The sequence below is a fragment of the Lethenteron reissneri genome, unplaced genomic scaffold (assembly GCF_015708825.2).
Source record: "Lethenteron reissneri isolate LAM-NWPU_2019-01 unplaced genomic scaffold, ASM1570882v1 scaffold_1845, whole genome shotgun sequence".
NCBI lineage: Eukaryota > Metazoa > Chordata > Hyperoartia > Petromyzontiformes > Petromyzontidae > Lethenteron > Lethenteron reissneri.
Window position 1 is genome coordinate 323,412 of NW_026891603.1, and position 144,179 is coordinate 467,590.

A 144,179-nucleotide genomic window follows, 5' to 3' on the forward strand; every position below is an offset into this window, starting at 1 on the left:
TTTTCTTGCTGTGGTTGTCCCACCTGATGACGGACGCTTGTGTTGCGCCCGAAACGTCGTTATTATATTTATTTTATTATTTATACCTACGTAACTTTACCGAAAGAACCAAGGAGTATGGATCCCTGCAGTCACGAAAACTTCAAATCTAGAATAAACCATGTTGCCTTTACGACAACGTCTCCATAAGAACTCACTACAGCTGCACAGGGCGGATGCCGAGACAGCCGAAAGTGGAACAAAACCTCGCTTCCTGAGTAGGGGGGTCACGACGCCACGGAACTCCCCATCACCACCACCACCACCACCCACAACGCCACCACCACCCACAACGCCACCACCATCATCATCACCACCATCATCATCATCACCACCACCACCATCATCATCATCACCACCACCATCATCATCACCACCATCACCACCATCATCACCACCACCATCATCCATCATCACCACCACCATCATCACCACCACCATCATCACCACAATCATCATCACCACCACCATCATCATCACCACCACAACCACCACCATCATCATCACCAATATCATCATCCATCATCACCACCACCATCATCCATCATCACCACCACCATCATCACCACAATCATCATCATCACCACCACCATCATCATCATCACCACCACAACCACCACCACCATCATCATCACCACCATCATCATCCATCACCACCACCATCATCCATCATCACCACCACCATCATCATCCATCATCACCACCACCATCATCACCACAATCATCCATTATCACCACCACCATCATCCATCATCACCACCACAATCATCACCACCATCACCACCACCATCATCATCCATCACCACCACCATCATCATCCATCACCACCACCATCATCATCACCACCCCAATCACCACCATCATCACCACCACCATCATCACCACCACCCACAACGCCACCACCACCACCCCCATCATCATCACGTTGGCCAGGAGATGTTAACTACCTCGCCTGGTCTACAGGAGGTCGGGGGTTCGATCCTGACCCTGACGACGCCTGCTGCTGCTGTAAATTTGGAGTCTGCATCTATCTCTCTCATCATCACGGTGGCGAGGAGATGTTAACTCCCTCGCCTGGTATACAGGAGGTCGTGGGTTCGATCCCGGACCCTGGCGATGCCTGCTGCTGCTATATTTGGAGTCTTCGTCTCTCTCATCATCATCATCATCACGGTGGCTAGGAGATGTTAACTACCTCGCCTGGTCTACAGGAGTTCGTGGGTTCGATCTCGGACCCTGACGATCTCTCTCTCTCACCGTGGTGGTCACTGCGTGGATTTTGTCTCCGGTCCTCTGGGTTTTCCCCGCCACATTTCAAAACGAACATCACCACTGCCGCCACGTGTTTTAGATTCCTTTGTCCGCTGCTATGAATGCGCTAGGGGTCGGCACGGTTTGAACCGACTCAAACTGGTTTCAAATTGAGCAAACCAAACCAAACTAGCGACGACTGAACCAAACCAAACCAAAACCAAACCAAACTAAGCTAAACCAAACCTCTTGAGTTGGCTTGAACCGAAAAGATGCGCGGCAAACAATATTCGCATTCAATACAAATATCAAGTGCATTAATCGCTAATTTCTACGCAGGCTTTCTTCATATTGAGATTCACTAGCAAGTACTGGACGACGATGTCGTCCACAGCCATCTCCTCAAGCTTGGCACGCCCAATGTCCTTGAACGCAGTGTGGTAGTTCAATGGCAGTGAAACCCCAACACTAGGCAACATCCGCGCCCACGAGCGCACACACATCTCGGCCTTGAACGTGCACTTGTGCAGGTTTGGTCGGTCGAGAAAGGAGCGCTTGGCGGCCGAGTTTGCTCTCTCGGAGGGCACGGACGACGCCGGGATAGGCAAATAGTCGAGGGCCACGCGTCGTAGGCGCGGGTACTTGCCGCCGTACAGCTTCCACCACTCGACGACGTCCATGCTCAGGTCCTGAGTCGGCTCAAGCAGGAAGCAGTCGACCTCGGAGGCGGCGCCGTCGTGAGCGTTGGGCGCGTAGACCATGTCAAAGAGGATGTTAATGCCGCCACGCGGCGCCGCCTTCGGCGCCGCGTCCGTCGTCAACGCTGGGTAGCGCTGGTTGAGAATGTCCGTCATCATGTCCTTGATATTGCTGTACTCGGCCTTTACAACCAACCAAACTAGTTTGAGCCGGTTCCACCCTGTCCGAGCCAAACCGAGTTGGTTTTCGTAGCCCCAAACCAAACCGAACCAGTTCAAACAGAGCCAAACCAAACCGATTTGGTTCGGTTCAAACCGCGGTTTGGTGGTTTGAGCCAAACCGTGCCGACCCCTAGAATGCGCTGAGGGGATCAGCCCACTTTTGTGATAGCCAGGGGGCCGTGTGGGGGCCGACGTCCACCCCCCTCCTCCTCATTGGCCGCCTCTCGCCGGCTTCCCCGCCAATCGAGTGATCGGCCCCACCCCATCCCACGCGCCAGCGCCCTCTCTGAGAGACATCGCTAAATCGGGCTGGCTCACCACCGCCCGGGGTTACCCCCGCGCACGCCCGCATACATCGCCACCAATGTGGGGGCGGCTGCGTGCACGCGCGCGCCCCTGCAAGGCGCTTGTTTCGCACAAAGGCCGGGCGCTTGAAAACGGCGGCGTGAATATGCGCGCGCGCCTCTGGGTGATTAAACTCTAATCTGCTCACACACAATGCTATTGTCGTTTGCTCGAACATGCGCGACTCACCCATGCACACTCAAATTACCAACACCGCATCGACGCCGCAGCCCCGCACTCACTCTCGCGCACACACCGTCCCCCCTAACCCCCCGCGCGCAGTCGCACCGCACGCAAATTGCAGATGCCATGCCGACGTTCTACCCACGTAACACAGAAATCACACTGCGCCGATAACTCTGTATTCTTTGGGTCTTTCAGTAAAGTCACGTAGGTAGACAAAATAATAGATCACGACATTTTGATCACAATACAAGCAATCGTCATCAGGTGAGACAAATACAGCAGGAGTTCTTCTGTTGTATTTGTCTCGCCTGATGAATATGGATTCCTGTAGCCACAAAAGCTTAAAATCAAGATTGATGACGCTGTGGGCTCGCATGATATTGTTTTTTCCGAGACCAAGGTACTCTGCAAACCTTCGGGCTAGGCTACTATCAATGGTCTGTTCATGAAGCCATCCAGATATACTGTATAAACATAGATATGACTTCAACCGAGAAGATGGATTCAAATTGAGCAATCATTGGAAGGACGTTATTAACCAGGTAAAGTCTTAGCTGACTGTGATGTTTCCATCATACCTGCCTATGTCAGCTGTTATTTCCGACTATCTGTGTCTCTCTCTTTGGATTGCACTCTCATGTTCACATCCTTGGATTGCACTCTCATGGTGCTAATCTCTCATTAACACTGCTGTTGTGCGCATATGCGGGTATGATACTCTTATACGGCGACGGCGACGGAAGCTCATTAATGGTAATCTCCCTCCCTAATCCCTCTCTCCCTAATCCCTCTCTCCCTAATCCCCCATTAACACAACTGAGGTGCTTGCTTCCGGGGGTGGACTTCCTTTATAGCTCAGACCCCGCTTGCTTGCCCATTGCCACATATATAGCCTTGTTGTAGCTGCTCTCTCGTTAGTTCAGCAGTTCCAATGCTGGATTATTTATCTTTTTTTCGCCTGAGGACGACCGCTTATGTTGCTATCGAAATGTCGTGATTTATTTTATTTTATACCTACGTGATTTTTCCGAAAGAACCAAAGAATATAAATACGTCGTTAAACCCGCCACCACTCAACACAACCAGCTTCATCGCCTGACGAGGCTGGTTGTAATTACCTGTGAAACATCACCGTACTCGAATGGTAAAGGTTATGGGTTTACGCTCCAACATACAACCGGTTAGTGCTGAACCAGTAACGAATTGGCACCACGTTTTGCTTACGTGACACAAACCCTTACTTATTGGCTAGTTTAACGACGTATTTATACTTACGCGATCTAACCCAAAACATGTCTTATGGATAATATTGGTCGCGAAATCCCAACTAGCACTACTACTGCGTGTTTCATCGAATAACAATTAAACTATTCAACGTTCCGTTTCTCGGTATGTTGTATTCATTTTCGGACACACCCAGTACATTGCAGTCAATTTAGAGCACCTTCTATGAAGCGTGCCGAGCATGGGGGTCAATGCATGTGAGATCATATTTATGTGCTGAGTTCAGACGTCCGTGGATTTTACATTCCCGAACTGGTCCGACGAGGTTCGTAAGGTAAATATTTCACAGTTGCCTGGGTTAGAATGAGTTAGGTTTTTTTACAATCCTGCCCAGTTGGCTCAACAGATCTAATAAATGAAGTCACATAGAGATACTCATCGAGACACTGAGATATGCATAGAGGATGTGTGAAAAGTGGGCTAGTATTTTCCCGATCCTGGCCCAGTTGGATAAAACAACTTAATAAATTAACTAACTAACATAGAGATACATAGAGAGACTCATAGAGACACATTGGGGCCGTCCATAAATGACGTCACGCACTTAGGGGGGGGGGGGTTCAGACATTTGTGACGATGTGTGACGGGGGGGGTGAGAAATGTGACGTCACATCAAAATGTGCAACTTTAAATAAATATAGACAACACTTTCTACTTAATTAGACTTTTTAATAAATGTCTTCTCCTACAACATCAGAGTGCAGCGCCACATTAAATACGCACTACAATGACAATAGTTTAAAGCGATTTGAAGCAAGTTTTTTTTTTTGGGGGGGGGGGGGGCAGAGCTTTGTAACGTCATATTTGAGGGGGGGTCTGACTTTTTGTGACGCCGTGTGACGAGGAGAGGGGGGGGGTCAAAAATCGTATTACGTCATTTATGGACGGCCCCATAGCGATGTCTCGAGATTCAGCGATGTAGAGAGACTCATAGAGATACTTATACTCATAGAGATACTTTGCGATACAGAGAGACTCATAGAGATACTTATACTCATAGAGATACTTTGCGATACAGAGAGACTCATAGAGATACTTAGAGGCTGAAAACTGGGCTGGGTTTCTACCAATTCTCACCCAGCCGGCTCAACGAAACTCAACAAACTAACGCGCAAGTGTTTAGTCTTCTGCTAAAGGTTGCTTAGATGGTGGGGTAGGGTGTAAAGGTGGGAGTGGAGGTGTTTTGGTCGCATAAATCCGCCGCCTCAAAGGACTTTGACTCCCCAGAGCAGAGTTCTGCATTCAGCCGCGAGCCTCGGGGCAGGGATCGTCGCCTGAGCGACTGCGCGTAGCGAGCAGGCGAGGGACTCAGGTGGGTGGCGGCGTTCTTTTACACGTGGAAATGAGACGATTCTATGATAACAGTAACAACAGTAGAGATGCTCAGACACGTACATGTAACGTGGCGTTCTTTTGGTTCCGGCTGAAATCACGGGGCCACGGTTGTATTTTAGTTGACAGCCGAAATAGTTGAACGTTTCAGCTCTGTCCTGTCTACTACCATCGTGCCGTCTGTGACGAGGTGGGACTGTCTGAGTGGTGCACTCTGTGTGTGTACTGCACTCTGTGTGTACTGTACTCTGTGTGTGTACTGCACTCTGTGTGTACTGCACTCTGTGTGTACTGTACTCTGTGTGTGTACTGCACTCTGTGTGTGTACTGCACTCTGTGTGTACTGTACTCTGTGTGTACTGTACTCTGTGTGTACTGTACTCTGTGTGTACTGTACTCTGTGTGTACTGCACTCTGTGTGTACTGTACTTTGTGTGTGTACTGCACTCTGTGTGTACTGTACTCTGTGTGTGTACTGCACTCTGTGTGTACTGTACTATGTGTGTACTGTACTCTGTGTGTACTGTAGTCTGTGTGTACTGTACTCTGTGTGTACTGTACTCTGTGTGTACTGTACTATGTGTGTACTGTACTCTGTGTGTACTGTACTCTGTGTGTGTACTGTACTCTGTGTGTACTGTACTCTGTGTGTGTATTGTACTCTGTGTGTGTACTGTACTCTGTGTGTACTGTACTATGTGTGTACTGTACTCTGTGTGTACTGTAGTCTGTGTGTACTGTAGTCTGTGTGTACTGTACTCTGTGTGTACTGTACTATCTGCGTACTGTACTATCTGCGTACTGTACTATCTGCGTACTGTACTCTGTGTGTGTACTGTACTTTGTGTATACTGTACTCTGTGTACTGACTGTACACTGTATATAATGTGGTGTAGTCTGTCTGTGTGTTGACTGTTTACACTGTAGACTGGTGTATTGTGTGTATGTGTACTGCCCGTGTAGTCTGTGTATAGTGTGTTGTGTACTCTGCGTGTGTTGTGTACTGTGTGTACACTATGTATAATGTGTGATGTATTGTGTGTGTACTGACTGTGTGTACACTGTATACTGTGGTATACTCCGTGTGTGTACTGACTGTGTATACTGTCCAGTGTACTGTTTTGTGTACTGACTGTGTGTACTTTGTGTATACTGTGTGGTGTACTGTGTGTGTGTGCACTGACCGTATGTACAGACTGAGTGTGGTATACTAACAGTATATATTATGTGTGTATTGTTGTTTTGTATTGTGTGTCGATATAATTATCTGACCCACAACTCTTTACGGGACATCTGTAACAAAGTGATTCATAGCTCCATCCGTATTACTCCTTCAGTTCATAAATACAGATCCTCATATTGTCTATAACAGCGGAGCCAAACCGGTTGATCGCGTTAACCAGTAACCCGAACTAATCGTAACCCGGCCAACAATTACGTGGCCTTGAGGGGTGGTGGTTTGACGGCTTCTTGTTCTGTGGCAGGGTCAGATTTAGGCCTCGGCTAAGCGAGCTCCAGCTAAGTCAGCCTACATTCATTAACGACGGGGCCCTCTTAAGTCTGAACAAAACTTACAATTGGACACACGTTGTACTTTTTTTACATAGCCCGTTGAAAAAGATATATCTTAGGGCCCCAGCATTGTCATAAACCGCCCATGCTTGGGGCTAGGTAGATGTTAACTACCTCGCCTGGGGTACATGAGGTCGTGAGTTCCATCCCGACCCTGACGATGCCTGCTGCTGTTTATTTGTAATTTTTCTCTGTCTCTCCCCGTAGTGGTCACTGCGTGGATTTTTCTCCGAGTTCTCCGGTTTTTCCCTCCCCTTTAGAATCAACGTGATGCGTTTAGAGTGTTTGGCTGCAGCTTTAAATCTCCACATAATGATGATGATAGCCACTTCGTTGAGCTATAATTTGTGGTGGCCAGGTCGCTTCTGAAAAAGATCTACACAGCTCAGTGGACCTTACCTGGTAAAATTAACATAGTTAAGTCTCTATGTATCTCTGCATTTCTATGCATATATGTGGTGTTTCTCTGTGTATCTGTGTGCTGTATTCATTCCGATATGATGGGGCCTCTTAAGCGACGTAGCTTAGGGCCCCAGCATTTTCATAACCTGGCCCTGTTCTACGGTGACATCGATCAATTAATCAGTTTTTGTTTTATTTGCTAATCTCGCCCTCTATTAAGCAGGCATCATTGCAGATTTCCCCGCACGTCCGTGTAGCATGGTTGTCTATTTACGGTGTGAAATACGTTTAATAAAAATGCATATACTCCTGTATGGTTCTCATTGCATATCTGTGCGTCTCTATGAATCTCTAGGCATTTTGATCACTGTAAATTTGGACGTGGTGATACGCTACCTCTTTGAGCTATAATTTGTGGCCAGGTTGCTTCTAAAAAAGAACTACATAGCCCGGTGAGCCTTACCTGGTGAAATAACGAAAAAGATAGTTCAGTTGAAAAATTTGTAAACGGGAAATTAAATAAATATTAAATAAAGAAGCAGATACAGGGTAGACGAGTCTGACCAGGTGCGTCTTGTACAGAGCACGGGAATTGAGCGCGACGCTCGACAAGTTTTGGGTGTCGCTATTGCAGATACGCAATTGCCTTTTGGAATAACAAATTTGAACTAAAGTTCAGCCATTCCGCAAACACCCTGGTGCTCAGCTGTTGTCGAGTAGCCCCACTTCTCCGGTGGACAGAACACATCTACTCAAAAATGTCTCCAAACTTTATTTTGTTGTTGTTGTCTATTTAGCCCACCTGTCCCACCTCGTTAGGATTTGCGGGAGCAGAGGGACAGCAGAGCGGATCGGCTCCACTTAGCATGGCAGCGGCGGCAGCAGCAGGTGGCCGGGACCGGGGCCTGGAGGAGGAACTGACTTGCTCCATTTGCCTGCAACTCTACGTCGACCCCGTGCTGCTGGGCTGCCCACACACCTTCTGCAGAGAGTGCATCGTGAGCGCGTGGCGCGACGGTGCCTGTGCCTGCCCCGAGTGCCGCAGGGTCTTGCCCTTTGGCTCCAAGGAGGAGATGCGGCTGCAGCTCGTGAAAAACTTCAAGCTGGCCAGCATCGTGGACAGGTCCTGGTCCCCGGAAAAGATAGTTAGTTGGTTAGTTGGTGGGTTAGTCCATTGGTTTAGTAAATTACATTTGTTGAGCCAGCTGGCTCGTATTGGGAAAAATTTAGCCCACTTTTCACCCAGTCTCTGTCGATCCTATGTGTCTCTGTATACCTCTTTGAGTCTCCCATGTGTCTATATGTACAGTGAGGGAAAAAAGTATTTGATCCTCTGCTGATTTTGTACGTTTGCCCACTGACAAAGAAATTATCAGTCTATAATTTTAATGGTAGGTTTATTTGAACAGTGAGAGACAGAATAACAACAAATCCAGATAAACGCATGTCAAAAATGTGAAAAATTGATTTGCATTTTAATGAGGGAAATAAGTATTTGACCCCTCTGCAAAATATGACTTAGTACTTGGTGGCAAAACCCTTGTTGGCAATCACAGAGGTCAGACGTTTCTTGTAGTTGGCCACCACGTTTGCACACATCTCAGGAGGGATTTTGTCTCACTCCTCTTTTGCAGATTTTCTCCAAGTCATTAAGGTTTCGAGGCTGACGTTTGGCAACTCGAACCTTCAGCTCTCTCCACAGATTTTCTATGGGATTAAGGTCTGAAGACTGGCTAGGTCACTCCAGGACCTTAATGTGCTTCTTCTTGAGCCACTCCTTTGTTGCCTTGGCCGTGTGTTTTGGGTCATTGTCATGCTGGAATACCCATCCACGACCCATTTTCAATGCCCTGGCTGAGGGAAGGAGGTTCTCACCCAAGATTTGACGGCCCCGTCCGTCGTCCCTTTGATTCGGTGAAGTTGTCCTGTCCCTTTATCAAAAAAACACCCCCAAATCATAATGTTTCCACCTCCATGTTTGACGGTAGGGATGGTGTTCTTGGGGTCATAAGCAGCATTCCTCCTCCTCCAAAAACGGCGAGTTGAGTTGATGCCAAAGAGCTCCATTTTGGTCTCATCTGACCACAACACTTTCACCCAGTTGTCCTCTGAATCATTTAGATGTTCATTGGCAAACTTCAGACGGGCATGTATATGTGCTTTCTTGAGCAGGGGCACCTTGCGGACGCTGCAGGATTTCAGTCCTTCACGGCGTAGTGTGTTACCAACTGTTTTCTTGGTGACTATGGCCCCAGCTGCCTTGAGACCATTGACAAGATCCTCCCGTGTAGTTCTGGGCTGATTCCTCACTGTTCTCATGATCATTGCAACTCCACGAGGTGAGATCTTGCATGGAGCCCCAGGCCGAGAGAGATTGACAGTTCTTTTGTGTTTCTTCCATTTGCGAGTAATCGCACCAACTGTTGTCACCTTCTCACCAAGCTGCTTGGCGATGGTCTTGTATCCAATTCCAGCCTTGTGTAGGTCTACAATCTTGTCCTTGACATCCTTGGAGAGCGCTTTGGTCTTGGCCATGGTTGAGAGTTTGGAATCTGATTGGTTGATTGCTTCCATGAACAGGTGTCTTTTATACAGGTAACAAGCTGAGATTAGGAGCACTCCCTTTAAGAGTGTGCTCCTAATCTCAGCTCGTTACCTGTCTAAAAGACACCTGGGAGCCAGAAATCTTTCTGATTGAGAGGGGGTCAAATACTTATTTCCCTCATTAAAATGCAAATCAATTTATAACATTTTTGACATGCATTTTTCTGGATTTTGTTGTTGTTATTCTGTCTCTCACTGTTCAAATAAACCTACCATTAAAATTATAGACTGATAATTTCTTTGTCAGTGGGCAAACGTACAAAATCAACAGGGGAATAAATACTTTTTTCCCTCACTGTATCTCTGAGTCGCAATACATGTCTATGAGTCTATGTATCCCTTTCTTCTTTTGTATGGCATTTTTGGGACAGCAACAGATTACAATTGATTTCGAGATTTAATGTTGATTCGACTTCTTCAGGAGTAGCCGCATGGATTTGTTTCAGATCGCCGTTGAATGATCTGATATGTTGCGCGGTCTGAGATCTTGCACCACAGTCACAAACTGGACTCTTGTTAATTTTCTATTTGTGAAGAAAGTGTCCACATTTCCATGGAGTGTCCGGATCTGATTCAAGGAGAACCAGATCTTCTTCGGTAGATGAGTTCCTGTTTGGAGGATTGCAGGGCCGCTGATGATGGATTTCTGCAAGATTTTGGTGTTTGCCCAAGTTTCCGCTCATCGTGCTTTGGTGGTCTTGTCATCATCATGTATGTTCTTTGCATATTACAAGAAAGGTTTTCTTGATTTGAGCCTGTGTGGTGGGGGCATGGAGATGTCTTTGTTTATTGGGAGGTTTGGATTTATGATAGCCTTGCAATACTCCCTCACAGATGCAGCATTGCGACAGAGCTGTGGAGGATCGATATTTGCGAGGACCGAAAGCCACGGCAACGGTGTGCTCTTTAGCATCCCTGAGATGACCCTCATGGATGCATTTTTGTGCCCACCAGCTTTGTGTGCATGCTTTTATTCCAGGCTAGGGCACAATATCCTGCCGCAGAGAAGACTAGTGCTGTGGTGGCCGTCCGGAGTGTTGTTGCCTTTGCTCTCCATGTTCCGGCCAGTTTATGCACGAGATTAACTCGCGATTTTGTTGTTACAGCAGCATTCTGCAGGTTTTGTGGAAGGTGAGGCTGCTGGCAAGAGTTACACCGAGGTATTTGATGTACTTGTCGTGCTGGACCTCTTCGCCACAGAAAGTGACGGCCAGTTTCTGGTTGGCGCTTGCATTGTTCAGATGGAATAATGTTATAACAGTGTTCCTTGGGTTTGGGCGGAGCCTCCAGTACTTCAAGTACGTTTTGAGTTTCTTGAGGTCTCCGCACAGGTCACTTTTGACCTCAATTTTGAGTCATTCTTTGGACGGCAAGTGCTAGGTCATCGGCGTAGCCAAATTTCCGGCCGTCGGTGACAGGGAGGTCACATATCTATGTATGTTAAAAGTGCCACAGCAAGCACTGATCCTTGTGGGAGCCCGTTACTGAGGAAGCGGGCTCTGCTGACAGTGTTCTCTAGGTGGACATGGTATGGCTGGTTGGACAGTAGTGATGATAGAAGTCTGAGGGTCTACTGGCATCGGATGACCTTAGCTTTAGCACGAGGCCTTCCCACCATACTGTGTCATCGGCCAGTGATAGGTCTATGAAAGCGGCTCCTGTGATTTTTTGCACTGGTAGCCAGCTTCAATGTGTGTGGTGAGTGCCAACACTTGATAGCAAATGCTGTGGCCAGGGTGGAAGCCAGCCTGTTCAGTTGGTATAGTTTCCTCGAAGATCGGTGACCTACAGGTCAGTAGCATCCTCTATAGGAGTCTGTACACTGTAAAAAGCAGGGATATGGGGCAGAACTTATTTGGGTTTGCGGTTGACTTCCGGAATGGCAATGATCTTCATTTGTCGCCATTTTTGGGAATTTGCCTGAGGAAATTATGTCTGAAAACAATCTAGCCAGCCAATGGCATCCTTTTTGGCCAAGGTGTTTAAGAAACTTGGGATAAATCCCATTTAATCTTGTGGCCTTTCCTGATCTAGTGGCTTTTATAGCATCAATGACCTCTTCTTCATTGAAGGGGGATAACAAGGCTGTTGTCGGTGCACATTCTGCTATTAATTGGTGGAGTTTTTATTTCACTCGCTGTCTTTGCCGATCTGTAGAGATCTTTCCATTCAATAGCATCTGTGTGGCGATGGCATTGATGGGCACATTGGCGGTCTTGTGTCTCGGTGGTGGTGCTGCTCCTTGGTGTCTCAGGAGACAGCAGGCTTTATGGCTTGAGTGTGTGAAATCTAATGACTCCATCGCTTCTGTCCACCTTTGGCTCTGAGTTTCCTGACTCTGTATTTCTGGAGTAGGGACTTGCTTTGTCCTTTCCAGCATGGAGTGTATTCTGCCAAGTAACCCCATGGAATTTGTGAGTGGGCTGCTTGAGCATAATCTTGGTGAAACGTTCATAGTTTTCTGACTTTGTTGGATTCTGGGAGACAGTGCATACGATGTCTTCAATAAAAGATTTCCAGTTGCCCTTTCTTAAGTTGCATCGTGGCACAGGGGTGGACGTGATCATCAGAATTTTGACCCCGATGTGCACCAAGCCTGGCCTGTGCTAACTGTTCGGGAATTGTCTAGAACCATTCTAGAAGCACACAGCGGTTCACCCGAACAGGAACACGACACAAAGCACGGGTAAGGGTTTGAATCCATCTTCCATCGTGCGGAATGGAAGGTGCCTTGATCTTTAGCATCAAACAGAATGAACAGATAACTAGTTGCTGCCCAGTCGATGACCCATTCTTCACAGGTTTCATTGGTTGAATACACCAGGCCATGTGATGGCTGTTGAAGTCACCTGCGAAAACCGCGGGATGGGTCGCAGCAGGCAGCATGTTTGGGCTCCATGTGGTTCTTGGAGGTTTATATACATTTATCACAGATACATAATTGATTTTGACGATGATGATGGATGTCGGTATGTTGTTTTCTGCGTTCGTTGTGGTGAGGTCCTTGAAATGGAATTTCACGTGGCGTCGGTAGTCCCTGCTTGGGATGGTGGTAGCTGGCAGGAATTTTCATTTTTGAGGCTCTCGTCGTCAGCTGTACAGGAGTTTCTTGGAGCAGGAGCACGTCGAGCCATCTGGATTGCGAGGAAATGTCCCAGCAAGTCGCACTTCGGCCTTGATATATACTTCTACATTTAGATAGCAGAAACGTAGTGACGGCCCTATTCTGTGGTAAGTTTGGCAATGAAAAGGATCTTTGGTGTTGTAATCCTGATCAGGAGGGCCATTTTGACATTCAATCACTGGGATGATAACATCAGTTTGTGACAAGCACGTTACAGTGCAGACCATGGGTAGATTGCCATCTTCTCCACCTATGTATCTCGTTTAGTCTCTATGTATCTCTTAGTCTCTGTATCTATTAATTTCCTATGTATCCCTAATGAGTCTCTATGTATCTCAATATATATGTATCTCATCTCGATGAGTCTGTTTAACACGTAGGCTTTCGCGACCAATATACTCCATAATACAGGTTTTTTTGGGTTAGATCACGTAAATCTATAAATGTGTCTTTAAACCCGCCACCACCTGACACAGCCAATTTAGTAAGGTTTGTCACATAGACAGAACATGCCAATTCGTTACTAGTACAGCACACAACATTTACAAGCTGAGTACTCAGATTGTAAATGTTGTGGTTTTGCTCGCCAACACACCAGTGTGCTGTGTTAGTAACAAATTGGCATGTTCTTTTTACTTGACAAACCTTACTAATTGGATGTGTCGGGTGGTGGCAGGTTTTACGACATATTTATGTATTTGCTCTATGAGTCTCTATTACATCTCTATGTATCCCTATGAGTCTCTGTATCTTTATGAGTATCTAAATATCTTTATCTCTACGAATCCATACGTATCTCTACGTATCTTTATGAGTATTTATGTATCTATGTGGCTCTGAATCCATATGTATCTTTATGAGTCGGTTAGTTTATTAAGTTTGCTGAGCCAGCTGACCAGGATGTGGCAAAACCCATCCCACTTTTCACCCAGAAAACTGAAGAGCAGCATATACTAAGCATTACTCACCTTACATTAAAACTGACAACATTTCAGAATCAGAGTTAAAATTAAACAACACTACTTCCTAGGATATGTTAATTCGAAATGGTTATTTTCTCTCTATTTCTGTATGGTGCTCTGAAGCCCTATTTTGGGTCTGCTGCGCCTTATATACACGTTCATAGTAATAATAAAGAGTGACCAAGGTAAAAGTAAGAAAACGGTTACACCTTCTTTGGTGCAACCAAATGATGCAGGCATTGATGGGAAGGAAACTGGCACTATTTGGACAGAATAGTGCCAGTTTTAGGATGGACAACAACAACATTTTAAAGTGTGGTGTTGTTGTTTGAGGAAAATTTTAAGGAACCGGAAAGAGTGAAAGACAAAAACAGAGAATGGATTGACGACGACTTTATAAGAGATTGGTGCTGAAAAGACATGGCACTATTGGAGTCATATTGGCACTACAAGATGAAGAAAAGTGGAAAGTAATGACTGTTTCAGTGGACACCTACTATGGGGGCTATCAACCCATGGATGATGATAAATAATTGTAAAAAGCATCAAATTACAGAGGTAGGCTTATGACATTTTTCGTGATTTATAACACGTTGTGGATTTACAGAACAGGCATGATGCTCCCACATCTTAAGACGCTGCTGTGTAGAAACAGAGCAAGTACGCAACCCACAACATGCTGTATACCATAATTAAGATTTTTTAGGGTTAGATCGCGTAAATATAAACGTGTCGTTAAACCTGCCACCGCCCAACACAGCCAATTAGTAAGGTGCGTCACGTAAACAAAATGTGCCAATTCGTTACTAGTTCAGCACACTGGTGTTTTGGAAAGTAATCCCACAACATTTACAAAATACCATGTATGTATGTATAACCACTTTCACACCGTACATAGCCAACCGTGCTAATTGGAGGTGATGGGGGAAGGACAACAAACTAAACTAAAAAAAACTCCCGGTCTCTGGAGTTGTCATCTGGTTAAACAAATTATACTTGTAACCTGAAACTGTCTTTTGTCTCGCGAGTCCCTACTCATGTTTCGTGACAGTACAATACTAAACGAAACTCTTTTACATTTTACCAGATAAGGCCCACTGAGCTATATAGCTTTTTTCAGAAGTGACCTGTCTATAACAAATGAATGCTCAACCAACTGGATTATCATCACGTGCAAATTCATAGCAGAAGTCAAATACTCTAAGCTCATGATTGTTGATTCTAAACGTAGAGGGGGAAAAATGGAGGACCCGGAAAAAAATCCATGAAACCACTACGGGAGAGAGAAGCAGACTCCAAATATACAGAAGCAACCACTGTCAGGGTATGGGATCGAACACACGACCTCCTGCATACCAGGCAGGGTAGTTAACATCTCTGCACCGCGATACCCCAGTGTTTGTTGTTATAAATGCAGAGGGGAAAACTGGACAACCAAGGAAAAATCCATAAGACCACAGGGAGAATGAACACCCACACTCTAAATGTATAGCAGATTTCGGGGTCGGGATCAAACCCACGACCTCCTGTGCACCAGCTGAGATAGTTAACATCTTGCCACCGTGGTGCCCCAATGTGGACAATTGAGCTACGGGAGATATAGCCGCTATTCACGGTCGCTCAGTGAAGACTGTTTGTACCAATAGGTTCTCAAGTCTCAGCCCGGAGGGGGAACGGCCGCGGAAGGAGCTCAACCCGAGCTTGGCACTAGCGAGGCCCCCGAATCTGGACCTCTGTGCTCAGCATGGCAAGGCACTTGTCATGTTCTGCCAGGAGCATGGGGCGTCTGTGTGCGCCGACTGTGTCACGAGCGGTGCACACCGGGGCCACAAGCTCACGTCAACAGAGGAGGCTGATCGGCAGGCAAAGGTGAGGTGCTCTGAACACGGCAACCGCGTGGTGATGGTGGTGGTGATGATGGTGGTTGTGGTGTTGATGATGGTGGTGATGGTGGCGATGGTGGCGATGGTGGTGGTCGTGATTGTAGTGGTGTTTGTGGTGATGGTGGTGGTACCGACAATGGTGGTGGTAGTGGTGGTGATGTTGGTGCTGGACGGTAATGGTATGGTGAGCAGTGCCATGTGCGGAGGGCGAATTTAAATTTGCCATTTTCCTCATGGTGTTTGTAGCCACCACAGCGTCCAAAGTGGGCTCTGGACAGATGCAAGGGGCTGGTAACCTCTCCACATTCAATTACCACTAATCCACAAAAAAATATATACAGCTAAGCTGTCCCAGGGGGGACAGTCATCTATGATGTCTCCTGTCCAACTTACATTTGGTGGAGCCAGGAGATTGAATCCTTACCCTTGGGGTCCCTATAGAAACAGCAAAAAGCCACTGCGGGTGGCCACCTGGAATGTTCAAACGCTCACTGCGGAGGAGAGGATGTCACTCTTCTGTCGGGAGCTTGACCGGTACCGCCTGGATCTCTGTGGTATTTAGGAGGTCCAGTGGACCGGCTTTGGCTCCTGCCACCATGAGGGTTAGACAGTCCTCTACTCGGGGCAGGAGACTGCCAAACAACAGGGAGTGGCTCTTCTTCTGAACAAAATAATGAATGGGGCATGGGAGTGTGGCAGTGAGGTGTGGGAAGCTGTACGCCCCAGACTACTTTGGGTTCGCCTTCCTATCAACCAGAGGCGAGGAGTGGAGGACGTGGTTACTTATGCCCCACCCAAGATGAACATCAGTGGGATGCCAGCAAGGCCGATGAATCAAATGCATTTTATGACCTGTCACAGGTGCGAGCTAAAGTGGCCCCTCGAGATAGAGTCATCCTGTTGGGTGACTTTAATTCCCGAGTTGGTCATGATGCTGGCACCAGGTCTGGATTGATTTGAAGGCATTGGCCGGGTTAGCACAATAACATCGGTAGGAGGCTGCTTGACTTTTGTGCAGCCCATGAGCTTGTAATTACCAACACTCTGCTCCGGCATCGGCGCATCCACACAACATAATGGATGCACGCCAGGTCAAAGCAAGAACATCTGCTGGACTGGATAGTGACGGAACAGTGGATGCAGACCCATGTCCTTTGCACCAGGACCTACTTTGAAGCTGATCTGCCCACTGATCATAGACTTGTCATCTGTAAGATGCACCTGCATTTTTCCACTCTACTTTTGGGTGTATACCCAGGACCCCATTCAAACACACAATGGCCTGATCTCAGATAGCTGATGAAAGTTGCAAGCGAGATTTTCATCATTGCTTTCAGCTGAGGTTGACCTCGTCCCCCACTCCTCATGATGCCGAGGGGAATGGTTGAGGTTAAGGACTGTGGCTCATGCAGCTGCAATGGCTGCTTTAGGTACATTGTCCAGACCTCCCCAGAGACCCTGGCTGACAGGGGAGGTGTTCAGGCTGTCTGATAAAAAGCACCAGGCCCACTCACCGCCTATAGCATCCCGCATCAGAGAATGAGGAGGCTTACCTCAGCCTTCACTCGGAGGTTCGGAGAGCCGTGAGGCGCTGCAAGGATGGGTGGTGGTCGCGGGTTGCTGAGGAGATGGAGTCTGCCTCAGTAGCTCGCAACCACAAATCACTCTAACTCCATCAAAAACGTCACTTGCAGTCTTACACCTATCACCATCATTAGGGGAAAAAAACAGTGATCCAATCTCCAACCCCCAGGAACAGGTTTTCAGATTTTCTGAGCATTTCTGAGGTCTTGGGGGAGGGGAAATCACTCAGCTTGGAAAACAATGGGGCAAAGTGAGGATGACCCTGCTGAGGATGCAGTGTCTTAAATATTGGAAGAAGTAGTCACCCCCTGGAGTGGATGGCTGAGGTGCCAGTTGTTAATGAAGAACTGAAGGCGATCCAGAGTCTTAGACTGGGAAACGCACCAGACAGCGATGATCTCCCAAGCAAAATGCTGAGCGAGGGTGGTGTTTGTGCACAGACTGCCCGACATGACATTTTAATAACAGTCTGGACCACTGGACGGGTTCCACAGAATTGGAAGGATGCCCTGGTGGTTCGCCTCTTTAAGAAGGGGGACTGTACAGACTAGGCCTCGGCAAGGTAAGGTAAAAGTTAAAATGTAAAAACAACGAGCCTATTTTTACCCTACCTTTTACCTTACCACAATACAATCACTCTAACCTACCTTTTACCCTTTAGCAGGTAAGGTAAAAGGTAAAAAGCAACGAGCCTACCTTTTACCCTTACCCCATACAAATTACCCAATTACAGGGTAATTACTAGGGAACTACACATGAACAAGGTTTCTAACGGTAAATGCTAGGGAGAGCGCTTTATTCATATAGAATACTCTCGATGATTTTACACGCTTGTTGTCGTTGTTGTCATTGTGTTGTTGTCATTGTTGTCGTTGTTGTCGTCGTCGTTGTCGTCGTTGTTGTATCCTCAAATCTTGTAACTAAATTTTTACCCACTTCCTAATGTGGTATCGACTGCAAACTTGGTATACTTATGTCATACTGATGACAACACTATATTCTATCATAAAATCCTTTTTAAATCCTTTATATTAAGTTCGCTTGCTTGCTTACGACCGTGCAAATCTTTCGGTCGTTTTTTAACCCACTTCCCGTGATCCAATCGAGCTGACATTTTCCACACAGACTCGTTGTGCGTGACAATTAATGTCCGTGAAATTTTTTTTCCAAAATTTTACACTTTTTAGGACAAAAAAATTATATTTAATTACCAATTGCTTAATGGTGCAATGCACTCATCTGACCCATAGGTGGCAGCCATCTCAAGCCAGAGGACGAGAGGACTCTAGCCGCCACGCATATAAAGGATTTATAGTGAAAAACTTTGTTTTTACGGGTTATACTTGTTATATGTTATGTTTCGGCTTGGATCTAATTGTCCACGCTCAACTGACGTTGGCTGTAATTGGCCACGGGCCCTTACGTTTTGGCAAGCTTCGGGGCCACTTCCGGGAGTCGTGGAGTTCTACCATTACTCGTACATTTAATAAAAGCGTGTTTTTAAGAAAGTTAAAAAAAAATATTACTTATTAAATGTAGGCCACGGACTGCGCCACGGAGCTTTTAGTGGGAAACAAGGTACCGTATTTACCGGGTAATACTTCGCGCTACCTTTACCCGACCGGGTAATTCTTCCGAGCTACCTTTACCCAACCCTTTACCTTACCCCTTGGCATGTCGACACCTTTACCCGTTACCTTTACCCTTTTACCCGGTAAAAAGAGTAAATTACCTTACCTTGCCGAGGCCTAGTACAGACTGTAACAACTACAGGGGCATCTCACTCCTTTATGCTGGGAAAGGTCCTGCCAAAGATTATTCAACATCGCTTTGCCAGGCACGCTGAGGAGAAGTTTGCGGAGCCTCAATGTGGTTTCAGGGAAGGGCGGTCCTGCACAGATTCTATATTTTACGTCCGTCTGCTACAGCAGAGATGCAGGGAGTTCCAACACGACCGATGTCTCTGCTTTATTGACCTGGTCAAGGCCTATGATACATTAAAAGGCATCGCTTTCCCACCTGATGATGGACGCTTGTGTTGCGCCCGAAACGTCGTGATTTATTTTATTTTATACCTATGTGACTTTACCAAAAAAACCAAAGAGTATCATTAAGGACCTTAATGATGGTGAGCAAGCCCAGGGTTAAACTACGTGGCCGGGAGTCGGAGCCATTCCCTGTTCACCTCGAGTTGCGACAGGGGTATCCTCTGGTTCCCACGTTATTTAACGACTATTTCGACCACGTAGTTCATTAAGCCTTTGATGGTTTTACCGGAGGAATTTCCATCTGGTACAAATATAATGGGAGGCTGATCGATGTCCGGGTGCCATCAAGGGATGGCTCTATATTGGTCAACCACGTTATGTATGCCGATGATCCAGTGATTGCTGCTCACTCAGAGGATGAGTTGGAGGCACTGCTCCTGAAACTGGAGCGTGCCACTAAGAGGTGGGGCCTTACCATCAGCCCCACCACAACTAAGCACCTGCCTGGGTATTTTGTACCATCAGACACTCAACCCCAACAACTCCCAATCGGTGATGGGGCAGTTGTGGAGAGAGTGGAGAGTTTCCCATACATGGGCAGTGTGCTCATGACCGGCTCCAGTTTGACAGCAGAGGTCTCACTCTGAATCGGTCAAGCGGCATTAACTTTTCATCGGCTGCATAACGCTGTATGGAAGCTACCCGGTCTGTCGCTCCACACAAAGTTTCGGGTCTTCTCGGCCACTGTCATGCCCTCCCTTCTCTATGCTTACAAAACGTGGACCCCCCTAATGAATCATCTTTGCCAGTTAGAAACATTTAGGCTGGCCTGCCAACGATCTTTCCTGGGTTTAACCAGGCTGGATTGTGCCAGGAGCTCACAAATCCTTGAAAAATCTAGGCAATGTCCCAATGGTGAGCTCCGGCAGGCAAGGCTGTGTGGTTGGGTCATGTAGCCCACATGCCCAGCCACCGCTTGCCTAAACAGTTTTTGGTTATACCAGCTAAACGGCCGTGACACGGGCTGGAGAAGAGATGGAGTAATGTGGTACAGGAGGATGTAGAGCTGATTGGACTTGCCGATGACTGGTACAAGCGGTGTCAAGATCGGCCTCTGTGGAGGAGGCTCCTGAAGGACGATACTGGGCAGTTGGAGGCAGTCGCCCTCCAGCAACAACGGTGGACAGAGGAGCGATGCTCACAACAATGAGCAGACTGCCGGGTGGCTAAAACATAGCAAGGTTGGCATAGTAGGGGGCACAGTTGGTGCATCAGCCAGTTATCTCAGTCAGTCGAACCATGGCACCTGGGTCTGCCCCGTGATGTACTGCTGGTGGGTGTTTGATACTTCACGTGGCCTTAACATGCCATGCACATAGCCTGGCACAAGCGCCATGGTGAGATCACTGTCACTTAGTGGGAAATGGCGGTTGTTGGTGGTGGTGGTGGTGATGATGATGGTGGTGGTAGTGGTGATGGCTGTGGTGTGGCTCAGAGGTCAGATTCGAATCTGGGTTTGGGCCAAGCATGGTTGTGACCTGCCCTCCTCGATTGATGCGACTTCGTGAGATGAGTGCAGTCACGAAGCAAAAAAACGTTGGAGTTTTGCACTTGAACTTTGTTTTAAACTCGACTCGTGGTGCCCACTGGCACACGCAAAACTAAAACTAAAAAATCCACATTGAAAATAGATAAACTTGCCAAAATCAACAGCGTTGCATTGAACACGCCTCGCATCGTTCCAGGACTGTGGTGCATTTAGTAAACAATAATCTAACAAAAACTACAAACTTATTTTTTTTTTACCAGGAAAGGTCCACTTAGCTTATACAGATATTTTTCAGAAGCTACCTGGCCATTACAAATCGTAGCTGAAGCAAGTTGCATATCATTTCAATATTTATAGTAGCAGTGAAACACTAAACACGTGATGTTATTCTAAATGTGGAGGGAAAATTGGAGGACCCAGATACAAATCCACGCGACTGTGGGAAGAGAAAGGAAGAGAAAGAGGGAGAGGCATGCAAACTCCACATATACAACAGACATCAGGGTTGGGATCAGACCCCCCACCTGTATACCAGGCGAGGGAGATTAGATCTCTTAGCCACCGTGAGTAGGCTGTGTGAATCCTGGTCTCCTTCCGCTCTTCAATGAACCACTCAATGAGGGATTTGTCGATCGCTCATAATGCAAGACCTTCGGGAGAAAGCCTTATGAAATCAGCGGAGGGTAAATCATCATCACGATCGATGGGGCGAGAGTCTCAACGTCTTACAATTTGTCAGCCAGAGAGTGTCAAAGGTCGTTCCGGACCACAGCATTTCCGAGCCGGGCACAGTCTAGTCGCTTCTTTCCTGACTTCTGGAGACAGATAGGAGGGCGTACTCTCACCTGTAGTTTGGTCGTGATAAGTCTGTGATCTGTCCAGCACTCAGCACCTCTCATTGCACGGGGTGAGTAGACGTCTTTTATATTGGAACGTCTCACAATGATGTCATCTATTAAGTGCCAATGTTTGGCACTTAATAGATGCAACCTGGGTGCATCCAGGATGTATTATATTGTCTTTTAGTTGAAATATGGTGTTCGTGATGGTCAAGCTATGCTCAGCGCAAAGGGTCAATAACCTCATGCCTTTTGCATTAGCTTGCTCAATGCCATGCTTACCAATAACTCCACTCCACACCTCATTGTCCTTTCCCACCCCAGTATTGATGTCACCCAGCAAAAAAATATTATCATTGCTGTGGATGTGACGGTGGGCCTCATTTAGTGCTTGGTTAGAAGCGATTCCTAACCTCGCTCTCTGATGGTAAAGTCGGTGCATAGCCACTTATAAGTGTGGCTAGTGCTTCTTTGCTAGCGAGATGCATATAGTAATGAGTCTCTTATTATGTCAATCGGTGTCTCTGTGAGATTGGGTAGGAGGCTGTTTTTTAATGCAAATCCCACACCATGTAGATGTTGTCCTCCTTGGAGGTATCCCTTCCAGAAGAAGGTATAACCCTGGCCTTCCTCCTTCAGGGAGCCTTCATCCAGGAGTCTGGTTTGGCTAACAATGTCAATGTTTTATCGCTTTAGTTCCGCTGCAACTACGGCAGTTCTTCAATGGGGTCTCTCAGTAGGGTTTTTACACTCCACGTTGCCAGTTTAAGGGAGATTTTTTCTTATTATATTCTTAGGTCTTTCGGTAATGTCACGTCGATTGACCCAAGAATATGAATTCCTGTAGTCCTGAAAACTTTAATTCAAGATTTATTTTTTTATTGTTTTTTCGACCGCAGACTGGAACAACCCTATAGGTGCGATTACCTATCCATGTAAGTTTGAGTTTGTAATGTTTAGGCCACCTTTCAAGGCCCCTTTCCATTCGGGGGTGATCAGTGCGGATCCTAAATTGGACTACTCAGTCACACAGGGGTGTGCCGAGAGCAGCTGCAAACTCAGTCCCAGCTGCTACTGACCAAATGCCCTGTGCCGCTGGCGTGCGGGGCTCTGACTAGGAGCTTTTGGATATGTTCGTACCTGCTCCCTCTCACCAGACCACTCAACGCCGCCAGACTTTTCTCCAGTTTTTCCAGATGCGCGATTCACAGAGGGCAGAAGTGGGTACCTGCGCAAAGAGTATATTTAGAGTGCGGTTGGTGGGGGTGCAAGTCCCAACAGCACTTCTTTACTGCAATAGGATGGAATCCAGTGCAAAGGGAGAACCCAGGACGAATGGCACTCTTCCACAGTTGCAGGAGGCTGCCGGAGCTCCAGTCTATCGGAGGACCACCTTTCGCACGCCACCAAGCACGTTGCTTCAATCTCAGGGTGTGCTCCCCGAGCTTTGTTCTTCCCAGACTTTTCCACAAGGCCGCGGGAACACGGCTATAGACACAAAGACAGATACAACATTTTTTTAATAATAATGTTAATAAATAAATAAATAGGTTTGATGAAATAATGTAGTGGTACTTGCATGTATGTGCTTAATTTGTGTTCAACGATTTTGCTTCTAAAAACATCTGGCATGTCTCACACCCCCAGAAAGGGCATCTCGCACCCCAGGGGGTTCGTGCACCCCAGGTTTAAAACAACTGGTGTAGTGTATAGCGTAGTGTATAGTGTAGCTTATAGTCGTGTCATGAATAGTAGTGTAGTGTATCATCATTATGATCCATGAGGCAAGATAGCCCGGAGTAGGTGCCCACTGCACTTTTCTTCACTTGTTGTTTTCCACTTTCTCCTCTGTCTTGAAGTGCTAATATGGCTCAAGTTAGTGGCTACATCTTTCTGGCACCAATCCCCTTATGACGCCTTCTTCAAGCCATCGTTTTCTGTGTTTGGTCTTCCTCTCTTTCTGGTTCCTTACATTTTTTCTGAACAACAACAACCCTTTTCATTTAATAGGGTAATATCGCGTATGATTTAAATCGTTTTGCTAAAGGCTTTTTTGTTTGGTTTGTTTTCTTTTTTTAAAACAGGAATCCCTTTCGTGTTCACTCGAAAAACTTATGACACATAATGGGAAAGTTTCAGCAAGATTGAATATACTGAAGAACACGGAAGCCAATGTAGAGGTGAGACCCAATAACACAATAACACGAATTCCCATGAAATGAAGATGACTGATGATGATACAGATACTCGACTTTATTAACCTTCCAGGCAATAATAATAATAGATTAGGCGTTTACGATGTTCAAACAGCAAATAGACAACGATTATATAATTCACTGTGTAACAAAATAATTTTTTGTTCCTGGGTAGTAAGTAAGCAAAGTTTGTGGGGAATAATAGCCATTTTCTATACTTTTGAGGCATAAGAAATTAGAAAATAACACTTACTACCCAGGAACAAAAATCGTGTTACATCGTGAATTATCACGACAAGGCATGATCAAGTCTGCACCAACCACAACATCACACTTGTGGTAAAACGTAAAAACAAACGTGCTTTGATAGTAACATATGCACTAGCTTTGAAACAGAAAAAAGTCAGTTATATTGGCCAAAAAGGGTACCATAGATGTAACTGCTCAACCCGGGCTATTGATACTTTGATATTTGCATTGTCATCGTGCTGTTCGCCTTTTGGCGTTATACTCTGTTATAATACCGGGACTCCTTTTTTACCAGTATCACTGATTGTCGTACACCACTATCAGGATGATCACCTTGATACATCTGATGGTTATCTTGAAACATCTTGATACTGGTTGCAGGCCAATTAGTTCCAAGGAGAATGCCTACATTATAATCAAAGCAGTTTTGTTTGCATATTTTACCACAAGCATGGTGTGTGGTTAATGCAGACTTGATGAGGCCTTGTAGTGATAGTCGGTGTCCATTTTGGTTTTTGGGTGCCCTCGTGGCTAGGAGATGTTATCTCCCACGCCTCGTATGCAGTAGGTTGTGGGTTTGATTCCGACCCTGAGGATGCCTGCTGCTGTATCTTTTGAGTTTGGTTGTCTCTCCCCCCGTGGTTGTTGTGCGGATTTGTCTCCAGGTCCTCCGTTTTTTCCAAACACATTTAGAATCAATGGCACGCATTTAGATTATTTGACTGCTGCTATACATTTCCACCTGATGATAATAATCAATTTGGTTTAGCTATCAAAAATATGTTTGAACATTTTAATACCTCTCGTGTTCTTGTCAGAAACAGTAAAGCCTATTCCTATGTAATTTGTTCCTTCCTCCACGAATTCCTTTGTTTAGATGAATACCTCACATGCTCATTTTCGTGCTGCCCTTTGATTCAGAACATTAATACCGATTCCACTTAATGCCGATATCAAACCGGCCACCACACGACATAGCCAATTAGTATGGTGGTTTGTCAAGCCAATAAAATGTGCCAATTCGTTACTTGTTGGAGAGTAAAACCCCCCACAACATTTGCAATTCATATACTGACGTTTCGCCGGTAATTATTAACAACCAGCCATATCAGGTGACAGCCAGAATTGTGGAGAAATCTTCCTGTTTCGGTCTTAAATGTAGGAGAAATAAATGTGATGCCAATTGTGAACCAATCAGAAGAGAAGAGGGGGGGTTAATATATTAATATAAATTGCAATAGACATCTACTATTGGTTGGGTTATTTATTGCAAGCTGCCGTCATGCTGGTGTGGCGCGTTGCTGATGCTCCTACCAGCGAATTGAGCGGCAGCTCCGTCAATTGTTCTTTTTCGCATGCCACAGTGTGTCCAATGCCCCTTCGCCTCCGCCAACCCACACTCACATCCACGTGGCAAACTTTGGACGAATGACAGCTCGCAACTCACGTGGTTCATGCTTATCCATGCAGCGGTGGTACTTGCAACTACAACTGTAATCTTTTCACGCTAAAATTATATACTCGTCCCCTTTCAGGGAACGTCAGCAGCTTTTGACAAATCCATAGACGACGCTTTTAACGCTGCAATCAAGTCCCTCGAGGAAGAAAAGGGCCACGCTCAAGCAGTTGGCACATGCAGAACAGAGTCAACTATTGGGCCTAATCCGTGCCCAGATGGCGCCCCGAGAGATGATGGTCGCTGAGATGGTGGTTGTCACCAAAGAGGTGCAGGCGGCTTTGCAGGAAACGAATCACGTGCGGGCTATCCAGGTACGTGGAGAACAGAGGACACCAGTAGTGTGGAAATGGTCAATAGCACCTTCTGCTACTGCTGCTGCATTGGCTTCCGGTTGCTGAACGGAATACAGTGTTATAAGGTCGCGCTCATGACACACACAAAGTGCCTGCCACGAATGAACCACACAATACTTTCGGTGATCTCGTCAAGGAGCTGTATACCACCATCATGCGAACTCCTGTCATCCTTGCAGCAGCAGTGGCAGCGGCGGCTATTGGCTCAGCCGTTGAACAAAAACGGTCACCACTTCATTGCGTGGCATTTTCAAACACGCTGCTTCTGCGGCCATCTGGAATACTTTTCCTTCTGATATTAGGAAGCCACTGAGAGCTACGATGCACCTTTACATCATCTCGATTGACAAACTAATTTCTTTAGTCTAACACGTATGCTTTCTTTTTGTTTAAGGAGAAACCCTATTTTCGACTTAAAACCATTAGATTTGTATTTCAGTTTTTTTAAGTAAAGTCTTAGACTCGCAAACCAACTGACCTGGAAGAACTTAAACATTATTTTGTGAATGCTGAGTCATCATGCATGCCTACAGCTGTGTTATAAAATGTTTTTTTTCTGAACGATGGGCGACATATACAAGTTTATTAATAATTCGAGCATATCTAATCAATACCATAACAAATTAAATAAACTAAAACGTGAACGTCTATTACTTGCAGCATTCATATTAAATTCATATCAGCATCGCGAATGACAATACAGATATTAAACGTTTTTTTTGGTGTAGCATTCATTTTGGGACACCCCGTATATCAACATGAGATGAGGTTACCCTGAGATGGTGACCAGCTTACCAATGGATGTCTCACGCGTGCGCCCCCTGTCCCTCTGTCGCAGGTGAGCGGTGAGTTGGAGAGAAGGTAGGTCGCGCACCTTCACGCCACTCCACGGCCACTCAACTTCCCAATCCCAGTTTAATTGAACATTCAATATCCATATTTTACTGGTACTACGATGGTGAATAAATAATATGCTCGCTTTACCCTTCCCCGCAATGATAACACCGGAGTTGTGTTAAGATGTCGAGACACCTACGATCGTAAGTCCATCAAGTTTGTGTTCACCCGCACATCATGATTGTAGTGAAAAATGCAAACAGACTTCGATAAGAATAATCTACGCATTGTCATTGGAACTGATTGGCCTACACCAGAGCTACAGTCTCCTTTATGGCCTTGTCATGAAGGAGACTGTATTATTGCCATATTTTATCATCATCGTGATAGTACCGACCCTGATGCCTGCCGCTGTATATTAGGAGTCTGCATTTCTCTCTCTGTCCTGGTGGTTGCGTCGATTTTTTTCTCCGGCTCCTCCGGGGTTTTCCTCCACATTTAGAAACATGCATCTAGACTATTTAGATTATTTTGCTGCTATAACCGTCAAATTTGTAAGCCACTTTGTTGAGTTATCATGTGTGTCCAGGTAGCTTTAAAAAAATAAGTTATTACCTCAGTGGGATTTGTCTGGTAAAAGCGAGTTGGTTTTGTGTTATTTGTATGTTTGGGTAATTTTTTTACCTTTCTTGTACTTTTCACTATGATCATGTTTTTTGTATTGTTTGTTATAACGTTTGTATCCATGCCTACTGCAAATCTGTGAAAAAGAGATTTATACCTCATCGGATTCCTCCAGGAGGCTGTTGCTCTGGTGCAGGCCAATCAATTTTGAAGACAATGCATACATTGTTATTATTATCAGTGAACGTTTGTTTTCATGTTTTGCAACGCGCGTGATGTGTGGTTCACGCAGACGTGATGATGCCTTGCAATAATGGATGTGTTTATTTAGTGTTTGAACATCTTAACACAACACCTGTATCATTATTCTTATTCTTACCGGGAAGGGTATTGCAATCCTATTCTTTGTAATCATCTTGATACTGGCCAACAAAGGTTTTCCTATAGATCCACGATATTCTCATTCCTTATTTATATTTTCCACGTTCAGGATAACGGCCGCGATGATGAAGAACCCACCAAATGACAACATCGTGACTAGAGACCTCTTCTCGTCCTTGCGTGGCCTGCTGGAGAGTCTCTCCCCAAGAATCTCCAATTGGAAGACAGAAAACGCGATGCTCAGAAGTAAGTATGTGTGTGTGTATGCGTGCGGTGGCGCAGTGGTTAACGAATGGCTGCGTTGCGAACCAGGCCACCCAAGTTCAATTCCCGCTCATGGCCACCAACACCAGTGATGTTTATATGAACCGGTCCTGGGCCCCCAGCCCCCACCCCAGCTCAACTCAGCCTCAAATGAGTACCTGGTATGGTGTGTAGTAAACATCACTGCTGGGGAGACAAATGTGCCCGGGTCTGGTGATAGCCAACCACCCCCTCAGTGCTGCTCGATAACAACACTGGCCCCTGCAGACTGCTACAGGCTATACAGGGGATAGTTTTATTTGGCGTCAAAGTTGTGGAATAGAGAACACACTTAATAATAATATAATTGATAATAATTTACAATTGTAAAGTTCTGCATTTAATCCGTAGATCCCACCAATGTGCCGCTGTGTATGGAAAGTCAGGAAATAAACAGAACCTGCAGAGGGCAAAAGGCCATAACTAGGCAGATGGTAAAGGCCAATTTACCCATTCACTCACCCACCTCACTCACTCATCCACTCATTGACTCACTCACTCACCCACCCACCCACTCACTCACCCACCCATTCGTTCACTAACCCACCCACTCACTCACCCACTCATTCACTCATCCAATAAATAACTCACCCACTCACCGAATCACTCACCCACCGTTCCTGTTATATATTTTGATAACGATGAAAACGCTAATAAGTGGTACATCTGATGATCGAATCTAATTGCACACGTATAATTATATAGCACCTTCACGCCAGGCGCTTGATGAACATGGCTTACAACACGGTGACACAGAATGGAATGGTGTAGTAGCGGGCTACCAGGTATTGAGGAAAGAGTGACAGCAACTACAGAGGGTCTATTTAGGGGATCACGAAAGGGGCTACAGGGGAGGCACAGGAAGGAGTGGAGGGGTGAGGAGGAGGGAAGAGGACGAGAATAGGCAATGGAGATGAGCTGTTGAGGCTGTAACCACCCTCCTGCTATTCGAAGGCTCACTGACATGCGGGGGAAGTGGGATACCCATATCGCGTGCTGACTGAACACGGCAGGTGCAATCAGCTATTCCGCAAATGGAAATATAAATGAAGAGAATTACCAGATGCGTAAAACACGAATCTCACATTAATGAATGTGACTACGTCTGTGTGACCACGCCATCCAAAAACAAAGGAAAGCCGCTGCCGCCTACGAATTCAGAGTTTGGGAACGAATGACTGCGACGAAGTGAAGAGGCGCAAGAGAACGGGCGGCAGCGGTCCAGGCGAGCTACAGCAGGGAGAGGGGTGTTCCGTCAGCACGCACACGACCTGCTGTGGCACACACCGAATCACAAGTGGGGGGTGGGGGGGGGACGCTGGTATACAACCCGAATGGACACTCAAAAGGGGCGCAAATGAGCGTGGAGAGGTCGCATGCATAGAATTGCACTGAAAGACAGAAAGAGTGCCGCACGCATTACAGAGAAAAAATGCAAAGGTTAGTGGCATCATCTTGACTTGGCAGGGGAACTTTAAGTGGGTTTGGGCTTTGGGCAGTTTCATCTACTAGCGGGACCGATGGGTGAAGTTGCAGACTAAGAGACAGAATGGCAGCTCAAGGTGGAAATGCACCTAAAAGGACACTCTCCCATGGAGATGGAGTGATAAGTTATCAGTTTGTGTGATGATAAAAATTATAAGCATTATTACCCTTTCTGTAAAACAGAATAATAATAATACAGGAGGTGTTAAGATGTTCAAACACCAAATAGACACACCTTTTGCAAGGAATCATCGAGTCTGCATGGCTCACACATCTTGTTTGTGGTAAAACATGCAACAAACACGTTTTGATGATGTACACGCTGTCCTTGTGTATATAGTTACGAGACAACCCAACGGGTATGTTTTTTGGCGATCGCACTTTGACCATAGTCATAAACCCCTGAGTACCTAGTGTAACCACCGGCAGCTGAAACCTCTACTTAAACCCAAGATCTGAACGGTGGCAGCTCAGTTGTTTGGGAGCCTCCAGCACCGTTGTTTGTCATTGTATCAAAACAGCATGAGCAGTCCACCAGCTAAGGGAGCCGATGACTAACCAATGTCCTTTCCGTGTGCGTTCTTCGTCCGAGAAGATTTCAGGAGCCCAACCCTTGATGAAGATTCACTCCACTACCAACTGGACGCAGACGATGGTGGCAAGGCCCTGAGCCTGTCTCGGCCCCTCAGGAGGCGGCGGGACGTGACGGAGGGCTGTGAGGCGTTCTCCTACTGGAGGCAGGCGCTGTGTGAGGAGGGCTACTTCTCTGGGTTACACTACTGGGAGGTGGACGTGAGCGAGTGCGACGGGTGGTGCGTGGGCATCTGCTGCGGGTCGATGGAGCGGAGGGGCAAAACCAGCGATGCGGAGCTGGGCGGAAATGCCGAGTCGTGGTGCATCGAATACAGAGACGATGATGATGACGAGGACGATGGCAACCTGAGTGCCTTTCATGACGCACTGCAAACCAACATTGAAATCAGCTGCGATGGTGGCCGTAGCGGCTGCCACATCGACAGGGTGGGCATTCTACTGGACTGTGACATGAACCGACTGTCATTCTACCATGTTTCACAGGCACGGGTCCACTTGCACACCTACTCTTACGTACAGTTCGGTGCTCCACTCTTCCCTGCGTTCAAAGTGCTAGACGGCAGCATCACAATAGCCTCGTGTCCACGCTCCTGTGCCGGCCTCTGCTAGGCTTCTCAGGAGAGGTGACGTGGACCCAGCATGAGAGCGCTGTGAGCCTTGCTGTGTAGGTTAATCGTTCAGGCACTGTTGCTCCCCTGGTTGATTACTGTCATAGATGTGCACTATTCACTTCACCGTGGACGTAGATTTATATAGACTCACATAACTATCCACAGACTCAGTTAAACATAAATAGACTCAAATATCGACCTATCGACACCCACAGATTCACATAGATACCCATAGACTCGCATATATACTCATAGACTTGTATACGTACCAACAGATTCACGTACAAATATACAGACTAATATAGATTACCAGAGATTTACATACACCCATATACTCACATAGATACCCACAGAGTCACATATAAATTAATAGACTCAAATATAGACCCATATGCTCACATAAATAACCACAGATTCATGTAGAAATCAATAGACTCACATAGATACCGATATATTCATATAGATACCCATAGACTCGCATATATACCCATATACTCACATAGAAAACAATAGACTCAAATATAAACTCATGGCGTCATACAGAGCCTCATATCTAGGTGGGAAGTTGTGCTCATATGGTTGGAATCTCGGTTCCCAGGCACAATTATATTATGTGTGTTTGTGGACCTAATGGAATGTTTGGTTGTGGAGGAGAGGCTCCCTTTCCTCTGTCATGAAATGGACCAGTACTGCCTGGACCTCTGAAATACAGGGTCTGGCTTCAAGCATCATGAGGGGTGGACAGTTCTCCACTCGGGGTAGGAAACTGCCAAACAACAGGGAGTGCCACTTCTTTTGACTAAGAAGCTGTAAGTTACAGGCTACAGTGGACTCACCTCCCCATCAACTAGAGGTGAGCAATGGGAATGGTTGCTTACGCTCCCACCAAAGATGAGCATCAGTAGAGAGATGCAGACAAAGCCGATGAGTCAGATGCCTTGTTTAACCTCCTGTCCAAGGTGCTTGCTAAAGTGCCCCCTCAGGATAGAGTCTTCCTGTTTGGTGACTTTAATGCCTGAGTGGGTCATGATTGGAGTGATCGGAAGGCATGGGTCAGATCAGCTCAATATTAACACGAAGAGGCTGCTAGACATCTGCGCAGCCGATGGGCTTGTAATTACCAACACCCTGTTCTGGAATCGGCGCATCTACATAACATAATGGATGCACGCCGGGTCCAAGCAAGAACATCTGCTGGACTATATAGGGCCTACCGTGGAGCTGATCTGCCCACTGACCATCGGTTTGTAATTTGTAGGATGTGCCTGCCATTCTTCTACTCCGGTGGTGGAACCCATTCACACACACAGTGGCCTGGTATCAGCTAGGTGAGGATAGTTGCAAGCAGCAATTTCAACATCGCTTGCAGCTGGGGTTGGCAGCATCCCCCATCCTGATGCGGAGGGGAAATGGGTGAGGTTCATGACTGTGGCTCATGCAGCTGCAATGGCTGCATTGAGTATGTAGTCAACACCTCCCCAGAGACCCCAGCTGAAGAAGGAGGTGTTCCAGCTGGTTGAGAGAAAACGATAGGCTGACTCCCGTCGTCTACAACATCCAATATCAGAGAATGAGGAGGCTTACCGCAGCCTTAGCTCGGAGATTCGAAGAGCCATGCAGTGCTGTAAGGATGAGTGGTGGCTGCGGTATGCTGACAGGATGGAATATGCCTCAGTCCGAATCACGAATAACTAAATCCATCATTAAAGTAATTTGCAGCACCTCACCTATTACTATCCTTAAGGGAAAGAACGGCGATCCAATCTCCGACCCCTTTGAACAGGTCTGTAGGTTTGGAGAGCATTTCTGTGTGGTCTTGGGGGAGAGTAATTTCCTCAGCCCAGACAACATCATGGGACAAGGTGGGGACGAACCTGACAGGGCTGCGGTGCCTAAAATATTGGCCGAAGTATCCACCCCTTCTGAGTGGTTAGCTGAAGTGTCAGCTGTGGTGGAAGTACGAGGAGTGATCAAAAGCGCCGGGCAGATACAATCTCCCAAGTGAAATGCTGGGGGAGGATGGCATCTGTGTGCAAACTACCCTACATGACATCATCACAAATGTCTGGACCACAGGAAGGGTTCCGCAGGATTGGAAGGATGCTATAGTTGCCCCCCTCTGGCAAAAATTAGTATTCAACATTGCCTTACCAGGCACGCTGAGGAGATGCTTGCAGAGCCCCAATGGGGTTTCAGGAAAGGGCTGTCCTGCACAGATGCCATATGTTCTGTCTGTCTGCTACAGCAGAGGTGTAGGGAATTCCCACAAGACCTACATCTCTGCTTTATTGACCTGATCAAGGCCTATGGCACCATTAAGAGGCCTGGGCTCTGTGCTGTTCTTCGTGCTTTCGGAGTCCCTGACTCTCTGCTCACAATCATTAAGAGCCTTCATGATGGTGGGCAGGCCCAGGTAAAGCTACATGGCTGGGAGTCAGAGCTGTTCCCAGTACACCTTTGGGTGCGACAGGGATGTCCTCTGGCTCCCACATTTAACATCATCTTTGATCACGTAGTTTGAGAAGCTTTATATGGCTGTACCAAATAAATTTCAATCTGGTACAGATACAATGGGAGGCTGATCGATGCTCAGGTGCGGTCGAGGGATGCCTCCCTATTGGTCAATCATGTTAAATATGCTGATGATCTGATGATTGCTGTTCACTCAGAGAAGGAGTTGGAGGCCCTGCTGCTTGACCTGGAGTGCGCTATTAAGTGTGCTACTAAGAGGTGGAGCCTTACTATCAGCCCCAGAAAAACTAGGCACCTATACTCTTTGGTTCTGGGTATTTTGTGCCATCAAACATTTCACTTCCTCAGCTCCCCATTCTTGACGGGGCGGTTGTGGAGAGAGTGGAGAGTTTTCCCTAATTGGGCAGTGTGCTTATTACCAGCTCCGGTTTGACAGCTGAGGTCTCCGAATTTGCCGGGCGGCACTATCTTTTCATCAGCTGAATAATGCTATGGGGAAGCTACCTGTTCTGTTGCTCCACACAAAGCTTCGGGTCTTCTCGGCCACAGTCATGCTCTTCTCTACGCTTGTGAAAGTGGACCCCTTTATTGGAACATATGCGTTGGTTAGAAACATGCAGCTGGCCTGCCAACGATCCATCCTGGGTTTAACCAGGCTGGATTGTGTGAGGGGCTCGCAAATCCTCGAAAGATCTGGATACATTCTCATCTGTGAGCTCCTCTGGCAGGTAAGGCTGTGTTGACTGACTCACGTAGTCCAAATGCCCAGCCATCGCATGGCCAAGCAACTTCTGTTTGACCAGATAGAGGAGGCTAAACGAGCATTTCCCGGCCTGTAGAAGAGATGGACTAATGCGGTTCGGGATGATGTTGCACTGATTGGACTTGCCAAAGACTCGTGCCAGCGGTGTTAAGATCAGCCTCGATATAAGAGGCTAGTGAAGGACAGTTGGAGGCAGTTGCCCTCAAACAACAATGGAGGACAGAGGAGCGATGCTCGCAACAACAAGCGGAGCGCCGGGTGGCTTAAATGCAGCAAGTTGGCACAGTATACATCTTCCAATTATCTCAGTCATTCAACCCATGGCACCTGCGTCTGTCAGCGAGCCTTCAACACTTCACGTGGCCTTACAGTGCACCTGGCTTGGTACAGGCGCCATGGTGACATCACCATCAGTTTGTGGTGAATGGCGGGTATTGGTAATGGTATAACAAATTGTGGGGAGCGGTATTGTAGTGGTTAGCGCCATAAATTACTAACCCGGCGACCAAGGTTCGATTCCCGCTCAAGGCCACCATCAGTGATGATTATTTGAACTGGTCCTCGGCCTCCCCTAGGTTGACACAGTCTCAAATGAGTACCTGGTGTAGTGTATAAATACTTCCACCAGGGAGACAAAGGCGGCTGATGTGGTGCTGGTCACCCACCCCTTCATGTGCCGTGCTGGTCCTCATATGTGCTACTCACCAACACCACTTATCTCAACAGTCTGTTGAAGGCTGCACGGGGTCTATTTGTCTTTGTAATGGACTAAATACCTGTGATACAACCGCTGCATTCAAGCTCTGCAAAGAGTTTTTGTTTTGTTTTTCGCGCATTTTTTTAAAGCACGATGTTCAATATTTGTTTTAATTCCTAGATTATACTCTCACGACCAGTGCTGTATTGTGATTCCAGCTTAACCAGTTTATTGTGGGTGATATCTTCTTGTGTAGATATAATGTACAAAAATAAGTTAAACTATAACCTTCCATCGCTACCCAGCAGTAGAGGTGTTCAATTCAAGTAAGTTGTTGGCCAACCTTAAACTAAACAAATTATTTTCCCAGCTAATACTCTGAACGTGTTATGTTGATTCTAAATGTGGAGGGAAAAACCGGAGAAAAATTCTCCCGACCACTACAGGGACAGAGAAATATACAACAGGCATCAGGGACGGGATTGAACCCACGACCTCCTGCATACTAGGCGAGGGAGATAACATCTACCTTGCCACTGCGGCGCCGCAACTGGAATGTTGGAAAAGCGTGTAAGGTTTTGAATTCTTTTTTATTCCCCACGTTTCGTTGGAGATTGCACACGGCATAATGAGGCATTCACAGCAGCTCTTTTTCGCGTGAAACAGCTTCCCGATCCACGTCAGTCAGTATGTGCTATGACGTCACAATGACAGCCATGTGGTACATTCTGATTTATTTTTTTATCGATGCGTCACAAGTCAGGGCCTTGAATAATCTTGATGTAACTATTTTATTCTTATCCGTTTTATCTCAGATGCCAGGCTACCTCATTCCACGAAGCACCGTTATGAGCTCACTAAAATAAAATCTCCTTCAGCAGATCGGAGGAAAAGTAACTGTACCCTGTCTACACAATATTGAATATGATCAATATTTTGTTGTCATCTGAAGGGAAAATGTACCTTCCATGTGTCTTTCCCAGATCGATGGCGTTCAAGGTCACTGCTTTTAAATTGCAAACATTTCCTTCACGGTATTCAGTTGGTGCCTCGGGGTGCTGTTAAAATTAAATAATAATAGCCTGCTTGGGCACTGCAACAACAACAGTGGCCCGGATAGATTTTGAGGACCATTAATGAGATTTAACAAAAAAATATTTTATTTTTGATGTTCCATAGTATATGCTGTGTATTGTCTCTGAACTGTGATTCTTAAATATGTTATTCTTAGTTTTGATGTTAGGTTAGTAACACGGAGTTAGACTGTTCTGCTCTCCAGTTTCCTCGGTGAAAAGTGTTGCCCAATCCTGGCCATCTTGCTCAAAAACGTACTGAAATAACCAACAATAATCAGAGTTGATTGCGGGCTGATTGGTTGTGCTTGGCAGGTTAGGTTAGTGGTTTGTGATTATTTTGAAGTATATTGTTTGTTATAAAGCTGACGTTTTAATGCCAGTATGACTCTATTTTAGTGTTAATTGGCTATTAATAGGGTTAATTAAATAATTGTTTTGGGGATTATCATTGAGGGATGGGTGATACAGTTTGATTGAAGAGGTTGTTGGTGTTTCCTTGCTATAATACACGATCAATTAATTTAATAAAAAAGTGGCTGGAGTTATTTGTTCCCATTGTGAATCTAGTGCTGAGTACTCTCGCGGTTTCATGGCAAGTTTATCAAGGTACAGAGGTCGGCCGATCGCACCCCCTGTGGCGGCTTGACCATTGACGGTTAACCGCGAGATTCCTGTACGCGCTGTAAAATCACTGGCCACTGTTATGCTGCTGCTGCAGAAGAACACGCGGTGCAATCTCGTCTTCATTTCGTCTTCATTTAATCTTCATTTCGTCACCGTCTAGCCTTCGACTCCGTCTTGTCTCGTCTCTACCTTTGTCTGCGCCTTCCTCTCCGTCTTGTCTCCGTCTTGTCTCCCAAGCAGTCCATTGCGGGTCCCAGGTCACGCAGTGTTCCCAGCCTCGATTGAGGAGGCAGTGAGGTTCAGCCGCCCGCGATTTGTCGTCCTGTAGTGTACAGAATTGTACACGGATACAGTATTGTACACTATATTATAATTTTTTTGTTTATACAGGGCTACTATCAAAGGTTTGGTCATGAAGCCATCCAGATATATAAACATAGACATAACTTCAACCGAGAAGATGGACACAAATTGAGCACTCATTGAAAGGATGTTATTTACCAGGTAAAACCTTAACTGCTTTACGGTTTGCCTTCATATCTGCATCTCCAGTTTCTTCAGCCTCCCTCCGGCATTTTGCCATGTATGTGTCTTAGCTTCAGCACTCCACTCCCCCTACCCCACACCCTCTCTTTCGCTCCTCACTGGCTCCTCCCCCCTTCTATTACCTATATAGTCTCTTGTCACGGCAGCCCTTTTGCCCACTTAAGCAATTGTTTTCTTGCTGTGGTTGTCCCACCTGATGACGGACGCTTGTGTTGCGCCCGAAACGTCGTTATTATATTTATTTTATTATTTATACCTACGTAACTTTACCGAAAGAACCAAGGAGTATGGATCCCTGCAGTCACGAAAACTTCAAATCTAGAATAAACCATGTTGCCTTTACGACAACGTCTCCATAAGAACTCACTACAGCTGCACAGGGCGGATGCCGAGACAGCCGAAAGTGGAACAAAACCTCGCTTCCTGAGTAGGGGGGTCACGACGCCACGGAACTCCCCATCACCACCACCACCACCACCCACAACGCCACCACCACCCACAACGCCACCACCATCATCATCACCACCATCATCATCATCACCACCACCACCATCATCATCATCACCACCACCATCATCATCACCACCATCACCACCATCATCACCACCACCATCATCATCCATCATCACCACCACCATCATCCATCATCACCACCACCATCATCACCACCACCATCATCACCACAATCATCATCACCACCACCATCATCATCACCACCACAACCACCACCATCATCATCACCAATATCATCATCCATCATCACCACCACCATCATCCATCATCACCACCACCATCATCACCACAATCATCATCATCACCACCACCATCATCATCATCACCACCACAACCACCACCACCATCATCATCACCACCATCATCATCCATCACCACCATCATCATCCATCACCACCACCATCATCCATCATCACCACCACCATCATCATCCATCATCACCACCACCATCATCACCACAATCATCCATTATCACCACCACCATCATCCATCATCACCACCACAATCATCACCACCATCACCACCACCATCATCATCCATCACCACCACCATCATCATCCATCACCACCACCATCATCATCACCACCCCAATCACCACCATCATCACCACCACCATCATCACCACCACCCACAACGCCACCACCACCACCCCCATCATCATCACGTTGGCCAGGAGATGTTAACTACCTCGCCTGGTCTACAGGAGGTCGGGGGTTCGATCCTGACCCTGACGACGCCTGCTGCTGCTGTAAATTTGGAGTCTGCATCTATCTCTCTCATCATCACGGTGGCGAGGAGATGTTAACTCCCTCGCCTGGTATACAGGAGGTCGTGGGTTCGATCCCGGACCCTGGCGATGCCTGCTGCTGCTATATTTGGAGTCTTCGTCTCTCTCATCATCATCATCACGGTGGCTAGGAGATGTTAACTACCTCGCCTGGTCTACAGGAGTTCGTGGGTTCGATCTCGGACCCTGACGATCTCTCTCTCTCACCGTGGTGGTCACTGCGTGGATTTTGTCTCCGGTCCTCTGGGTTTTCCCCGCCACATTTCAAAACGAACATCACCACTGCCGCCACGTGTTTTAGATTCCTTTGTCCGCTGCTATGAATGCGCTAGGGGTCGGCACGGTTTGAACCGACTCAAACTGGTTTCAAATTGAGCAAACCAAACCAAACTAGCGACGACTGAACCAAACCAAACCAAAACCAAACCAAACTAAGCTAAACCAAACCTCTTGAGTTGGCTTGAACCGAAAAGATGCGCGGCAAACAATATTCGCATTCAATACAAATATCAAGTGCATTAATCGCTAATTTCTACGCAGGCTTTCTTCATATTGAGATTCACTAGCAAGTACTGGACGACGATGTCGTCCACAGCCATCTCCTCAAGCTTGGCACGCCCAATGTCCTTGAACGCAGTGTGGTAGTTCAATGGCAGTGAAACCCCAACACTAGGCAACATCCGCGCCCACGAGCGCACACACATCTCGGCCTTGAACGTGCACTTGTGCAGGTTTGGTCGGTCGAGAAAGGAGCGCTTGGCGGCCGAGTTTGCTCTCTCGGAGGGCACGGACGACGCCGGGATAGGCAAATAGTCGAGGGCCACGCGTCGTAGGCGCGGGTACTTGCCGCCGTACAGCTTCCACCACTCGACGACGTCCATGCTCAGGTCCTGAGTCGGCTCAAGCAGGAAGCAGTCGACCTCGGAGGCGGCGCCGTCGTGAGCGTTGGGCGCGTAGACCATGTCAAAGAGGATGTTAATGCCACCACGCGGCGCCGCCTTCGGCGCCGCGTCCGTCGTCAACGCTGGGTAGCGCTGGTTGAGAATGTCCATCATCATGTCCTTGATATTGCTGTACTCGGCCTTTACAACCAACCAAACTAGTTTGAGCCGGTTCCACCCTGTCCGAGCCAACCCGAGTTGGTTTTCGTAGCCCCAAACCAAACCGAACCAGTTCAAACAGAGCCAAACCAAACCGATTTGGTTCGGTTCAAACCGCGGTTTGGTGGTTTGAGCCAAACCGTGCCGACCCCTAGAATGCGCTGAGGGGATCAGCCCACTTTTGTGATAGCCAGGGGGCCGTGTGGGGGCCGACGTCCACCCCCCTCCTCCTCATTGGCCGCCTCTCGCCGGCTTCCCCGCCAATCGAGTGATCGGCCCCACCCCATCCCACGCGCCAGCGCCCTCTCTGAGAGACATCGCTAAATCGGGCTGGCTCACCACCGCCCGGGGTTACCCCCGCGCACGCCCGCATACATCGCCACCAATGTGGGGGCGGCTGCGTGCACGCGCGCGCCCCTGCAAGGCGCTTGTTTCGCACAAAGGCCGGGCGCTTGAAAACGGCGGCGTGAATATGCGCGCGCGCCTCTGGGTGATTAAACTCTAATCTGCTCACACACAATGCTATTGTCGTTTGCTCGAACATGCGCGACTCACCCATGCACACTCAAATTACCAACACCGCATCGACGCCGCAGCCCCGCACTCACTCTCGCGCACACACCGTCCCCCCTAACCCCCCGCGCGCAGTCGCACCGCACGCAAATTGCAGATGCCATGCCGACGTTCTACCCACGTAACACAGGAATCACACTGCACCGATAACTCTGTATTCTTTGGGTCTTTCAGTAAAGTCACGTAGGTAGACAAAATAATAGATCACGACATTTTGATCACAATACAAGCAATCGTCATCAGGTGAGACAAATACAGCAGGAGTTCTTCTGTTGTATTTGTCTCGCCTGATGAATATGGATTCCTGTAGCCACAAAAGCTTAAAATCAAGATTGATGACGCTGTGGGCTCGCATGATATTGTTTTTCCGAGACCAAGGTACTCTGCAAACCTTCGGGCTAGGCTACTATCAATGGTCTGTTCATGAAGCCATCCAGATATACTGTATAAACATAGATATGACTTCAACCGAGAAGATGGATTCAAATTGAGCAATCATTGGAAGGACGTTATTAACCAGGTAAAGTCTTAGCTGACTGTGATGTTTCCATCATACCTGCCTATGTCAGCTGTTATTTCCGACTATCTGTGTCTCTCTCTTTGGATTGCACTCTCATGTTCACATCCTTGGATTGCACTCTCATGGTGCTAATCTCTCATTAACACTGCTGTTGTGCGCATATGCGGGTATGATACTCTTATACGGCGACGGCGACGGAAGCTCATTAATGGTAATCTCCCTCCCTAATCCCTCTCTCCCTAATCCCTCTCTCCCTAATCCCCCATTAACACAACTGAGGTGCTTGCTTCCGGGGGTGGACTTCCTTTATAGCTCAGACCCCGCTTGCTTGCCCATTGCCACATATATAGCCTTGTTGTAGCTGCTCTCTCGTTAGTTCAGCAGTTCCAATGCTGGATTATTTATCTTTTTTTCGCCTGAGGACGACCGCTTATGTTGCTATCGAAATGTCGTGATTTATTTTATTTTATACCTACGTGATTTTTCCGAAAGAACCAAAGAATATAAATACGTCGTTAAACCCGCCACCACTCAACACAACCAGCTTCATCGCCTGACGAGGCTGGTTGTAATTACCTGTGAAACATCACCGTACTCGAATGGTAAAGGTTATGGGTTTACGCTCCAACATACAACCGGTTAGTGCTGAACCAGTAACGAATTGGCACCACGTTTTGCTTACGTGACACAAACCCTTACTTATTGGCTAGTTTAACGACGTATTTATACTTACGCGATCTAACCCAAAACATGTCTTATGGATAATATTGGTCGCGAAATCCCAACTAGCACTACTACTGCGTGTTTCATCGAATAACAATTAAACTATTCAACGTTCCGTTTCTCGGTATGTTGTATTCATTTTCGGACACACCCAGTACATTGCAGTCAATTTAGAGCACCTTCTATGAAGCGTGCCGAGCATGGGGGTCAATGCATGTGAGATCATATTTATGTGCTGAGTTCAGACGTCCGTGGATTTTACATTCCCGAACTGGTCCGACGAGGTTCGTAAGGTAAATATTTCACAGTTGCCTGGGTTAGAATGAGTTAGGTTTTTTTACAATCCTGCCCAGTTGGCTCAACAGATCTAATAAATGAAGTCACATAGAGATACTCATCGAGACACTGAGATATGCATAGAGGATGTGTGAAAAGTGGGCTAGTATTTTCCCGATCCTGGCCCAGTTGGATAAAACAACTTAATAAATTAACTAACTAACATAGAGATACATAGAGAGACTCATAGAGACACATTGGGGCCGTCCATAAATGACGTCACGCACTTAGGGGGGGGGGGGGTTCAGACATTTGTGACGATGTGTGACGGGGGGGGTGAGAAATGTGACGTCACATCAAAATGTGCAACTTTAAATAAATATAGACAACACTTTCTACTTAATTAGACTTTTTAATAAATGTCTTCTCCTACAACATCAGAGTGCAGCGCCACATTAAATACGCACTACAATGACAATAGTTTAAAGCGATTTGAAGCAAGTTTTTTTTTTTGGGGGGGGGGGGGGCAGAGCTTTGTAACGTCATATTTGAGGGGGGGTCTGACTTTTTGTGACGCCGTGTGACGAGGAGAGGGGGGGGGTCAAAAATCGTATTACGTCATTTATGGACGGCCCCATAGCGATGTCTCGAGATTCAGCGATGTAGAGAGACTCATAGAGATACTTATACTCATAGAGATACTTTGCGATACAGAGAGACTCATAGAGATACTTAGAGGCTGAAAACTGGGCTGGGTTTCTACCAATTCTCACCCAGCCGGCTCAACGAAACTCAACAAACTAACGCGCAAGTGTTTAGTCTTCTGCTAAAGGTTGCTTAGATAGTGGGGTAGGGTGTAAAGGTGGGAGTGGAGGTGTTTTGGTCGCATAAATCCGCCGCCTCAAAGGACTTTGACTCCCCAGAGCAGAGTTCTGCATTCAGCCGCGAGCCTCGGGGCAGGGATCGTCGCCTGAGCGACTGCGCGTAGCGAGCAGGCGAGGGACTCAGGTGGGTGGCGGCGTTCTTTTACACGTGGAAATGAGACGATTCTATGATAACAGTAACAACAGTAGAGATGCTCAGACACGTACATGTAACGTGGCGTTCTTTTGGTTCCGGCTGAAATCACGGGGCCACGGTTGTATTTTAGTTGACAGCCGAAATAGTTGAACGTTTCAGCTCTGTCCTGTCTACTACCATCGTGCCGTCTGTGACGAGGTGGGACTGTCTGAGTGGTGCACTCTGTGTGTGTACTGCACTCTGTGTGTACTGTACTCTGTGTGTGTACTGCACTCTGTGTGTGTACTGCACTCTGTGTGTACTGTACTCTGTGTGTACTGTACTCTGTGTGTACTGTACTCTGTGTGTACTGTACTCTGTGTGTACTGTACTCTGTGTGTACTGTACTCTGTGTGTACTGCACTCTGTGTGTACTGTACTCTGTGTGTGTACTGCACTCTGTGTGTGTACTGCACTCTGTGTGTACTGTACTCTGTGTGTACTGTACTCTGTGTGTACTGTACTCTGTGTGTACTGCACTCTGTGTGTACTGTACTTTGTGTGTGTACTGCACTCTGTGTGTACTGTACTCTGTGTGTGTACTGCACTCTGTGTGTACTGTACTATGTGTGTACTGTACTCTGTGTGTACTGTAGTCTGTGTGTACTGTACTCTGTGTGTACTGTACTCTGTGTGTACTGTACTATGTGTGTACTGTACTCTGTGTGTACTGTACTCTGTGTGTGTACTGTACTCTGTGTGTACTGTACTCTGTGTGTGTATTGTACTCTGTGTGTGTACTGTACTCTGTGTGTACTGTACTATGTGTGTACTGTACTCTGTGTGTACTGTAGTCTGTGTGTACTGTAGTCTGTGTGTACTGTACTCTGTGTGTACTGTACTATCTGCGTACTGTACTATCTGCGTACTGTACTATCTGCGTACTGTACTCTGTGTGTGTACTGTACTTTGTGTATACTGTACTCTGTGTACTGACTGTACACTGTATATAATGTGGTGTAGTCTGTCTGTGTGTTGACTGTTTACACTGTAGACTGGTGTATTGTGTGTATGTGTACTGCCCGTGTAGTCTGTGTATAGTGTGTTGTGTACTCTGCGTGTGTTGTGTACTGTGTGTACACTATGTATAATGTGTGATGTATTGTGTGTGTACTGACTGTGTGTACACTGTATACTGTGGTATACTCCGTGTGTGTACTGACTGTGTATACTGTCCAGTGTACTGTTTTGTGTACTGACTGTGTGTACTTTGTGTATACTGTGTGGTGTACTGTGTGTGTGTGCACTGACCGTATGTACAGACTGAGTGTGGTATACTAACAGTATATATTATGTGTGTATTGTTGTTTTGTATTGTGTGTCGATATAATTATCTGACCCACAACTCTTTACGGGACATCTGTAACAAAGTGATTCATAGCTCCATCCGTATTACTCCTTCAGTTCATAAATACAGATCCTCATATTGTCTATAACAGCGGAGCCAAACCGGTTGATCGCGTTAACCAGTAACCCGAACTAATCGTAACCCGGCCAACAATTACGTGGCCTTGAGGGGTGGTGGTTTGACGGCTTCTTGTTCTGTGGCAGGGTCAGATTTAGGCCTCGGCTAAGCGAGCTCCAGCTAAGTCAGCCTACATTCATTAACGACGGGGCCCTCTTAAGTCTGAACAAAACTTACAATTGGACACACGTTGTACTTTTTTTACATAGCCCGTTGAAAAAGATATATCTTAGGGCCCCAGCATTGTCATAAACCGCCCATGCTTGGGGCTAGGTAGATGTTAACTACCTCGCCTGGGGTACATGAGGTCGTGAGTTCCATCCCGACCCTGACGATGCCTGCTGCTGTTTATTTGTAATTTTTCTCTGTCTCTCCCCGTAGTGGTCACTGCGTGGATTTTTCTCCGAGTTCTCCGGTTTTTCCCTCCCCTTTAGAATCAACGTGATGCGTTTAGAGTGTTTGGCTGCAGCTTTAAATCTCCACATAATGATGATGATAGCCACTTCGTTGAGCTATAATTTGTGGTGGCCAGGTCGCTTCTGAAAAAGATCTACACAGCTCAGTGGACCTTACCTGGTAAAATTAACATAGTTAAGTCTCTATGTATCTCTGCATTTCTATGCATATATGTGGTGTTTCTCTGTGTATCTGTGTGCTGTATTCATTCCGATATGATGGGGCCTCTTAAGCGACGTAGCTTAGGGCCCCAGCATTTTCATAACCTGGCCCTGTTCTACGGTGACATCGATCAATTAATCAGTTTTTGTTTTATTTGCTAATCTCGCCCTCTATTAAGCAGGCATCATTGCAGATTTCCCCGCACGTCCGTGTAGCATGGTTGTCTATTTACGGTGTGAAATACGTTTAATAAAAATGCATATACTCCTGTATGGTTCTCATTGCATATCTGTGCGTCTCTATGAATCTCTAGGCATTTTGATCACTGTAAATTTGGACGTGGTGATACGCTACCTCTTTGAGCTATAATTTGTGGCCAGGTTGCTTCTAAAAAAGAACTACATAGCCCGGTGAGCCTTACCTGGTGAAATAACGAAAAAGATAGTTCAGTTGAAAAATTTGTAAACGGGAAATTAAATAAATATTAAATAAAGAAGCAGATACAGGGTAGACGAGTCTGACCAGGTGCGTCTTGTACAGAGCACGGGAATTGAGCGCGACGCTCGACAAGTTTTGGGTGTCGCTATTGCAGATACGCAATTGCCTTTTGGAATAACAAATTTGAACTAAAGTTCAGCCATTCCGCAAACACCCTGGTGCTCAGCTGTTGTCGAGTAGCCCCACTTCTCCGGTGGACAGAACACATCTACTCAAAAATGTCTCCAAACTTTATTTTGTTGTTGTTGTCTATTTAGCCCACCTGTCCCACCTCGTTAGGATTTGCGGGAGCAGAGGGACAGCAGAGCGGATCGGCTCCACTTAGCATGGCAGCGGCGGCAGCAGCAGGTGGCCGGGACCGGGGCCTGGAGGAGGAACTGACTTGCTCCATTTGCCTGCAACTCTACGTCGACCCCGTGCTGCTGGGCTGCCCACACACCTTCTGCAGAGAGTGCATCGTGAGCGCGTGGCGCGACGGTGCCTGTGCCTGCCCCGAGTGCCGCAGGGTCTTGCCCTTTGGCTCCAAGGAGGAGATGCGGCTGCAGCTCGTGAAAAACTTCAAGCTGGCCAGCATCGTGGACAGGTCCTGGTCCCCGGAAAAGATAGTTAGTTGGTTAGTTGGTGGGTTAGTCCATTGGTTTAGTAAATTACATTTGTTGAGCCAGCTGGCTCGTATTGGGAAAAATTTAGCCCACTTTTCACCCAGTCTCTGTCGATCCTATGTGTCTCTGTATACCTCTTTGAGTCTCCCATGTGTCTATATGTACAGTGAGGGAAAAAAGTATTTGATCCTCTGCTGATTTTGTACGTTTGCCCACTGACAAAGAAATTATCAGTCTATAATTTTAATGGTAGGTTTATTTGAACAGTGAGAGACAGAATAACAACAAATCCAGATAAACGCATGTCAAAAATGTGAAAAATTGATTTGCATTTTAATGAGGGAAATAAGTATTTGACCCCTCTGCAAAATATGACTTAGTACTTGGTGGCAAAACCCTTGTTGGCAATCACAGAGGTCAGACGTTTCTTGTAGTTGGCCACCACGTTTGCACACATCTCAGGAGGGATTTTGTCTCACTCCTCTTTTGCAGATTTTCTCCAAGTCATTAAGGTTTCGAGGCTGACGTTTGGCAACTCGAACCTTCAGCTCTCTCCACAGATTTTCTATGGGATTAAGGTCTGAAGACTGGCTAGGTCACTCCAGGACCTTAATGTGCTTCTTCTTGAGCCACTCCTTTGTTGCCTTGGCCGTGTGTTTTGGGTCATTGTCATGCTGGAATACCCATCCACGACCCATTTTCAATGCCCTGGCTGAGGGAAGGAGGTTCTCACCCAAGATTTGACGGCCCCGTCCGTCGTCCCTTTGATTCGGTGAAGTTGTCCTGTCCCTTTATCAAAAAAACACCCCCAAATCATAATGTTTCCACCTCCATGTTTGACGGTAGGGATGGTGTTCTTGGGGTCATAAGCAGCATTCCTCCTCCTCCAAAAACGGCGAGTTGAGTTGATGCCAAAGAGCTCCATTTTGGTCTCATCTGACCACAACACTTTCACCCAGTTGTCCTCTGAATCATTTAGATGTTCATTGGCAAACTTCAGACGGGCATGTATATGTGCTTTCTTGAGCAGGGGCACCTTGCGGACGCTGCAGGATTTCAGTCCTTCACGGCGTAGTGTGTTACCAACTGTTTTCTTGGTGACTATGGCCCCAGCTGCCTTGAGACCATTGACAAGATCCTCCCGTGTAGTTCTGGGCTGATTCCTCACTGTTCTCATGATCATTGCAACTCCACGAGGTGAGATCTTGCATGGAGCCCCAGGCCGAGAGAGATTGACAGTTCTTTTGTGTTTCTTCCATTTGCGAGTAATCGCACCAACTGTTGTCACCTTCTCACCAAGCTGCTTGGCGATGGTCTTGTATCCAATTCCAGCCTTGTGTAGGTCTACAATCTTGTCCTTGACATCCTTGGAGAGCGCTTTGGTCTTGGCCATGGTTGAGAGTTTGGAATCTGATTGGTTGATTGCTTCCATGAACAGGTGTCTTTTATACAGGTAACAAGCTGAGATTAGGAGCACTCCCTTTAAGAGTGTGCTCCTAATCTCAGCTCGTTACCTGTCTAAAAGACACCTGGGAGCCAGAAATCTTTCTGATTGAGAGGGGGTCAAATACTTATGTCCCTCATTAAAATGCAAATCAATTTATAACATTTTTGACATGCATTTTTCTGGATTTTGTTGTTGTTATTCTGTCTCTCACTGTTCAAATAAACCTACCATTAAAATTATAGACTGATAATTTCTTTGTCAGTGGGCAAACGTACAAAATCAACAGGGGAATAAATACTTTTTTCCCTCACTGTATCTCTGAGTCGCAATACATGTCTATGAGTCTATGTATCCCTTTCTTCTTTTGTATGGCATTTTTGGGACAGCAACAGATTACAATTGATTTCGAGATTTAATGTTGATTCGACTTCTTCAGGAGTAGCCGCATGGATTTGTTTCAGATCGCCGTTGAATGATCTGATATGTTGCGCGGTCTGAGATCTTGCACCACAGTCACAAACTGGACTCTTGTTAATTTTCTATTTGTGAAGAAAGTGTCCACATTTCCATGGAGTGTCCGGATCTGATTCAAGGAGAACCAGATCTTCTTCGGTAGATGAGATCCTGTTTGGAGGATTGCAGGGCCGCTGATGATGGATTTCTGCAAGATTTTGGTGTTTGCCCAAGTTTCCGCTCATCGTGCTTTGGTGGTCTTGTCATCATCATGTATGTTCTTTGCATATTACAAGAAAGGTTTTCTTGATTTGAGCCTGTGTGGTGGGGGCATGGAGATGTCTTTGTTTATTGGGAGGTTTGGATTTATGATAGCCTTGCAATACTCCCTCACAGATGCAGCATTGCGACAGAGCTGTGGAGGATCGATATTTGCGAGGACCGAAAGCCACGGCAACGGTGTGCTCTTTAGCATCCCTGAGATGACCCTCATGGATGCATTTTTGTGCCCACCAGCTTTGTGTGCATGCTTTTATTCCAGGCTAGGGCACAATATCCTGCCGCAGAGAAGACTAGTGCTGTGGTGGCCGTCCGGAGTGTTGTTGCCTTTGCTCTCCATGTTCCGGCCAGTTTATGCACGAGATTAACTCGCGATTTTGTTGTTACAGCAGCATTCTGCAGGTTTTGTGGAAGGTGAGGCTGCTGGCAAGAGTTACACCGAGGTATTTGATGTACTTGTCGTGCTGGACCTCTTCGCCACAGAAAGTGACGGCCAGTTTCTGGTTGGCGCTTGCATTGTTCAGATGGAATAATGTTATAACAGTGTTCCTTGGGTTTGGGCGGAGCCTCCAGTACTTCAAGTACGTTTTGAGTTTCTTGAGGTCTCCGCACAGGTCACTTTTGACCTCAATTTTGAGTCATTCTTTGGACGGCAAGTGCTAGGTCATCGGCGTAGCCAAATTTCCGGCCGTCGGTGACAGGGAGGTCACATATCTATGTATGTTAAAAGTGCCACAGCAAGCACTGATCCTTGTGGGAGCCCGTTACTGAGGAAGCGGGCTCTGCTGACAGTGTTCTCTAGGTGGACATGGTATGGCTGGTTGGACAGTAGTGATGATAGAAGTCTGAGGGTCTACTGGCATCGGATGACCTTAGCTTTAGCACGAGGCCTTCCCACCATACTGTGTCATCGGCCAGTGATAGGTCTATGAAAGCGGCTCCTGTGATTTTTTGCACTGGTAGCCAGCTTCAATGTGTGTGGTGAGTGCCAACACTTGATAGCAAATGCTGTGGCCAGGGTGGAAGCCAGCCTGTTCAGTTGGTATAGTTTCCTCGAAGATCGGTGACCTACAGGTCAGTAGCATCCTCTATAGGAGTCTGTACACTGTAAAAAGCAGGGATATGGGGCAGAACTTATTTGGGTTTGCGGTTGACTTCCGGAATGGCAATGATCTTCATTTGTCGCCATTTTTGGGAATTTGCCTGAGGAAATTATGTCTGAAAACAATCTAGCCAGCCAATGGCATCCTTTTTGGCCAAGGTGTTTAAGAAACTTGGGATAAATCCCATTTAATCTTGTGGCCTTTCCTGATCTAGTGGCTTTTATAGCATCAATGACCTCTTCTTCATTGAAGGGGGATAACAAGGCTGTTGTCGGTGCACATTCTGCTATTAATTGGTGGAGTTTTTATTTCACTCGCTGTCTTTGCCGATCTGTAGAGATCTTTCCATTCAATAGCATCTGTGTGGCGATGGCATTGATGGGCACATTGGCGGTCTTGTGTCTCGGTGGTGGTGCTGCTCCTTGGTGTCTCAGGAGACAGCAGGCTTTATGGCTTGAGTGTGTGAAATCTAATGACTCCATCGCTTCTGTCCACCTTTGGCTCTGAGTTTCCTGACTCTGTATTTCTGGAGTAGGGACTTGCTTTGTCCTTTCCAGCATGGAGTGTATTCTGCCAAGTAACCCCATGGAATTTGTGAGTGGGCTGCTTGAGCATAATCTTGGTGAAACGTTCATAGTTTTCTGACTTTGTTGGATTCTGGGAGACAGTGCATACGATGTCTTCAATAAAATATTTCCAGTTGCCCTTTCTTAAGTTGCATCGTGGCACAGGGGTGGACGTGATCATCAGAATTTTGACCCCGATGTGCACCAAGCCTGGCCTGTGCTAACTGTTCGGGAATTGTCTAGAACCATTCTAGAAGCACACAGCGGTTCACCCGAACAGGAACACGACACAAAGCACGGGTAAGGGTTTGAATCCATCTTCCATCGTGCGGAATGGAAGGTGCCTTGATCTTTAGCATCAAACAGAATGAACAGATAACTAGTTGCTGCCCAGTCGATGACCCATTCTTCACAGGTTTCATTGGTTGAATACACCAGGCCATGTGATGGCTGTTGAAGTCACCTGCGAAAACCGCGGGATGGGTCGCAGCAGGCAGCATGTTTGGGCTCCATGTGGTTCTTGGAGGTTTATATACATTTATCACAGATACATAATTGATTTTGACGATGATGATGGATGTCGGTATGTTGTTTTCTGCGTTCGTTGTGGTGAGGTCCTTGAAATGGAATTTCACGTGGCGTCGGTAGTCCCTGCTTGGGATGGTGGTAGCTGGCAGGAATTTTCATTTTTGAGGCTCTCGTCGTCAGCTGTACAGGAGTTTCTTGGAGCAGGAGCACGTCGAGCCATCTGGATTGCGAGGAAATGTCCCAGCAAGTCGCACTTCGGCCTTGATATATACTTCTACATTTAGATAGCAGAAACGTAGTGACGGCCCTATTCTGTGGTAAGTTTGGCAATGAAAAGGATCTTTGGTGTTGTAATCCTGATCAGGAGGGCCATTTTGACATTCAATCACTGGGATGATAACATCAGTTTGTGACAAGCACGTTACAGTGCAGACCATGGGTAGATTGCCATCTTCTCCACCTATGTATCTCGTTTAGTCTCTATGTATCTCTTAGTCTCTGTATCTATTAATTTCCTATGTATCCCTAATGAGTCTCTATGTATCTCAATATATATGTATCTCATCTCGATGAGTCTGTTTAACACGTAGGCTTTCGCGACCAATATACTCCATAATACAGGTTTTTTTGGGTTAGATCACGTAAATCTATAAATGTGTCTTTAAACCCGCCACCACCTGACACAGCCAATTTAGTAAGGTTTGTCACATAGACAGAACATGCCAATTCGTTACTAGTACAGCACACAACATTTACAAGCTGAGTACTCAGATTGTAAATGTTGTGGTTTTGCTCGCCAACACACCAGTGTGCTGTGTTAGTAACAAATTGGCATGTTCTTTTTACTTGACAAACCTTACTAATTGGATGTGTCGGGTGGTGGCAGGTTTTACGACATATTTATGTATTTGCTCTATGAGTCTCTATTACATCTCTATGTATCCCTATGAGTCTCTGTATCTTTATGAGTATCTAAATATCTTTATCTCTACGAATCCATACGTATCTCTACGTATCTTTATGAGTATTTATGTATCTATGTGGCTCTGAATCCATATGTATCTTTATGAGTCGGTTAGTTTATTAAGTTTGCTGAGCCAGCTGACCAGGATGTGGCAAAACCCATCCCACTTTTCACCCAGAAAACTGAAGAGCAGCATATACTAAGCATTACTCACCTTACATTAAAACTGACAACATTTCAGAATCAGAGTTAAAATTAAACAACACTACTTCCTAGGATATGTTAATTCGAAATGGTTATTTTCTCTCTATTTCTGTATGGTGCTCTGAAGCCCTATTTTGGGTCTGCTGCGCCTTATATACACGTTCATAGTAATAATAAAGAGTGACCAAGGTAAAAGTAAGAAAACGGTTACACCTTCTTTGGTGCAACCAAATGATGCAGGCATTGATGGGAAGGAAACTGGCACTATTTGGACAGAATAGTGCCAGTTTTAGGATGGACAACAACAACATTTTAAAGTGTGGTGTTGTTGTTTGAGGAAAATTTTAAGGAACCGGAAAGAGTGAAAGACAAAAACAGAGAATGGATTGACGACGACTTTATAAGAGATTGGTGCTGAAAAGACATGGCACTATTGGAGTCATATTGGCACTACAAGATGAAGAAAAGTGGAAAGTAATGACTGTTTCAGTGGACACCTACTATGGGGGCTATCAACCCATGGATGATGATAAATAATTGTAAAAAGCATCAAATTACAGAGGTAGGCTTATGACATTTTTCGTGATTTATAACACGTTGTGGATTTACAGAACAGGCATGATGCTCCCACATCTTAAGACGCTGCTGTGTAGAAACAGAGCAAGTACGCAACCCACAACATGCTGTATACCATAATTAAGGTTTTTTAGGGTTAGATCGCGTAAATATAAACGTGTCGTTAAACCTGCCACCGCCCAACACAGCCAATTAGTAAGGTGCGTCACGTAAACAAAATGTGCCAATTCGTTACTAGTTCAGCACACTGGTGTTTTGGAAAGTAATCCCACAACATTTACAAAATACCATGTATGTATGTATAACCACTTTCACACCGTACATAGCCAACCGTGCTAATTGGAGGTGATGGGGGAAGGACAACAAACTAAACTAAAAAAAACTCCCGGTCTCTGGAGTTGTCATCTGGTTAAACAAATTATACTTGTAACCTGAAACTGTCTTTTGTCTCGCGAGTCCCTACTCATGTTTCGTGACAGTACAATACTAAACGAAACTCTTTTACATTTTACCAGATAAGGCCCACTGAGCTATATAGCTTTTTTTCAGAAGTGACCTGTCTATAACAAATGAATGCTCAACCAACTGGATTATCATCACGTGCAAATTCATAGCAGAAGTCAAATACTCTAAGCTCATGATTGTTGATTCTAAACGTAGAGGGGGGAAAAATGGAGGACCCGGAAAAAAATCCATGAAACCACTACGGGAGAGAGAAGCAGACTCCAAATATACAGAAGCAACCACTGTCAGGGTATGGGATCGAACACACGACCTCCTGCATACCAGGCAGGGTAGTTAACATCTCTGCACCGCGATACCCCAGTGTTTGTTGTTATAAATGCAGAGGGGAAAACTGGACAACCAAGGAAAAATCCATAAGACCACAGGGAGAATGAACACCCACACTCTAAATGTATAGCAGATTTCGGGGTCGGGATCAAACCCACGACCTCCTGTGCACCAGCTGAGATAGTTAACATCTTGCCACCGTGGTGCCCCAATGTGGACAATTGAGCTACGGGAGATATAGCCGCTATTCACGGTCGCTCAGTGAAGACTGTTTGTACCAATAGGTTCTCAAGTCTCAGCCCGGAGGGGGAACGGCCGCGGAAGGAGCTCAACCCGAGCTTGGCACTAGCGAGGCCCCCGAATCTGGACCTCTGTGCTCAGCATGGCAAGGCACTTGTCATGTTCTGCCAGGAGCATGGGGCGTCTGTGTGCGCCGACTGTGTCACGAGCGGTGCACACCGGGGCCACAAGCTCACGTCAACAGAGGAGGCTGATCGGCAGGCAAAGGTGAGGTGCTCTGAACACGGCAACCGCGTGGTGATGGTGGTGGTGATGATGGTGGTTGTGGTGTTGATGATGGTGGTGATGGTGGCGATGGTGGCGATGGTGGTGGTCGTGATTGTAGTGGTGTTTGTGGTGATGGTGGTGGTACCGACAATGGTGGTGGTAGTGGTGGTGATGTTGGTGCTGGACGGTAATGGTATGGTGAGCAGTGCCATGTGCGGAGGGCGAATTTAAATTTGCCATTTTCCTCATGGTGTTTGTAGCCACCACAGCGTCCAAAGTGGGCTCTGGACAGATGCAAGGGGCTGGTAACCTCTCCACATTCAATTACCACTAATCCACAAAAAAATATATACAGCTAAGCTGTCCCAGGGGGGACAGTCATCTATGATGTCTCCTGTCCAAACTTACATTTGGTGGAGCCAGGAGATTGAATCCTTACCCTTGGGGTCCCTATAGAAACAGCAAAAAGCCACTGCGGGTGGCCACCTGGAATGTTCAAACGCTCACTGCGGAGGAGAGGATGTCACTCTTCTGTCGGGAGCTTGACCGGTACCGCCTGGATCTCTGTGGTATTTAGGAGGTCCAGTGGACCGGCTTTGGCTCCTGCCACCATGAGGGTTAGACAGTCCTCTACTCGGGGCAGGAGACTGCCAAACAACAGGGAGTGGCTCTTCTTCTGAACAAAATAATGAATGGGGCATGGGAGTGTGGCAGTGAGGTGTGGGAAGCTGTACGCCCCAGACTACTTTGGGTTCGCCTTCCTATCAACCAGAGGCGAGGAGTGGAGGACGTGGTTACTTATGCCCCCACCGAAGATGAACATCAGTGGAGGGATGCCAGCAAGGCCGATGAATCAAATGCATTTTATGACCTGTCACAGGTGCGAGCTAAAGTGGCCCCTCGAGATAGAGTCATCCTGTTGGGTGACTTTAATGCCCGAGTTGGTCATGATGCTGGCACCAGGTCTGGATTGATTTGAAGGCATTGGCCGGGTTAGCACAATAACATCGGTAGGAGGCTGCTTGACTTTTGTGCAGCCCATGAGCTTGTAATTACCAACACTCTGCTCCGGCATCGGCGCATCCACACAACATAATGGATGCACGCCAGGTCAAAGCAAGAACATCTGCTGGACTAGGATAGTGACGGAACAGTGGATGCAGACCCATGTCCTTTGCACCAGGACCTACTTTGAAGCTGATCTGCCCACTGATCATAGACTTGTCATCTGTAAGATGCACCTGCATTTTTCCACTCTACTTTTGGGTGTATACCCAGGACCCCATTCAAACACACAATGGCCTGATCTCAGATAGCTGATGAAAGTTGCAAGCGAGATTTTCATCATTGCTTTCAGCTGAGGTTGACCTCGTCCCCCACTCCTCATGATGCCGAGGGGAAATGGTTGAGGTTAAGGACTGTGGCTCATGCAGCTGCAATGGCTGCTTTAGGTACATTGTCCAGACCTCCCCAGAGACCCTGGCTGACAGGGAGGTGTTCAGGCTGTCTGATAAAAAGCACCAGGCCCACTCACCGCCTATAGCATCCCACATCAGAGAATGAGGAGGCTTACCTCAGCCTTCACTCGGAGGTTCGGAGAGCCATGAGGCGCTGCAAGGATGGGTGGTGGTCGCGGGTTGCTGAGGAGATGGAGTCTGCCTCAGTAGCTCGCAACCACAAATCACTCTAACTCCATCAAAAACGTCACTTGCAGTCTTACACCTATCACTATCATTAGGGGAAAAAACAGTGATCCAATCTCCAACCCCCAGGAACAGGTTTTCAGATTTTTCTGAGCATTTCTGAGGTCTTGGGGGAGGGGAAATCACTCAGCTTGGAAAACAATGGGGCAAAGTGAGGATGACCCTGCTGAGGATGCAGTGTCTTAAATATTGAAAGAAGTAGTCACCCCCTGGAGTGGCTGGCTGAGGTGCCAGTTGTTAACGAAGAACTGAAGGCGATCCAGAGTCTTAGACCGGGAAACGCACCAGACAGCAATGATCTCCCAAACAAAATGCTGAGGGAGGGTGGTGTTTGTACACAGACTGCCCTACATGACATTATATTAAGTCTGGACCACTGGACGGGTTCCACAGAATTGGAAGGATGCCCTGGTGGTTCGCCTCTTTAAGAAGGGGGACTGTACAGACTAGGCCTCGGCAAAGTAAGGTAAAAGTTAAAATGTAAAAACAACGAGCCTATTTTTACCCTACCTTTTACCTTACCACAATACAATCACTCTAACCTACCTTTTACCCTTTAGCAGGTAAGGTAAAAGGTAAAAAGCAACGAGCCTACCTTTTACCCTTACCCCATATAAATTACCCAATTACAGGGTAATTACTAGGGAACTACGACACATGAACAAGGTTTATAATGGTAAATGCTAGGGAGAGCGCTTTATGCATATAGAATACTCTCGATGATTCCAATTTTACACGCTTGTTGTCGTTGTCATTGTTGTTGTCGTTGTCGTCGTCGTTGTCGTCGATTGTATCCTCAAATCTTGTAACTAAATCTTTACCCACTTCCTAATGTGGTATCGACTGCAAACTTGGTATACTTATGTCATACTGATGACAACACTATATTCTATCATAAAATCCTTTTTTAAATCCTTTATATTAAGTTCGCTTGCTTGCTTACGACCGTGCAAATCTTTCGGTCGTTTTTTAACCCACTTCCCGTGATCCAATCGAGCTGACATTTTCCACACAGACTCGTTGTGCGTGACAATTAATGTTCGTGAAAATTTTTTTCCAAAATTTTACACTTTTTAGGACAAAAAAATTATATTTAATTACCAATTGCTTAATGGTGCAATGCACTCATCTGACCCATAGGTGGCAGCCATCTCAAGCCAGAGGACGAGAGGACTCTAGCCGCCACGCATATAAAGGATTTATAGTGAAAAACTTTGTTTTTACGGGTTATACTTGTTATATGTTATGTTTCGGCTTGGATCTAATTGTCCACGCTCAACTGACGTTGGCTGTAATTGGCCACGGGCCCTTACGTTTTGGCAAGCTTCGGGGCCACTTCCTGGAGTCGTGGAGTTCTAGCCATTACTCGTACATTTAATAAAAGCGTGTTTTTAAGAAAGTAAAAAAAAATATTACTTATTAAATGTAGGCCACGGACTGCGCCACGGAGCTTTTAGTGGTAAACAAGGTACCGTATTTACCGGGTAATACTTCGTGCTACCTTTACCCTACCTGGGTAATTCTTCCGAGGCTACCTTTACCCAACCCTTTACCTTACCCCTTGGCATGTCGACACCTTTACCCGTTACCTTTACCCTTTTACCCGGTAAAAAGAGTAAATTACCTTACCTTGCCGAGGCCTAGTACAGACTGTAACAACTACAGGGGCATCTCACTCCTTTATGCTGGGAAAGGTCCTGCCAAAGATTATTCAACATCGCCTTGCCAGGCACGCTGAGGAGAGGTTTGCGGAGCCTCAATGTGGTTTCAAGGAAGGGCGGTCCTGCACAGATTCTATATTTTACGTCCGTCTGCTACAGCAGAGATGCAGGGAGTTCCAACACGACCGATGTCTCTGCTTTATTGACCTGGTCAAGGCCTATGATACATTAAAAGGCATCGCTTTCCCACCTGATGATGGACGCTTGTGTTGCGCCCGAAACGTCGTGATTTATTTTATTTTATACCTATGTGACTTTACCAAAAAAACCAAAGAGTATCATTAAGGACCTTAATGATGGTGAGCAAGCCCAGGGTTAAACTACGTGGCCGGGAGTCGGAGCCATTCCTTGTTCACCTTGAGTTGCGACAGGGGTATCCTCTGGTTCCCACGTTATTTAACGACTATTTCGACCACGTAGTTCATTAAGCCTTTGATGGTTTTACCGGAGGAATTTCCATCTGGTACAAATATAATGGGAGGCTGATCGATGTCCGGGTGCCATCAAGGGATGGCTCTATATTGGGCACTGCTCCTGAAACTGGAGCGTGCCACTAAGAGGTGGGGCCTTACCATCAGCCCCACCACAACTAAGCACCTGCCTGGGTATTTTGTACCATCAGACACTCAACCCCAACAACTCCCAATCGGTGATGGGGCAGTTGTGGAGAGAGTGGAGAGTTTCCCATACATGGGCAGTGTGCTCATGACCGGCTCCAGTTTGACAGCAGAGGTCTCACTCTGAATCGGTCAAGCGGCATTAACTTTTCATCGGCTGCATAACGCTGTATGGAAGCTACCCGGTCTGTCGCTCCACACAAAGTTTCGGGTCTTCTCGGCCACTGTCATGCCCTCCCTTCTCTATGCTTACAAAACGTGGACCCCCCTAATGAATCATCTTTGCCAGTTAGAAACATTTAGGCTGGCCTGCCAACGATCTTTCCTGGGTTTAACCAGGCTGGATTGTGCCAGGAGCTCACAAATCCTTGAAAAATCTAGGCAATGTCCCAATGGTGAGCTCCGGCAGGCAAGGCTGTGTTGGTTGGGTCATGTAGCCCACATGCCCAGCCACCGCTTGCCTAAACAGTTTTTGGTTATACCAGCTAAACGGCCGTGACACGGGCTGGAGAAGAGATGGAGTAATGTGGTACAGGAGGATGTAGAGCTGATTGGACTTGCCGATGACTGGTACAAGCGGTGTCAAGATCGGCCTCTGTGGAGGAGGCTCCTGAAGGACGATACTGGGCAGTTGGAGGCAGTCGCCCTCCAGCAACAACGGTGGACAGAGGAGCGATGCTCACAACAATGAGCAGACTGCCGGGTGGCTAAAACATAGCAAGTTGGCATAGTAGGGGGCACAGTTGGTGCATCAGCCAGTTATCTCAGTCAGTCGAACCATGGCACCTGGGTCTGCCCCGTGATGTACTGCTGGTGGGTGTTTGATACTTCACGTGGCCTTAACATGCCATGCACATAGCCTGGCACAAGCGCCATGGTGAGATCACTGTCACTTAGTGGGAAATGGCGGTTGTTGGTGGTGGTGGTGGTGATGATGATGGTGGTAGTAGTGGTGATGGCTGTGGTGTGGCTCAGAGGTCAGATTCGAATCTGGGTTTGGGCCAAGCATGGTTGTGACTGCCCTCCTCGATTGATGCGACTTCGTGAGATGAGTGCAGTCACGAAGCAAAAAAACGTTGGAGTTTTGCACTTGAACTTTGTTTTAAACTCGACTCGTGGTGCCCACTGGCACACGCAAAACTAAAACTAAAAAATCCACATTGAAAATAGATAAACTTGCCAAAATCAACAGCGTTGCATTGAACACGCCTCGCATCGTTCCAGGACTGTGGTGCATTTAGTAAACAATAATCTAACAAAAAACTACAAACTTATTTTTTTTTACCAGGAAAGGTCCACTTAGCTTATACAGATATTTTTCAGAAGCTACCTGGCCATTACAAATCGTAGCTGAAGCAAGTTGCATATCATTTCAATATTTATAGTAGCAGTGAAACACTAAACACGTGATGTTTATTCTAAATGTGGAGGGAAAATTGGAGGACCCAGATACAAATCCACGCGACTGTGGGAAGAGAAAGGAAGAGAAAGAGGGAGAGGCATGCAAACTCCACATATACAACAGACATCAGGGTTGGGATCAGACCCCCCACCTGTATACCAGGCGAGGGAGATTAGATCTCTTAGCCACCGTGAGTAGGCTGTGTGAATCCTGGTCTCCTTCCGCTCTTCAATGAACCACTCAATGAGGGATTTGTCGATCGCTCATAATGCAAGACCTTCGGGAGAAAGCCTTATGAAATCAGCGGAGGGTAAATCATCATCACGATCGATGGGGCGAGAGTCTCAACGTCTTACAATTTGTCAGCCAGAGAGTGTCAAAGGTCGTTCCGGACCACAGCATTTCCGAGCCGGGCACAGTCTAGTCGCTTCTTTCCTGACTTCTGGAGACACCTGTAGTTTGGTCGTGATAAGTCTGTGATCTGTCCAGCACTCAGCACCTCTCATTGCACGGGTGAGTAAGACGTCTTTTATATTGGAACGTCTCACAATGATGTCATCTATTAAGTGCCAATGTTTGGCACTTAATAGATGCAACCTGGGTGCATCCAGGATGTATTATATTTGTCTTTTAGTTGAAATATGGTGTTCGTGATGGTCAAGCTATGCTCAGCGCAAAGGGTCAATAACCTCATGCCATTTTGCATTAGCTTGCTCAATGCCATGCTTACCAATAACTCCACTCCACACCTCATTGTCCTTTCCCACCCCAGTATTGATGTCACCCAGCAAAAAAATATTATCATTGCTGTGGATGTGACGGTGGGCCTCATTTAGTGCTTGGTAGAAGCGATTCCTAACCTCGCTCTCTGATGGTAAAGTCGGTGCATAGCCACTTATAAGTGTGGCATAGTGCTTCTTTGCTAGCGAGATGCATATAGTAATGAGTCTCTTATTTATGTCAATCGGTGTCTCTGTGAGATTGGGTAGGAGGCTGTTTTTTTAATGCAAATCCCACACCATGTAGATGTTGTCCTCCTTGGAGGTATCCCTTCCAGAAGAAGGTATAACCCTGGCCTTCCTCCTTCAGGGAGCCTTCATCCAGGAGTCTGGTTTGGCTAACAATGTCAATGTTTTATCGCTTTAGTTCCGCTGCAACTACGGCAGTTCTTCAATGGGGTCTCTCAGTAGGGTTTTTACACTCCACGTTGCCAGTTTAAGGGAGATTTTTTCTTATTATATTCTTAGGTCTTTCGGTAATGTCACGTCGATTGACCCAAGAATATGAATTCCTGTAGTCCTGAAAACTTTAATTCAAGATTTATTTTTTTATTGTTTTTTCGACCGCAGACTGGAACAACCCTATAGGTGCGATTACCTATCCATGTAAGTTTGAGTTTGTAATGTTTAGGCCACCTTTTCAAGGCCCCTTTCCATTCGGGGTGATCAGTGCGGATCCTAAATTGGACTACTCAGTCACACAGGGGTGTGCCGAGAGCAGCTGCAACTCAGTCCCAGCTGCTACTGACCAAATGCCCTGTGCCGCTGGCGTGCGGGGCTCTGACTAGGAGCTTTTGGATATGTTCGTACCTGCTCCCCTCACCAGACCACTCAACGCCGCCAGACTTTTCTCCAGTTTTTCCAGATGCGCGATTCACAGAGGCAGAAGTGGGTACCTGCGCAAAGAGTATATTTAGAGTGCGGTTGGTGGGGTGCAAGTCCCAACAGCACTTCTTTACTGCAATAGGATGGAATCCAGTGCAAAGGGAGAACCCAGGACGAATGGCACTCTTCCACAGTTGCAGGAGGCTGCCGGAGCTCCAGTCTATCGGAGGACCACCTTTCGCACGCCACCAAGCACGTTGCTTCAATCTCAGGGTGTGCTCCCCGAGCTTTTGTCTTCCCAGACTTTTCCACAAGGCCGCGGGAACACGGCTATAGACACAAAGACAGATACAACATTTTTTTAATAATAATGTTAATAAATAAATAAATAGGTTTGATGAAATAATGTAGTGGTACTTGCATGTATGTGCTTAATTTGTGTTCAACGATTTTGCTTCTAAAAACATCTGGCATGTCTCACACCCCCAGAAAGGGCATCTCGCACCCCCAGGGGGTTCGTGCACCCCAGGTTTAAAACAACTGGTGTAGTGTATAGCGTAGTGTATAGTGTAGCTTATAGTCGTGTCATGAATAGTAGTGTAGTGTATCATCATTATGATCCATGAGGCAAGATAGCCCGGAGTAGGTGCCCACTGCACTTTTCTTCACTTGTTGTTTCCACTTTCTCCTCTGTCTTGAAGTGCTAATATGGCTCAAGTTAGTGGCTACATCTTTCTGGCACCAATCCCCTTATGACGCCTTCTTCAAGCCATCGTTTTCTGTGTTTGGTCTTCCTCTCTTTCTGGTTCCTTACATTTTTTCTGAACAACAACAACCCTTTTCATTTAATAGGTAAATATCGCGTATGATTTAAATCGTTTTGCTAAAGGCTTTTTTGTTTGGTTTGTTTTCTTTTTTTAAAACAGGAATCCCTTTCGTGTTCACTCGAAAAACTTATGACACATAATGGGAAAGTTTCAGCAAGATTGAATATACTGAAGAACACGGAAGCCAATGTAGAGGTGAGACCCAATAACACAATAACACGAATTCCCATGAAATGAAGATGACTGATGATGATACAGATACTCGACTTTATTAACCTTCCAGGCAATAATAATAATAGATTAGGCGTTTACGATGTTCAAACAGCAAATAGACAACGATTATATAATTCACTGTGTAACAAAATAATTTTTTTGTTCCTGGGTAGTAAGTAAGCAAAGTTTGTGGGGAATAATAGCCATTTTCTATACTTTTGAGGCATAAGAAATTAGAAAATAACACTTACTACCCAGGAACAAAAATCGTGTTACATCGTGAATTATCACGACAAGGCATGATCAAGTCTGCACCAACCACAACATCACACTTGTGGTAAAACGTAAAAACAAACGTGCTTTGATAGTAACATATGCACTAGCTTTGAAACAGAAAAAAGTCAGTTATATTGGCCAAAAAGGGTACCATAGATGTAACTGCTCAACCCGGGCTATTGATACTTTGATATTTGCATTGTCATCGTGCTGTTCGCCTTTTGGCGTTATACTCTGTTATAATACCGGGACTCCTTTTTTACCAGTATCACTGATTGTCGTACACCACTATCAGGATGATCACCTTGATACATCTGATGGTTATCTTGAAACATCTTGATACTGGTTGCAGGCCAATTAGTTCCAAGGAGAATGCCTACATTATAATCAAAGCAGTTTTGTTTGCATATTTTACTATAAGCATGGTGTGTGGTTAATGCAGACTTGATGAGGCCTTGTAGTGATAGTCGGTGTCCATTTTGGTTTTTGGGTGCCCTCGTGGCTAGGAGATGTTATCTCCCACGCCTCGTATGCAGTAGGTTGTGGGTTTGATTCCGACCCTGAGGATGCCTGCTGCTGTATCTTTTGAGTTTGGTTGTCTCGCCCCCCGTGGTTGTTGTGCGGATTTGTCTCCAGGTCCTCCGTTTTTTCCAAACACATTTAGAATCAATGTCACGCATTTAGATTATTTGACTGCTGCTATACATTTCCACCTGATGATAATAATCAATTTGGTTTAGCTATCAAAAAATATGTTTGAACATCTTAATACCTCTCGTGTTCTTGTCAGAAACAGTAAAGCCCATTCCTACGTAATTTGTTCCTTCCTCCACGAATTCCTTTGTTTAGATGAATACCTCACATGCTCATTTTCGTGCTGCCCTTTGATTCAGAACATTAATACCGATTCCACTTAATGCCGATATCAAACCGGCCACCACACGACATAGCCAATTAGTATGGTGGATTGTCAAGCCAATAAAATGTGCCAATTCGTTACTTGTTGGAGAGTAAAACCCCCCACAACATTTGCAATTCATATACTGACGTTTCGCCGGTAATTATTAACAACCAGCCATATCAGGTGACAGCCAGAATTGTGGAGAAATCTTCCTGTTTCGGTCTTAAATGTAGGAGAAATAAATGTGATGCCAATTGTGAACCAATCAGAAGAGAAGAGGGGGGGTTAATATATTAATATAAATTGCAATAGACATCTACTATTGGTTGGGTTATTTATTGCAAGCTGCCGTCATGCTGGTGTGGCGCGTTGCTGATGCTCCTACCAGCGAATTGAGCGGCAGCTCCGTCAATTGTTCTTTCTCGCATGCCACAGTGTGTCCAATGCCCCTTCGCCTCCGCCAACCCACACTCACATCCACGTGGCAAACTTTGGACGAATGACAGCTCGCAACTCACGTGGTTCATGCTTATCCATGCAGCGGTGGTACTTGCAACTACAACTGTAATCTTTTCACGCTAAAATTATATACTCGTCCCCTTTCAGGGAACGTCAGCAGCTTTTGACAAATCCATAGACGACGCTTTTAACGCTGCAATCAAGTCCCTCGAGGAAGAAAGGGCCACGCTCAAGCAGTTGGCACATGCAGAACAGAGTCAACTATTGGGCCTAATCCGTGCCCAGATGGCGCCCCGAGAGATGATGGTCGCTGAGATGGTGGTTGTCACCAAAGAGGTGCAGGCGGCTTTGCAGGAAACGAATCACGTGCGGGCTATCCAGGTACGTGGAGAACAGAGGACACCAGTAGTGTGGAAATGGTCAATAGCACCTTCTGCTACTGCTGCTGCATTGGCTTCCGGTTGCTGAACGGAATACAGTGTTATAAGGTCGCGCTCATGACACACACAAAGTGCCTGCCACGAATGAACCACACAATACTTTCGGTGATCTCGTCAATGAGCTGTATACCACCATCATGCGAACTCCTGTCATCCTTGCAGCAGCAGTGGCAGCGGCGGCTATTGGCTCAGCCGTTGAACAAAAACGGTCACCACTTCATTGCGTGGCATTTTCAAACACGCTGCTTCTGCGGCCATCTGGAATACTTTTCCTTCTGATATTAGGAAGCCACTGAGAGCTACGATGCACCTTTACATCATCTCGATTGACAAACTCATTTCTTTAGTCTAACACGTAGGCTTTCTGTTTGTTTAAGGAGAAACCCTATTTTCGACTTAAAACCATTAGATTTGTATTTCAGTTTTTTAAGTAAAGTCTTAGACTCGCAAACCAACTGACCTGGAAGAACTTAAACATTATTTTGTGAATGCTGAGTCATCATGCATGCCTACAGCTGTGTTTTAAAATGTTTTTTTTTCTGAACGATGGGCGACATATACAAGTTTATTAATAATTCGAGCATATCTAATCAATACCATAACAAATTAAATAAACTAAAACGTGAACGTCTATTACTTGCAGCATTCATATTAAATTCATATCAGCATCGCGAATGACAATATAGATATTTAACGGTTTTTTTGGTGTAGCATTCATTTTGGGACACCCCGTATATCAACATGAGATGAGGTTACCCTGAGATGGTGACCAGCTTACCAATGGATGTCTCACGCGTGCGCCCCCTGTCCCTCTGTCGCAGGTGAGCGGTGAGTTGGAGAGAAGGTAGGTCGCGCACCTTCACGTCACTCCACGGCCACTCAACTTCCCAATCCCAGTTTAATTGAACATTCAATATCCATATTTTACTGGTACTACGATGGTGAATAAATAATATGCTCGCTTAACCCTTCCCCGCAATGATAACACCGGAGTTGTGTTAAGATGTCGAGACACCTACGATCGTAAGTCCATCAAGTTTGTGTTCACCCGCACATCATGATTGTAGTGAAAAATGCAAACAGACTTCGATAAGAATAATCTACGCATTGTCCTTGGAACTGATTGGCCTACACCAGAGCTACAGTCTCCTTTATGGCCTTGTCATGAAGGAGACTGTATTATTGCCATATTTTATCATAATCGTGATAGTACCGACCCTGATGCCTGCCGCTGTATATTAGGAGCCTGCATTTCTCTCTCTGTCCTGGTGGTTGCGTGGATTTTTTTCTCCGGCTCCTCCGGGTTTTTCCTCCACATTTAGAAACATGCATCTAGACTATTTAGATTATTTTGCTGCTATAACCGTCAAATTTGTAAGCCACTTTGTTGAGTTATCATGTGTGTCCAGGTAGCTTTAAAAAAATAAGTTATTACCTCAGTGGGATTTGTCTGGTAAAAGCGAGTTGGTTTTGTGTTATTTGTATGTTTGGGTAATTTTTTTACCTTTCTTGTACTTTTCACTATGATCATGTTTTTTGTATTGTTTGTTATAACGTTTGTATCCATGCCTACTGCAAATCTGTGAAAAAGAGATTTATACCTCATCGGATTCCTCCAGGAGGCTGTTGCTCTGGTGCAGGCCAATCAATTTTGAAGACAATGCATACATTGTTATTATTATCAGTGAACGTTTGTTTTCATGTTTTGCAACGTGCGTGATGTGTGGTTCATGCAGACGTGATGATGCCTTTCAATAATGTATGTTTATTTAGTGTTTGAACATCTTAACACAACACCTGTATCATTATTCTTATTCTTACCGGGAAGGGTATTGCAATCCTATTCTTTGTAATCATCATGATACTGGCCAACAAAGGTTTTCCTATAGATCCACAATATTCTCATTCCTTATTTATATTTTCCACGTTCAGGATAACGGCCGCGATGATGAAGAACCCACCAAATGACAACATCGTGACTAGAGACCTCTTTTCGTCCTTGCGTGGCCTGCTGGAGAGTCTCTCCCCAAGAATCTCCAATTGGAAGACAGAAAACGCGATGCTCAGAAGTAAGTATGTGTGTGTGTATGCGTGCGGTGGCGCAGTGGTTAACGAATGGCTGCGTTGCGAACCAGGCGACCCAAGTTCAATTCCCGCTCATGGCCACCAACACCAGTGATGTTTATATGAACCGGTCCTGGGCCCCCAGCCCCCACCCCAGCTCAACTCAGCCTCAAATGAGTACCTGGTGTGGTGTGTAGTAAACATCACCACTGGGGAGACAAATGTGCCCGGGTCTGGTGATAGCCAACCACCCCCTCAGTGCTGCTCGATAACAACACTGGCCCCTGCAGACTGCTACAGGCTATACAGGGGATAGTTTTATTTGACGTCAAAGTTGTGGAATAGAGAACACACTTAATAATAATATAATTAATCTATATATATAAAATCGTGAATCTGTCTGTCTGTCTGTGTGTCTGTGTGTCGCCGGACCATACACACTTTCATTGGACGGCGGTTGCCCCTGGCAACGGGTAGCGACGCCTTCGCCGCTTTCATTGGACGGCGGTTGCCCCTGCCAACGGGTAGCGACGCCTTCGCCAAGGGGTGGACGTCATTTTTTATTCCCGTTAAAAATAGCCGCACGCATTAACACGCGACTCTCACGTACATTCATCACAGTTTCACGTCCTCTTCACTCCCCTCCCACCCCAATGTGTTCTATTACTATTATAGGCTCCGTAGATAATAAAATAATAGCGATTAGACAGTATTATTGTAGCGCGGGGGGGGGGGGGGGGACGCCACCCGTACCCTGCCTCTGCCGGGTGGGCAATTTAGGCGAGGCCGGAGGCTCTGCACGCTACTAGGCCTCGACACCCACCACGCGACTCTGAGGTAAATTCATCAAAGTTTCACGTACTCTTCACTCCCCCCCCCACCACAATGTGTGCAATTAATATTACTTTTAAACCCAACGCGCCAAGAATCTATTCTTTAAATGGTGACTGTACAAATAGTCATTAAGCTGGGTGAGCGTACTGCCAGTCTATAATGTTGACTGTAGCCTGCTTATTAAATTGCCTAAGTGTACTGGCAGTCTATAATGTAGACTGTAGCCTGCTTATTAAGCTCGGTGAGCGTACTGCCACTCTATCATGTAGACTCTAGCCTGCTTATGAAGCTGAGTGGGTGTACTGCCAGTCTATAATGTAGACTGTAGCCTGGTTATTATAATGGATTCTTTAAATGTTCTTTGTACAAATAGTCATTAAGCTGGTTGAGCGTACTGGCCGTCTATAATGTAGACCAGGGGTCGGGAACCTTTTTGACTGGGAGAGCCATAAAAGCCAAATATTTCTAAATATATTTCATTGAGAGCCATATAGTATTTTTAATGTTTAATAAATTAAATATGTCTTACTTTTAATGCGACTTCTGGTGTTGCATGGTTTTGCTGATGGCCTTGTAGTCTGGTTCATACGTGGTGAGGTTGAGCTTCATGCAGGCGTGACCCGTGAAATTTATCTTCAAAACTAATTTCTGTTTACTTTAAAATGACACAGTATTATTAAACAATATCACAAGTATTTTAAAATCAGTTCCAAACTGATTTTTTGTTTTTTCATTATTTTTATTTTTTTCAACTCAAAATTGTCTGGGAGCCATATGCCGTCACTGGAAGAGCTATATATGGCTCGCGAGCCATAGGTTCCCGACCGCTGATGTAGACTGTAGCCTGCTTATTCAGCTGGGTGGGTGTACTGCCAGTCTATCATGTACACTGTAGCCTGGTTATGAAGTAAAGTTAGTCAATTTGTAACACGTACGCTTTCGCAAACATTATTCATAAACAACGTTATTCGGTTTAGATCGCCTTATTTATTTATGTGTTGTAACCCTTATCCACCACCCGACACGCCCAATCTGCTAAAAATTGTCACGTTCCTAAAACACTAAGACTTGACTGCTTTAGCCCACCGGTGTGTTCAAGCGCAAAACCACAACAATGACCATTTCTCATGAAACAACAACTGTATAATTATGTTTAAACCCCACGCGCCAATAATGGATTCTTTCAATGTTCATTCTACAAATAGTCATTAAGCTGGCTGAGCGTACTGGCAGTCTATAATGTAGACTGTAGCCTGCTTATTCAGCTGGGTCGGTGTACTGCCAGTCTATCATGTACACTGTAGCCTGCTTATTAAGTAAAGTTTGTCAATTTGTAACACGTGGCCTTTCACGACCATTAATCATAAACAACGTTACTGCCTTTAGATCGCCTTATTTATTAATGTGTTGTAACCCTCCACCACCCAACACGGCCATTCAGTAAAAAAGTGTCACCTTCATAAAAGACTAATAGTTCACTGCTTTAGCCCACCGGTGTGTTCAAGCGTCAAACCACAACCATTAACATTTTTTATGCAAAAACAACTGTCTCATTACTTCTAAAACCCTACAACGGATCGGCGCGCCTCACTAAAACCCTACAACAGATCGGCACGCCTCACACAAACCCTACAACCGATCGGCGCGCCTCACTAAAACCCTACAGCGGATCGGCGCGCCTCACACAAATCCTACAACGGAAGCGTAACGCATTGTAGTGTCGTGGTTAGCGCGCCACGCTACGAACCCGGCGACCCGAGTTCGATTCCCACTCACGGCCACCACCGGTGACGATTATTTGAACCGGACCTGGGCCTCCCCTAGGTCGACTCAGCCTCAAACGAGTAACTGGTGTCGTGTGTGAACATCGTCACTGGGGAGACAAAGGCGGCCGGGCGTGGTGAATCCAAGTACCCGGGCGAAGCCGGGTAGTAAAGCTAGTAATAATTTACAATTGTAAAGTTCTGCATTTAATCCGTAGATCCCACCAATGTGCCGCTGTGTATGGAAAGTCAGGAAATAAACAGAACCTGCAGAGGGCAAAAGGCCATAACTAGGCAGATGGTAAAGGCCAATTTACCCATTCACTCACCCACCTCACTCACTCATCCACTCATTCACTCACTCACCCACCCACTCACTCACCCACCCACTCGTTCACTAACCCACTCACTCACCCACTCATTCACTCACCCAATAAATAACTCACTCACCCACTCACCGAATCACTCACCCACCGTTCCTGTTATATATTTTGATAACGATGAAAACGCTAATAAGTGGTACATCTGATGATCGAATCTAATTGCACACGTATAATTATATAGCACCTTCACGCCAGGCGCTTGATGAACATGGCTTACAACACGGTGACACAGAATGGAATGGTGTAGTCGCGAGCTACCAGGTTTTGAGGAAAGAGTGACAGCAACTACAGAGGGTTTATTTAGGGGATCACGAAAGGGGCTACAGGGGAGGCACAGGAAGGAGTGGAGGGGTGAGGAGGAGGGAAGAGGACGAGAATGGGCAATGGAGATGAGCTGTTGAGGCTGTAACCACCCTCCTGCTATTCGAAGGCTCACTGACATGCGGGGGAAGTGGGATGCCCATATCGCGTGCTGACTGAACACGGCAGGTGCAATCAGCTATTCCGCAAATGGAAATATAAATGAAGAGAATTACCAGATGCGTAAAACACGAATCTCACATTAATGAATGTGACTACGTCTGTGTGACCACGCCATCCAAAAACAAAGGAAAGCCGCTGCCGCCTACGAATTCAGAGTTTGGGAACGAATGACTGCGACGAAGTGAAGAGGCGCAAGAGAACGGGCGGCAGCGGTCCAGGCGAGCTACAGCAGGGAGAGGGGTGTTCCGTCAGCACGCACACGACCTGCTGTGGCACACACCGAATCACAAGTGGGGGGTGGGGGGGGACGCTGGTATACAACCCGAATGGACACTCAAAAGGGGCGCAAATGAGCGTGGAGAGGTCGCATGCATAGAATTGCACTGAGAGACAGAAAGAGTGCCGTACGCATTACAGAGAAAAAATGCAAAGGTTAGTGGCATCATCTTGACTTGGCAGGGGAACTTTAAGTGGGTTTGGGCTTTGGGCAGTTTCATCTACTAGCGGGACCGATGGGTGAAGTTGCAGACTAAGAGACAGAATGGCAGCTCAAGGTGGAAATGCACCTAAAAGGACACTCTCCCATGGAGATGGAGTGATAAGTTATCAGTTTGTGTGATGATAAAAATTATAAGCATTATTACCCTTTCTGTAAAACAGAATAATAATAATACAGGAGGTGTTAAGATGTTCAAACACCAAATAGACACACCTTTTGCAAGGAATCATCGAGTCTGCATGGCTCACACATCCTGTTTGTGGTAAAACATGCAACAAACACGTTTTGATGATGTACACGCTGTCCTTGTGTATATAGTTACGAGACAACCCAACGGGTATGTTTTTTGGCGATCGCACTTTGACCATAGTCATAAACCCCTGAGTACCCAGTGTAACCACCGGCAGCTGAAACCTCTACTTAAACCCAAGATCTGAACGGTGGCAGCTCAGTTGTTTGGGAGCCTCCAGCACCGTTGTTTGTCATTGTATCAAAACAGCATGAGCAGTCCACCAGCTAAGGGAGCCGATGACTAACCACTGTCCTTTCCGTGTGCGTTCTTTGTCCGAGAAGATTTCAGGAGCCCAACCCTTGATGAAGATTCACTCCACTACCAACTGGACGCAGACGACGGTGGCAAGGCCCTGAGCCTGTCTCGGCCCCTCAGGAGGCGGCGGGACGTGACGGAGGGCTGTGAGGCGTTCTCCTACTGGAGGCAGGCGCTGTGTGAGGAGGGCTACTTCTCTGGGTTACACTACTGGGAGGTGGACGTGAGCGAGTGCGACGGGTGGTGCGTGGGCATCTGCTGCAGGTCGATGGAGCGGAGGGGCAAAACCAGCGATGCGGAGCTGGGCGGAAATGCCGAGTCGTGGTGCATCGAATACAGAGACGATGATGATGACGAGGACGATGGCAACCTGAGTGCCTTTCATGATGCACTGCAAACCAACATTGAAATCAGCTGCGATGGTGGCCGTAGCGGCTGCCACATCGACAGGGTGGGCATTCTACTGGACTGTGACATGAACCGACTGTCATTCTATGATGTTTCACAGGCACGGGTCCACTTGCACACCTACTGTTACGTACAGTTCGGTGCTCCACTCTTCCCTGCGTTCAAAGTGCTAGACGGCAGCATCACAATAGCCTCGTGTCCACGCTCCTGTGCCGGCCTCTGCTAGGCTTCTCAGGAGAGGTGACGTGGACCCAGCATGAGAGCGCTGTGAGCCTTGCTGTGTAGGTTAATCGTTCAGGCACTGTTGCTCCCCTGGTTGATTACTGTCATAGATGTGCACTATTAACTTCACCGTGGACATAGATTTATATAGACTCACATAACTATTATTATATAGACTTACATAACTATTATTGCCTCCGAAACGTCGTGATCTTTATTTTATTTTATTTTTATTAATTTTGATGTTTTACCTACGTGACTTTACCGAAAAAACCTAAGAATATGAACCATTGCAGTCACGAAAGCTTCAAATCTAGAACTCACATAACTATCCACAGACTCAGTTAAACATAAATAGACTCAAATATCGACCTATCGACACCCACAGATTCACATAGATACCCATAGACTCGCATATATACTCATAGACTTGTATACGTACCAACAGATTCACGTACAAATATACAGACTAATATAGATAACCAGAGATTTACATACACCCATATACTCACATAGATACCCACAGAGTCACATATAAATTAATAGACTCAAATATAGACCCATATGCTCACATAAATAACCACAGATTCATGTAGAAATCAATAGACTCACATAGATACCGATATATTCATATAGATACCCATAGACTCGCATATATACCCATATACTCACATAGAAAACAATAGACTCAAATATAAACTCATGGCGTCATACAGAGCCTCATATCTACGTGGGAAGTTGTGCTCATATGGTTGGAATCTCGGTTCCCAGGCACAATTATATTATGTGTGTTTGTGGACCTAATGGAATGTTTGGTTGTGGAGGAGAGGCTCCCTCTCCTCTGTCATGAAATGGACCAGTACTGCCTGGACCTCTGAAATACAGGGTCTGGCTTCAAGCATCATGAGGGGTGGATAGTTCTCCACTCGGGGTAGGAAACTGCCAAACAACAGGGAGTGCCACTTCTTTTGAACAAAATAATGAAGGGGGTGTGGGAGCATCGCGGTGGTGTCTAAGAAGCTGTAAGTTACAGGCTACAGTGGACTCACCTCCCCATCAACTAGAGGTGAGCAATGGGAATGGTTGCTTACGCTCCCACCAAAGATGAGCATCAGTAGAGAGATGCAGACAAAGCCGATGAGTCAGATGCCTTGTTTAACCTCCTGTCCAAGGTGCTAGCTAAAGTGCCCCCTCAGGATAGAGTCTTCCTGTTGGGTGACTTTAATGCCTGAGTGGGTCATGATTGGAGTGATCGGAAGGCATAGGCCAGATCAGCTCAATATTAACACGAAGAGGCTGCTAGACATCTGCGCAGCCGATGGGCTTGTAATTACCAACACCCTGTTCTGGAATCGGCGCATCTACATAACATAATGGATGCACGCCGAGTCTAAGCAAGAACATCTGCTGGACTATATAGGGCCTACCGTGGAGCTGATCTGCCCACTGACCATCGGTTTGTAATTTGTAGGATGTGCCTGCCATTCTTCTACTCCGGTGGTGGAACCCATTCACACACACAGTGGCCTGGTATCAGCTAGGTGAAGATAGTTGCAAGCAGCAATTTCAACATCGCTTGCAGCTGGGGTTGACAGCATCCCCCATCCTGATGCGGAGGGGAAATGGGTGAGGTTCATGACTGTGGCTCATGCAGCTGCAATGGCTGCATTGAGTATGTAGTCAACACCTCCCCAGAGACCCCAGCTGAAGAAGGAGGTGTTCCAGCTGGTTGAGAGAAAACGATAGGCTGACTCCCGTCGTCTACAACATCCAATATCAGAGAATGAGGAGGCTTACCGCAGCCTTAGCTCGGAGATTCGAAGAGCCATGCAGTGCTATAAGGATGAGTGGTGGCTGCGGTATGCTGACAGGATGGAATATGCCTCAGTCCGAATCACGAATAACTAAATCCATCATTAAAGTAATTTGCAGCACCTCACCTATTACTATCCTTAAGGGAAAGAACGGCGATCCAATCTCCGACCCCTTTGAACAGGTATGTAGGTTTGGAGAGCATTTCTGTGTGGTCTTGGGGGAGAGTAATTTCCTCAGCCCAGACAACATCATGGGACAAGGTGGGGATGAACCTGACAGGGCTGCGGTGCCTAAAATATTGGCCGAAGTATCCACCCCTTCTGAGTGGTTAGCTGAAGTGTCAGCTGTGGTGGAAGTACGAGGAGTGATCAAAAGCGCCGGGCAGATACGATCTCCCAAGTGAAATGCTGGGGGAGGATGGCATCTGTGTGCAAACTACCCTACATGACATCATCACAAATGTCTGGACCACAGGAAGGGTTCCGCAGGATTGGAAGGATGCTATAGTTGCCCCCCTCTGGCAAAAATTAGTATTCAACATTGCCTTCCCAGGCACGCTGAGGAGATGCTTGCAGAGCCCCAATGGGGTTTCAGGAAAGGGCTGTCCTGCACAGATGCCATATGTTCTGTCTGTCTGCTACAGCAGAGGTGTAGGGAATTCCCACAAGACCTACATCTCTGCTTTATTGACCTGATCAAGGCCTATGACACCATTAAGAGGCCTGGGCTCTGTGCTGTTCTTCGTGCTTTCGGAGTCCCTGACTCTCTGCTCAATCATTAAGAGCCTTCATGATGGTGGGCAGGCCCAGGTAAAGCTACATGGCTGGGAGTCAGAGCTGTTCCCAGTACACCTTTGGGATACGCGTCACGCACTGGAGTCGGTGTGTGCGCACGCGGCGGACAGTGAGAGCAAATGAGGACACAGGGCGCTGTTTGGCTGGTCGTTGTTGTTTTCCAAATTAAGGTTGCGTGATGTCTACGGGTGGTAGCAGGTGGCAGGGGGTAATTAAGGGTGCAGGGCGTTGACTGGACGAGAGGGGCTGTTGTCGGAGATTGGCGCCGGTGTGTCTGGAAAAACAACGCCACGTGGCAGCGGTGGCTGGGGGCGAGTGGCGTCGCGGGGGACGGCCTCATTAATTAGGGGTTAAAAGGTTCGGGGATAAAATAAGGGGTTGTGGAGTGAGGCGAAAGTTCGTGCCTGGGAGGAGAGACAGATGGAGAAACGGAGCAGCAGAGTGAGTATAGCATAGGGTAGCAGTGGAGAGAGTGAGTATAGCATAGGGTAGCAGTGGAGAGAGTGAGTATAGCATAGGGTAGCAGTGGAGAGAGTGAGTATAGCATAGGGTAGCAGCGGAGTAGCGTCGAGCATCAGAGAGACGATGGAGAGTAGGAAGTGGCTGGAGCGCGGAAGGAGAACAGGGTTAGTTACGACGTAGTGGGACGGCGGAGCTGATAAAGAGCAGCCGAGCTGGAGAGAGAGAGCGGAGAGGAGAGTCGACGGAGGAGTAGAGGAGAGGGAGCGAGCGAGGCCAGTGGAGCGTGGCGCGCGAGTGGAGGAACATTGAGCGGTGTTGACGAAGAGTTGTGGGTCGGTGTGAGTGGAGGAACATTGAGCGGTATTGACGGGAGAGATGTGGAACTATATACGTGGAATAAAGTAACGAGGAAAGACAAGAAGCTGTCGTGTCGGTTCGAGCACTACACAAACACATTTTAAACACATTCTTAATGACAGCGCCTAGTTTTATTTAATCACCTACATTAACATATTTTACGTAATTTTCACAATTGTTTAAATGTTTTCATATTTCATTTTTACATTGAATTTGTTTTTTAGAAGAATAAATCCATCGCCATCCCCGCCACCATCACCACCATCCCCGCCACCATCATCACAACCACCATCCACATCACCCCCATCACCACCGCGATCACCCAAGACCTCCGGCATAACCAGGCGGGGCAGATAACATGTTTGTATATCGAGGTGTCTCTATAAAGGCTACTGAATGACTCTCCATCGAAGTTCCGCAGATTTCACTCTTTGTTGAATGTTCCTATTTCGTTAAATTTAACCTCAAAACGCAACAACAATAAAAAGACTTACCACTACCACGTATCTGTCACGTGGGTGAGTGGGTGTGCGGGCGAGTGAGTGAGTGGGAGGGCGAGTGGATGGGTGAATGAGTGGGTGAGCGGGTAAGTGGGTGAATGGGCAGGTGAGTGTGTGAGTAAGTGGGTGGGTAAATAGGTTGGTGGATGGGTGAATGAGTGAGTGGTTGAGAGAGTGGGTTGATGAGTGGATTAGTGGGTGGGTGAGAGAGTGGGATTTGAGAGAGTGGATGACAGAGTAGATGGGTGAATGGGAGAGAGTGGCTGGATTAGTATTTGGGTGAGAGATTGGATGGGTGAGAGAGTGGGTGTGTGGGTGGGTGAGTGAGTGGGTGGGTGTATGAGTGGGCGGTTGAGTGAGTCGGTGGGTGCATGAGTGGGTGGTTGAGTGAGAGGGTGGGCGAGTGAGTGGGTGAGTTGGTGGGTAAGGGGGCGAACAGGTGAGTGAGTGGGTGGTTGAGCGAATAACCGTGTGAGTGGAAGAGTATGCCAATGTCCCAAGGGTGTCACAGTTTGCATATACGTATGGTCCCGGTGGTCTCTATTTCGATAAGGTTAGATTCGTGTACAGTGAAGGACAGAAATAATCCATTGGGAGTTGGCTGAGTCCACGCCGTTTCATTCACAGCCCTGCGAGAAGAACAGATACACCATAGACTCAGGACTGCACCATAGACTCAGCACTTCTAGATTTGAAGCTTTCGTGACTGCAAGGATTCATACTCTTAGGTTTTTTCGGTAAAGTCACGTAGGTAAAAAAAATATAATAAATAAAATAAATAAAATAATAAATCACGACTTTTCGGAGGCAACACAAGTCTCCGTCATCAGGTGGGACCGTCACAGCTGAATTTACTGTATTAAGTGAGTAAATTCAGCTGTGACGGTCCCACCTGATGACGGAGACTTGTGTTGCCTCCGAAACATCGTGATTTATTATTTTATTTCTATTATTATTTCTATTATTTTTATTTTTTACCTACGTGACTTTACTGAAAAAAACCTAAGAGTATATAGTTTCAGCACTGCTACCCATAGACTCAGCACTGTCACCAATAGACTCAGCACTGCCACCCATAGACTCAACACTGTCACCCATAGACTCAACACTGCCACCCATAGAGTCAGCACTGCCACCCATACACTCATCATTGTCACCCATAAACTCAGCACTGCCACCCATAGAATCAGCACTGCCACCCATAAAGTCAGCACTGCCACCCATACACTCAACACTGCCACCCATAGAGTCAGCACTGCCACCCAAAGAATCAACACTGTCACCCATACACTCAACACTGCCACCCATAGAATCAGCACTGCCACCCATAGACTCAACACTGTCACCCATACACTCAACACTGCCACCCATAGAGTCAGCACTGCCATCCATAGAGTAAGCACTGCTACTCATATTCCGAACTGCCACCCATAGACTCAGCACTGCCACCTATAGACTCAACACTGCTTCCCATATACTCAACACTGCCCATAGACTAAACACTGCACCATAGACTCAAACATAGCCATAGACTGAGCACTGCCCATAGATTCAGCACTGAGACCCATACACTCAACACTGCACCATAGCCTTCACAGCAATGCCCATAGACTCAACACTGCATTATCGACTCAGTACTCACTCATAGACTCAGCATTACCACTCATAGACTTGGCACTGCACCATAGACTCAGCACTGAGACCCATAGACTCAACATTTCCACCCATAGTCTTAACATCACAACTCCAACCTGTGGTAGAGTAGCCCATTGTTTCCGTGGAGGTAGACTCCACCCGCAGAGTCCACCTCTATTTTCTGGGGCAAAGCCGGAGCGTCTGGACCGCTCGCCCTCACCCACGTCGTGTTGGCGCAGTCAACGTTGGGCTTACGCCACAGCCGGTATAGGTCGTCGCAGGCCCAGCATTCGTTGGGCGAGCAACCTACGAGATTAATGTTGGCGTCATTGATCTGGAAACTTATTGAGGTCGTCAACCAGGACGGGCGCTTGCTGGGCGCAGACGCCCTGGCGCAGACGACGCCCTTGGAGCTGGTGGCGTAGATGTAGCCCGGGGCTCTGCCAGTGAATGTGAATACACCATCTGCACACATCCGTTCATATTCATACATTTGTTTAGAAAATTCAAGTATATATAGGGTTTACATCATGCGACCTCCTTTGCCAGTACACAAAATGATAATAGGTTTTTCCCCTTTTTTCTGGCAACAATACAGGGTGTTAAGATGTTAAAGACTAAAACTGAAAGCTTTTACAAGGGATCATGTCTGCAATAACCACAATGTTTTGTTTGTGGTCAGAATACAAACACCGTTTGAGACGAGAGCGTAAGTAGCGCAGGAGACGTCGATGGAGGCAACACTTATTTATTAACAAGAGCTACGATACAGCACGTAGTGAACCCTCACACTTGAAGTGGTAACGGCCCCTTCACCCGATTCTACTAGAGGATGTGTTCCTCAGCTAACGTTCCTCGTTAGCTCCTACTACACCCCTCTATCTCAGACCTTCCTAAAGAAGGCTAACTGACCTTGCCCAGCTTCGGCTCAGGCCCGACCCTCAGCCACTCGAGTCTGGCCCTCACAGGGACCCAGACCTCGCTCTCTGAGGTCGCCCCTGGCTTGCCCTGCTCGGCTCTTATAAGAACTGCGAGACAGGGGAGTAGTCCCAGGGCTAGGCTAGTCGCTCTTCAATCTTCACTGGCTCTTCATTGTCTTCTGACTCCGACGACTGCCTCCAGCTCTCTCTCTCTCACAGCCTTATATACCCAACCCCCCCCGAGGGGCGGGGCCGTGAGGGATCCCAGCCACAGCCTCCACACAGCCCACCAGGGTGGTGACCGTTTGCGGACGTTGATGTAGACACCCCCAACGTAACAGCTCGCCACACCCCGTTACGTAATACCTCTACACATGGAAGCGAATCTTCTTCTTTCTTCTTTTCTTTCTTCTTTTCTTTCTTTTCTTTCTTTCTTCTTCTTCTTTATATATAAAAGTCTCCGTGCGCTCGCGCTTGCGGGGGATTTGGCTCTCGGACGGTGGTGTTTAACACTGAAATAATTTGCCAGGCGGCACGCCCTAAGCCCCGTGGTGGGTATAGGCTATTCCGTTTTCCCGTCCGTAAACTTTAAAGTAGTTTAATTAACACATTTGTGCCGTTTCTATTATTCATTATTTACTTATTGCACGACATCGACTGTACCAAGTGACGCCAATTGCGGGGGGGGGGGGCGGACCCTGCCAAGTCATGCGCGTTCGCTCCAGCTCACGGGAGACATTTTCTTTTACGCGTTTTACAGTCAACACGTACACACATCACGCTGCGGATATTTCTTCACAGTGTCATGTCCTCTTCGCCCCCCCCCCCCAACACGATGCGTTCAGTTTATACTACAGACTCCGTACATAATAATATTTTACTGCTTACATAGCATTATTATTGCACGGGCGGCGGATGTTGGAGAGGGGGTAGCGGCCCAGCCCCTAGCCTGGCAACGTGCCAACTCCGCGCCTCGCCAATGTAGGCCAGGATGGGGGCTACGCATCGCACAAGGCCTCAACACGCCTATGTTAAGTACAAATTTCCTTGCTTCTTACGCTAACAACTCAAGTCCATTGTTTATTATTGTTAAACACATTAGTTGACAAACATTACAATAATAATGTTTGTGTGCAGATAAAAACTCAGCTTCATTGTTTACCATTATGAAACAAGTTCACAGATGTTACAATAATTCTGTTTTTTGTGAAGATAACTACTCAGGTTCATTGTTTACCATTATGAAACGAGTTGACATGTTACAATAATTATGTTTGTGTACACAAAACTCTTTTTGGATTTTTGGGTTGCTCAATTTCCCCTTTTTTTGATGCGCTTTTATAACGCTGCCACGGTCTACTGCCAGTCTGTGATTTCTGCTTATTTCTTCAATGCATTTCTATTGTTTTCATCGCTCACGTCACGCTATTTACTCATACGTAGTACTGCGATACTGATAGCTGTGCCATCATCGGGGATTGCTGTGCCCGTCGATGTGTGTGTGTGTGTGAGTCCATGTGTGTGTCTTTGAGTCCATATGTGTGTGCGTGTAGAGCCATGCGTGTCTTTCACTCCATGTGGGTGTCTTTTTCGAACGGACAACGTCAAAAGTGTTTATGTGTGTGTTAGTCCATGTGTGTGTGTCAGTCGATCTGTGTGCGTGTACGTCGATGTGTATGTCAGTCCATATGTGTGTGTTAGTCCACATGTGTGTGTAAGTCTATACATGTGTGTGTCACTCGATGTGTGTGTGTAAGTCAATGCGTCTGTGTGTTAGTCCATATGTGTGTTAATCCATGTCTGTGTATCTAAAGTAGATATCTGTGTGTCACAGTCCATATGTGTATGTGTGTGTAGGGCTATGTGTGTGTCAGTCTATGTATGTGTAAGTTCATGTGTGTGTGTGTCTTATTCCATATGTGTGTGTGAGTACATGTGTGTTTTCGTCAATGTGTATTTTAGTCCACGTATTGCTGTGTGCGAGTCGGTGTGTGTGTGTGAGTCGCTGTATGTGTGTACGTCCATATATGTGAGTGCAACTCCATGTGTCTATATCTCAAGTGGATGTCTGTGTGACAGTCGACATGTGTATGTGTGTGGACGGCAATGTGTGTGTCACTCTATGTATGTGTGTGTGTCGCTGTATGTGTGTACGTCGATGTGTGTGTGTAACTCCATGTGTGCGTATCTCAAGTACATGTCTATGTATGTGTGAGTCCATATGTGTGTGTGTCTGTAAGTCGATGTGTTTGTGTGTCTCAGTCCATGTGCGTGTGTGTTAGTCGCTGTGTGTGCATGCCTCCATGTTAGTCAGTGTAACTTCATTTATTTGCGTGTCTGTAGGTCCATGTGTGCATCTTAGTCCATGCGTGTGCTTTATTGACCTGCTCAAGGCCTATGATACCATCAGTAGGCCTGGCCTCTGGGTTGCTCTTCGTGCTTTCCGAGTCCCGAACCCACTCATCACCATCCTTAAGGACCTTCATGATGGTGAGCGGCCCCGCGTCTTAGCTACGTGGCCGTGAGTCAAAGCAATTCCCTTTACACCTTGGGGTGCAACAGGAATGTCCTCTGGCTCCCACATTGGACCACGTAGTTCGTCGAGCCTTCAATGACTGTACCGGAAGAATTCCCATCTGCTACAGATGCAATGGGAGGCTGATCGATGCCCGGGTGCGGTCAAGGGATGGCTCCCTATTGCTCAACCACGTTATGTATGCCGATGATCTGCTAATGGCTGCTCACTCGGAGGAGGAGTTCCAGGTGCTGCTGCTGAACCTGGAGCTTGCCACCAACAGGTGGGGCCTTACCATCAGCCCAACCAAAGCTAAGCACCTGCCTGGCTATTTTGTACCATCGGACACTCCACCCCCACAACTCCCAATTGATGGGCCAGTTGTGGAGACAGTGGAGAGTTTCCCTGGGCAGTGTGCTAATGACCGGCTCCGGTTTAACAGCAGAGGTCTCACTCCGAATCAGTCGAGCTGCAGTATCTTTTAATTGGATGCGTAACGCTGTGTGGAAGTTACCTGGTCTATCACTCCGTACGAAGCTTCAGGTGTTCTCGGCCACGGTCATTCCCTCCCTTCTCTACGCTTGTGAAACTTGGACCCCCCTAATGGAACATCTTCGCCAGTTAGAAACATTTAGGCTGGCCTGCCTACAATCCATCCTGGCTTTAACTAGGCTGCATTGTGTGAGGAGCTCACAAATCCTTGAAAGATGTGGACAAAGTCCCATCGGTGACCTCCGGCAGGCAAAGCGGCGTTGCCTGAGTCATGTAGCCCGCATGGCCAGCCACCACATGCCTAAACAGCTTTTGTTCCGCCGGATCGAGGGGGCTAAACGGGTGCGGCACGGGCTGGAGAAGAGATGGGAGTTATGTGCTACAGGAAGACTTGGAGCTGAGTCCACTTGCGGATGACTGGTACCAGCCGTGTCAAGATCGGCCACTGTGGAGGAGGCTCCTGAAAGACGCTACTGGCCAGTTGGAGGCAGTCACCCTCCAACAACAACGGAGGGTGGAGGAGCGACGCTCACAACAACGAGCGGAGCGCCGGGTGGCTAAAGCACAGAAAGTTGCCACAGTAGGGGCCACAGGTGCTGCATCAGCCAGTCGTCTCAGTCAGTCGACCTGTGCCATCTGGGTTTGCCCCGTGACCTCTTGCCAGCAGGCGTTCGACACTTTACATGGCCTCAAGGTGCACATAGCCTGGTACAAGCGTTGTGGTGACGTCACCGCCACTTACTGGCGAATGGCGGTTGTTGTTCAGTCTATGTATGTATGTATGTGAGAGTCCATTTGTGCGTGTAACTCTATTTTTGTGTATCAATGGATTTGCGTGTGTAACTACATGTGTCTGCCTTTTTCGCTCAGGCAACGCCGGGTACTCACCGCTAGTAATCAAATAATACATTGTTTAAATACATGCTTATACAGGCGTTGTATATATTGGGTCTTGAAAAATTAATAAAAATAATAAAAACTAAATGGGAATTGCAAAATGTCAAATTATCCAAACTTATGCAAATTTATGTAATTATATAAATAATGGTATGCTAATTAGGAAGGTGTCATTGTATTAAGTTATGCTAGTGTATGTAATTATGCGAATGTATGCAATTATGATAATTAGTGTCTGCCTCGTTGTCTAGGGTTTTATTCATCTTCTTGGTTCTTTCAGTAAAGTCACGTAGAATGGAAATAATAAAATAATAAAAGTGAAACATAATAATATAATTCTCACGACGTTTCGGCCACAACACAAGCAGCCGTCCTCAGGTGAAGACCAGGTCTGTCGAGGCGACAGCGTCTAAAAGAAAACACCACCACGCTTGGAGCGTCTATTTAAGCTGGTTTGGAAGGGGGGGGGATGCGCATTGACAAAAACAATCTGCATATCAAGAGGAATTTAGCATATTTATGGGAAATGCAGGAATGCGATTAGTGCTATTTGTGAAATGCTAATCCTGCATAATGCCCAATGTATAAGGTAATATATAGTATCAATATTGTTTAGTTAATATACAGCAGTGTGGTATACAGTTGGGTGGGTAGAATAATACATAGTGTAATATTACACTATGTATTATTCTAAGACATAGAGTAGTGTATAGTAATATAGTATACAATTTAATACTATGTAGTTTATACTTTAGAGTTTTACGTTGTTGTTTAGTTTCTGCAGCCACATACTATTAACATTCCTTCCCTTTATTAATGCTACCCCTATCCCCCTCCCTTTGATGCTGCTAATCCTGCATAATGCATGGGCATTATGCAGGATTAGCATTTCACAAATAGCACTAATCGCATTCCTGTATTTCTCATAAATATGCAAAATTCCTCTTGATATGCAGATTATTTTGTCAATGCGCATTCCCCCCCCCTTCCAAACCAGCTTAAATAGACGCTCCAAGCGTGGTGGTGTTTTCTTTTAGACGCTGTCGCCTCGACAGACCTGGTCTTCACCTGAGAACGGCTGCTTGTGTTGTGGCCGAAACGTCGTGAGAATTATTTTATTATGTTTTTTTTATTACTTCCCTTCTATGTGACTTTACCGAAAGAACCAAGAAGATGAATCCCTGCAGTCACGAAAGCTTTAAATCGAAATGTATCGTAATTGTATAGTGAATATACAGCAGTGTGGTATACAGTAGGGTGTGTATAGTAGTGCAGTATATAATTTAATGTTGGGTTTGTCTATGGCAGTATATAGTACGGGGTAGTCCCGTGTGATGTAAGAGAAAAAAGTTTAGCTGGAGGCATATTATATTTTTTGCGACGTAGAATTGTAATGTATGACTTACTGTTAGTAGCTCAGCTTATTTGAGAGTATATTTGGTATATTGATGATACAGATGTAGTTTATATTTTAGTTTTTCACGTGGTGGTTTAGCTGCTACAGCTCCTTACTATTAAAATTCCTCCCATTTATTACTGCTAACCCTACTCCCTCCCTTTCGGGAGATGCAGGTATTTGATGACAACGCCACAAAGTTGTCATTTGAGCACTCTGGGCATGGCTGGCAGGGTTGCGATTTTCGCACCAATTTCCGCAAACATGCTGTTTTCGACCGCATTTCGCGGTAGTTTCTGTGACCCTCTTCCGCACAAATTTCCGCAATTTGCGGTGATTCCTGGGAAGACTTCCGCAAATCGTGACTTCGATTCCCGCCTATACCGGTGCCGTACTCGCGCGGTTGGCGCACATATCTCGCGTCTACCCACTTGCCTCTGCCGTAGCTACTCTATACCTACTGCAAATAAATACACTTTACTGCTAACGATAATAGCTCATAACATCACACACAGATTCAAAAATGAGCAGCACCCCCACCACCAAGAGCAAGCCTATCGTCCTCGAGCGCTGGTTCCTCGGCCGCCTGTGGCTCATGTACGACGAGGAGAAAAGCGCCTTCTTCTGCACCACGTGCTCTGCCGCCGGGCCGAGGTCGTGCATCTTCCACAAGGGCAACAAAGGATATACCCCGGGCGTCTCGGGCAAGTTTTCCCTCGACCGCATCGTCAACCACGGCGACAGCATTGGCCACCTCAAGGCCGCCGAGACGCTCCGAGCAAAGTCGGCCTTGGAGTTGGCCTTCCAGCGCAGCGGCGAGCAGGAGCAGAAGAGCATGGACGCGGCGGCCGGCGAGTCGGGCGCCGCCGACTACACGCTCTGGCATTCGCACGCGCTGCGGTGCGGCTACTTCATTGCCAAGCACAGTCTGCCCTACTCGATGATGGAGCACATCTGCGGCCTCGTGCAGACCAGCATCAACTCGTATGCGGGCAAGCAGGCCTTCTCCACTGCCAGCGGCACCTACGGCTCATACTGCTCGCGCGACAGCGCAGTCGACATGGTGGAGATCTGCAGCACGTCCATCTTGGAGAAGACCGTGCACGAGATGCGCGAGGCCAAGTTCTTCTCGATCAGCTGCGACGAGAGCACGGACGTGGCATCTAGCAAGAACGCCGTCGTCATGGGCCGCTACGTATACTGCAACGCCATTTGCATCCGCATGCTCGGCGTCGTCTCCCTCTCGAGCGGCAGTGCCAAGGCCGTCTTTGACGCCATCATTGAGCTGCTCGATGGCCGCGGCCTCGACATCGAGGACCTCATCGGCTTCGCGAGCGACGGTGCGTCCGTCATGACGGGCTGCAACACGGGCGTCGCCGCCCGCCTCAAGTCAGTAGTTCCACGTTTGGTTTCGGCACATTGCCCAGCGCACCGTGCTGCTCTTGCGGCAGAAGACGCTGAGAGCGAGTACGAGGAGGAGCGCATGCTCGTCGTCGCGGGCATCTACAACTACTTCAAGAGGTCGCTCCCGCGCAAGGAGCTGTTCAGCGCGGCCATGGACAAGCTCGGGGCCCCGCACCTCAAGCTGCTCCTCGGCGGGTTCACGCGCTGGCTCTCGCGCGGGCAGTCGTTGCACAACATGCACCGCCTCGCCCAGTCCGTGGCCGAGGACCTCGCGGACGACACGAGCTCCGTCGCCGCCGCCAAGTACTACAGCTACTTGCGCTGCGTGGCCTACCACGTCTGGATCGCGCTCATATCGGACGTGAGCGGCATCCTCAACATGCTCAGCACGGCGCTGCAGGCCGACGACATGCACATCGTGAGCGTTGGAGGCATCGTCGCCGTGACCGTCCTGCAGCTGCGCTACACCTTCTTGACCACTTTGACGCTCGACACCGTCTCGACACCGGCGCTCCTCGAGCTCAACGAGCGCCTCGGGGGCAACGTGCAGTCCGAGGACGAGGACGAGGTGGCGGCGACCTTTCGCGCCGGGGGCGAATACGTACAGCGCCTTGTTGCTCATCTCGAAGAGCGCTTCCCAGAAGAGACGCACTCCACGGTACGGGCGCTCGCCATGCTGTACCCAGACGAGATCGCCAAGGCGGCGCACATCCAGACCTTTGGCGTGCACGAGATCGTCGCGCTCGGCAAGACCTACCTGCCGGACGCCTCCTCCTCCGAGCTCGTGACGGAGTACAACCACTACAAGTACTTTGCCATCGGCAGCTTCTGCGGCGTCGGCGCGACGGAGATCCTCAAGGTCGTGTGCAGCAACTCGCACATGCAAAAGTCCCACCCCAAGATCCTCACGCTCATCAAGATCGCTGCGACTTTGGCGCACGGGTCTGTCGACTGCGAGAGGGCCTTCTCTCTGCAAAACAACATCAAGACCGAGGAGCGGTCGCTCCTCACGTGCAAGCAGTTGAACGCGCTTATGGTTTGCGCCCGCGACGGACCAAAACTCAGCAACTTTGATGCCGAAGACAACATGAAGCGCTGGAAGAATGCGAAGAAGAGAAAGTACATTTCGATTTAAAGCTTTCGTGACTGCAGGGATTCATCTTCTTGGTTCTTTCGGTAAAGTCACGTAGAAGGGAAGTAATAAAATCATAAAAATAAAACATAATTAAACAATTCTCACGACGTTTCGGCCACAACGCAAGCAGCCGTCCTCAGGTGAAGAATGAGACAATGCCAAGCTAGGAGCTTATATATAAGCTGCGTTGGAGGTGGAAGAAAGAGCGCCTTAACAAAAGAATGTGCATATGAAGAGGAATTTAGCATATACATGGAAAATGCGTAGGAGGTGGGCGGGGGGGTTTCAAAGTCATATTATGCTCATGCATTATGCAGGATCAACAGCACCAAGGGGGGGTGCAGGGATTAGCAGTAACAAAGGAAAGGAATGTTAATGATGTGTAACTGCAGTTACTCAACAACCACGTAGAAAACTAAAGTATAAACTACATAAAAAACTTTAGTTTTCTACGTGGTTGTTGAGTAACTGCAGCTACATATCATTAACATTCCTTTCCTTTGTTACTGCTAATCCCTGCACCCCCCCTTGGTGCTGTTGATCCTGCATAATGCATGAGCATAATATGACTTTGAAACCCCCCCGCCCACCTCCTACGCATTTTCCATGTATATGCTAAATTCCTCTTCATATGCACATTCTTTTGTTAAGGCGCTCTTTCTTCCACCTCCAACGCAGCTTATATATAAGCTCCTAGCTTGGCATTGTCTCATTCTTCACCTGAGGACGGCTGCTTGCGTTGTGGCCGAAACGTCGTGAGAATTGTTTAATTATGTTTTATTTTTATTATTTTATTACTTCCCTTCTACGTGACTTTACCGAAAGAACCAAGAAGAAGAAAGTACATTTGCTCGTAATCACGCTCTGCCTTTGAATAAAGTACATTTGCTCGTAATCACGGCTCTGCATTTGAATAAAGTATGTGGTTCTTGTGCGGAAATGCGGAAATCATATATTCATTGCAATCAGTAGCTCAAAGCCCTGCGTGATGTTGGGACTTGCATATATCCTTTCCAATAGAACGCATTAACGTGTTGTTAAAAGCGCGCGGTCATAGGAGTAGTCTTTCCACCGTTTGCGGTTGACTTTAGCAAAAATGCGGGAAAATTTGAACCCTCCTTCCGCATTTTCCATGCGGAAATCGCAACCCTGATGGCTGGCCACAGCACTTCCCCCGATTGCATTTGCAGACATTTTAATGGACCTCACAGTCGACTTGTTTGTACCGCGGTGGCAGGGACATGTTAACTAGCTCACCTGGTATGCAGGAGGTTTTGGGTTAGATTCCGACCCTGACGACTGCTGTACATTTGGAGATTGCGTGTCTCTTTGTCGTGGTAGCATGGATTTTTCTTCAGCTGCTCCGCTTTTTCTCTCCACGTTTAGAACGAACGTCACACATTTAGAGGATTGTGTGCCTCGGTGGGTCTGTATGGTTCTCTATGAGTGTGGGTCTCTGTGGTTCTCTCTGTAGGTCCCTTTGGGTCTCTATGGGTCTGTAGAAACGTGCGTTTAGATTATTTGGTTGCTGCTGCTATACATTAGCACGTGATGATAATTCACTTCGTTTGAGCTATAATTTGTGATAACCAGGTCGCGTTTGAAAAAAATTGATTGCATAGCTCAATGTTTTAAAAGTGATATTCGGTTGTGGCCAAACTCGGCGATTTGACCTCTGGGTCTCAAGGCCGTGGCTGTTTGTAACTTTTTTTCTCACAGTTTTAGGGAAGTGACATTTCGCAAAGGCAACTTTTTTCTAATATTAATGAATCCAACAAAGACACTTCCCCTTTTTGGGTTTGAACTCACGAACCGTGAAATGCAAGTGGTGCTGAATATCACTGGCGTCCCTCATCTCTGTTTCTGTACGTATGCCTGTTGAACTTCTTTCGCACCGTACGTATCCCACCGTGTTACTGTATGCCTGTTGAACTCCCTTCGCACCGTACGTATCCCACCGTGCTACTGTATGCCTGTTGAACTCCCTTCGCACCGTACGTATCCCACCGTGCTACTGCATGCACGTTAAACTTCTTTCACACCCTACATAGCCAACTGTGCTAATCGGATGTGTGGGCGAAGAACAACAAACTCATCACGACAACAACAACAAGCAGCTCTATAAAGTAAATGAGTTTGTCAATGTAGATAATTTAGAAAGGCACAGCCTCCAGTGGCTTCCTAACACCGGAACAGAAGAGTCTTCCAGACGGGCTGCAAAAGTGCATCTGAAAGCGCCACGCGATGCGCTGACCATCTATGTTCCATGTTTAGCCAAAAGTGTAGTGTATAGCGCAGTGTATTGTAGTGCATAGTGTAGTGTATAGTATTGAAGTGTATAGTAGTGTAGTGTGTAATAGTGTAGTGTATAGCGTAGTATATTATAAGAATATTATAAGAATAGGTTTTAACCCTTTTTTCTGGCAACAAAATAGGTGTTAAGATGTTAAAACCCCAAACTCTCCGCATTAACCGCAGAAACCTGCGGTAAAAATACAAACAAAAAACATGATCTGACAGTATATGCATTGCGTTTGAAACTAATTGGTCGACACCAGAGACAGCTTTATTTAGAGTATAGTCTCAAACAGTGTTAGACCAGAGGACACCAAAAGGCAAATAGCACAAAAACAATGCAATATCAGGACAATGAGAGCTCAGAGTGAGCAGCTACATCATGGAACCTCCTTTGCCAGTGTCAAAATATGAGAATAGGTTTTTACCCTTTTTTCTGGCAACAAAACAGGTGATAAGATGTTCAAACACCATACGGAAACCTTTTTGCAAAAAATCATGTCTGCATTAACCACAGATACTTGTGGTGAAAATAAAATAAATGCTCTGATAGTATGTGTAGTGGGTACAAATGGAAGAAGGCTTCTCTGGAGGCAACACGTTTATTATTCAATTACGATGCAGCTTAACACAAAGGGGGTTACGGGCCCTTCCACCCGATATCCTAAAGAGGTACTGTATGTCCTCCTCCCTAGCGTGCCCTACACACTGGAAGAGCTGTCCGCTAAGGGTCCTCCGGCTAGCGGGACCTAGGGAGGCTAACCTGACCCGACGCAGCCAAGGTCCTCGGGTCTGACCGCCAGCTCCAGGTTTTTCCAGGTGGTTTTTTGAGTCTTCAAGTGGATGACAACTGACGGGCCCGTTCAGGGACCCGTTTTTATACACAGTCCCAGCTCACCCCGGCCCTAGCCACACCTTCCTTCTGGAATCTTCCCGAGGGACCTGGAGTGTGACGTCATCCCCCCAGACTCCTTGTGAGATCTGGGGTCCGCACCCCTGGTCACGATGCTCCCCGGGGATTACCTGGGCCCAACGGCCTGACTCTATCTAACTAGCCGGCTCAGCCTCCATTCTGCCCCCTGTTGAAACGCGGCCGGTATTACCGGCTATGAGTAGTGGCAATCGCACCAAACAATGCCACTACATATGCATTGTCTTTGAAACTGATTGGTCCACACCAGAGACAGCTTTCTTTAGAGCCGTTTGGCGTCCTCTGGTCTAAAACTGTTTGAGACTAGGCTCTAAAGGAAGCTGTCTCTGATGTGAACCAATCAGTTTCAAAGACAATGCATATATTTCATTTGGAGCTTTCGTGACTGCAGGAATTACTCTTTGGTTCTTTCGGTAAAGTCACGTATAAAGATAAAATAATAAATTAAATACTAGAATACGACGTTTCGATTGCAACACAAGCAATCATCATCAGGTATAAATGAAATAGAAACACAAATCTAGTATACTTAGAAATGTAATGTAATACAACAGAGCATCGGATAACATAACAGTCAACACCCTACCTGGTTGATTACGTTCTTCCTGAGAATGTTAAATTTGAGAGAGATAAAACACAGAACCAGAGACATATAGACAGACATATAAGCAGACAGATATCACAGAGATACATAGAGAGATGCATAGTGCAGCCCATCTACAGATCTACACATGCGTGTACGTGATCCGATGCTACATTCTGACCACAAGCATTGTAGTTAATGCAGACATGGTTCCTTGTAAAAGGCTTCAGTTTGGTGTTTTGACATCTTAACACCTGTGTTGTTGCCAGAAAAATGGGAAAAACCTATTATGATATATATAGGGTGGTTCATATGTTAAGAAGTTTTTGTGCCTACTTAATTGTGGTAGAATATTACCCCAGGAATGTAACCTCCCCCACTAACATTTCTTCTTATGGGAAAATGGGTTTCACTTAGCGCTGCTTCACTTAAAGTCGCATTTCCAGGTGCATATACAAGGTGCAGCTCTGCCTGTGCATTGCTGCACTCCAACTGCACGCATTCATTAATGTGTATATATAGGGTGTGGTTCAATGTATGTAACCTGTCCTATTAACATTGTTTCCTAATAGAAAGTGGGTTTCTACTTATAAAGGGTGGTTTATATATAGGGTCGCCTAAAGTCAGGACTCATAGGAACTCTATGCAACTTTATTAATTCCATGAGTCTCTATGGATCTCTATTAATCTCCAAGAGTCTCTATGTATCTCAATGGGCCTTTATGTATCTCTATGAGTGTTTATGTATATCTATGGATCTGAATGTATTTCTACTTATCTCTATGACTCTCTGAGTATCTCTATGGTTCTCTGAGTATTTATATCGGTCTCTCTATGGGTCTCTGTGTATATCTGTATATTTCTATGGGTCTCTGTGTATCTATGTGGTGCCGTAGAAGGGCCACACTTACCGGCAGTGGTTGACGAGGTCCATCTGCAAGGGTGCCCCGTACCGCCAGGGGGGGGGGGGGGGGGGCTGCGGGGGATCTAAGATCCCACGCAACGTCTCCCCTCGATGGGCACAGGGGCATAAAAGGGAACCTCTCCAGCCGATCAGGGCCAGTCGCAGCTCAAGACTCAAGACCAGCCAGCTTAGGACCCTGGACCCCCTCTTCCCGCTTGTCCTTGTAAGGGCAGGGACGCTGTTCGGGCCAGTGGTGGGACTCTGGGACTCCCGGCTCTACGTCCTTGTAAGGGCGAGTTCCGAGGAAGCCAGAGTCTAGACCCGCACCTTGGCTGGGTCGGGTCAGGTAGCCTCCCCTAGGGTAATTGTAGCCGGAGGACCCGAGAGCGTAGCCAGAGTAGGGCACGCTAGGAGTAGGCTGTGTCTCTAGGCTGTGTATCTCTATGGGTCTCTGGGTTTCTCTATGGATCTCTGTGTATCACCATGGGTATTTGTGTATCTCTATGAGTATCTGTATCTCTATGGGGCTCTATGTATCTCTATGGGTAGATACGTATCTCTATTAATCTCTAACATTATCTATGCACCTTTAGGTGTCTATGGATATTTATTGACGTGAATGTATCTCAATCAGTCTTTATGAATCTTTGTGTAGCTCTATGGGTCTCAATGTGTCAATGAGTATGATGATACAGCAAGGCTAACCAAATAAACACGGAATTTGACTCCCACACTAACAATAGCAGTGGGATGTTAAGACGAAGATGAATTTTAATTGGTCCAGCTGTGTTTAATCAATTAAGTGTGAGCGGGCCGGTGAATGAGTCGGTGGGAGAATGGGTGAGTGAGTTGGTGAGTGAGTGGGTGAGTGGGTGAGTATGTGGATAAGTGGGTGAGTGATGGAATGGGTGAATGGGTGAGAGGGTGAGTGGGTGGGTGAGTGGATGAGTGGGTGGGTGAATGGATGAGTGGGTGGGTGAGTGAGTGAGCAAGTGGGTGAGTGAGTGGGTGAGTGAATGGGTGTGGGTGAGCGGATGAGTGAGTGAGTGGATGAATAAGTGGGTGAGTGAGTGACACCGTGGGTGAGTGAGCGGTTTGGTGAGTGGGTGGATAGGTGAGTAGGTGAGTGACTGAGTGGGTGAGTGAGTGAATGGGTGAATGGGTGAGAGGGTCGGTGGGTGAGTGGATGAGTGAGTGAGTGGGTGGATGAATGAGTGATTGGGTGAATGGGTGGTTAAGTGAGTGAGTGAGTGGGTGAATGGGTGTGGGGGTCGGTGGATGAGTAAATGAGTGAGTGGGTGAGTGGGTGAGTGAGTGGATGGGTGAATGGGCGGATGAATGGATGGATGAGTGGTTAAGTGAGTGGTTGGGTGAGAGGGTGGGTGTTTGAGTGGGTGGGTGAGTAGGTGAGTGACTGAGTGGGTGAGTGAGGGATTGGTGAATTGGTGGATGAGTGAGTGGGTAGGTGGGTGAGTGGGTGGGTGAGTTGGTGGGTGGGTAAGTAGGTGAGTGACTGAGTGGAATGGGTGAAAGGGTGAGTGGGTGGTTGGGTGAGTGGGTGAGTGAGTGAATTGGTGGGTGGGTGAGTGAGTGAGTAGGTGGATGAATGAGTGGGTGGGTGGGTGGATGGGTGAATGGGCGGATGAATGGATGGATGAGTGGTTAAGTGAGTGGTTGGGTGAGTTGGTGGGTGTTTGAGTGGGTGGGTGAGTAGGTGAGTGAGTGACTGAGTGTGGAATTGGGTGAATGGGTGAGTGCGTGGTTGTCTTAGTGGATGAGTGAGTGAGTGGGTGGATGAGTGAGTGGATGAGTGAGTGGGTGGGTGGATGAGTGAGTGGGTGGGTGGGTGGGTGAGTGAGTGGGTGAGTGGGTTGGTGGGTGAATGAGTGATTGGGTCAATGGGTGCGTAAGTGGGTGAGTGAGTGAGCAAGTGGGTGAGTGAGTGAGTGAGTGGGTGTGTATATGGGTGTGGGTGGGTGTTTGTGTGAATGAGTGAGTGGGTGAGTGGACGAGTGGGTGAGTGGGTGAGTGATTGAATGGGTGAATAGGTGAATGGGTGGGTGGGTGAGCGGATGAGTGAGTGAGTGAGTGGATGAGCAAGTGGGTCAGTGAGTAAGTGGGTGGGTGGATGGGTGGGTGGGTGAGTGGGTTTGTGAGTGAGTGTATGAGCAAGTGGGTGAGTGAGTGAGTAAGTGGGTGAGTGAGTGAGTGGGTGAGTAGGTGAGTGGGTTTGTGAGTGAGTGTATGAGCAAGTGGGTGAGTGAGTGAGTAAGTGGGTGAGTGAGTGAGTGGGTGAGTAGGTGAGTGGGTGGGTGGGTGAGTAGGTACATGGATGAATAGGTGGGTGAGTGAGTGAATGGGTGATTGAGTGAGTGGGTGGATGAATGGGTGAGTGGGTTGGTGGGTGAGTGAATGAGTGAGTGGGTGGGTGGGTGGATGGGTGAATGGGTGGATGAATTATGGATGAGTGGTTAAGTGAGTGGTTGGGTGAGTGGGTGGGTGTTTGAGTGAGTGAGTGAGTGGGTGGGTGGGTAGGTGAGTGGGTGTGTAAATGGGTGAGTGGGTGAGTGATTGAATGGGTGAATGGGTGGGTGGGTGAGCGGATGAGTGAGTGAGTGGATGAGCAAGTGGGTGAGTGAGTGAGTAAGTGGGTGAGTGAGTGAGTGAGTGAGTGGGTGGGTGGGTAGGTGAGTGGGTGGATGGGTGAGTAGGTGCATGGGTGATTAGGTGGGTGAGTGAGTGAGTGGGTGATTGAGTGAGTGTGTGAGAGAGTGAGTTTGCAATTGAGTGAGTGGGTAGTAGGTGAGTGAGTAGGTGGATGAATGGGTGAGTGGGTTGGTGGGTGAGTGAATGAGTGAGTGGGTGGGTGGGTGGATGGGTGAATCGGTGGATGAATGGATGGATGAGTGGTTAAGTGAGTGGTTGGGTGAGCTGGTGGGTGTTTGAGTGGGTGGGTGAGTAGGTGAGTGGATGAGTGAGGAATTGGGTGAATGGGTGAGTGCGTGGTTGTGTGAGTGGATGAGTGAGTGAGTGCGTGGTTGTGTGAGTGGATGAGTGAGTGAGTGAATGAGTGAGTGGATGAGTGAGTGGGTGGGTGGGTGGATGAGTTGGTGGGTGGGTGAGTAGGTGAGTGACTGATTGGTTGAGTGAGGGATTGGGTGAATGGGTGAGTGGGTGGTTGGGTGAGTGAATGAGTGAGTTGGTGAGTGAGTGGGTGAGAAGGTGATTGAGTGGGTGAGTGAGTTGATGGGTGGGTGGGTGAGTGAGTGGGTGGGTGAGTAGATGAGTGACTGAGTGAGTGGGTGAGTGAGTGGGTGAGTGGGTCGGTGGGTGAGTGAGTGGGTGGATGAATGAGTGATTGGGTGAATGGGTACGTAAGTGGGTGAGTGAGTGAGCAAGTGGGTGAGTGAGTGAGTGAGTGGGTGATGAATGGTTGAGTGGGTGGGTGAGTGAATTAGTGATTGGTTAAGTGAGTGAGTGGGTGAGTGAGTGAGTAGGTGCATGGATGAATAGGTGGGTGAGTGAGTGGGTGATTGAGTGAGTGGGTGAGAGAGTGAGTTTGCGAGTGAGTGGGTGAGTAGGTGAGTGAGTGAGTGGGTGGATGAATGGGTGAGTGGGTTGTTGGGTAAGTGAATGAGTTAGTGGGTGGGTGGATGGGTGAATCGGTGAATGAATGGATGGATGAGTGGTTAAGTGAGTGGTTGGGTGAGTTGGTGGGTGTTTGAGTGGGTGGGTGAGTAGGTGAGTGAGTGACTGAGTGGATGAGTGACGGATTGGGTGAATGTGTGAGTGCGTGGTTGTGTGAGTGGATGAGTGAGTGAGTGGGTGGATGAGTGAGTGGATGAGTGAGTGGGTGGGTGGGTGCGTGGGTGAGTGGGTGGGTGCGTGGGTGAGTGGGTGGGTGGGTGGGTGAGTGAGTGTGTGGGTGGGTGGGTGAGTAGGTGGGTGAGTGATTAAGTGGGTGAGTGAGTGAGTGAGTGGTTGGGTGAGTGGGTAGGTGGAAGAGTGGGTGGCTGGGTGAGTGGGTGGGTGAGTGAGTGGGTGAGTAGGTGAGTGGGTGAGTGGGTGGATGAATGGGTGAGTGAGTGGGTGGGTGGGTGGGTGAGTAGGTGAGTGAGTGAGTGGGTGAATGAATGGGTGGGTGGGTGAGTGAGTGGGTGGGTGAGTTACTGAGTGGGTGAGTGAATGGGTGAGTCGGTCGGTGGGTGAGTGGATGTGTGAGTGAATGGATGAATGGTTGAGTGGGTGGGTGAGTGAATGAGTGGTTAAGTGAGTGAGTGGGTGAGTGAATGGATGTGTGAAGGAGTGATTGAGTGGGTGAGTGAGTTGCTGTGTAGAATATCATTGGCACCGCTGAGTACATTCAACAGAGAGTGAGTCAGGGAGTGGGTGGGTGAGTGGATGAGTGAGTGGGTGGGTGAGTAAGTGGATGATTGGGTTAGTGAGTGAGTAGGTGAGTGATTTTGTGTGGGTGGTAAATGAGTGAGTGAGTTGGTCAAAGATTGAGTCGGTGAGTGAGCGGGTGGATAGTTGGGCGAGTGGGTGAGTGAGTGGGTGAGTGGGTGGGTAAGGTGGTTGATTGGGTGGGTGAGTGGGTGGGTGAGTAGGTGGGTTGGAGGGTGAGTGGGTAAGTGAGGGGTGAGTGAGTGGGTGGGTGAATGAATGAGTGGGTGAGTAGGTGGGTGGGTGAATGAGTTGACGTATTACTTTAAAATGATATGCTTGCAGTAGTGGTACTAATAATAGCAGCGGCAAAAGGAAATCATCATCTCACCCATCACGTGGTACCACGCGTATCCGTGGTAGTAGTACAACTTGTTGTAGTTTCTCGCCCACGCGTAGAGGTCTCCACTCGACGTTGCGGCACCCCGACCTCGGCCTCCGATCGATATCCGATCAAACGTCGCCCCCATCGGTCGCCAAGAGCAACCGGACCAAATTTTGACGTCTCTGTCGCTCCCAACGCCGATGAGGATCCCTCCGGGGGACGCCGAAACGTCCTTGAACTTTTCGCTGAATGGATAGTTGCAGACCAAGTCGGCTGTGGGGATACAAAGATGGGTGGGCGGGTGGATGAGTGAGCGGGTTGGTGGGTGAGTGGGTCGGTGAGTGAGTGGGTGATGGGGTGGATGGGTGGGTGAGTGGGTGAGTGAGTGGGTGGATGAGTGGGTGGCACCATCACTACCACCACCCTCGCCACCACCATCATCATCGTCACTACCACCACCAGCACACTCACCATCAACCTCTGTGGTAAAGATGAATGGAGATCCCACCATCATCATCATCACCACCACCATCACTACCATGATCACGACCTCAAGATGATGTTCCAGAAGGGGCTTGACAGCTGAGTGATGAGAATGCTATCGATGTTCCAGGAGGGAGAGACAAATATCCCGACTTATATAGTTGCTTGCAATGCAGGGAAATATATGATAACTGTTTCCATTCATACTGAGTAAATATTAACAATTGTCTTTTGTAAACGTGACACATGTTTTACTGTTTGGCCGTGTCGGGTGATGGAGGGGTGTGACACGTGTAACAGTAACGCGATCTAACCCAAACACCTTTATTATGAATAATATTGGTCACGAAAGCCTACGTGTTACACTGAACCAAGGTGTCCAATAGCACACGTATACATTTCATCCTACACACGCACACGTACGTATACAAACAAAGACAAATATCCCCCGTATTGCCTTTACAAATGTAATGGGTTCCAGAGACACTTGTAGAGGTGACTTCTTTATTACAATCCAATAGCACTCCAACAGTCCTGATACTCTGTTACAGCCTAGGTACACAGCCTAGATACACTACTCTGGCTACGCTCTGGAACTCGCCCTCACAAGGATGTAGAGCTAGGAGTTCCAGAGTCCCACCACTGGCCCTCACAGCGTCCCAGGGTCCTCAGATGGCTGGTCTTGGGTCTTGGGTCTTGAGCTACAACTGGCCCTGATCGTCCAGGGAGCTCCCCTTTTATGCCCAGAGGTGTAAAAAGTACTCAAAAATGTTACTCAAGTGAAAGTACAAGTACTGAGGGAAAATTTTACTCAATTAAAAGTAAAAGTATCTGGCTAGAATCTTACTTGAGTAAAAGTAAAAAAGTACCACATTAAAATTGTACTTGAGTATTAAAGAAGTAAAAGTAACAGCAAGAATGAAAACTAGAGATTATTGTTTAAGCTTTTAATCTCAATGTTAGTTAATACATTAACTAATGAACTTTATTGTAAAGTGTTACCGTTTTGACAATACAACATGTTTGGTAATTATTAAAAATTTCTCGCTTGATTTTCTTGTGTTGTGCATGAATTCAAACACAATGAGAGCACGGAACGATAATGATGATTCAAAGAAATACTGCTATAGGCGCCAAATTTCCCGTGGACCTAACGTTACCATAGCAAATAATTTACAGACAATTACAAATGCATTTTAGCATTTTATTACGTGAGCCTTATATTGTCAATCGCATGCATTAGTGAAAATAGGCCTACTACACATATAAAAGGTGCGCCGTCAAGGTCAAAACATGCACACAAAAAAACTACCAGTAAAACAAAATACTTAACGTACTTACCTCAATATGCTTCCTTAAGTTTGATAGCGAACTTTTGAAGGCCGATATTTCCTTATTAAGCGGGAGACAAAGGACACATTTAATATTGAATGAATCCTTATTAATACCACTAAAAGAAAATAATTCGCTAAGATACGGCCATGGGTGCTCTTGATCCTGTGATTGATTTTGGACTGTGCTCGCAGCTGAATCACGTTCTTCCTCCATTTTCTTCCACTGATTGACTGTTATAATTTCTCTAATTTCCAGGTCAAGGTGCTGCGCATTGTGGTAATATATGTGACATGACGTCACTTCCAAAGGACCAATGAACATGTCTGACCAATTTCATGTAATGTGAAAACGATTTTCATAGGCAGAATAAATAACATTTAAATTAAACTGGGCATCAGCGCAATTCAATTGGTTTGGTAATAGCAACGGAAAATAGAATGAAGTGATCTCCAAAAAATAAGTACTTTTTGACTGTAAATAAAATTGTAAGGAGTAAAAAGTACTTTTTTTTCTAAAAAAAATGTAATTAAGTAAAAGTAAAAGTATTGATTTTTATTCGTATTCAAGTAAAGTAAAAATCCCCAAAAATAATACTTAAGTACAGTAATCAAGTAAAATTACTCAAGTACTTTACACCTCTGTTTATGCCTAGTCCCCAACGAGGGGTGGGGCCGTGTGCGCCCCCAGATATCCCACAGAGCACACACAGCCCCCCCCCCCCCCCCCGTTGGTGGCGCCAAGGGGCTTAAGTGCCTGGGCCGCCTGGGAACCCAACGCCTGGCGCCAAAAGGGCTTAAGCGTCTGGGCCGCCTGGGAACCCAGCACCTGGCGCCAAGGGGCCCAAGCGCCTGGCCCGCCCAGGGTCCCAGAGCCCCCCAGCAGCCCCTCCCTTCTTATGTCACTACACAAACGACGGGGTTTAGTGTTGTTAGCGAGTAGCAGCTGCCTCTGAAGGCTACCCGCACAGTGGCACACACAGAGGGGGTAGTGGCCAGCACCACGCACGTCCAGCCGCCTTTGTCTCCCCAGTGGCGATGTTTACTACACCACCACTGCACGGGAAGGGGGGAATACTCATTTGAGGCTGAGCCGACCTTCGGGAGGCCCGGTACAGGTTCAGATAATACCGTGTAATAAAATAAAATGTATTCCTGGGTAGAGTTATTTCCTAATTGCTTATGCCTCAAAAGAATAGAAAATGGCTGTTATTCTCCACAAATAAAAATAGGTTTTCCCCTTTTTCTTGCAACAAAACAGGTGTGAAGATGTTTAGACACCAAACTGAAACCTTTTGCAAGGAATCATGTCTTCATTAACTACAATACTTGTGGTGAAAATACAAACAAAAAACATGCTCTGACAGTATACACTTTACTCTTGGGTTCTTTCGGTAAAGTCACGTAGGTATAGAACAAAATAAATCACGACGTTTTGGGCGCAACACAAGCGTCCATCACCAGGTGGGAAAGCATGCTCTGCTGTTGAGGAAGACTGTTTTAAAAGGTTTGAAATGGGTGTAGCTCAAGGGTCATAAGAAGTGACCGGGGCTAGTGATGTTAATGTAAGAAATTAGCATGTAACTGTAAGATAGGAGAGCGGCCTCCTCGACGAGGGCATGAAAGTGGCTATTAATTCTAGATTTGAAGCTTTCGTGACTGCAAGGATTCATATTCTTAGGTTTTTTCGGTAAAGTCACGTAGGTAAAACATTAAAATTAATAAAAGTAAAATAAAATAAAAATCACGACGTTTCGGAGGCAACACAAGCTTCCATCTTCAGGTGTAACCGTCACAGCCACGAAAGCTGTATCAAGTAAATGAGAGATTACAAGAACTACCACTCCGTATATATAATGGTTGGAGAGGGGAAGGGCCAAGTAAGGCACACTTTTTATTAATATGGTAAGGTGAGGCTTAAGACTAAGAATAGACTGCATAACAAAGGCTGAGCCTTTGTTATGGAGAGGTACGGTTTGTGACTAAGCCTGGCCTACATAACAATAGTGTGAAAAAAGAAAACAACTAACATGGCTGTCTATCAATAACCTGTAATAGTTGTCTGTCAAATAAGATGGACCAAATAAGTGTAGTTAAATCTTATTTGCATGGTTAATAACATCTTTCCAATGATTACTCAGTTTGTAACCATCATCACGGTTGAAATTATGTCTATGTTTGTATATTTGTATGGCTTCGTGTACACACCTTTGATGGTTAGCCAGGAGGTTTGCAGAGCACCTTGGTCTCGGAAAAGACAATTTCATGAGAGCCCACAGAGTTGTAGCAATGATCGGCAACGGCCAAAGAATCAGTTCTGCCGTGTTTCAGATCTGACTTGTGCTCGCGGACACGATCAGAAACATGACGTTTCGTTTCTCCAATGTAGCAATCACCACAACTGCAACTCAATTTGTAGACTCCAGGATACTGTAAGTCAGGAACGATATTCTTCACAGATGGAATCAGATCACGGATTTTATGCACTGTACTGAATCGGACTTGGATCTTATGTTTGTTTAGAATGTTGGAGATCTTTTTGGTCACGCCTGCTATGTATGGTAACGTGATAGTTTTGGTCGGAGTTTCATGTGGCTGTTTCTGTGTGGTGGGAGAAACAGCTTGGCGGATAGTGCGGTCAGAGTATCCGTTCATTCTGAGGGCCCGATGTACATGTTTTATTTCACCGACCAGGTGGTGTTGGTCAGAAATGGACACACCGTCAGAGCTGACGATGTGTCCCAAGTAGCGGACGGATCGTTGCAAAAGGTGGCACTTTTTTGGTTTAAATTTTAGGTCAGCCGAGTGCATCCTCTGAAAGACAATCTCCAGTGTTAGAGGTGTTCTTCGAAAGTGCGGCTGAATACGATGATATCGTCCAAATATATGAGGCACGTTTCCCACTGCAGCCCCGCTAGCACCAGTTCCATCAGGCGTTGGAATGTCGCCGGTGCCGCATTCAAGCCCATAGGTAAGCGGTTAAACTCAAAGAGGCCTTGTGGTGTGCGGAACGCCGTTTTCGGTCTGGACGCGTCATCAAGGGGAAGCTGCCAAAACCCAGACGACAGGTCGAGGGTGGTTAAAAAAATTTGCCCCTGACAAAGCGTCCAACGAGTCATCCATCCGTGGCAAGGGGTATGTTTCCACCACGGATATCTTATTCAATTGGCAGAAGTCTACACAAAACCTCGTTTCACCATCCCTTTTCTTAACCAGCACCACCGGCGTGCCCCAAGGACTGTTGGACGGTGAAATTATATCGGCCGCCAACATGTCGTCCACCACACCATGCACGTGTTCCCTTTCTGCAGGGCTCATGCGATGCCGGTGGATACAAATTGGTCCCACCACACCGGTGTCGATATGGTGCGACAAGAGCGAGGTATGGCCCAGATCCAAATCGTTTTTACTGAAAACGTTAACGTACTCCAATAATAATGAACGCAAGGCGCTCCGCTGCATGGCCGACAAGGACGTATTTTCCCCGCACAAATCTGCGATCCATCGATCGTCTGAACAATTGGATCATGACCCGCCAGCGGCCATTTTTGTGGGTGGTTCACCCTCACAGCTGGTAAAATTGGTAGTGGTGTGAGCCAACACTGAGCCAGGCGGGACGACGACCCGGTCCGGGCCCCCATTCAACACTTGTATAAACAGGGCCTGACCAGGCCGAATGATAGTTTGAGCCGCCACTAGGGAAAAGGATTTTGCCACAGAATTCGACGGGGACAACAGCACACCCGTCGCACTGTCCTCAGCTTCCAATCACTTTCGGTAACGCAGCGGAATAAGCATTTGTGAGCCTGATGGTACTTCTACCGTGGCAGCAACAATCACATTAACAGCGGTCCCTGTGGGCGAAGGGCCCAGCAGGGATGGCAGGAACGACATTCTACGGCCCCCTGGCATTTCCAAGCAACCTTGGTCGACGAGTATTTTAACTGGCATGCAGCGAAGGAAATCGTTGCCCAATAGGCATGGGACGGCCAGTGAACGTGAGATCAAAACTGGTCCCTCCGCGGTGATATTCCCTATAGCAATGCGCACATCTACTCGCCCCAAAATACCCATGCTACCCACATTTGCAGCAACGCACGCGTCGTTAGCCGGTAGGATCCGCGATGTAGAAATGGACAGGAGATGAAAAATAACATCAGAAATGATGGTAGCAGATGCGCCAGTGTCCACCAAAATACGAACATCGATCCCATCGATGGTACCCCGTACCGTCAAGGACCCCGACGCGGTTGCTACCACCCTACGGGCCAATTTCTTCCATTGTGTAACCGAGTGCGGCATCGACACAGGTGATCCACAATTCCCTTCCGGAGTGCAAACATGTGTGCGAGTGGATGGTTGATGTGACAAGACCTGCCGGGTGTCCGATATGTGCCGACTTGTCCAAGGGTGCCGTGGATCCGCGTTCGGTGGAGGAGATGGAAGCCGGCCCGACGGGAGCTGAGAAGGTTGAAGTCGGCAGCGGCAATCCCGGGCGAAATGGCCTCGTCGGTCACACTTGAAACACGTGGCCACCATCGCCCGGCGGTCGCTCGCCTCGGTCCCCGCTCGTGGTCGTCCGGCCCCATCATGCTGCTCGCGCGGCCGGCGTTTCGGGACCCAGCGAGGAACAGCAGCCATCACCTCGTCGTCGCTGGAGTCGTTGGAGCCGTGAACGACCCGACGTGGAGACCACCCCAACGGTGGACCGTCTATTTCAGGATTCCCCGTCCATGCCGCCATCTGATCCCAGTGTTTAAGGTTGAACTTGGCGTCCAAGCAGTGCGCCGCCCATCGAGACGTAAGCAGTTTGTGGCCGCACACCGGCAACGAGATGTTTAGTTCCTGGGCTAACTCAATCATTCTGGAAAGGATGAGAGGATCTAGGAAATCGGCTGATGCATCGGGGTAGGCGGCCATGGCAAGAGCTAACAGCGACCCTCGGTAAGTCAAGGGCGATTCTTCTGCTCCTCAATGACGTTGCATAAATTTCCTGGTAGCCGCCATCGGCAGCTCGTAAAACTCCGCCATTTCCGTGAAATCGTCACGCAGTGTCTTCTTCTTACTCGTCGAGATGGATCGGAAGACCGCCAAGGAGACATCATCCAACAGCGTGGGCAGAGCCTCCAGCGCCTCTGCCTCCGTCCATCGCACCGACCGAAAGGCTGACTCAAACCGCCATGTGAATGCACTCCAATCGCCCCCGGTGACAAATTCTTTGATTTGAGGTAGGCGATATCCGCGGTGAATGTGACGGACTTTAAGTACCTGGGCTCCACCATCAGCTCAGATGGTAGCATCACGACTGATGTGAGGTCACGAGTCAATGCGGCGTGGATGAAATGGAGGCAAGTCACCGGAGTCCTCTGTGATCGGAAAATGCCGGATAGGCTGAAGGGAAAAATATACAAGACCATCGTCCGACCGGTGGCACTCTATGGATCCGAGTGCTGGCCAGCCACAACTGTACACGAACAAGCTCTCCACACCATGGAGATGAGGATGCTCAGATGGAGCCTCGGGCTCACTCGATGGGATTGTGTCAGGAACGAAGACGTTCGGAAGCGACTTGGTGTGGCCCCCATTGCGGACAAGATGCTTGAGGCAAGGCTTCGGTGGTACGGCCATGTGATGCGAAGTGAAGAGTCATCAGTGGCCAAGACTGCCGTGCGTATTGAGCCAGAGGGCCGCCGTCCACGCGGACGTCCGAAGAAGCGATGGATGGACCGAATAAAGGAAGACATGAAGACGGTCAACGCATCCCCTGAAGATGCCCTGGACCGAGCCAAATGGAGAAGACAATGCCGAAAAGCGGACCCTGCGCCACAGCGGGAACAACGCTAGGAAGAAGAAAGGCTCTGGATTAATTTAACCCATGTCACCCCAAGGCCAGCCTTAAGTTCAGCAGCAGCAGAGCACTAATATTTTTCATATATATCCAGAGTGTGACTGCATTACCAGTCTGAAAGCATAGATCACATAATAACCACTTTTTGAGTATCTGTGCGACTCGTTAACCAATCATCAAATCGCCGTCACCCTATTCGCAGTTAATAATTACTTTTATTTTCTAGACACAATATGATCCACTCCTTTACATTATCAGTAAACTGCATGCATCATCCTAATTGAAATCACGAAGTGAAAGTAACATACATTGTTTTTTCCAAGCTGCAGATAATTAATTATTATTCACCACTGACTTGAAAATGTTTCTTGTTTGGGATCAGAATAAACTGGTCACAATCGACAAAAAAGTCCCAAGTCAGTTTCTCTGATATTCTTGCACATGCTGGCAATATCGTTCAGGGGCCTAATGTCAATGTCGATGTCTGCTGGCGACGACGAGAAGGCTTCAGGAGAGAGTTGATGTAATTATGCTATTCAGCCTCCTCCATTGAAGAAGCGCACACGACAGTGGTTTACTATGTGGGCGATAGTTTGGGTTGCATGGCCACAATCGCACTACTGGGGCTTGTCTTAAATTTTCCAATCATGAAATAGATGTGCACATTGACCTGCTGTTGATGTTCTAATGCAGTTTATAATTGTGACACCAGAGTCTTCGAGGAATGTTAAAGACTGGAGGTGTGATGTTTGGGTCTCGAATGAGGTGTTTATTCTGGACACCCACATTGTTACACGGTGTGTATTAGCTTTGCTGTGGATCTCCCAGTGCCTGATTACATGGGCCACAGTAGGACACGCACAAAATAGGCTCACAGTGATGACATCACGTTGATCTATTTAAGACCGGGACCGGGAAGACTTTAAAATTACGGCAAATCGCCTGATGAAGCTGGCTGTAACCACCGTTATACTCAATTGTAAATGTTGTGGGTTTACTCTCCATCACACCAATGTGCTGAAGTAGTAGCTAATTTGCACGTTTTGTTCACGTGACAACCCTTACTGATTGGCTGTGTCGAGTGGTGGTGGGTTCACAATACATTTGTATTTACGCAATTTAACCCAATAATCATTATTATGAATGGCAAAATACTAAGGTGACAAATACTGTTACTGGACAGAAACTACAAATGGATTGTATGACCTATTGATATTGATTGAAACTGTTTATTTCCCTAAAGTGAGAATTTTAAAGTTGTCAAGGAACAGTATTTATTACAGTATTACATGCAAATGTACATTTCTTCTCATTTATGAGTTTAATAATGCTTCCCTTTTATTGAATCGTAACATATTTATAACATTGACCGTATGCACATGTAAATACAGCACCACATTCTTGTGTCCCGAGACATGAACCGTTCGACTTACGCAAGGCTCCTCACGAATGGAACCCATTCGTAAGTTAGGGACTCCCCGTAAACAAGCGATTTAATACATTACGCGGTACACAAGGGGGTGGGTGGCTAGCACCACGTCCGGCAGCTTGTGTCTCCCGAGGTGGCGTTGTACTCGTTTTGAGGCTGAGTCGACCTAGGGAAGGCCCAGGACCGGTTCAGATTAATCGTTACAGGTATTGGCTGTGATCAGGAATCAAACCCGGGTGGCCAGGTTCATAGCGCAGCGCACTAACCGCTACACCACCTCTCCCTACATACACACACACAGTCCAGATGCTATCGCTGATGACATTCGAACACCAGTGGTGGACACCTCCCAGTCTTCCACCAAACCCCGTGTTGAACAGCTTTTAAGTATGGTGCATAACAGGCCGCATGGGGGAGGAGAGCCTCCCCTGGCCAGTCTCTTGACAGACGGTAGACAGCAGATTGTCGTTCTTCTTGTTGCCGCGGTGGTTAGGAGATATTAACAAACTCACGTGGTCTACAGGAGGTCGTGGGTTCGATCTCGACACTGACGCCTGCTGTATATTTGGAGTGTGCATGTTCTCAGCGTGGTCAGATGGAATTTTTTCTCCGGGTCCTCTGGTTTTTCCCCCCACATTCATAAACATGCGTTTAGTTTGGCTGCAATACATTTCCACTTAATAAGCCACTTCGTTGAGTTGTCATTTGTGGGCAGGTCGCTTCTGAAAAAGAGCTATCGATATAGCTCAGCGGGGCCTTACTTGGTTATCAAAAGTTCAGTTTGGTGGTTAAGGCATTGTCCAACTGCTGCTTTTGTTGTTTATTCTCGTGACTCCCTTCAGTCTGGAAGTTCGTTCTCCCCACTGAATGCCGCAATGGTCACGTACACCGTGACGTCTTCTCCGAGAGGTCGGCGAGGCTGCGTGCAAGGCAGTAGATGCTCCATTTGAAGGCTTGCGTACACGATCTGTCCAAAGACAAAGATCCTCGATATCGCCTATATACAGATTGTAAGGGCAAGTACTCTTTGCAAGCAGCACCTGTGAAGGCCGGGAAGTCACACAAAAGGTGGGTAGCCAACACCACGCCCAATCGCCATTGTCACTACAATGACCATGTTTTGACACACCACACCAGGTAGTCATTTGAGGCTGAGTCTATCTAGGGGTCAAATAATCGTGTTGGCCGTGAGCTGTACTAGACCTCGGGTCGCTGAATTCGTAGTGTAATGGGTACTGCAAGATCCGACCGTGTCTTTCCAGTGCTCGCTGAGCTGCATTGTCTTCCAGTTGCCAAATGAGTACATTATAAGGTCGCACTCATTCCACAAACAAAGTGCTTCTCACAAATGAACCACAATAGCTCGGCAATTTCCTTAAGGAGCAGACTCCGGTCATCCTTGCAGTGGATTTTGGCATACCATCGTATAAAGACGGTAATTGCATCGGACGCTTTCATATATGCTTCTGCGGCCGTCTAGAATGCTCTTCCTTCCAATATTAGGCAGCCACACAAAACGGAGTAATTCGGCCGAAGATGGGATCTTGCTGCTTCACCGTATCTCGAGTGGTGGAGCAGCAGCAGCAGGAGCTGCCAGTTGCTACCTCACTGCTACACCCAGTATAATTCAGATGGGAGAAGCAGTCGGGGTGACCAATTATGCAGCACTCAGTGATTTACTCAAGTCACTCGCTCACTCACTCAGCCAGTCATTCGTGCAGCCAGGCAGTTACTCAGCCAGACACTTAATAATTTCCCCATTATCTAATTCACTCAGCACTGAATCACGCTGCATTTATTCATTCACCCCGTCACTTATTAGCTCATTCACCCACTTATTCACCCATACAATTCAGAGTAAAGCAGTAGTCTGGTTGATTCATGAACCAGCATTCGCTGATTTACTTAAATCACTCCCTCACTCAACCAGCTAGCCAGTCATTCGCACTGCCAGTCACTGAGTCAGCCATTTACTCATTCGCTCAGCCACTCACACACCGACTCATCCATTCATTCACTCACCCACACTTAATCACCCAGTCACCCGTTCATCCACCCGCCTCACTCATTAACCCATACAATTTAGAGTAAAACAGCTTCTAGGTTTATTGATCATCCAGCGCTCACTGATGTATTCCAATCACTCGCTCACTCATCTCCTTATGATGTTTCTCCAGCTACGAACATGGTCATAGTAGCCTCTAAGACTAACTTTGTTGACCCCCCCCCTCACCTATAGTCTACCAGATACTGACTGTCTCACCCACTGTTCACCACTCACCCAACCACTCACACACTCACTCATCCATTCACCCACCCACTCACTCACCCACTCATTCACATAGGGCAGCAGAGTGCAGCACAGCAAACTACACGGTTCCAATGTGATGCAGGATGCTGCCGTGGTGCCGAGTTGACTCCATGGGCAGTGTTGAGTGTATGGGAATCATTGAGTCTATGGGCAGTGTTACGTATATGTGCAGTGTTGAGTTTATGCATTTATGGCTGTTGAACGTCTTACACACAGTACATAGCCAATCGTGCTTATCGGAGGTGCTTGGGAAGGACAACAAACTAAATACAAAAAGCAGTTCTCAAGAAATTAGTTATCGCGACCAATATTATCCATAATTAAACATTTGTGGGTTAGATCGCATAAACATAAGTGTCGTTAAAACCGCCACGACCTGACAGCCAAATATTAAGGATTGTCATGTCAACAAAACGTGCCAATTAGTTACTACCTCAGCACACCGGTGTGTTGGAAAGTCAACCCACAACATTTACAATTCAAGTACAATGACATTTCGCTGGTGATAACATCAACAACCCGCTTCATCAGGTGATAGCCAGAATTTTGTATAAGAAGAAGAATTGAGTTTTCAAAAGATTGAGATCGATAGATTTCACGCACCTCACTCGTCTCCATATCATCCAAGGGACGAGTCTCTCCACCAGGGTGCTGCGTCTCTCCCGAGTCTCCCTTCCTTCTACCACCACCACCACCAACAACAACAACACTACCACCACTATCATCAATGCCATCACCACCACCACGGCCGAAGTTACTTCTCATTCTCCTCCAGCAACACCACTTCATGCTGTGGTAGCGGTGGTGGCACCGGTAGAGAAGCACCATCAGCACCAGAAGGAAGATCAGAGCCCACGCGGTTATGGCGAGGGACGCTTTGACGCGCGAAGGTGAAACCGTCGATGGCACCGGCGATGGCACCGGCGATTGCACCGGCGATGGCACCGGCGATGGCACTGGCGATGTCGCTGCACGCGTCGTAGCAGCGGTACCTGTTGCAGAGAAAGGGACACTGTGATTGGTGGTGGCTAGGAGATGTTAAATATACCGCCTGGTATAAAGGGGGTCGTGGGTTCGATCTCGACTGATGCCTGCTGTATATTTGGAGTTTGTGTGTCTCTCTCCCTGTGTGTCCTTCAGATTTTTCCTTCCACATTTAGAATCAACATAAACGCGTTTAGAGTATTTGGCTGCTTTAAATTTCCACGTAATGAGCCACTTCGTTGAGCTATCATTTGTGGCCAAGTCCCGTCTGAAAAAAAGAGCTATATAACTCAGTGGGCCTTCACCTCTTCACCTTGTGCCGTCAGGTCGAAATCGACCTCTGGTGACATCCACGACCAGACTCCCCCATCAAAACCTGTCTGTCACTGCCTTTCGTAGCTGGGTAAGTGTAAGGCCAGTGGTGTTCTTGATGTCGTCCATCCATCTCTTCTGAGGTCGACCTCTTACCCTGCTACCTTCTCCATTCCCAAACAAGACTGATTCCTCTGGTCCAGAGATCCTCATAACGTGTCCAAAGTAAATCAATTTATGCTTCATGAAAAAGGCCTCGAGTGGAAGAGCAGGACGGACATGTTTGATATTTGGCTGTCTTTAGTTTATGTCGCATTCTTCTCCAGCACCACATCTCAAATGCGCTGATCCTCTTTGGCTCGCTTAATCTCTGGGTCCACGACTCACATCCATATATGGCAACAGGAAATATCAGAGCTTTGACAAGCCTCTTCTTGGTGCTTATGGTAATGCCCTTGTCTCTCCATATCTTATTGAGCTGTGACATGGATATTCTACTGAGAACTGACTGCCTACTCATCTCGTGGCTAAATTATCAGACTTTAGCAGTCAAGGAGAACAGGAATACAAAGTTCGTTGCAACTTGTATTGATGCATTTTCCAGACTAAATGAGTTTACTTGTTTTATTGCCATCATCTTTGTCTTTTGGAGATTTAGGCACAGCCCAGCCTTCTCACTATCTCTTTAACATTTACCAAGGGTCATAATTTCAGCTTTGCTATATTATAGTAGGGTGGTATCATCAGTATCTCTTAAGTTGTTTATTCTTCTGTCTCCAATCTTCACGCCTGCTTCAATAGAATTCAGGCCTGCCTCTCGCATAATACGCTCATTGTACAAATTGAATAGTTAAGGCCCTGTCTTACTCCTTTCCCAATGCCGGGGGAGGAGTCAGATTCGGTAGCCCGAATAGGGACGCGGGGCTGAGGGCGGGGCCTGAAGAGACGCTACATGGGGACCGGGACTCGAGTAGGGGTTGTAGGGTATTGACACTGTAGCGTGTGTTAGGTTATCTAGGTCCGGTGGGTTACCACCCTAGCTAACCGGGTGAAGGAGCCGTTACCCCTTTTGTGTTAATAATAAAAGTGATGCCTCCTATACCTTGTTGAGAGTGTGTTCCTACCCACTACACTTACATACGACTGTCTTTTTTCGATGGTCAGGTCATCACTGCTGCCTCTCTACAAGGGCAAACGTGGTGCAGACGCAAGGCAGAGAACCGCCATATGTATCATCCATTTGACTCCTCCTGCCCTCCCCCCCCTCCCCCAGCAAGCTATTCACCTCACTGACCTAGGTGGCCACTTAGCATCTGTAAGTGTGACAGGAACGCATTGCGGTAGGCTCCGGCCACAGATCCCCGAAGTGAGTAAAAGTAAATGGCTCGCTTTGTTACTCATCTGAGAGAGTTACCGCTCCCGTGTCGCGCAGCTTTTTCATCTTGACCACTTCTGGCGGCCGACCCAAATCTGAGTCTTGCTTTGCCCTCGGTTCCTCGTGAAGTCTTTCTAAAGACTTGTCGTGTTTTGCATATATTTCTCAATTAAGCGATTAGTTTCAAAGCGGCGGGTCTTTGCGCGTTGTTTTACAGAGTCGAGAAGAAACTGTCAGTTGCTCATTTTGAAATAGAGAATTGGTTGTCAATGTTGAGGACTTGTTTTTACATATATTATAGCATGGGCGCTGTTATAGACCTCTTGTTGGACAATCCTTTAAGCTAGTTGCGATAACTTAGCGATGGTCTTTATCAAACTCCAGGCTTCAGTTTTCTCTGCGATTTGGCAGAGTTTTCCATCAAGAGTTAATACGTACACAGTCAGCGGTATTTCTGTATTTAGCTATCGTTTGATATCCTGGTATGTGGATGTTGTGGCTCTGGAACCACCTGCCACCTATTCTGTGCCGGTATACTAAAATTTAAAAAAAATCTTATTTTACCAGGTCAGGCCCCACTAAGCAGCTATTTTTTACATACGTGACTTGGCCATAAATGATAGCTCAACAAAGGGGCTCATCACTTGGAAATTTAAAGCAGCCAAATTTTCTAAACGCGTGATATTGATTTGCATGTGGAAGACGCGGAGAAAAATCTCAACTACGGAGATTAAGAGAGACACAAACTCCAAATATACAGCAGCAGGCGTCAGGGTCGGGATTGAACCTCTGACCTCGTGTATACCAGGTGACGAAGATAACATCTCACCACCGTGGCCCTCCCTAAATGTTTTTTTGAAAAAGCAAAACATATAAGTTCTAATTTATTTTCCTACAAAGTGGAACTCATTTAGTCAACCCTTTGAAGGATGATGGCTGAGTTCACCCCCCCCAAGCAAGGATTTAAACTTGGGACCTTCTGATTGTGAGCAGCTCACTTTGGGTGCCTAGCTGCCCGAACGAATTTTAGGAATTACAGTCACAATTGAGTTAACAGATTTGTTATGATTAAGATTAATAATGTCATGCATTGTTGCGATTCAAGGATTTCGATTTTATTCCAGAATAAATTTTCTTTACATTGTAGTGAATGAAGCGGCCTCTAGTATCTCCGGAGAAAAGTGAGCTGAATACATAAAACACACACATGAACATCACAAAACAATCGATTCTTGCTCACACAAATAATATGAATGTTTTGTGATGTTCAGATTTATTAATAGATGCACCACTACAATGGTTACAAACTAAAACCACAACGTGTGCAGTTTATTTACATCGAGTAAATGGTAATATGAATTTATATATGCAGACGTTTCATTACATCTCAAGCTTTGTGGCATTACCTTGAAAAGTTACCGTCAAGTTGTAAACCATGCCATGATGATGATCAGCTCTGCTTGTTTCCATACAACAGCGGTACATTCCACTCGCATTCGCTGGGACTGAAGTCAGAGTGATGGAGCCATTTCCACTGCTCAGATTCCCAGAGAAAACCACGTAGCAGAGAGATGGGTTGCAGGATGTAGCCAAATGAATGCCACGGAAAAATATCTGTGGAACAAGATATATTGGATGTTTAGCTATTTTTTTTAATTGATGCACGTTAGTGTTTGTTTATTCATACCAACCAGTAGGCTGGTATCACACTCCCAAAAACTATGCGGAAGAGCTATATTTGAAATCTGCTGTCATATTTTGATTGAACCATTCTAAACGTATGTTAGAAAGTTACAACGAATAATGTAAAAAAGACAAATTTATTATTTAAGGATTGGGGTTAAAATCGACAACTTCAGAATTTAAGATTTACGAAATTATATTAGTTTCCACACTTATTCATTTTAATGCTTCTAAAACATCGGTAGAATTTGAATATATCTTCTTTGACATAGCGTACCTCGCAGCAATAAAAAAAATCCCCTTGCGTTAACAGAAGGATTTTGACTGATACCCAAAACGGGGGACCTGGGAGCCAATTGCATTACTCTGAGCACTGGGGGATGTTTGATCTCAATTCACCTTGTCCACCTAGAACCCATAGCAGCCCGCATTTCGCACAAGCTGGAAACAATGAAGAAGCTATTCGGGCAGTCCAGCAAACAGCGGTTTGCAATCGTGATTCCTAGAGGTTATAGTAGCACGTGACACACAATCTCGAAATCGCTCTGATTTCAAAGGGGCATATTGGGCTACATTTCTGAAATGGTAGAAAGCTGAGCTAACTACAAATGAGAATCACCCCTCTAAACTAGCATTTATATTAATGGCGATGCCAAAGCTTCTCACAAATTATTAATGTAACCAGCAACATTAAGAGAATGAAAACATTTATTTAGACAGAATAAATCCGATGCGCCATGGAGATCTTTGTCACACATGTCCATTCGTTATAACAACAAATACAGCTGCGGCTGATTGACAACTAATTTATTTTTATTGTGTTTTAGTTTTTGGCTTTCCTCCGCACTTACAATTAGCGTGGTTGGCATTGTACGGTGCCAACGAAGTTTAACACACATACAGACATACTACACTATACTATACACTACAATACAGATAACTGTCCCCATCACCCCCCCCCTCCCCCACCAGCCCTGGGCAGGGGAGCGCTGGCAAGCAGGGGGCAGTTGATCTTTAGTGCTGCTAGAAGTAACTCTGTCTCGCTATCATTGAGCCCAAAGGAAGTTGGAGGTCAACTCATCTTGATGTCCGTACCACCAGCTGCTGCCAAAAAGCCACAGAGTTCGTGTTAAGATTGCTAACGGACCCCCATCTTTGAATGGGGTCTCTGGACAGCTTAGACAAGTGGTTCTTAACCTGGGGTGCATGCACCCCATCTCTGAATGGGTTATCTGGACAGCTTAGACAAGTGGTTCTTCACCTGGGGTGCATGCATCCCATCTCTGAATGGGGTCTCTGGACAGCTTAGACAAGTGGTTCTTCACCTGGGGTGCATGCACCCCATGGGGGTGCGAGATTCCCTTTCTAGGGGTGCAAGACGGTAGATCATCGAAAAAAATTAGGCACGGGCATGTAAGTACAGCTACTTTGTTTCATCAAACCTATGTACTTACCAACATTATTTTAATGATTAAGAACCAAGGGGTGCAGTGCTGCATTAAAGGTTAAGAAGCACTGGCTTAGACTGACGAGAGATATCTGGAAGGACCCCTGGCCTAAGCAATAGTAGATTTGGAGACCGTTTACTCGTAATGTATTTCGTAACATTATTTTGTATCGGGCACATTCTGCACGAGTGATATTCACACTGTGTTTGTGTAGCAATACAGACGGATATTGCACTGGGCTGATAATCCCCAAAGTGTGCTAAATTGGGAACACCACGTGTAATGAGAGATATTGCAATACTCACCGTAGTGTTAGACTGTCCATATCTCCATCGCACGCGGTATATTGTGGACGATGTTGAACAGTTAAGGAGCACATCGTCGCCTTCAACAGCTGCCATGTGCTGAATGGGGCTATTTGCTACATAAAGAAAAATGTGCAAAATGAATGCAGAGACCGCTAGCATTGAACGTTATTAGCTGAATATGACCAGCCTGGCAGCATCAACAAACCATGGCATTTCCACATACAGATCTCTGGGAAATGAATACAATATAACCCTCCGTATGCGCAGGCGTCTGGAAATTTTTAGTGTCGCATATTTGCGAGTTACTAAATGCATACTAATTCCCTATTCGCGAACCTGCCAAACTTCAGTATTCGAGAGTTTTATGAAAGTTCCGACAGACCGCAGAGTTTCACTACTTTTGAAACGGTCCACTTGTGAAGATGAGACGTGCCCTCTCTGGGCCGCCCGCTTTGTCCTGAACTCGCTATTGTGCATGTTTTACTTTATACGTACTTACACTTGACTCAGTTATACATTTTATGAATCATTGTCAAATCATAATAATGATCGTCAAAGGTAATTAAAAAAAATGTTCTGTGCAGTTTATTATTTATTTTAGCCATTGTTTTGATTAAAAGCTTTCGTGACTGCAGGGATTCATATGCTTGGTTCATTCGGTAAAGTCACGTAGAAGGGAAACAAAAAAATAATAAAAATATAAAACAGTAACATTTTCACGACGTTTCGACTGCAACACAAGCAATCATCATCAGGTGTCAAAAAACACAGCAAGAAAATTTCAAAAAAATTATTGCTGTGTTTTTTTATGATTTAAAAGTGCATAGCTCCAATGCATAGCTCCAGTGGCTTCCTATCGGAAGGAAGAGCGTTCCAAACGGCTGCAGAAGCGCACCTGAAAGTGCGCGATGCGATGACCGTCTTTTTTTATTTACACGCTTTTTATTAACTCACTGTCTGTTGTTGTATCCTCAAATTTTGTAAGTAAATTTTTACCCACTTCCCAATGTGGTATCGACTGCAAACTTGATATACTTATGTCATACTGATGACAATACTATATTCTATCATAAAAAATAAAAGAAACATATATGTTTAAACATTATTTTGTATATGTTATGTTTCGGCTTCGGTTTAATTGTCCACGCTCAACTGACGTTGCCTGTAAATCACCACGGTCCCCTTACGTTATGGCAAGCTTCGGGGCCACTTCCTGGAGTCGTGGAGTTCTGCCATTACTAGTACGGTACATTTCATTAAAGTGTGTTTAAAAACAAGTTTTTTAAAATATTACTTATTATTACACGCTTTTATTTACCTCACTCTGTCTGTTATTGTTGTATCCTCAAATCTTGTAACTCAACTTTTACCCACTTCCCAATGTGGTATCGACTGCAAACATGGTATAATTATGTCATACTGATGACAATACTATATTCTATCATAAAAAATAAAGAAATATATTTTTAAACATTCTTTTTTATATGTTACGAGGGGGTGGGTGGTCAGCACCACTCCCGACCGCCTTTGTCTCCCCAGTGGTGATGTTGACACCACACCAGTTACTCGTCCTGGGAGGGAGGCCCAGGACTGGTTCAAATAATCGTCACTGGTGGTGGCCGTGAGCGGGAATCGAACTCAGGTCGCCGGGTTCGTAGCGCAGCGCGCTAACCATAGGTACACACACACGTGCTTGCTGCAGACACACACAACTTTCAGGGTGCGTACGGCAGTAAACGACTGAAATAATAAAGCAATGCTGCGCGAGGAACGCCTTAGACCTGCAAAACATTCGTATTTCACTTTACCCGCGATCAGCAGGCACACTCCGTTTCGCTTCCGCACAGGGGTCACATGACAGATGTGACGTCACAGCTCACTTGCCGTGCAAAACATATATGCATTATTGAGCCCCCCCCCCCATGGTGCACAAATGCAAATTTCAAGTTTGTTGCCTGTCGGGAAGCACAATAGACATTTTGAACAGACACACATAATCACAAATTTCCCTTTTATATATAGAGATGTCACAGTAATCCAGTAGAGCAGTGGTTTTTAACCTGGGTTCGATCGAACCCCAGGCGTTCGGTGAGTCAGTCTCAGGGGTTCGGCGGAGGTTAAGACACACACCCGACTCATATGATTCGTGATGACACGTCCGGCTTGGCCATCATTGGCTGCAAGTGATCACGCTACATCGCTTGGCCTATCTGTGCTGCAGGGAATTTGGTGCGCTTGGTAGTCGACTTGTGACTGTCGTGATGGTACGTCGTGTGATTTCTTTCTTAATATTTTAATCCCTTCATACTAACTATGTCGAGCAAAAAAAGAAAGTGGTCAGACGAATATGTACAATATGGATTCACATGTATAACGGAACGTGATGGGGAGTCAGCGTCCTAACTGCATGATTTGCAATGCCAAGTTGAGCAATTCTAGACTAGCACCGGCAAAACTAAGGGAACACTTCCTTAAGCTGCATGGAGATGGGGAATACAAGAACACAACGCTCGCTGAATTCAAGGTGAAGAGAGCCAGATTCGATGAAAAGGCTACTCTGCCTGTTCTCGGCTTTGTACCCATCAACAAACCGATCCTCACAGCATCGTACGAAGTTGCTTACCTGATCGCAAAGCAGGGCAAACCACACACCATTGGTGAAACACTCATAAAACCAGCTGTGTTGAAAATGGCGAATATCATGCTGGGAAAAGCGGCTGAAGTTAAGTTATCCCAAATTCCTCTTTCAAATGACACCATCAGCGACAGAATAGAGGACATGAGCAAATACATCTTGGCTCAAGTAGTTGCAGATCTGATTTCAAGCCCGGAAAAATTCAGCCTCCAACTCGACGAGACCACAGACGTTTCCAATCTAAGCCAGCTTGCTGTATTCGTGCGCTATGTGAAAGACGACGTGATAAAGGAATATCTTTTTATTTTGTAAGCCTCTTACAACAACAAATAAGGCAGCCGATGTGAAGAAACTTGTGGATGACTTCTTCAAAGACAACAATCTTTCGTGGGATATGGTTTCTGCAGTTTTTGTTACGCATTGTATTCTGCACAGGCATGCGTTGGCAACAAAAACCTTGCCTCCAAAACTGACAGAAGTATTAAAAATTGTAGTGGAAGGCGTGAACTATGTGCGAAATAGTGCTCTGAGGCACCGCATCTTCAGTGAGCTGTGTAAAGAAATGGGCTCTGAATTCGAGGTACTTCTGTACCATTCTAACGTTCGGTGGTGATCCCGGGGACAGGTGCTGAATCCTGTTTTTGCCATGCGTGTGGAATTAGCCCTGTTTTTGCAAGAGCACCAACATTGTCATGCAGATTGCTTCAAAAATTCTGAGTTCATTCTCATTTTAGCGTACATGGCTGATATCTTCGCAGCTCTCAACCATCTCAATCAGCAGATGCAGGGCGTTGGAGTCAACATCATTGAAGCGGAAGAAAACCTGAAGGCTTTTCAAAAAAAGCTACGATTATGGAAACGACGAACAGAGAACGATAAGTTCGCAAACTTTCCCCTGCTGGACGACTATGTAAGTAAGATCGAAGATGTACTGTATCTGGAATCGGAGACATTTCTGTACCCACGGAACTGAAGCAAGCAATTGCCACGCACTTAGATGAGCTTGCAAATTCTCTCGACGGATACTTCCCTCATATGCAGCATGGGTGAGACAGCCGTTCACGTTTAGTGTTGAGACAGCAGATGTCAATGATGAATACCTCGACGAAATCATTGAAATTCAGCAGAGCCAGGTTCAACAGCAACTCTTCAGAACAACAACGCTCTCAACGTTTTGGTGTCAACAAATGGTAACGTACCTTGTTATTGCTAAGAAAGCCCTGGAGATTTTCATACCGTTTATTACAACATATCTTTGCGAGCAATCCTTTTCGAGGATGCTGGACATAAAAACGAAGAAAGGAACAGACTTTGTTGCGAAAATGACATGAGAGTGGCACTTGCCAAGGTGAAGCCGCGCATTTCTGAACTGGTCTCTGAAAGGCAACAGCAGAAGTCACACTGATTTGCAGTAAGTGTTCATTATTATGTTTTTGTTTTTGTGTGAAAATCATGTTTTGCTGGTTTTGTTCTTTGAACAAAGTGATGTTGATGCACGGTTCATTTTGTGCACCAGTAAAACATATACCTATGTTTTGAATTTGAAAAAATCATATTTTATTTTTTCCAATTAAGAAGGGTTCGGTGAATGCGCATATGAAACTGGTGGGGTTCAGTACCTCCAACAAGGTTAAGCACCACTGCAGTAGAGGCAATATGGTAGCTTTTATTAATTCCAAACGGAACATAGGGGAGAAGCAGTGTTTGTGTCGATACAGAAAACCAATTTAAATTTTTGTCTTTTTACCAATATAATGTGATCTTGAAAATTCACCTCCGATTAGCACGGTTGACTATGTACGGTGCGAAAGAGGTTCAACATACATACACACGTACATACAACCACTGCACCACCACTCTTAACTCGGCTTATTTTAATCACAAACGTATTGATATAAATAAAGCTGTATCATTAATCTACAGTGGACACGAATGATGATATGACTGAACGGAACTTATTAGGTGTGTGTAGCTTATTTCTAACTCACTACCCATGCCCCACATCAAAATGCGCGTGGTTGCTATGAGTGACACGGCCGACAAAACTCCTGCCTGTCACACAAAGTGATGGAGCCGCTATGCAAGCCTCGTGGTCTCACTGCGGACTACAGGGCCTGCTATGTGTTTTTAGATATGATTTTACCAGGTAAGGCCCACTACGGAGAGAGAGATACATGCAAATTTCAAATATACAGCAGGCATCAGGGTCTGAATCGAACCGACGACCACCTGCATACGAGGCGAGGTAGTTAACATATCCTAGTCACCGTGATGATGATCAGAGAGACAAACGCAGTCTCCACATATACAGCAGGCTTCAGGGTCGGGATCGAACCCACGACCTCCTGCATACCAGAGAGGTATCTTCTTGGTTCTTTCGGTAAAGTCACGTAGAAGGGAAGTAATAAAATAATAAAAATAAAACATAATAAAATAATTCTCACGACGTTTCGGCTGCAACGCAAGCAGCCGTCTTCAGGTGAAGACGGCTGCTTGCGTTGTAGCCGAAACATCGTGAGAATTATTGTATTATGTTTTATTTTTATTATTTTATTACTTCCCTTCTACGTGACTTTACCGAAATAACCAAGAAGATGAATCCCTGCAGTCACGAAAGCTTTAAATCGAAATTTAACCAGAGAGGTAGTTAACATCTCTTTGGAGTTTGGGGGTGGGGGCGCTGATTGCATGGTTCGCCTCGGGCGCCAGTTGCTGGCAGCTAGCCTAGGGCCGGCCCTGAGAGAGAGAGATGCAAACTCCAATTATATAGCAGCCATCAGGGTCGGGATCGAACCCACGACAACCCTGTATACTAGGCGAGGTAGTTAACATATCATAGCCATCGTGATGATTAACAGAGACACACGCAAACTCTAAATATACAGCATGCATCAGGGTCGGAATAGAACCCACGAACTCCTGTATACCAGGCGAGGCAGTTAACATATCCTAGCCACCGTGGTTTGGGTGCGACCAGTGCCGGATTAACCTCGTGCGGGCCTGTAGCATATGTTATAAAGGGGCCCTAAATAAAGAAAACACATACATATTAAAACACAATTTTTTTACTTGCATAGTAAAGAAATTGTATTTGCTATACAGCCAGATAATATAACAAATCGCTAACCTTAAACACCCAGTCGTTCATAAAAGGTGAAGGCAGTATAGTACTATATTAATAGAGCAAGTGCAGAATCACTGAACTGAAATTGAAAGCTTGAAAGCATTTAGCGCGGGGCCTTTGAAAGTGCGGGTCCTATAGCTACATCTGTAGCTACTTTTGCTACTAGGATAATCCGGCACTGGGCGCGACCATTACTATCGCAAATTTAAACAACCGAAGGAGCGTGCATTTGAGAGCACGCGCGCTGAATTATGTTGTTCACCAACGTTCCACTCCATCTTTCTTACCTGAGTTAGTCACGTGCACCGCCACCGCCATTACCGTTACGAGGAAGGCAGACTCGCGGTGGTTCATGGTTGGGAGCTCCTAGGGCGGGTTACAAGAGACAGGGATTAGGAAAGGGTAAGGTAGGAGCCAGCACAACACATAGGGTCCCGTTGTGACCAGTTAAATGCACTTTACACTACAATACACTACACTACTATACTCTACAATACACTACTATACACTACACGGCTATACACTACACTTTACACTACATACACTGCACTACTTTACACAACACACTACACTATTATACACTACGCGATTATACACTCCACTACAGAACTGTATTACATTGAAAATATTTTTTTTCTCCTTATTTACGTATTACCTTCTTTTGTTAAGTAGTGGGGTTTATTTTCGTCTTTTTGTACGGAACTGGATAATAGATGTGCAGCGTTGTGCGATGCAATTGCATGAATGACGCTATTTGAAATGAAATAATAATTCTTATTCTGGTAAGAAATTAGTTCAACGTACATACACGTAAGCATAACATGAAACAGTCGGTGCTCGCGTTGCATTGTGTTCTTGTCTCCAGGAACTGGTGCAGGAGAATGACGTCGCTCTGCACGACCGCTGCCCGCGTGTCTGCTCGGAATGTTCCTCTAGCGCAGTGGTTCTCAGAGGTGCGGTTCCCTGACCCAGGAGTGGCTGTGATGTGTCGCCCGGTGTGAGCTCACCTGGCCATCACAAATGATAGCAGTTCAATCTAAGTGGCTTGTCATGTTGACATTTATAGAAGCCAAATAATCTACATGGCATGTTGATTCTAAATTTGGAAGGAAAAACCGGAGGACCCCGGAGACAGGAAGAGAGAGATGAAAACTCTAAATATATGTAGTGACATATAATGGGCCACTACGGCGCCGAGCGCCAGTTACTGATAGAGAGGGGAACTGGGAGTGAAGTAGCCCTCTCTGCTAGCAGGGTATGCAATGTCATGGAAAGGGTCCCTAGGGAGCATAGTTCTGGTGACTGGCAGAGAGAGGGCATCTGAGGACGTAGCAGCCCCGTTGGCTGGCAAGGGCACGTGATAGGCCAGGGTAAGGGAAGTGGGCCAAAGGTTACAGAAGGGACACGTGGTGTATGGCCCAGAACCTTCTGGGGTGTGGCCGAGGGCGGAGCCAGGCCACACTGGGGGGTATAAAAGGGAGGTCCCGAGGCTGCATCGGGGCTGTCTGCTGGAATGGGACCCGCCGTGCTACGTCTTCCCCTGGGTCTTCGGTCTTCGTGCTCGGCATCGTGGGTCAGGCAGTGTGCCGACTGACCTGACCCGTTTATATAGTTATCCCGTGATGATTACAGGTTATGTAGTTATCCCGTGGTGGTTACTGGTTATGTAGTTACCCTGTTGTGGTTGTAGAATAAACGTGTTGCCTACTGAGTTAGTGTATTTATCAGTGAACTCACTACATACACAACCGGCATCGTTAGTCAGGATCGAACCCACGACCTCCTGCATACCAGGCAAGGGGGATAAAAACTCGTCACTGCGGCGCCCCACGTTCACTGTACATCAGCAAAAAGCCTCGCTTTGAAAAACACTTTCAATGGAAGTGTAGCCGGGTATGAGCTCACCTGTGATTAATCACACGTATAAGTGTGCACTCTGCTCATAACTACGGGTAGCCAGGTGCTTTTTATTATTTAAGTGAATGCCAACGGTGATCAGCGATTGGACCACGAGCCCCCCACGTCCAAAGCAGAGAACGAGCCACGTCTCCAATTTATATTTGCGCGGACTTCGTGCTGGTGAACTGCACATGTGACATTAGCTCAGGCCCGGATGAATGTTCTTGTAGGCCCTAGGAACTTCTGTTTCATAGGCTTTCAGTGATAACTTTCTACACTTGGTACTGCTGCTGCCCATGTTAATACCGCCACTGTCACGTCACTCCATTTGCTTCACGCGTACCTCACCCAGCCGCAGCTGGACAAGATGTCGTTACTGCTGACAGATTAATTATTTAGTCTGTGCCCTCATTCGATGTGTGTCTGATCCGCTATTGCAGATAGGCTATATCCCTTCTGAAGACGACTTTTGAAAAAAGTTTTGCCGTTTCACAAACAACCACCACCACTGGTGGCTCAGCTGTTGTGGAGTTGCCTCCACAATGCAGAGTACATCGAATCATCGTCTCAGAACTGTATTCGTTGTATTGTTGTTGTTATTGTTGTTATTGTTTCTGCTGTCTATTTAGCCTACCTGTCCTCCCTAGCAAGGATTACGAACACGGGACGAGAGGGGACAGCAGGGCAGACCGGCTACAGATACAAACACAGGTTCAGAATCAGAATCTTAATTTACACTGCAGGAGGAAATCCGATGAGCCTTAAAGCTCTTTTTGTCACAGATGTCCATAATGAACATGTTTAGACACTTTTGTTTCAGACGTGAATAATAATTTAACACTATATTTAGTAATAATAAAAAATAAGTGCGGTAAATTACCCTGATAATCCTACCTGAACCCAAATATCTAAATGCCCCCCCCTAAGAAATATATCATTATAGTTGTGAAAAAACACAGCTATAAGGATGTTCCGGTAATATGAATCCTGTTGTATTGCTGGTATTTAGAGGGAGAAGTGAATGTGTTTTGTCACGAGGGGTGGGGAGGCTGAGTGGTCAGCAGACATTTTTGGCGCCACGGTGGTGAGATGTTAACTACCTCGCCTGGTATGCAGTAGATTGTGGGCTTAATCCCGACCCTAACGCCTGCCATATATTTGTAGTGTGAGCTCGTAGCGAGTAACGCCTATGAAGGAGATGGGTGGACAACACCGCACTCATTACACACACAAAGTGCTTGCCACAAATGAACCAAAATACCTCGCTGATCTCGTCAAAAAGCATAAAACATCAAACGAACTCAATTCAACCTCGCAGTAGCGGACTTTGGATAGCAATCGAACAAAGATGATCACCGCATCGCACGCTTTCAGATGCTATTTAAACTACACGACACTATATACTACACCAATATACACGACATACACTACACTATAGACTACACTTTTGGCTAGCCATCAAATAGAGAGAGGTCACCGCATCGCGCGATTGCAGCCGTCTGGAACGCTCTTCCTTCCGATATTAGGAAGACACTGAAGCTATGCACTTTAAATCAAATAGATTGACAACTCATTGCTTTAGAACTGCTTTCGTCTTTAGTTTGTTATCCTTCCCCTGCACCACCGATGAGCACGGTTGGCTACGTACGGTGCCAAAGAAGATCAACACACGTACATAAAACATACATACAACATACACACAACATACACACAATATACATACGGACGCGCAGCACTCGTTTTGTCTGCGCTGGCGTCTTGCTCCAAGCTGCAGCTCCTTCGCAATAGCCGCTGTTAGCAATGGCGTGCGGTCGAGCCAGATGCGTCACTCGGTCGGTGAGAAATTCCATTTCCTCTCGGGGAAAAATCGCCGTGTTGTTATTTACCACAGCCACGAGCAGGGCTGTGTGTGAGCGAGTGTGCGTGTGTTTCGGGGTGAGCGGTAGTGTAATGTTTAGCGTGCTGCGCTACGACCCCGACGATCACAGTTAGATTTCCGTTCACGGCCACCACCCAGTGATGATTTTTTAACCGGTCCTGGGCCTCCCCTAAATCGACTCAGCCTTAAGCTAATATCTGGTGTGGTGTGTAAACATCGCCACGAGGGAAACAAAGGCGGTCTTCATTAGGTAGCAACGTCGTTTAAAAAAGAGCTTTATAGTTCAGTGTGCTTTACTTGGTAAATTGTTTGGTTTAGTTGAGCAATAGTTGTGAGCGCAGTGGCTGTCAGGGCTGCACTTTTACCTGGTGAATTAAACCCAGAAGCCACAAGCCACGCGCGCGGGGTCGAACCCAGGACATGGCTGTGCCTGGTCATGCGTGCACGGAGATGTGTTTGGAGCCACATTTCTATCCTGATCACATTATAATCGACAAATGTTCTCATTCAAAATATGAGACTATGCTCATAAGTATCAGTGAATGTTCTGTCTCTCAAGTGATACACGGGCAGTCCTCCACCTACGAATGGGTTCCGTTCCTGAGAGCCGTTCATAAGTCGCACGGTTCGTAAGTCGGAACACAATGTACTGCATTTAAATGCACATATGGTCAGTATATACAATGATAGACAGTTCAACAACAAAAAAGGGAAGCATTGCAAAACTCACAAATAGGAATTTATATTGTACATTTCCACGTAATAAGTATCATAGAATATAATAAGGAAAACAAATATTCACATCCGATTAACACGGTTCACTAGATATGATGGGACAGAAGTTGGCTTGCTTGTCAGAAGGGACGAACCGAGTCTGCTCAATTGTACGCACGCACACACGCACACACACAGACATACATGCACAGACACATGCACAGACACACACACACAGACACACACACAACAACAATAACAACCGCCATTCGCCACTAAGTGGCGGTGACGTCACCACGATGCTTGTGCCAGGCCATGTGCACCTTGAGGCCACGTGAAGTGTCGAACGCCCACTGGCAGGAGGTCACGGGGCAGACCCAGGTGCCACGGGTCGACTGACTGAGATGACCGGCGCTCTGCTCGTTGTTGTGAGCGTCGCTCTTCTGCCCTCCATTGTTGTTGGAGGGCGACTGCCTCCAACTGCCCAGTAGCATCCTTCACGAGCCTCCTCCACAGAGGCCGATCTTGACACCGCTGGTACCAGTCATCGGCACGTCCACTCAGCTCCACGTCCTCCTGTACCACATCACTCCATCTCTTCTCTAGCCCGTGCCGCGCCCATCTAGCCCCCTCAATCCGGCCGAACAAAAGCTGTTTCGGCATGCAGTGGCTGGGCATGCGGGCTACATGAACCAGCCAACGCAGCATTGCCTGCCGGATGAGCTCACCGATGGGACTTTGTCTAGATCTTTCAAGGATTTGTGAGCTCCTCACACAATTCAGCCTGGTTAAACCCAGGATGGATCGTAGGCAGGCCAGCCTAAATGTTTCTCACCGGCCAAGATGCTCCATTAGGGGGGTCCATGTGTCGCAAGCGTAGAGAAGGGAGGGAATGACCGTGGCCGAGAAGACCTGAAGCTTCGTGCAGAGTGACAGACCAGGTAGCTTCCACACAGCGTTGCGCAACCGATGAAAAGATATTGCCGCTCGACTGATTCGGAATGAGACCTCTGCTGTTAAACCGGAGCCGGCCATGAGCACACTGCCCAGGTGTGGGAAACTCTCCACTCTCTCTACTGCTGCCCCATCACCGATTGGGAGTTGTGGAGGTGGAGTGTCCGATGTTACAAAATACCCAGGCAGGTGCTTAGTTTTGGTGGAGCTGATGGTAAGGCCCCACCTCTTAGTGACAATCTCCAGGTTCAGCAGCAGTGCTTCCAACTCCTCCTCTGAGTGAGCAGAAATTACCTGATCATCGGTATACATAACGTGGTTGAGCAATAGGGAGCCATCTCTTGACCGCTCTCGGGCATCGATCAGCCTCCCATTATATCCGTACCAAATGGAAATTCCTTCTGTACAGCTATTGAAGGATTCACGAACCACGTGGTCAAATAAATGTTAAATAATGTGGGAACCAGAGGACATCCCTGTCGCACCCCAAAGTGTACAGGGAATGGCTCTGACTCCTGGCCACGTAGTTTTACCCGGGCTCGCTCACCATCATGAAGGTCCTTAATGAGCGTGAGCAGAGGGTCAGGAACTCCAAAAGCATGAAGATGAACCCAGAGCCCAGGCCTACTGATGGTATCATAAGCCTTGAACAGGTCAATAAAGCAGAGATGTAGGTCTTGTTGGAATTCCCTACACATATGCTGAAGCAGACGGACGGAAAATGTGGCATCTGTGCAGGACCGCCCTTTCCTGGAACCACAAGCCTCTCCTCAGCGTGCCTAGAAAGGTGATGTTGAATAATCATTGCCAGGACCTTTCCCGGCACACTGAGGAGTGAGATGCACCTGGAGATGTTACAGTCTGTGCGGTCCCCTTTCTTAAAGAGGGAGACCACCAGGGCATCCTTCCAATCCTGCAGAACCCGTCCAGTGGCCCAGACTGTTTTTATGATGTCATGTAGGGCAGTCTGTTCACAAACGCCACCCTCCCTCAGCATTTTGCTTGGGAGATCATCTCTGCCCGGTGCCTTTCCTGGACTCAGAATCTGGATCGCCTTCAGTACTTCCTCAACAGATGGCACCTCAGCCAGCCACTCACAAGGGGTTACTTCTTCTTCCAATATTAGAGGCACTGCAGCCTCAGCAAGGTCATCCCCACTTTGTGCCACGATGTTTTCCTGGCTGAGGGATTTCCTCTCCCCCAGGACCTCACAGAAATGCTCAGCAAATCTGCAAACCTGTTCCTGGGGGTCGGAGATTGGATCACCGTTCTTTCCCCTCATGATGGTAATAGGTGTGGCGCTGCAGGGTACTTTTTTGATGGAGTTAAATAGGGATTTGTGATCGCGGGCCACTGAGGCAGACTCCATCTCCTCAGCAACCCGCGACCACCAGCCATCCTTGCAGCATCTCATGGCTCTCTGAACCTCCGAGCGAAGGCTGCGGTAAGCCTCCTCATTCTCTGATGTGGGATGCTGTAGACGATGAGAGTGGGCCAGTCGCTTTTTCTCAACCATCCTGAACACCTCCTCTGTCAGCCAACGTCTCTGGGGATGTCTGGACCACGTACCCAAAGCAGCCATTGCAGCTGCATTAGTCACAGTCCTAAACCTCGCCCATTTACCCTTGACATCAGGAGGAGTAGGGGACGATGCCAACCCCAGTCGCAAGCAATGATTACATTTTCGCTTGCAACTTTCACTGAGACCAGGACACCTTAAGTTGGAATGGGGTCCTGGGTGTACACCCACCACCGGAGTGGAAGAATGGCAGGCGCATCTTACAGATGACTAGTCGATGGTCAGAGGGCAGATCAGCTCCACGGTAGGTCCTGGTGTCAAGAATATGGGCTCGCATCCGCTGATCCGTCACTATGTAGTCTAGCAGATGTTCTTGCTTGCACCCGGCATGCATCCATGATGTTGTGTGAATGCGCCGATGCCGGAACAGCGTGTTGGTAATTACAAGCCTATGGGCTGCACAAAAATCTAGCAGCCTCCTACCGTTGCTATTGAGCTGATCTGGCCCATGACTTCCAATCACTCCAGACCAGGTGCCAGCATCATGACCAACTCGGGCATTGAAGTCACCCAACAAGATGACTCTATCCCGAGGGGCCACTTTAGCCAGCACCTGTGACAGGAGGTCATAGAAGGCATCTGACTCATTGGCCTTGCCTGCATCCCTCCACGGATGTTCGTCTTCCGTGGGGGCATAAGTAACCACGACCACCACTCGTCGCCTCCGGTTTATGGGAAGGTGAGCTCAAAGTAGCGTGGGGCTTAAAGCTTCCCACACCTCACCGCCATGCCCCCACGCCCCTTCATTCTTTTGTTCAGAAGAAGAGCCACACACACACACAGAACGACAACGATCCCCCGTGTAGCCTTACCAGACTATTGTGGCAAGTGCTGTTAGTGAGCATCGCCATATTCAGGCACACACAGATACAAAGACACACACACAAAGAGACAAAGATCACCCGTGTAGCCTGTGAGAGACTGTTGGGGCAAGTGCTATTAGCGAGCAGCACCTATGAAGGCCGTCATTGCGCACGAGTGGGTGAGTGGCCATCACCACACCCGGCCGCCTTTGACTCCACAGTGGCGATTTTACACACCGCAGAAGGTGCACATTTGAGGCTGGGTCGACCTAGAGGATGCCCAGAGACCCATTGAGACGATTTTCAGTGGTGTTGGTCGTGACGGGGAATGTTGTGAGATTACTTTCCCATATAACGGTGTTTTCAAGCAGTAATGCGCTTACATTGTTTGTTCACATGATAATTACGTTAATTGGCTATGCCAAATGGAAGGGTGTGTACGGCACACATTTTACTTACGCGATCTGATCTAAAAAATCAAGTATGAATCATGATTTTGGTCATGGCAGCCCACACCTTCACTAATATAAATATTTATAATTGAACTGAAACTCCTCACTCACAGACTGAGTCAGCTGGGCCCCACAGTGGCAAGATGTTAACTACCTCGCCTGGTATACAAGAGGTCGTGGGTTAAATTCCGATCCCGGACCTGACGCCTGTATATTTGGAGTTTGCGTGTCTCTCTCATAGTGGTCACGTGGAATTTTCTCTGGGGCCTCCTGTTTTTCCTCCACATTTAGAAAAATGCGTTTAGAGTGTTTGGCTGTGATAAATTTCCACATGATGAGCCAATTTGTTGAGCAATCATTTGTGGCCAGGTCGCTTCTGAAAAAGAGCTATCTAGCTCAGTGGGCCTTACCTGGTAAAGTTAAAACAGCCACCTACCTTCTCTGTGTGTGTCTCGGTGGGACACTGAGCCAGCCATCGGCCCAGTTTTATCAAAGTGGACACATTGTGGTCAACAACTCGCAAAGGGCATTTAAGAGTTTGCTCGCTCAAAGGACACGATGATTATCATCAATGGGCAATCTTGGTTAATCCACTACTGGGATGATGAAGGCCCTCCACAACCCATCGACAGCTTCTCAAACGACCTGGTACAGAGCATCACATACAACCAGTAGCGCGCTCGTTGAAATGTTACCTTTGTAGAGAGGCGGACTTTCCACCAGAGTAGTCCAATCTGTAGGCAAGGGAGTGGGTGACCGCACTTGGGAGCCTACTAAAGGCTGCATGGAAGCGATAAGGGGGCTTTAAAAATAAACATCTGAGTCCAGGCTTCCACTGAAACCGCGAGTTCACGAATAAAGCGGAGTGGTCTGTGGCTCACTGTACACCTTTAGATCGCTGTTAACACAACGTGAACCGAGGGACGACACCGTATAGGCTTCAACGACCCTTAGGTTGAAGTGCTGTTAGTGAACACCAGGGGCTGCTGCAACGACTTTTGTCAACAGGGTGGGGGTCTGTGCAAGATACACGACTGTGGGGCCCAACCCTCCTTTCTCCAGAATAACTTTCACTGAAATAGCTACGGATATTTTTGTTTATTCCCGTATACAATAATATGTTAGGCTATAACCAGACATATTAGTTGCACCGTGCATTGTGGTTTAGAGGAAGACAGTCTCACGATAACAGTTATAAAAAAAATGTATATATATTTATGGTAACAATACTCTCCATTAAGTTATCCATGCGTCTTTGCTTCTGTAGTATATCACGATCCTTGTGTATGAGGGGCTATATGATGGGGGGGCGGGGAGGTGGCACCATGGCGGGGAGCTGCGAGGATGGGACTCCCGACTTGCAGTGCTGGGTGTGAGCGTTGTCGGCGCCACTGAGTGGACAGAGCGCAGCTCCTGCAGCTCGTGGGTGTGAGGTGGAGTGTGGGGCAGTTAACGGGCAGCCATGACGTTGTCAGTTGGGGCAGTTAACTGGCAGCCATGACGCTGTCAGTTGGGGAAGTTAACGGGCAGCCATGACGCTGTATGTTGGGGCAGCTAACAGGCAGCCATGACACTGTCAGTTGGGGCAGTTAACGGGCAGCCATGACGCTGTCAGTTGGGGCAGTTAACAGGCAGCCATGACACTGTCAGTTGGGGCAGTTAACAGGCAGCCATGACGCTGTCAGTTGGGGCAGTTAACAGGCAGCCATGACACTGTCAGTTGGGGCAGTTAACGGGCAGCCATGACAATGTCAGTTGGGGCAGTTAACAGGCAGCCATTACACTGTCAGTTGGGGCAAAAAACGGGCAGCCATGACGCTGTCAGTTGGGGCAGTTAACGGGCAGCCATGACACTGTCAGTTGGGGCAGTTAACGGGCAGCCATTACGCTGTCAGTTGGGGCAAAAAACGGGCAGCCATGACGCTGTCAGTTGGGGCAGTTAACGGGCAGCAGTCACGAGGCTGTCAGTTGGGGAAATTTAGGGTGTTGGAGAGTCGATTTAAAAATGGGTGAAATAGCAGTTGGGGCAGTGATGCCTGGAGAGGAAAGGGAGTGGCTAGGTTGTGAGATATTGAAACTGATTGTAACACTCTTTGGTTCTTTCGGTAAAGTCACGTATAAAGATAAAATAATAAATTAAATAATATAATACGACGTTTCGATTGCAACACAAGCAATCATCATCAGGTATAAATGAAATAGCAACAAAAATCTAACCAGAAAACTATAGACAGACATATAAGCAGACAGATATCACCAAGATACATAGAGAGAGAGAGTAACACATAGGCACAGAGAGGGAGATCGTCTCTGTGGCGAGGCTTTAAATATTAAGATTGATTGTAACAATTGTAAAGTAATATTTTGATTACAATTTCTGGGTACAAAATTTCCACAATTATAAGCGTATTCTCTTCCTGTTTATATTTATAGTAAAATATAGTCATTACATTTGGAGGCAGTGTGATAAGGGGGAACCCATGGGGGTACCTTAATTTTGTTTGTAGAAAGTACCATTCCAAGTTAAGTAAGTGTTTCAAGACCCAATATATACAACATGGGGCACGCACGCCCCCCTTGTTTCCCTTTCTTTGATGGGCTAAGCGCCGCTCTTATTTTTCACGTCAGTTTTATCGTGTCACAGTGCCCCGATTATCAAGATGAAATGCAGTGACTGTTGTTATTTTTTTAGGGGATTTGGCTTGACGCCTCCATTTCCTGGGAAGTGTTTCTCTCACGTTGTCTAGGTCTCGGCCTCAGGGCGCATTCGACGTCGTTGAAAGTGGCTCCATACATTGCCTGGGCAAAGGTCAATCTGCATAGGCACGTATTTTAACGTGACACTGGTAGACTGGGTGTATGTATACAGTAAAACTCTCTGTCTCTCTCTATCCACGAGGGGTTACCTTCTTGAAAACGCTCGTGAGTGCAGAATTGGCGGATGCAGAAACCTCGGTTCCAATGGGGAAAAATGTGGGTCATGTGCCTTGGTACGAGTGGATATTGGAAGGGCGGAGTGGTAAATGTTTAATAACGTTGATAACAGTAAATGTGAAATCTTCTATTATGAAAGCCCAGCATTCTGTGTGTCCGTTTGTCCGTTTCTCCATCAACTAAATGATAAGAGCCTTTCAGAGGGCCTGAATCTACAAGTTATAGAAAGTGCCCCCCCCCCAGCACAGATGTGGGGGTAAAAAGTTGATCAAACAGGGTTCCAAAAATTGTCGACCCCCACCCCCCAATAAAGAAATGTATTTTGTAGGCACCTAAAACCCTCCCATAATACAATATAGTCAGGAGTATCTACTGACTTATTGTAGTATCAGCTTACTCTATTGTAGTATCTGCACACATGGGGGTGGGGCGGGGGAGAGATGAAGTGGACATCAGTGGGGTTGACGGGCAAGGCGCTGAGAATCCCACCGCAGGAGTTCGAATTCTAGTCCATCATAAAGAACAATGTGCATAAGACAGGAAGCAGGGAAGACTCATTCACTTCCCACGATTGCATTTTCATACTTTTTAATGGACCTCACAGTCGACTCGTCTGTACCTCGGTGGCAGGGAGATGTTAACTAGCTCGCCTGGTATACAGGAGGTCATGGGTTAGATTCCGACCCTGACGACTGCTGTACATTTGGAGGTTGCGTGTCTCTTTGCCGTGGTAGCGTGGATTTTTCTTCAGGTGCTCCGGTTTCTCCACATTTAGAATGAACGTCACACATTTAGAGTATTGTGGACCTCGGTGGGTCTGTATGCTTCTCTATGAGTGTGGGTCTCTGTGGTTCTCTCTGTAGGTCCCTGTGGGTCGCTATGGGTCTGTAGAAACGTGCGTTTAGATTATTTGGCTGCTGCTGCTGCTATACATTAGCACGTGATGATAATCCACTTCGTTTGAGCTATAATTTGTGATAACCAGGTAGCTTTGGAAAAAAATAGATTAGATAGCTCAGTGTTTTAAAAGTGTCGTCTTGTTTTATATCCGGTTGCGGCAAACTCGGCGGTTTGACCTCTGGGTCTCAAGGCCGTGGCTGTTTGTAGGTTTTTTTTTTCTCACAGTTATAGGGAAGTGACATTTCGCAAAGGCAACTTTTCTAATATTAATAATTCCAACAAAGACACTTCCCCTTTTTGGGTTTGAACTCACGAACCGTAAAATGCAAGTGGCGCTGAATATCACTGGCTTTTTCTGTACGTATGCATGTTGAACTTCTTCTGCACCATACGTAGCCAGCCGTGCTACTGCATGCACGTTAAACTTCTTTCACACCTTACATAGCCAACTGTGCGAATTAGATGTGTGGGCGAAGAACAACAAACTCATCACAACAACAACAAGAAGCAGCTCTATAAAGTAAATTAGTTTTTCAATGTAGATAATTTAGAAGGGCACAGCCTCCATTGGCTTCCTAATACCGGAACAGAAGAGTCTTCCAAAAGGGCTGCAGAAGTACATCTGAAAGCACCGCGCGATGCGCTGACCATCTATGTTCCATGTCTAGTCAAAAGTGTAGTGTATAGCGCAGTGTATTGTAGTGCATAGTGTAGTGTATAGTAGTGTAGTGTGTAATAGTGGCGTGTATAGTAGCGTAGTGTCTAGTGTATTGTATGGTAGTGAAGTATATAGCGTAGTGTATTTAAAGAATAGGTTTTTACCCTTTTTTCTGGCAAAAAAAACAGGTGTTAAGATGTTAAAACACCAAACTGGAACCTTTTGCAAGGATTCATGTCCGCATTAACCACAGTAACTTGTGAAAATACAAACAAAAACATGATCTGACAGTATATGCATACTGTCAGTCTTTGAAACGAATTGGTCGACACCAGAGACACCTTTCTTTAGAGCCAAGTATCAAACAGTGTTAGACCAGAGGACGCCAAAAAGCAAACAGCACTAAAACAATGCAATTACAAGACAATGAGAGCTCGGAGTGAGCAGCTGCATCATGGGACCTCTTTTGCCAGTGTCAAGATATAAGAATAGGATTTCTACCTTTTTTCTGGCAACAAAACAGGTGTTAAGATGTTAAAACACCAAACTGAAACCTTTTGCAAGGAATCATGTCTGCATTAACCACAGATACTTGTGGTGAAAAAAATAATATGCTCTGACAGTATATGTGTAGTTACAAATGGAAGCAGGCTTCTCTGGCGGCAACACGTTTATTATTCAATAACGATACAGCTTAACACAAAGGGGTTACGGCCCCTTCCACCCGATATCCTAAGGAGGTACTGTATGTCCTCCTCGCTAGCGTGCCCTACACACTGGAAGAGCAGTCAACTAAGGGTCCTCCTGCTCGCGGGACTGAGGGAGGCTAACCTGACCCGACCCAGCCAAGGTCCTCGGGTCCGGCCCCCGGCACCAGGTCTTCCAGGTGGCTTCTTGAGTCTTCAAGTGGATGACAACTGACGAGCCCGTTCAGGGACCCGTTATTATACACAGTCCCAGCTCACTCCAGCCCTAGCCACACCTTCCTTCTGGAATCTTCTCGAGGGACCTGGAGTGTGACGTCATCTGCACCCCTGGTCACGATGCTCCCCGGGGATTACATGGGCCCAACGGCCCGACTTCATATACCTAGTCGGCTCAGCTTCCCTTCCGCCCCCTGTTGACACGGTGCCGGTACTACCGGCTATGAGTCGTGGTGATCGCGCCCAGCAATGCCACTACATATGCATTGTCTTTGAAACTGATTGGTCCACACCAGAGACAGCTTTCTTTAGAGTTTAGAGCCTTTGGCGTCCTCTGGTCTAACACAGTTTGAGACTGGGCTCTAAAGAAAGCTGTCTCTGGTGTGGACCAATCAGTTTCAAACACAATGCATATATTATCAGAGCAGTTTTGTTTGTTTGTATTTTCACCACATGTGTCTGTGGTTAATGCAGACACGATTCTTTGCAAAAGGTTCCAGTTTGGTGTTTTAACATCTTGACACCTGTTTTGTTACTCTTTGCGTCTTTCGGTAAAGTTACGTAGGTAGACAAATTAAAATAAAATAATAATAAAAAATCCCACGACGTTTCGATCGCAACACAAGTGATCGTCCTCAGGCAGAAAAAAGAATCCAGCAGTAGAACTGCTGAACCAGACAAAATAGTAAAAAACTATTCTTGTATTTTGACACTGGCAAAGGAGGTCCCATGATGAGCGTAGTGTATTGTAGTGTATAGTGTAGTGTATAGTAGTGAAGTGTATAGTAGTTTAGTGTGTAATAGTGTAGTGTATAGTAGCGTAGTTTATAGTGTAGTGTATAGTGTAGTGTATAGTGGTGAAGTATATAGTGTAGTGCATAGTAGTGTAGTGTATACCCACGGTTCTCACCTCTCACTGTACTCACCATACCCACTGTACTCACCATACTCACTGTACTCACCATACTCACTGTACTCACCATACTCACTGTACTCACCATACCCACTGTACTCACCATACCCACTGTATTCACCATACCCACGGTATTCATCATACCCACGGTATTCACCATACCCACTGTACTCACCATACACACCGTGGGGAGCGGTGGTGTGGTAGCGGTTAGCGCTGCACCGCGCTATGAATCCGACGACTTCGAGTTCGATTCCCAATCACAGCCAACACTGGCGTTGATGATTACACTATGTAATTGCCTATGCCTAAAAGTATAAAAAAAATCACTACAAAAGATTAAGAAATCTAGTCTCAAACAGTGTTAGACCAGAGGACGGCAAAAGGCAAACAGCACGAAGAAAATGCCACTATCAGGACGATGAGAGCTCGTGGTGAGCAGCTACATCATGGGACCTCCTTTGCCAGTCTGAAAATATAATAGGTTTAACACTCTTTGAGACTAGGCTCTAAAGAAAGCTATCTCTGGTGTGGACCAATCAGTTTCAAAGACAAAGCATATACTTGATTTGAAGTTTTCGTGACTGCAGGAATCCATACTCTTTTGTTCTGTCGGTAAAGTCACGTAGGTATAGAATAAAATGAATCATGACGCTTCGGGCACAACACAAGCGTCCGCCATCAGGTGGGAAAGCATGGTCTGCTGCTGAGGCAGACTGTTTGAAAGGTTTGAAATGGGTGTGTGGGGGTCGCTGGCCCCCGAGATCCCTCCCTCTGTACCGCTAACGGCCGGGTTAACCTCATTATTAACCTCATTACTCGCCCCCTCGCTACTAGGCGAACCGCTGTTGGGTTCTTCACCCATGGGGTGAGAGCCGTCGCTCGAGGATTCCCCTCCCCCGCGGGTCCGCGTAATAGGCATGGTTAATTACGTACGCGCACACCCACACACAGCTCTGCGCGGCAGTCACTCAATACAGACCACTCACGTTAGGATCGCGCACCTGTATTATACACGTAGTGAACGTGCGCGCACACACGCATACAGCTCCACACGCGATACCCACTCTTGCGCCACTCTGCGCAGCGCTCGCCGCCTGCTGGCCGCTTACGTTATGATCGCGCACCTGGGGTACGCCGATTACGCACGCCGCGAGCTTACGCACACACAGTACCACACGCGTTCCCACACGCTCACACTGCACGACAAGATCACGCGAGACCACGCTTCGCTATTAATGATTTATTACCTGGTAACTAATGTTGAATCAGTGAGTCGACGAGGCTGGCCTATTCCACTAAACCGGCACCTATTCCCTATTTATCGGCTATTATCCTACTTCACCTCCCCACTCACTGTTTGGCGCCCGCGGAGGTTCGCTGCTCCCTGTGCTAACAACGTACCTCGATGCGTCTCACGGACGTCCGGGTCGCTGGCTGGAGCTGCTGCTGGTCCGCTGGCCTGGAGAGAAGAGAGCGATTTCCCCTCTGCGCTCCTCTATTTATCCTCCCTACCTCAAAGGGGATGCTGTGCTGAACAATGGGCTCGTGCACCCCGAGCCCGCGCACGGCGGTTCCGGGCGCTTTTGATCTGCTAATCAGTGAGCTGCGTTGGCGGCGTACATCCTAATTACTCCCTTACCCTTCCTAACAATGGGGCCTGCGCGCTCAAGCGTAATTATGCCGTCCCTCCGCTGCCGGTGCGGGGGTGCCTGATTATGCAGTTCAGATGCGCTGCGTGTTTTCTAATGATGCTCCTCCATCACAATGCTTATTCCCTCTGCCTGCCCCGTCGATACTGGCGTGTGTGGGGGGAAATGCGCCTCAACCGCGGTGGCCAAATGCCGGACTGGATCGGGGCGTCTCGGGGGTCCGGCGGGGCCCATGTAGTGTGCGAGGCCCCCCAACACGAGGGGTGCGGGTACTCCGGGATTTCGGGGCCTTCGGGTGACGGGGTTCTCTCTCGCCGGGGCCGCTTTCCACGGTTTTAAGCGGTGGACATTGACCACCGTCTCTCGACCCCCCTCCCCGCCATAAATTAGTACCATCCAGGGGGATATCTGCCGCACCACGGTCCAGGGTCCCCGCCAGTAGGTCGTCAGTTTCCCCACCTGCCCGGCCCCGACGCGAGGAGTGTGTAGCCACACTTTAGCGCCTGTCAGGAATAAGGGGGGTTCCATGCGGGGTCGGGTGCCCTGTTCCTGCCGCCGATGCGCGGCTTCCCCTTGCGGGTATGCTCGGCCTCGGGCTTCTCGCAGGGTCTCCAACAGGTGTTCCACGGGGCGGCTTCCCTCCTCCGGCTGGGGGGAAGGGACGCCGAATAGCAGATCTGCGGGTAAACGAGACTCACGGCCGAACATCATTAAAAACGGGGTTTGTCCCGTCGACGTGTGTACGGTGGTGGCGTAGGCGAAAAGGGCGTAGGGGAGGTGTTCGTCCCAATCCCGTTGATTTGCAGCCGCCATACGTTTGAGTTTCCCCGCTAGGGTCTGATTCATGCGTTCTACCATACCATTCGCCTGGGGGTGGTACGCTGTGGTTCGGTCCTTCTGGATTCCGAATTCTCGGCACAGTGCCTGGAACAGCTCGGCCTCGAACTCACTACCCTGGTCGGTGAGGACTCGTTCTGGGATCCCGTGCTTGAGTACGTAATGTTCCACGAATGCCCGGGCCACCACCAAGGCCGTTTTATCAGGGATGGCCACTGCCACGGGGTAGCGGGTGAAATACTCTACTGCGACTAGAATATACCGGTTGCCTCGATGGGATCGTGGGAATGGCCCCTGTAGATCGATCCCGACCAGCTGATTCGTGCGGCTGACGCGGAACGGCCTTAGGGGTACCTGGTATCGTGCCGGTTTCGGCCCGCACTGCTGACAGGCGCGGCAGCCCTGTACCCAGGCCGCCACGTCTTGTGCCAATTTGGGCCAGAGATACTGGCGACGCAGGGTCTCTCGAGTGCGTCGTTCCCCATAGTGGCCCCCGAGTGGGTGGTCATGCACCAGCCGTAGCAGCTGGGGTCGCACCTGGGCAGAAACACAGATGCACCCCGGCTGGCCGGCCTCGGTTAACTCCCGTACCACTCCGTTCTGCACACACAACCGGGCATACAAACCGCTCCAGGGTCCTGGTAGGGCGCTCTTTTCCTCCCGCAGTGCCGCCTCCACTGCCGCCAGATCCGGATCTCGCTGCTGGGTCTGTCTCAGCTGCTCGTCGTTTAGGCCCGGGAAGGCGCAGCCGACGTCCTCCTGGATCCGTCCGATCGGGTCCCGAGCCGCAGGTCCCGCGCTTGCCGGGCGGTCGACGGGATCCTCAGTGCCACCTGTGAGGGCCTCTGTGGCGCACACTGCACTCTCTCTCGCTGGGGGGGGGTCAGTGGCCGCGGCCTCTCGGGGGTCCGTTGCCTGCCGGCAGCGTCCCCCCGTGAAACACGGGCAGGCCTCCTCCGCCCTCGTCTCGGCGTACACCGTGGGTCGCCTCGACAAGGCGTCCGCGTTTGCATGCGTCCGGCCAGCCCGATACTCGATTTGCAGGTTGTACTCCTGCAACTGCGCCAACCACCGGGCCATCTGCCCCCGCGGCTCCTTGAATGTAAGAAGAAACTGCAGAGCATAATGGTCAGTGCGTACAAATACGGCCGGAACTGTTTGCATGCGAAAATCACGGCGTACAACTCTTGGCGGGTCACGCAATAGTTCAGCTCGGCCCCACTCAAGGTCCGGCTGGCGTACGCGATGACTCGTTCCATCCCATCCTGTACCTGTGACAACACCGCGCCCAGCCCGCTGCTGCAGGCGTCGGTGTCCAAAATAAAATCGGTGGTAAAATCGGGGAAAGCGAGGGTGGGGGTGTGGGTGAGGTGGTCTTTGAGAGTGGTGAAGGCCGTCTGGCAGGCCCCCGTCCACTGATAGGGGTGCTTAGGCGAGGTGAGTTGGGTGAGGGGGCGTGCAATCTCGCTGAATCCCTTTACAAATCGACGATAATAGGTGGCGAGCCCCAAAAATGATCTGATCTCCGTTAGATTCCTTGGCCGTGGCCACTCCACTACGGCGCGTACCTTCTCCGGATCGGTGCGCACGCCTGCCTCGCTGACGCGATGCCCGAGGTACCCCACCTCGCGTTGTGCGATGTAACACTTACGTGGCTTGAGCTTGAGATGAGCCGCTCGCAGTCGCTGGAACACCTCTCGTAGCCTGGACCAATGCTCAGACAAAGATCTACTGAACACGATCACATCGTCCAAGTAAATCAGGCACTGTTCCCATTGCAAACCCCGCATCACCAACTCCATCAGCCGCTGGAACGTCGCGGGTGCATTGGTGAGTCCGAACGGGAGTACTCGAAACTCGAATAGTCCCATCGGGGTGGTGAATGCGGTTTTCGGCCGATCCTCCTCCGCCATCTCCACCTGCCAGTACCCGGACGCGAGATCGAGGGTGGAAAAATATCGCGCTCCGGCGAGGCTGTCAAAAGTGTCGTCGATGCGGGGTATGGGGAAGGCGTCGCCGAGCGTGACTGCGTTCAGTTTACGATAATCGACGCAGAACCGGGTTGACCCATCCTTTTTCGTTACTAGTACCACCGGGGCTGACCAGGGGCTCGCCGAGGGCTGAATTATGTTATCGCGAAGCATGTCCCCAACCGCCTCTTTGATCTGGGTGCGTTCGGGTGCGCCCACTCGGTACGCAGGGAGTTTGATGGGTCGGGCTGCACCGGTGTCAATTTGGTGCTTAACAAGGTCGGTCCGACCCACGTCCGAGTCGTGTTCGCTGAACACGTCGGCATACTCCCGCAGTAACTCGCGCAGCCGATCGGCCTCTCCCTTAGGTAAGTCCGCCCATGGTACATGTAACGCGTCAAGCAGGGGAACGACCTCGGCTCAGGGAGTCGGGCCGACTCGCCAGGCCAGGTCCTGCTCACCCTCAGGACGACCGGGGTCCTCAGCCCAGAGTGCGAACACCGAGTCGTTAGAGTGGCGTGCGTGCAGGGGGTGTACTGTGGCTATCGGGGTGCGCCGTCGCAGTATCGCTGGGGTATTGTGGGGGTTAAACATCCGCATAAACAATCGGTCCCCATCTGCGTTTACCAACGTGGCGGATCCCACGACCCCATACCGTTTTGCCAACTCCGGGTGAGGAGTTAGCATTACCTCCCCTGATGGTCGGAGCGCGGGGTCGGTGGGGGATGTTGCCACCGGCACCAGCATCTCGGCGAGCGGGCCGATGGTGACTGCCGTCGCCAGGAAAGCGGCCACTGGTGTGAAGCGGGGGCGCGTCGGTTCTCGTCCCAGGAACGGTATCCGCTCGCCGTTGCTCTCCACGGTGGCGCATCGCTGGCGGGGTTGCACGTTGAGTCCCAGCCGTTCTAAGAGGTCGGTACCTGCGATACACTCGTGACACAACGCACTCGACACGTAGAACTCCTGGGTGCACACCTGGCTGCCTATGCGGACCTCTAAGGTGGCTCTCCCCAGCAGCCCCATTCCGGCTCCACTCGCCGTGTGCAGCGCGCGGTCCGGTGCCTGCAGGTGACGCACGTCGACCCCGATCGCGCTGCAGTGCGCTGCGCTCACGAGCGAGGCCACCGCCCCCGTGTCCAGCAGGATTCGGGTACGCACTCCGTTTACCTCCCCTTCCACCAGCGACGTGGCCCCCGTGATCCCCGCCACCAGCTCCCGCAGCCAGTCGCCAGGAGTCACCGTTTCCGTGGGCGTTGTTGCTGGAACCTGTGTGGAGATCACTCGCTCGCCATTATTCCCATTATCGTCTATTTGTATCGGGACCGCGTCGATTGCACCCCTAGTTGGTCCGCTTTCTAGGGGGCGTTGGAGTTTAACCCCCGCGTCTGCCTAGCTCGGGTGATTTCAGGACAGTCTCTCACTAGGTGCCCTCGGCGATCGCACATATAACATACCCGGGGAGGGGGGGCAGCTCCATAGTGGGCCCCCTGCCCACTCCCTCTCCCCCCATTACGCCGCTGTCCACCCTCCGCCTCTAGTCGGGCTACCCTTCCAGATAACCCCCCTACCGTGGCGCGTAGGTCCCCCATTTCGGATCGGATGGTCTCAACGGAGGAATGCAGTTTGGTCATATTTTTATTCGTTTCCTTGCGTACCTGGGTTACCCTTTCACCTACTTGGGTTATCATATCTCCCATGCCGGCCTGTAACCCGGCTACCCACCCCGGGGTCGTCTCGCTGGGTCTCTGTGGCTCTCTTTCCCGGCCCCTTACCGTCCTCGCGAGCTCCTGTTCCTCCTCCTCGTCTTCCGAGAGCAGGCTCGCAATGGCGCGCTCTCGTCCCAGCCCCCGGAGCTGCGCGCGTTCGCTGTGAATTCTTTCACACTTACGTGCGCGCTCGACAAGGGCGTTAAAGGGAAGACGTGGGCAGCTCATGTCTGGCTGCCACCACGCCGTGCGAGACAGGTACCGCTGGATTTTCTCGGCGGCCAGTTCCTCAATAACATCAGTTGCGTACCCCGGGCGTGCGATCTTTGTTAACTCGCGCACATCCTCGGCGTAATCACGTAAATCCTCGCCAGGTTGGCGACGGCGCGCCTCTAAGGCCGATTTTGCTTCCTCCTCGTCACGCGTGCCAAAACGCTGATCGAGTCGGCGCATCAGCTCCTCTAGCTGTGTCTGTGCGCTCGCGGGTAACGCTTCCACAAAATCGGCTGCCCGCCCATCAAGATTCATATTAAGTTGACGTACTGCCTGCGCGTTCGTCCATCCATTAATTTCCTTGGCTCCTAAGAGATTGCGGGCGAATGCCTTCCACGAAGGGGCCCCCCGGCCGGTAAATATTAGTCTTATTTTAGCGTGAGGTAACGCGGGGGTCCATCCCACTTCTGACACCAATTTGTGGGGGTCGCTGGCCCCCGAGATCCCTCCCTCTGTACCGCTAACGGCCGGGTTAACCTCATTATTAACCTCATTACTCGCCCCCTCGCTACTAGGCGAACCGCTGTTGGGTTCTTCACCCATGGGGTGAGAGCCGTCGCTCGAGGATTCCCCTCCCCCGCGGGTCCGCGTAATAGGCATGGTTAATTACGTACGCGCACACCCACACACAGCTCTGCGCGGCAGTCACTCAATACAGACCACTCACGTTAGGATCGCGCACCTGTATTATACACGTAGTGAACGTGCGCGCACACACGCATACAGCTCCACACGCGATACCCACTCTTGCGCCGCTCTGCGCAGCGCTCGCCGCCTGCTGGCCGCTTACGTTATGATCGCGCACCTGGGGTACGCCGATTACGCACGCCGCGAGCTTACGCACACACAGTACCACACGCGTTCCCACACGCTCACACTGCACGACAAGATCACGCGAGACCACGCTTCGCTATTAATGATTTATTACCTGGTAACTAATGTTGAATCAGTGAGTCGACGAGGCTGGCCTATTCCACTAAACCAGCACCTATTCCCTATTTATCGGCTATTATCCTACTTCACCTCCCCACTCACTGTTTGGCGCCCGCGGAGGTTCGCTGCTCCCTGCGCTAACAACGTACCTCGATGCGTCTCACGGACGTCCGGGTCGCTGGCTGGAGCTGCTGCTGGTCCGCTGGCCTGGAGAGAAGAGAGCGATTTCCCCTCTGCGCTCCTCTATTTATCCTCCCTACCTCAAAGGGGATGCTGCGCTGAACAATGGGCTCGTGCACCCCGAGCCCGCGCACGGCGGTTCCGGGCGCTTTTGATCTGCTAATCAGTGAGCTGCGTTGGCGGCGTACATCCTAATTACTCCCTTACCCTTCCTAACAATGGGGCCTGCGCGCTCAAGCGTAATTATGCCGTCCCTCCGCTGCCGGTGCGGAGGTGCCTGATTATGCAGTTCAGATGCGCTGCGTGTTTTCTAATGATGCTCCTCCATCACAATGCTTATTCCCTCTGCCTGCCCCGTCGATACTGGCGTGTGTGGGGGGAAATGCGCCTCAACCGCGGTGGCCAAATGCCCCACGCCGCGACCACACCATATTAAGGCCGGTCGCAGCGCCGCGGCGCAACGTAGCACGGGGGAGGTCATCCAATTCCCTGATCGCCGGAAACCGTGAGAGTTGATCCCGATAAGGGTTTCTCGTATAAAAACCGGTCGGCCAGGCGACCTCCCCTCGGAGCTCTATGGGGGGGGGGGGAAATGAGTGCGGGTGTGTTCATGTGAGGTGAGGTGAGGGAGACAAGGGGTCGGCTCCGTTGCTTGGTGGTGGCGAGGTCGGAGATTTGGCGCCTGCCGAACGGCTTCGTGGCGGCGGCATCACAGGTGTAGCTCATGGGTCATAAAGAAGTGGCCGGGGCTAGTGATGATAATGTGAGAACGGCCTCCTCGACGAGGGCATGGAAGTGGCTATGTTAATGTGATGGATTAGCATGATGTTGATGTGAGAAATTAGCATGGAAGAATAAGCTAGAAGAGTGGCCTCCTAGACGAGGGCACGGACGTGGCTATGTTAATGTGAGGGATTAGCATGATGTTAATGTGAGGGATTAGCATGTAACTGTCAAAATGAAGGAGAAGAAGAGTGGCCTCCTCGACGAGGCATGAGAGTGCAATGCAACGGACATGTGAGCATGAGAGATCTAAGAGAGAGGCATAGAGAGAGATACACAAAGAGTCGAAATAACAGCTGACATAGGCAAGTTGGATGGAAACATCACAGTCAGTTAAGACTTTACCTGGTTAATAACGTCTTTCCAATGATTGCTCAGTTTGTACCCATCCTCTCGGTTGAAGTTGTGTCTGTGTTAATATATCTGGATGGCTTCATGAACACATCTCTGAAGGTAGCCGGTAGGTTTGCAGAGTACCTCCGTCTTGGAAAAATCAATTTCGTGTGAGCCCACAGCGTTAAAACAATGATCGGCAATGGCAGAGGTATTGGTCCTACTGTGTTTCAGATCTGCCTTGTGCTCACGGACGCGGTCCGAGACATGTTGTTTCGTTTCTCCAATGTAACTGCTGCCGCAACCACGGCTCAGTTTGTAGACACCAGGGTATTGCATGTCAGGAATCACATCTTTTACAGATGGGATTAAATCACGGATTTTGTGTACTGTATTAAAACCAACCTGGATCTTGTGTTTGTTGAAGATTTAGGAAATATTTTGGTAACCCCTACTATGTATGGTAAAGTGATGGTTTTTGTTTGATCCTCAGAAGGTTGTCTCCGCATGGCTAGGGAGACAGCTTTGCGGATTGTACGGTCCGAGTATCCGTTCATCCTGAGGGCTTGGTGTACGTGCTCCAATTCACTGGCTAGGTGGTGCTGGTCAGAGATGCAACGGGCCTTAAGGTGTAGTGTTTTGATGAGGGGATTCTTCTGGGCTGGATGGTGGTGGGATTCAGGTTTTAGATAGGCATCCGTGTGGGTGGCTTTCCTGTAGACCGCATGTCCCAACGAGCCATCAGGTCTCTTCTCGATCAAAACGAGTAAAGTATATACTGTCAGAGCATGTTTTTTGTTTGTATTTTCACCACAAGTATTGTGGTTAATGAAGACATGATTCCTTGTAAAAGGTTTCAGTTTGGTGTTTTAACATCTTCACACCTATTTTGTTGCCAGAAAAATGAGAAACCCTATTTTAATTTGTGGAGAAAAATAGCCATTTTCTATACTTTTTAGGCATAAGTAATTAGGAAATAACTCTACCCAGGAACACGTTTTTTTAATTACACCGTTTTATCTGAACCTGTACCGGGCCTCCCCTAGGTCGACTCAGCTTCAAGTGAGTACCCCCCCTCCCCGTGCAGTGGTGGTGTAGTAAACATCGCCACTGAGAAGACAAAGTTGGCCGGACGTGTGTGGTGCTGGCCACCCACCCCCTCTGTGTGTGCCACAGTGCCGGTAGCCTTCAGAGGCAGCACTTAACCCTTTAGTATGTGAAGGCAATACGGCGGATATTTGTCTTTGTTTGTATACGTACGTGTGTGTGTATGTATAGGTTGAAATGTCAATGTGTACGTGCGCTATTGGACACCTTGATTCACTCTAACACGTAGGCTGTCGCGAACAATATTATTCATAATAAAGGTTTTTGGGTTAGATCGCGTTACTGTTACACGTGTCGCAACCCTCCATCACCCGACACGGCCAAACAGTAAAATATGTGTCACGTTTACAAAAGACAATTGTTAATGTTTACTCAGTATAAATGGAAACAGTTATCATATATTTACATTCATTGCAAGCATCTATATAAGTCTGGATATTTCTATAGCCCTTCTAGAAAATCGATAGCATTCTCATCACTCAGCTCTCTAGCCCCTTCTGGAACATCATCTTGAGGTCGTGATGATGGTGGCTATGGTGGTGGTGATGATGATGATGGGATCTCTCTTCATCTTTACAACAAAGGTTGATGGTGAGTGTGCTGGTGTTGGTAGTGACGACGATGGTGGTGGTGATAGAGGTGAAGGTGCCACCCACTCATCCGCCCACTCACACACTCACAAACCTACTCACCCACCCACCCACCCACTCACCCACTCCCCACCCATCTTTGTCTCCCCACAGCCGCCTTGGTCTGCTCCTCTCCATTCAGCGAAAAGTTCAAGCACGTTTCGGCGTCCCCCGGCGGGATCCTCATCGGCGTTGGGAGCGACAGAGACGTGAAAATCTGGTCCGGTTGCTCTTGGCGACCGATGGGGGCGATGTTTGATCGGATATCGACCGGTGGCCGAGGTTGGGGTGCCGCAACGTCGAGCGGAGACCTCTATGCATGGGCGAAAACCGACGACGGGAACTTGTACTACTACCACGGATACGCGTGGTACCACGTGATGGGTGAGATGATGACTTGATTCTGCCGCTGCGACTATTATTAGTACCACTACTGCAAGCATATTATTTTAAAGTAATACGCCCACTCATTCACCCACCCAACCACTCACCCACCCCCTCACCCATTCATCCACCCACTCACTCACCCACCCACTCACCCACTCACTCACCTACTCACCCACTCACTCATTTGCTCACTGACTCATCCACTCACACACTCACTCGTCAACTCACACAGCCACCCACTCACCCATTCATCAATTCACTCACTCACCCACTCACCCATTCAGTCAATCACCTACTCACCCACCCACCCATCCCATCCCATCAACTCACCCACCCACCCATCCACAAACTCACCCACTCACTGACTCATCCACTTAAACACTCACTTATCCACTCACCCAGCCACCCACTAGCCCATTCATCAATTCACTCACCCACCCACCCACTCAACAACCCACCCACTCAACAACCCACCCACTCAACAACCCACCCACTCACCCAACCGATCACTTAACCACTCATCCATCCACTCATCCACCCATTCACCCACCCACTCACCCACCCACCCACTCACCCACCCACCCACTCACTCACTCATCCACTCACCCACCCCCCCACTCACTCACCAACTCATCCATTCACCCACCCACCCACTCACCCACCCACTCAATCACCCACTAACTCACTCACTTATCCACTCACTCACTCATCCACTCACTCACTCATCCACTCACCCATTCACCTCTTCACTCACCCACTCAGTCACTCACCTATTCACCCACCCACTCACCCACCCACTCACACATCACACCACTCACCCAACTGCTCACTTAACCACTCATCCATCCACTCATCTACCCATTTACCCACCCACTCACCAACCCACCCACCCACTCACCCATTCACCCACCCACTCACTCACCCACCCACTCACTCACTCATCCACTTACTCACCTACTCACCCACCCACTCACCCACCCATCTACTCACCCACCCACCCACTCACCCACTCATCCACTCACTCATCCGTTCACCCACCCACTCCTCCATTCACC

At 47.5% G+C, this 144,179-nt stretch overlaps 2 protein-coding genes and 1 pseudogene across 7 annotated transcripts; 2 read left to right on the top strand and 1 right to left on the bottom strand.

The window, feature by feature from the left end:
* Positions 1-4,936: 4,936 nt before the first annotated feature.
* On the top strand, positions 4,937-36,504 carry LOC133339338 (E3 ubiquitin-protein ligase TRIM21-like; annotated as a pseudogene).
* Positions 36,505-36,794: 290 nt separating this feature from the next.
* LOC133339337 (E3 ubiquitin-protein ligase TRIM21-like) lies at positions 36,795-74,579 on the top strand. Of its 6 annotated transcripts, none has more exons than XM_061547462.1 (8): positions 36,802-37,091; positions 45,545-45,848; positions 53,064-53,286; positions 61,260-61,355; positions 63,157-63,390; positions 64,271-64,293; positions 65,382-65,518; positions 70,049-74,579. In XM_061547462.1, the coding sequence occupies exons 2-8, from the start codon at positions 45,592-45,594 to the stop codon at positions 70,654-70,656; spliced, it is 1,578 nt and encodes a 525-aa protein (XP_061403446.1). In that variant the 5' UTR covers positions 36,802-37,091; positions 45,545-45,591; the 3' UTR covers positions 70,657-74,579. The 6 variants fall into 6 exon arrangements, with proteins under 6 accessions (XP_061403447.1, XP_061403446.1, XP_061403444.1 ...); XM_061547460.1 differs by having other exon boundaries at positions 36,803-37,091; positions 45,523-45,848; XM_061547459.1 differs by lacking the exon at positions 36,802-37,091 and adding an exon at positions 42,309-42,633.
* Positions 74,560-95,049, bottom strand: LOC133339339 (uncharacterized). The gene is made up of 4 exons (XM_061547464.1): positions 94,927-95,049; positions 94,462-94,728; positions 76,332-76,680; positions 74,560-75,209 (listed from the first exon to the last, which is right to left on the bottom strand). Exons 1-4 carry the CDS (start codon positions 94,994-94,996, stop codon positions 75,086-75,088), a joined length of 810 nt encoding a protein of 269 aa, XP_061403448.1. The 5' UTR covers positions 94,997-95,049; the 3' UTR covers positions 74,560-75,085.
* Positions 95,050-144,179: the final 49,130 nt, after the last annotated feature.

What these genes read in the sequence shown, in the direction of transcription:
- LOC133339339 (XM_061547464.1), bottom strand. Translation starts at nt 94,996, where the DNA reads ATGGTAGTGATGGTGGTGGTGATGATGATGATGGTGGGATCTCCATTC. An exon ending in CTTTACCACAGAGGTTGATG is followed by an intron (nt 94,729 to 94,926) that starts GTGAGTGTGCTG and finishes GTATCCCCACAG; the next exon opens with CCGACTTGGTCTGCAACTAT. An exon ending in CGCGTGGTACCACGTGATGG is followed by an intron (nt 76,681 to 94,461) that starts GTGAGATGATGA and finishes GGATGTGTGCAG; the next exon opens with ATGGTGTATTCACATTCACT.
- LOC133339337 (XM_061547462.1), top strand. Translation starts at nt 45,592, where the DNA reads ATGGCAGCGGCGGCAGCAGCAGGTGGCCGGGACCGGGGCCTGGAGGAG. An exon ending in ACACGGAAGCCAATGTAGAG is followed by an intron (nt 61,356 to 63,156) that starts GTGAGACCCAAT and finishes GTCCCCTTTCAG; the next exon opens with GGAACGTCAGCAGCTTTTGA. An exon ending in ATCACGTGCGGGCTATCCAG is followed by an intron (nt 63,391 to 64,270) that starts GTACGTGGAGAA and finishes CCTCTGTCGCAG; the next exon opens with GTGAGCGGTGAGTTGGAGAG.